Source organism: Erigeron canadensis, chromosome 4, assembly GCF_010389155.1.
Source record: "Erigeron canadensis isolate Cc75 chromosome 4, C_canadensis_v1, whole genome shotgun sequence".
Classification (NCBI taxonomy): domain Eukaryota; kingdom Viridiplantae; phylum Streptophyta; class Magnoliopsida; order Asterales; family Asteraceae; genus Erigeron; species Erigeron canadensis.
In genome coordinates, this window is record NC_057764.1 from 28,884,536 (window position 1) to 29,006,459 (window position 121,924).

The window sequence follows — 121,924 nt, forward strand, 5'->3', positions numbered from 1 at the left end:
AACATGAAATAATAGAAGAGAACACAATTAAAAATTGTGCAAGAAACCAAGAAACGGCGAAAGAAAAATATTCAAACGGAACCCGAGATAGTAAAATTCGAGTAGAAACGCGGAGTGTAGGTAGATCAATAGAACAGTGCCACATCATTAATTAGCCTCACCATTAATGAAATTAATAACGGAATCCGAGATAGCAAAATTCAAGTAGAAACGCGGAGTGTAAGTGGACCTATAGAATAGTACACGTGACGGTGACACTTTTCATTAGCCTCACCTTTAATGATATAAATAAATTCATAATTACAATTAATTACGAGTAATACAGTAAAGGTACTACTCCCTATATATCTCGATAAACCACATCGCTTGAAATTTGAAATATTATTAAGTTAATGGACGCTACATTGTTTTTCGCTTTGACATGTATATTTGGATGAAATTATAAGGGCTATAAAACAATTGACTGGACACTCAATGTTTAACATGACAAATGGTTCACAAACGTACAACCAAATATAAAACTGTAATCATGTTTGGTCATTTGTGTTTTTGAACGAACACAACGTAAATTTGATGTCACAAAATATCCAAAGTCAGAATAGCTATTCAACAAGTTTAAATGAAAGTTTAATAATTAATAAGGTTTATAGACGCTAAAGTCGAGTTCATCTTCGTCCATTTTGTTATAAAAACTAATACAACGAGCTTTTGTTCAGTTTATTTATAACCGTTGACGGACATATAAATCAGTAATGTAAAATTCTAGTTCTCTTATCCTTTAGAACAACGCATGATTAACAATACAGTTCGTTTTAAGTTCATAGATAACTTTGATGGTTTTAATTTTCAAGGACCATTATAAATTTATAAGTATTCCAATTAACCATTATAAGTTTTTGGACAACATTGTCCATCTTTTAGGTGGTAGCAGGAACATGAAGTTGACTGCATGTTTCTTCCACTCACAAATAATATTTTCTTGTAGTAGATACGAATATCATTTTATTTCGGTTCTTTACTTTTTAAAACACGAGTTACTAATTAGCAGTTAACATTCAAGATACCATAGTGACATCCAATTGGATAATATACGGTATTCGAACCACGCATGTCTAAGATGAAACCCAAGATTCTCGAAAACCCTCCTTAATAATCCACTCCTACAAATATAAGAAGTCAGATTTAAATCTTGAAAAATTTCTTCAAAGTAAAAAACAATGAGTCACCAATCCATTGGTTTTATTTCAATTTTTTGAACGACAAACCAATATCATAATGTTAAATGTTTACCTTCTAATGTTGTAAGTAAAACAATTTTCATAGTTTATATATATAAACAGTGGCGAATCCATAAATTTTTTTTCGGAGGCATTAAGTAACAGAGGTGATTAAAAAAATGGGTTAGACAACAATTCAAAATAGGTTTGGACCACTTTTAGGTTTTTTTGCTTGATCAGCTAGTATAATCGGTTTGGTTCAAAATTTTATATCCGGCTACGGTTGACAAATTAAGGAATACAATTAATTGGGTGGGGATTCTTTCAAGTTTCCAACTTGACTAGTCAAGTTGGAAACATCTTGACCATCAAATTAAAATTAATGGTCAAAATTCAAAAATGATCTTTAAATCTTGACCATTGATTTTCATCCAATTGTCAAAATTGTTAACTTGACCTCTCAAGTTAAAAGCAACTTGAGGGGATCTCTTCCCATACAAATAGGTAGACGTACTAACTCATTGTTATCATATTCAATTATATTATTCAGGTGTATTCTGGGAGCTTAATTCACATTTTTTTTTCTTTGAGAGAAGGTCTGCTCGACGAGCAGTTATCAGTACCGTACTCAAAGAGTTAATTGGTTGACGGAACGTTATTATAGGAATGCCGAATGACTTTGATCAATTTTGGTTGGTATTGACTCATTAATAAGGTATTTGACCTTAAGGTATTTATTTATTTTACGTGGCTCCATCTCATTCTTCATATGGATGAAGTATTATATCATATAAATCATATTAGTAACAACTTTCCAATATGACATGCATATTCAAATCTTGCGATCGTTGCTTCAGACTTCAGAGGCATTACTTGATTGACATATGATCGATTTGATACCTTATATATATATATATATATTAATAATTACTATTTCTAGCGATAAACGCTTGACTTTATACTTTGTACAAGATACAAACATCTATCCTCAGCTCATAATATAACATATGTATATATAGATTATTCTCAGTTTTTTGTCCTGATAATGGTGATTGTGCCCCTCCCATGAGTTTGAATTCGAGTGAGAGCCACCACTGCCTTCCCGGATAGCCCTGGTCCGTCTAGTGAAACCAATCGTCGACAAGCAAAGTCTCCGACCGGGTGCCTCACGGGTCTAGTCGGGGGCATTAAGATCCTCTCATTGATGTCATTTAGGGTCATGTCTCCTTTGAATCCTCCGGGCTTCACCAATGCAAATGGATACACCACTCTTGTTATCACCTTCTTTTTTCTCTCATCTATTCCACCTGTTATGTATTCATCATCTAATTAATTAATTAAACGTCTTATATACATTAATTACTGTGAATAGCGTAATTATACGTAATATTCGATAAATTAATCAAGGTTAATAGATATTATAAACCCACATTATTATTATTATTATGTTTATATATATATGATGGTTTAAAGTGACTAAAGTGAACCATAGTTGGATACAATTCAAATGGGTCATATTCAATAATTAATGCTATTAGAAAATAAAAACAGAATGAAAACAAAGTGTCGTTGTCAATGATATTAGTTTAAGTTAACCACTATCGTTTACTTTTATCTAAGACAAATTTCAAATTTTGGTAAGATATATTTATATATATAAACTTTTCTAATTATTTTTATCCTAAATTAATTGTTTACTAGCAAAATAAAAAAGTTGCCACTATCTAACATGATCTTTTTCAGCATGATCATATTTTTTATACTTATATCTATATCATGTAAAACAATATGACAAATACTTTATACTATACGTACGTATTCGATGACTTTTTTGTGCATGAAGTCAAATATAGCAAGAATGGTCAAAAGCATGCATGGTTTGTTATTGACTCATGCAAGTGAGGTTCCCACTATATCAGTAGTACAGACCACTCACTATAGTGTGTTTTGTGTGTGTGTGTGAGAGAGAGAGACACGTACAGCTAGTGACTTGGTCTGATGAATTGATATTTTCTTTTTCAAAGAAATTGTTGTTGTTGATAGAACTACTCTTGCTTTGTGAAGATGAAGTTGAATTGTCATCACCACTTACTGTAACATAAAAGTCATGCATATATACTATTATTAATTGATGATAAATGAGCAAATAAGTCAACCTAAATAAATATATAAAAAGTATAAATAATTATAGTGTTCGTACCATTAAGCCCACCAAAATTCTCAATTTGATCATGTGTAGCATTGAAATCCCAATAGCTCTGTTGAAATATAAGATCCATTAAGACATGAAATTAATTTGGATGATACTAAAGTATGATTGAAGTACGTAAAATTATGAACATTTAATTAATTATCGGTGACAGCTCTAAACTTAAATTTTTAGGGCCGCCACTTAGTAAGTATACATTGTTAGAAAAAATTTAACTATAAAGATTTTAGAATTCTTACTGGAATTGAGGAAGGTGTTGAATTCTGGTTGTTGGGTTGAAAAAGGTCATCATAAGTCCTTGTTAAACGTCGTCGTTTGGATCTAAATTCGAATAAAGCATCCTCTAAATAACCCGATGAGAGATCGGAATCCAACATTGATTGATCATAGAATTGTGGAGTGATGTTAGTCTCCATACCTACAACATAAGAAAATGTCAAGTAAAATATCATGCACCATGCAAAAATAAAACAAACTCAACAACAAATTAAGCATACACATAGTTATAGTTATAATAATAGAAATAGATATATGAAATATTGTATAATTACAATGAGAGATGTCATGAGTGTTGAGAAGTTGAAAATTGTGGAAGTCCCAACACATGGAAGACTCATGGTTATTTGGATGATTGCTAAAGTAAGTAATAGAATGAAGGTCACCCATCTTGTAAGTGTAAGAAATGAAATGGATACAAATTTGTATATATGAAGAGGTTGTGTAGCTATTAAGGGTTGTACTTTGTGCTAGTTTAGGTGTGCGCCGATAGCACGAATTTCGAGAACCACAAAGGCAAAGTAAGAGTGGGTAAAGAGAAAGGAAATAGAGAATAAAGTGTAGAAGAAATTGTCAGTGAATAGAGAGAGAGAGAGAGTAAAATAAAAGAGAAAAAGGAAAAAAAGACAAAAGTTTAAGGGGGTTTATTGGGATAATCAAAATGTTAGAGGACTACTTTTGATCTTTTGGGGAAGGGTGTGGGAGACTAAATAATTGCGGTGGTTGTTATGATATGATGTTTTGTTGGAGTTGCTCAAGGAAAATTCCAATATGCAAGTGCAATTAAAGCATTTGTGCACCAGACATGCTTATAAGACACAATTCAAATCCTATCTTTTTTTTTTGTGTTTTATCTATCATGTTATACAACATGTATGTAACTTAATTATGTAACTTGTGGAATTTGTATCAATTAAACACACCTAACTCATTGTTGCACTTCATTGTTGCAATAAACTTGAACCAGTTAAAGTTTCCATAAAAAGATGTTTAATTACAATGTCTTCAAATCTAGTTATATTTAACTTTGTCACTAGGTGTAGCTTAACTTTATAGAACGATACTCAATAATAGGTGAAAATTATTTAGGGGTTATCTTTTGATAAAGGTCAATTGATGAGAAGGCACACAAAACCAAAAGTTTATTCATCGATTAAAAACCTTTGTGAAATTTGAAACACGGTCATAAAGATGATATGAGGTTTTGCTTAAATACAGCCCTAAAGTGTATAAATTATTTGTACATTTAGCATAAAATTCAAGGGTGAACTTTTAATATAGAAAGTACAAGTTTTTTATGCACGTTAAATACAGCCCTTAGGGTCGTATTTAACATTTTCTTGATGATATTAATCTTCATTTTCTTCAAAGATTTGAAACTTAGAGCAATTACATAACTTTTCGATACAAAATGATCAACTACCAAATAAATAAACACTTCGTAGTAAAAATAACTTAGATATCATCATCATCATCATCATATTATATATATCCATATTTTTTATAACAAAATCCATATGTATAATTTGACAATTTGTTACAATAAAAATTTAATACTACCCTACAAAACAGTGGTAGTTACTTCATATTCATTTATAGTTGCAATGGTAAATTTCTTAGTACTTTTGATGAATTTGAATGTAAGAATATCTATATTAATACTAAAACCTAATTTCAATGTTTTATCATAAGTTTATAATGTTCTAATTCTAGAAATGTATTAAAAGTTATTTTAGATGACAAATAAGTGATCTCTGAATGATGAATTTTCATCACTATTCACATTTTATATAGTTCATCCATATATAATACGTTATCACAGATAAATCAAATTGAAAGGGTATATATATATACACTTAAAAAAGTAATTATTGTCATCTCTATTCTAGCCATTAATTGAAAGAAATAGTATTGATTCCTAATAAAAATTAAGAATACGAGTATGTGTATTAAGCCCATCTCCATATATACGCTAAAGCACTACTAACTTTGGTATTTTGGTGTAAAAATATCTATCTATAACTAAGACACATAATTAGGTGAGCATTTTACTCCAAAATTTGATACAACAGTAAACATTACACCGAATGTTGATACCATTTATCTTAATCATTATAAATGATGTTCTAATTTCATATTGTAGATTAGTTAGATATGAAAAGTCATTTTATAAAGTACTAGAATTTAAAAAACTCAAATTTATTTTATAGAAATGTTGAAGAGAAAAACAATGTAGAGTAAATATATTTATTATATTATTGGAGTGAAAAACAGATATACAGTCAAACCTTTATAAATTGATACTCGATAAATTAATAACCTCGATAAAACTAATAATTTGTCTAGTCTCAACTTGAAACCAATACAAAATTGGATCTCAATCAATAAAATAATAATATAATATTTTTTTTTTAAATCCCAGTGTATTTATAGTGGTCTCAACGAAACTATATATAATAATAACTAATAGGAGCTTCCAAATTTGCAGATTGCTTAGTAAAAAGTCGCTTGTTTTTTTGTTTGAACTTCAAATCTATATTAAGTTTATCTTTAAATTTTCTCATTGTACTCAAGAGTAGCTGCATTATTTTTTTCGTATTTCAACAAAAAGTTGAGAAGAGTTGTTGTCCTTTACATTGCTTCCTTTTAAAGCTATTGGACATCCTTGACTTTGTCATCAACCAGATTTTGAATGATTTCGCCATAAATTCTTTAATACTTTTTACCTCATAACCTTCATTATTTACATCACGATAATGCAAGCTTGTACAAGTTCTCAGACTCATGAATTTCTTATCCACAACTTACATCGTAAAACCTATTTAAGTTAATAAAATATTAATTTATCGATATAATAATATCTTGTTAAATTGATAAAATATTCCGGTCCTGACATTATTAATTTATATAGGTTTACTGTACATCAATCTTGATGTACTATATGGTACATATATTAGAGATGCTAAAAGTTTAAATTTGGTTGAAAATTGTACCATAAGGCATACTCAAACTTGGGCATGGCAAACTTATCTATGCCTTTCAAAAATCCGTGTTGATTAACTAAAAAAGGCAGTGGGAATTGGTTTGGACCCAAGACGGTACAAATAATGAATCGTACCATAATACTGAAAGCCAATTGTTTGTCAAAATAATTGGTATGGACTAATTGAGTACATAACGAGTATACTATGGGCGATGGGCCAATATGGTACACATGGTTTGCAATTGCAATCCATATTCGTAAACTGACCACATAATTGTCATGGGTTAGAAACTTAGAACTTATCTGTTGGAGTTAGGGGTGTCAATTTCTTATACAACCCGTGACACGATACGTAGTAAATGAGTCGTGGGAAATAAATGGGTCGACATGACTAAATATTTAACATATGGATTGAATTCAAGATAGATTATCATATATATTTGAGTAAATTACACTTTTCGTCCCTGAAGTTGGCACGTTTTTCACTTTTCGTCCCTTAAGAGAAAAAATTACAATTTTGACCTTAAAGTTGGCAGATTTTTTCAATCATCGTCTCTCTCCAAACGTCGTTAAGTTTCTGCCGTTAAGTCGGACACGTGCAACACACGTGAGGGACTGAAACTGCAAAAAATGACAAGTTTATGGAAGAAAACAGAAATTTACTTTTCTGTTGTCATCATCTTCATTTGCTCCGGCTGACTTTCGTTGGAAAATTCTTCGAAAAACTTAAAATGTTGATATCTCACTCGTTTTTTCGAATTAGATCACGAAACCACTACCAAACTTCTCAAAATTAATTTCCGCACGAATTAATTTTGTTTAGGATTCATGCGTAAATTAATTCTGAGAAGTTTGGTGGTGGTTTCGTGGTTTAATTCGAAGAAACGAGTGAGATATCGGCATTTTAAGTTTTTCGGCGAATTTTCCGACGAAAGTCAGCCGGAGAAGATGAAGATGATGACAACAGAAAAGTAAATTTCAGTTTTCGTCCCTGAACTTGTCATTTTTTGCAGTTTCAGTCCCTCACGTGTGTTGCACGTGTCCGACTTAACGGCTGAAACTTAACAACGTTTGGCGAGGGATGATGATTGAAAAAATCTGCCAACTTTAAGGTCAAAATTGTAATATTTTCATTTAAGGGACGAAAAGTGAAAAACGTGCCAACTTTAGGGACAAAAAGTATAATTTACTCTATATATTTAAATGGGTGTGATATTTTCACAACATATTTTAGTGTTACATAACAAATCTATATATTTTACTTCATAGTGTAAAGTTGTAAAACATATATTTTTGTATATGGTTAATTTATGGTGTGAGTATATCATCCCATATCGCTAAAATATCATGAGCTCAACAGTTTTACACGACTAACATCTTTAGTAAGTAGGTTGGCTTAATTCAACATATCAATACAATTATAAAATGAGAAGTTTTTATTAAGATAGTCAACCTACAATTGGTTAACCAGCAGAAAAGAACAATTGCAACCTCTATAATTTATACTCCACGATCTACAGCATTATTATGATATGCCAAATATAGTATTTCATTAAATGGAATTATATTGAATCATTTGCACACGGGGAATGGTTAATCTTTTTAATTTATTAGCCTAAAAATCCTCTAAATTTATTAAATGATGACATGTGAAAATTCAAAGAAGAGATTAAATAAAATACACTTGTCACATTGATAAAGAGTTAGAAAGATCTTTTAAGCTAAAATTTAATACCACTTTGTATAACAAAGACACACTGTTTAGTTTGACTAGTGATTTTGTACATTGACTCGGTAACTTTTACTTTTGACTATTGAAGGTGAATGATTGGAGGGGGGTCGTACTCTACTGCAACAATTTATTCACTTTTATGTTGTGTGGGCCAGACATTCTTTTGCCATTGTGGGGTCAAATCTATAAGAACATATCTTGTGGGTTGGGCCCATCCCATATGCGTGCTGGACTGGCTGAGAATTTTGGATACAAAACCAAATCATCACAGAGTCTTCGGTTGGTGTATGTGGGGTCCAGTACCTTCTAAGATTCAAATTAAAATTGTTTTTGGTCCAATTAGGCATTTAGACCTTTTGTAGCCCATGTGTAGCAACTCTAACATATTTTTAAAAATAAAATAATGAATGTAACATCAGTCTATTTGATCGTTGTGAACCATCTTTCAAGGTTGTTATGATATCATAAAATCTTATAATTTTATGATGGCCAATATAAGTAATTAATCCGAATCTGTAATGGATCTTTGAATTTATAGCATTATAAGATCCCGATCTTAAAAGATCGGTTTGTTACTATTTAATAAGCCCATTCCCATTGGTGACTAATTGGGTTAAGTGACTTAAGTCGGTCGCATAAATAGGATAAAGAAATATTAAAATATCTAACACCACACCAAACGGTTTGGTCGAGCAAACAAAGTCGGACTTTTTAAATATATTCTTTGTCAAGTTGTCCGAACAATAGTAACATTATTACACTAACTTTTTAATTTATTATATTTCTAAACTTTTTTATCTAATAAAATAATTGTTTAAGTTTGGTTGTTGATGAATGTAAAATTTGGTTTTAGTTGAGTTGGGCAGATATAGGAGAGAAATTAGTTTTTGAATAAATAGTATTAATGGGTTGGGTTGTGAATGAGAATGACCTAAAAGATATGTAATAATAATAATAATAATAATAATAATAATAATAATAATAATAATAATAATAATAATAATAGTATAATGTAACGTGTCGTAATGCAAGTCTAAATGAAAAACATAATTACCTTATAGACACTAGAAATACTATTTCTTCTATACAAGTGTACATTAAACAAAACTAATAAAAGCAGCTAGTATGGTTTTCGGCTCCATTCGATCAATTTCATTTGATGACCATTCTGGATTATTTGGCGTGGCTTCGCTTGGCAGCGCCGGTCTTCCATGTGGATACGTCATGTTTATTCTTTTCCCACATAATTTTCATACACATAAGCTGCAAAGTTAGATCAAGTGGTTAACATCTTTGCCTTTGAAGACAGAAGTCATGGGTTCTATCTTCATCCTTTGTTAGGCCGGAGGTCATTTTCTATCTTTAGATAGAACCTTGAAGCAGCCTCTCTACGCTGTTGTGGTAGGGGTAAAGCTGTCTACATCTTAACCTCCCCCATACACCGTTGAGGTATTGTGACCCAAAACCCGTGGAAGAAGGCATTGGACGTTACTTAATTACTTACTATAATACATAATCAGAGGCGGTACCAGAAAAAAATCCCAGAGAGGGCAAAATTAAAAATATGAGAAATATAAATATAAAAGTGGTCAAAATATTAAAAACCTATAAGAAAATTTTTAAATCGATGAAAAATTTAAAAATACATGACAAAATCATTTTTAAGGGGGGCATTTGCCCCCTTTGCCCATGTGGTCACGCCCCTATATATAATTAATCCAACGTGTTTTTAGGTTGTCCTTAATTGTTCTACTTGAGACAAATGATACTAACCTGACATCATGGGTTGTCTCTATGCGCTAAGGGCATAGAGAGACTCGTATATAGGAATGACAATGGGGCCGGTTCGGGATGGGTAGTACTAAACCCGAATTCGAACCCGATAAGAAAAATGGTACTCGAACCAGACCTGATACCCATCGAGGATCTTAATGGAGCACCTATCGGGTCAGAAGGTTCACCCAAAACCAACACCCCGTTATTGAACCCGAATCCTGACCCGAATTTATTGTCACTAACATGTTCTGTATGTGTTTCCTCAGCTTAACTAAAAAACACTCACCATGAAATCTGTGAATGCTTATTCAAGGACTATGGTATAGTACATGAGTGTAGTGACTAAATGCATAGATCTTCATCATTGAATTAAAATTAAAGGTTAAGATTTAAAAATATTTTTTTAATTTTAATCATTGATTTTAATCCAATATAGAGTTCACATCCATCAACTTTACCTATAAAGTTGATATTAACTTTAGGGAATCTTAATCCAAATGCATATGGCAGTGGCGTCGCCATTAATGCTAATAACTTCTTTGAAGTTTTTAAAACTATATGATATATATACTATATATAATAGTCCGGGTCGGGGTAGACATGTCCCAGTCCTTGTCCCGATCTTTTTTATTTTTATGGATTTCGGATTTTCTTATCGAGGCCAGTTCTGGTTTAATTGTCATCCCTATATATAGCACGTCACTCAAATAAGTTTTAATATAGGAAAATTTTCCGCTTAATGACATTATGAAGTGATTAGTCACTAAAAAGTGATATTCGTAATAATTAAATCATGAATGGACCTTGCCTTTCTCATTAATTTCTTTGTTAAAAGAAGAAAAAATCCCAAATCCACTAACTACTACTCAATCTCATATATCCGGGTCTATCGACCGTTTGACATCCATTTATCTATGACTTTATTGTTGTTTATTCAATATCATACATATATTATGAAAGTAAAAGATAACTAGTTTCATTAACCATAACGTGAGGATAAAACGATTTCTTTTATCAAGAAAACATTATCTCTATTTGACATAAAAAGAAGGGATTAGTTTCCTGGAATGTAACTATCTTTGACCGAATGTCTATAGTAGGAAAAAACTAAAGTTATGTGTATTGTATGTAATCAACTCGAAAAAATGTTTATTGTATGTAAAAAAACATACGTAACAACCATATACAGGTGCCACTTGTCAGATTTTAATTGGTTGAAATGAAATGCTTACATACAATAAACATTATTTCAAAGTTGTTTACATACAATACACACAACTTTAGTTTTTTCCTACTATAGACATTTGTTCAAAGTTTCTTACATTCGAGGAAACTAATCCCTAAAAAGAAAAATTGAGTATGATGTTGTCACACAGCCAAATTAGGTGAAAAATCAATCATATCTTAATCTTAATATTTTTGCAATCTTGTTTTGTTTTTTGTGCAAAATATAATAAAAAATCAAATGAGAAAGGTTTTCACCAAAACTTGAAATGTTACAACACCGTATTCATTTCCCCCATATATATAAGCATCAGCCTAATCCTAGCTTATTTGATCTCTATAATATGGTTTCTTTTTTTTCTGTTTCTAGTCGATCAGGGTATTCTTGGTCGAGCCAAAGAAGGAAAAACTGAGGTTTTACTTAGGTTTTTCCTTGCAAGATAGACTAAGTGTTAGGAAAGGCTTAACTAGCTCGACTTGGACTAAGGGTGTGAGGGGGCATTCAATCAGCTTAAGTAAGGGTGTTTAGACATTTAGTTTCTTATTAAGCTCGGGTCGCAGCAGTGTAGGTGTTTGAATGTTTGAATTTGAACTTCAAAGTTGCAGACGGTTATATCCAGGGCGGGATCCTTGGCAACTTTCTGATTCGGTCAATGGTCTCGGTGATCTCTAATATCCTTGAAAAGGCTTAAATTTTAGGGGGCAATGGCAACATTAAAAAGGAGGCCGAATTTGAGTATGAAAGGAAGCTTGTTGGGACTTGGGATGTACAATCCATGTCTTACAATGAGGGAAAAAAAGTATACTTTTAACATCTATATAAGCTTGTGAGCTAGACTTATTATCATATTATCTGAGAGTAGAATTTCATTGAACTTATGTTAGGCTTGAAAATTAGCTCTAAACTGGTGGCAAGATTTGACTAAAAGGTATTATTAATATTAAAAATTAATTGAAATGATCGTGTCTATAGTTTGTTAAAATTACAGGTTTCATACCTACATTTCAAAAATTACGGTTTTCATCTCTAACTTTGAGCTCCATCAATAGTTTTGGTCCAAAAATGTTTGACTCTTTTTTTACCAAAAGTGATGACTTTGGCCAAATTGTTGACTTTTGGAACAAAAATTGTTGACGGGCTCCAAAGTGATAGATCATAAGCATAATTTATGAAATGTAAAGATGATCTTTATAATTAACTCCTAATATAATAAAACTTCGACAAGATACCAAAAAGCAATTCTATCCCCTCAAATAAGTTGGACTAATGAGCCACAAAGGTCACAAGAAACTAAACTTATGGATTTATGATAACGTAACCAGATAAAATTAAGATAGGAATACTACCGAGCGAAAAATTCCCAAATTATCATCTCGGTTAGTGGAAAAAATACCAAGCTATAACCGATTAGGGTTTTAAAACTTGGAAATGGGTTATGCCGCACATAGTTATATTTGAATGATATTGCTAAAGGTATTTGAATCCAATTAATATTGTCAATTGAACACGCATGACAAATTATTATTCGACCCATAATTATGTTACTAGTTTTGAAGAAACACTCGTGAGGACATCTATTGAATCAAAACTTCAACATTCACGGTTTCTTCACTTGCACATTTTGTTCAATACCATGTTAATGCAAGTTATCAAAAAAAGAAAAATCACACGCACATAGCCACTAGACCAAATGCAAGTTGTTTAACAAAGTTCATAATATTATTATATTGTGGTTTCTAATAAACATTTCACATAATCTTAAAAAGCTATAATATAATTTTAAAAAGCTATACTTGTAAAATATGACTAACATAATAACAAGATCAATTGCAGATTTCATTGGCAATGTCATCTATTTGTTTAGCAATATGAAGTTATAGGCATACTTCTTAGTCCTGATATGATTTATTGGCTGCACATGTTTGAATTAAAATGTAACAAAATAAAGAAGATTATGATCCATGTTGCAAGAAGTATAGATCTTGTGTGCTTTAAAGACTTAAAAAAAGGTTAAATTATGATAAGCATGTGGAAAAAGTTGCGGTTACCTTTCATTATTATGTACTGAAAGCACGTAATATACTAATATCTGTGCTTCTAACGGCACGTATTGTTTGAAATGCTAAAGTACGTAACTAAGCAAATGGTCCTGATTTTTGGGCCAAGCCGCCATAAGGCAATTTCATGACTTCTGTTCTGTCAACACCTTTTTGTTTGATTGTTCACAGGCCCCAGTACTCTCCATAGATGAAAAGTTATGGGAATTTGGATTTTAAAAAACCACCTAAATATATGAATTTTGATCTGTATAAATGCATATACATCCAATAGTTAACTACTATGTAGTCACATTGTAACTTATCTTACATGAACTAATGAAGACGGAAATAGAAGTCCAGTATGAATCAAATATTCAAATAAATTCACTGTTTTATCATAAGAAGAGGATGATATCATAAAAGAAAAAGACCTAGAATACAATATGAACAGATTGTGTGGCAACATCATGTTATGACTTGTGATCATGAAGCTACCTTCGACTTGTATACCTTTGCACATATGATATAAACCAACATGTTTAAAAAGCTAAGCCCGGCCAAAAGCCAAAAGAAGTAATCAAGATGACCTTCATTCAAATTATCTGGTATCCAACCGGGCTTCCCACCCCGAGAAGTAATATATGTAACGACCGTCAAAATGAAAGAGCTAAAGTAATTACCTAAAGCAGTGGTCAATAGTGACAGCGCACTACACAAGCTACGCATGGCATCAGGTGATTGGTCATAGAAAAATTCTAGCTTCCCGATGATAAAGAAAACTTCAGCAGCGCCTAACAATATATACTGAGGTGCTTGCCAGAAGACATTCATTGGTACTGCCACACTTTGGTTGACCAAATCATGTGATCTTGCAATATCAAGACGCTTTATCTCGACCAATGCTGCAGCCGCCATGCAAATAATGGAAAGAAAAAGACCAATACCCATTCGTTGAAGCTCAGAAAACCCCCTTCCTTCACCTGTGAATTTCCTAGCTATGGGTACAACAAGTCTGTCATAAATTGGTACCCAGATGATGACACTGATGAAATCAAAAGTCGTAAGAGAAGCAGCAGGCAAGGTGAATGACCCAATACGGGTGTCCATCGCCATTCCTTGCTCCACAAATAGTGTTGACATTTGCGCATAAACAGCAGCGAAAACGATTCCTGTTGCCCAGATTGGAAACATCCTGATCAAGATTTTAAATTCTTCTACCTGTGTTACAGTGCATAGCCTCCATGAATTTGAGTATAATTCATTTCCATGTTCCATAGATGACACAATCGCAGCTTTATCAAGGCACCTAGAAAACAAATAACAGAAAATTTCAAAGGACAATCGATTTTGAAATCTCGACAAACACCCATCTCAAGAAAATTACTTCAACTCATCAGTATGCATGATTTTCCGACTCCCACCAATTGCAGAGACTTTTTCTGGAGTTTCAAACAAGAGAGAGCTATCGATAGGAACTGGCATATTCCTTTTGTGAAATGATGCAACCAAAACCTGGCAAATTCTTGTAATAGGGCTGCCCCCGGGCTTCTGAAATCTATAAAGAGGGGTTCCAGCAAAGAAACTAAAGATAGCAACGCCCATAAAGAATGCAGGGATTGCAAACCCTAAGCCCCATCCTTTGTTTTCTTGAATCCATACTATATATGTACCTGATACCAAGGCCCCAATGTTGATTGAAAAATAAAACCAATTGAAGAAGGATCCTTTCCTCACCTTCTCCTTTGGATCAGTGTCATCAAACTGATCAGCCCCAAATGACGAAACACATGGTTTGATCCCCCCGGTTCCAAGTGCAATGAGGTAAAGCCCGGTATAGAAAAATGCATACTGAGAAGGGGTAGCTGAAGGGCACATAGCACCTACACATTCAACGGGCTTCAAAGCAGGGATGGATGCCGAGAGAGTCAATGTGCACATTCCCTGTATGGGAAAATTTGGTCAGATACGATTACATATAAAGTTTTTAAAAATAGAAAAAGTTAGAAGTTTAAAAGTTTGATACTTACGATGAAATATATTACAGAAAAGACAGCAATAGTCCAATATCTTCCCCAATATGCATCTGCCAAGACAGCACCAATAAGTGGAGTAAGATAGCAAGTTCCTTGCCACGTTGTCACATTACTGGCAGCAACAGCATTTCCTTGATGCAATTTTTTGGTGAGGTAGCTGATGAGATTAGTGGATATCCCGTTATAGGCCAGACGCTCACAACACTCGTTACCTGTTTTTAACTCTACATTGTTAATATACGAATAAACTTAATAAATACATGAAGCACAAAGACAACGAAAGAGTACCAAGTATAAAGGGGCATGCTTTCCAATTTCCAGAATTGCTTTTCAAAACAGGTTGTCCTTTAATGTCGACTGACCCATCTCCTGTATACAAACTGTTTTCACTCTACATAGGAAATCAGATGTAAAGGTCAGGTCTAAGTTTGCACTTATGATAGTCAAGCATAAATATTTCACTGCTACTCTACAAATTGCTAGTAGAAGAAAATCATAGCTATAATATTCGTATACAACATTTATAATCTACAAATCTTTCATAATACCTAAAGGATACTTCCTATATGTCAACCATATTCAAAACTATGTTGTAGAATCTGAATAGTTGAAAATTAGATTAAGGTCAAAGACTATATTTTGGCACTTAAATAAAATATAGATATATCACAGCCCACCTGGACGTTTGTGGAAATGTATGTGATTAGGTGCCCGTATAAGTCCATTGTAATTTAGAAAAGATGATCGCTTAAAACCTTCCCTACATTCCCAAATAATAACGTACAATTAGGACTGTCCATCTGGAAGAAGCATCAGTCTTCCGACTTTGTGACTATTCTACTATTTGATCGTGATACGCTTCCTGTGTAAAGAGTGAGTATACCCTCCCAAAGTCTTGGATCAAACTTGGACTGATAACTTGAAAACGTAACATCTATGATCTAAATAATTTTACTGTAATAGACAAATAATTTAGCACGACTTAAGTCCTCCACAACGTTAGCTTAGCAGTCAGAATCACAAACATGCAATACAAGTTCACGGGTTCAAATCGCAGCCTAGTACTATAATTTGCACAATTTATATTCTCCACAGACACCACGGGACAGGTCAATGTGGCCCGAAAGGTGGATTAGGATATCGTTTTATAATTCAATTCAACTTTGTTTTCTTTAAAACTATCATTTTTACACTATATATATATATATATATATATATATATAACAGATCAGATCTTCTCATGTTGTCTAAAAATACAGTGGTCCCTTTTATTTCAGACCAAAACCGAGTTCCTTAATAAGTCAAAAATGAGAAACTAAGATCTAAATCTAACATATTTTTGTAAGCAGATAATGCTATTGAAGAAACCTAGAGCATTCAGAGTGGAGCCTTGATCACATTGTGATCACAACATCAATATCACACCGAACCTTTTAACGGACCACACTGACATAGTGTGGTCTCCTTCACACCCACCGAGTGGATCACGCCGTGACAGATCACATTGTAGTATGAGAAAGACAAATGAATCATGATCAACAACAAATATCTAACTATGAAGTAGTAATCAAAACCAATGCCTTTGGATTCTAAGTAATAATTATCAAAATACTCGAACAAAAAGTCAAAATCCAAAAGTTAATAAACAAATATATATGGTTGAGATAAGTAATACGAGTATTATTATTCAACAGTAAAAGTAGATATTAACTAACCTCAATCAGACCACCTTCCAACAACAATCTATCTTCTTCATGGCGCCCCATCAAAATATACGTAAATTTTGGTGTGTGTGTGTGTGTGCGCTTTTGTTTAATGTAGATAGGAGGAGGGAGAATCTGGGTGTTTTGTCTTTTTTAGTAAAATAAAGGATAAAAGATTTTCCCATAAAATACAGCAGAGTGAGAGGGACGTCTCAAATTAACTACCAAATTTTATTGAGGGAAAAATGTGGAAAGGATTCCTTTTAATCACATGACTAGAGTCATTGTCATGAGTCATGTTAATGTTAAGATGTTGTTGACCCTCAATCAAAATCAATGGACAAGATTAAGATGTCTTTGAATCTTTTCCATTGATTTTCATTCAGTGGTCAAGATCTCTATAATTTGACTCAAATTGAGAGGTCAACTTGAGAAAATCCTCTCCCAAAAAAATAATGATGGGAAAATTACATAAATGGTTTAATCTTATAAATTTTATCAGACACTTTCATAAAATTTGTCTATATATTTTCTCTTATAAAACAAGTTGTCTCGCTTGTTAATAACTTGATATGTCTAAATTATCTAATTTTTTTATCCATTAGTTTGAATATTATCACTAATATACATATAATATCCTTAAATCTCAACAATTCATTTTCTTTTATCTCCTTAAATCTCAACCACTCATTTTTTTTCCTCTCTCCTACATAAAACATTATATACCTCTAATTCATTCAAAATCTTTTATTTCAAAACCATACATCGATAAATTATAAAAGATATATGAGTGTCTTTAAAATTTCATGTTTTTCATTAGAGAGGTCATTCAATATATACTTTCGACGAATTTTTAAATCTGATGCCGGAGCCCGTATTTGGTTATCATACTCTATGACTTATCAGCACTTATGGCCTATCACTCTATATGACTTATCACCACTTATGGCCTATCACTCCTACCATATCACCGTCGCAACGCGTGAGTAATTTCTCTCGTTTGATTAATAAATTTTTATTACTCAACTTTTCAGGTAAGAAACAAAACTACTTAATCAAATTATGACAAGTGTAATGGTGTTTAAATTTTGTAACAAAAGTTTTCTATGTAAAGTAAAAAAAAGTTTATGAATTTGTGGGTTGAAAAGAAACAAAATCTACGGGTAAAAAGAGCAATTTTCTTTGTGATATTGTTGATAGCATTTTGATTAGTTTTTTTCATTCATTACTTGTTGAATGTAAGCGACTAAATATATAAATAATATCAAATAATAGGTAATTGGCGGTTATTAAGTCAAAAGAAAAAACATGAAATTTGATAGAATGCATTAAGTTCTTAATTATTAAATTTATCTATATTATCTTATAAAAGAGGAACACCTTTTTTTTATATGAAAAGATGATTTGAACCGACAAAAATACTCATCTTCTTTATTCACTAATCTAAACATTTCCACCTAATATACCTATAATACCCTTAAATCTCAACTACTTATTTTTTTCTCTCCTCAAATTTCTACCACTCATTTTTTTCTCTTTTCTCCATAAATCATTATATACCTCTAATTCATTCAAAATCTTTTATCTCAAAAAACCGTATATCGATAATTATAAAAATTATATGGGTGTTCTTAAAATTCATGCTCTTTTATTAAAGATGTCATTCGATATACTTTCGACAAATTTTTAAATCCGATAGCGGAGCTCGTACGGCTAAGGCATTTGACTATCACACTCTATGACTTATCACGTCTTATGACCTATCACCCACCATCTCACCGTCGCAACGCGCGAATACTATCTCTTGTTAAGTAAAAAAGAAACGGTGCCTTATATTCATCTTTTATGTTGTTGTTCATATACATATATAGGTTTATATATTATAAAATATAGTTTTGTGTGTGCATGTATAACTCAAGCCAATAATCATAATTGTCTTTTTTGTTTTTCCATCTTCTCGATCTGTAAAGTTTTAAATTTAGGTAGAAATTAATATTATGTATATATGGCCACAATATCTAAGAGAAAAAAATATTTTAAATTTTTGATCTTGGTCATTGAAAATCATAAGCTTTTAAATCTTGACCTTTAAAATTCAAAGTCAACTTTCTAAAATCTAAAAGTCAAAAGATAATAAACAAGGTAACTATTTAATTGCATATTAATAATACTAATGCTAATTATTCTTAGAAGTTTTGAATTCGTGTACCAAAAAAGAAACACGACAATGATCAGTAACAACATACTCATCAATCACAATTTCATAATTAATTACATTATCCTTAACAATTTATATGACATTTGAGTTTATATCATTAAAAAAAACATAACACTTCTCATTTCAAAGTACCCCCATAAATATTTATAATAACATAAAAATATGGGGTTTGCTAAATACAATCCTTAGGGCTGTGTTTAAGGTGCATAAATTGTTTGTACATTTACCATGAAAATCAGGGGGCGAGCTTTTAATACTTACTCTTTATTTTTTACCTTTCAAAATAAACTAAAAAAGTAAACCTCAGCATAAAAATAAAAGTCATTTATAGACTAATATTGGAAAGTTAATGAATATACAACTCTTTTAGGTTTATATATTGATTAATTTTATTTATTTATTTTTTTAATCACAATATTAATTTAGTACCAGTAGACGTATTTAACTAACATAACTATGTTGTAAACTGTAATTACTTAAACGTATGGTATTTACAATTGAAATTTTTATATAAAAATTGACCAGTATTTAAGGTATTTAATGTACTTTTATTAAATTTAGAACCATGACAATATTAAAAAAACATGCCTTTTAATTTTAATACCATTTGGAACTTCAACATAACCTTATTTCTCTATTAATTGGTAATTCCATCTGAAATGAAATACAGGTAAAAGTAAGGATGTTCAATTAATAAACAATAGCTTACTTCAATTTAGAGTTAGGTCAATTCTACAACATGAAATGTGAAACCAAAATCAATATCGAAAATCAAGAATCAAAATTGGAAATTATAGATATTACAGCTACAATGTATAAATACAATGCGAAAATATAAACAAGAATCGTATCCCCACAATGCGTAACATGGTTAATAATTTATCAAAAGATTTAAATTTTTAGTTAAATCAAATTTTAAAATGATGCTTATAAATTTTACGTATGAAATCGGGTGAGGGTGACGATGGTGCACTTCACCAAAGATCGACTTTAAAATTTCCAATGCACGGATAAATAACTTTATATAGAACAAAAGCTAAAATAAATATGTTTATAATTATGTAAACAGGTTTAGGTTAACTGATTTGGATTAACGGGTTGAAAATAACCAACCTGAACCTGACTTGATATCAAAATCGACTTGAAAATCTCAACCTGCTGTCAAACCGAACCCGCCACCAACACAAAAAAATCTGGTTTGCAATGGGTTAGTGGGTTAATTTCATATCACATAGATTGGTGGGTTGACATGTTAAATGGGTTAGTGAGTTGACCTCAAGTAATATAGATTGGTGGGTCGACAGGTTGAATTGAAATCAAAATGAGTTATGGGTTTTGGATCAAGTAAGTTGATGGATTGACCTATTAAAAAACATTATATAAATTAAATTATATTTAGGTTAACGAATTGACTTATTAAACCAAATGGTCAACTCAACCCTGACCCACAAAAAGTCAAGTTGACGGGTTACTAGGTCGAGATTCACAACCCTAACCCAGTTTTCTGAGTCGGTTTTAAATCAAATTTCGGGTAAAGTCGAGTATTGACAATCTTAATATATATCAAACCGACTCTATATATCTTATATCAAAAGTTGTGCAAATTTAAGACTTTATTTAACATTATACTCGATTTCATAATAAATTTTATTTCTGAATAAAATGCTTATAAATTTACTTGGTAACCCGGTCGCCGACCGAGTATTAAGCTAGTTATTTGATGGTGGTGACAGATGATAGTTATTTTGTTGAGTATATTGAAATGAGAAGGACTTAAAAGAAAAGTATTGAGAAATTTAATGCGTATATATAAGGTATCACTGAAACTTGATATAGTTTGATTGGGTAATTTTGTTTTCTTATTAAAAAAATTATGTGGTAAGAATTAGCAGGCCAAATTGGTAAATTTTCTTATAAGTGTATATAAATAAGATTAGCATGGTGCTCACGCAATGCGGTGGTGGTGGCTGAAATGCGGTGGTGATGGGTGGCGGTAGCGACTGACGGTGGTGACGATGAGTATTGTAGGCTATTGATGAAAATGTAATTAATATAATGGTTATATAGTTATTTTAAAAGCTGGGGGACTGATGGTGTATTTATTTCATTTATGGTAAGGGTGTATTGTATTTAGGGTATGTTGTTTTAATATAGGGTATTTTTAAGATTTTTCCCCTTATAACTTTCAACAAAGGATTTATTTTTTTTAATAGGGAGAATAGATATATAACTTAGAATTAGATTATTCAAGTAACTTTCCCAAAAAAGATACCACTTAAATAATTCTCATAAATATTTTTCTAAAACTAAATTGGACTAATTTTTGTCCTAACCTCATCTTTTGATGTTATCACATATATATTACGATAGTTAGGAAATTTATATTATGATCATATAGTTAGAAAGATTAGTTGAGAGGTTACGAGGATGTTTGGGATTGAGTTTTAAAAAGATTATCTAATTATTGTATTTGCATAGTGCAATTAATGGAAAAAAGTGTTTTGCAAAGAAAAGTGATTATTTGCGTTTTCACATAGACAAACCACAGTTTTGGAAAAACAATTTTTAAATACAAAATCTTTCATACATAATCAATTCCAAACACCCCTATATCATTTCTCTTTATAAAGATATATAAATATATAGGGGCAAGGATGTAGTCGAAAAAACCATAGGCACATTCTATCGGCACAAATTGGCAAATCGGTTTCTTACACCATCTTCATCGGCACATTTTGGCAAAGAGGTATCGGAAAGGCAAATCGGCTATGGAGCCAATAACATTTTTTTTTTCTTTTACTTTTTAAATTTTTACCCCCTTTAACCTATAAAATACACTAAAATAATAAAATCTTACACTTTTACTAATAAAAAACACAATACATTACTTAAAAAAAAAAACACATTACACTTATTAAAAACACACAAAGAATAAAAAGCACACTTCTTAGAGATAAATAAAAAAGCAACATACATTAATCACGGTTTCTTTACGAACTTCCTAGAGCAAAGTTCTCCAAATTCTTGACATACCAAGGTTTTGGCCAGCTAGGGTCGTATGTCGGATAATTAACTTCATCGACGATTTTGTCTTCACTGCAGTTTTGATAGTACATGTTTGCCCAGGTGGGTTGGTCTCCGAACGTCTGACCAGCAGACCCAATGTTTTCAATAGTAAGTTGCAGCCGGTTGAACTTCTATAAGTAGGTAAAGTTGTGTTCTTCGAGCTTGGAAACCTTACGCTTGGGTGCCTGTATTTCAAATATCTTTTCTCCACACCATTTCCGTTTATCCTTTTGTTTTTGTATCAGCTCTGACATTTGTGCTCAAAGGAGGTCGTCCTCTTCGATATCTCGAGATAAGCGCCTTCATCTCGTCGACGATGATACGGATCGGCGAGCATAGTTTAAAGAAGAAGAAGAAGCCATTTGGAAGTGGAAAAAAAAGGAAGTAAAATGTTATAGTAGAAGACTAGAGATGTTTGTGAAATGGTAATGAAATGTATGGCGAAAATTATGATAAGCATGTGGAAAAAGTTGTGGTTACCTTTCATTATTATGGACTGAAAGCACGTAATATCTGTGCTTCTTAACAACACAGATTTTTTGAAATGCTAAAAGTAAGTAACTAAGCAAATGGTCCTGATTTTTGGGCCATACCGCGATAGGCAGTTGCATGACTTCTATTATGTCTATACCTTTTGGTTGATTGTTCACAAGCCCCATTAGACATGGGTAAAAATTTCGGTTCCTCATGAACCGGAACCGGAACCGGTTCTGGTCAACAAACGTGGGATCGATTTTCACCAAGGACCGGAATCGGTTCGGAACCGATTTTGCTGAACTTTGACCAGCTTTTTTTTTCCCGAGAACTGGAACACGTAAGGAACCGATTTTTGGTACCGAAAATTGGAACCGGTTCCAAACCAACGGTTATTCAGGAACCGATTTTTTTACCCATGTCTAGGCCCCATTACTCTCTACAGATGAAAAGTCATGGGAATTTGGATTTTGAAAAACCACCTAGATATATGAACTTTAATCTGTATAAATGCATATACATCCAATAGTCATACTACTATGTATTCCATTGTAACTAATCTTACATGAACTGATGAAGAAGGAAATAAAAGTCTAGTATGAATAAATATTCATATAAATTCACTGTTTAATCATAAGAAGATGATATCATAAAAGAAAAAAACATATAACACAATATGAACAGATTGTGTAGCAACATCATGTTATGACTTATGATCATGAAGCTGCCTTCGACTTATATAACTTTGCACATACGATATAAACCAACATGTTCAAAAAGCTAAGCCCAGCCAAAAGCCAAAAGAAGTAATCAAGATGACCTTCATTCAAATTATCTGGTATCCAACCTGGCTTCCCGCCCCGAGCAGTAATGTATGTAACAACTGTCAAGATGAAAGAACTCAAGTAATTACCTAAAGCAGTGGTCAATAGTGACAGCGCACTACACAAGCTACGCATTGAATCAGGTGACTGGTCATAGAAAAATTCTAGCTGCCCGATGAAAAAGAACACTTCAGCAGCGCCTAAAAATATATACTGAGGTGCTTGCCAGAAGACATTCATCGGTACCGCAACACTTTGGTTGACCAAATAATGTGATCTTGCAATATCAAGACGCTTTATCTCGACCAATGCTGCAGCCGCCATGCAAAAAATGGAAAGAAAAAGACCAATACCCATTCGTTGAAGCTCAGAAAAACCCCTTCCTTCACCAGTGAATTTCCTAGCTATGGGTACAATGAGTCTGTCATAAATTGGTACCCAGATGATGACACTGATGACATCAAAAGTTGTAAGAGAAGCAGCAGGCAAGGTAAATGACCCAATACGGGTGTCCATCGCCATTCCTTGCTCCACAAATAGTGTTGACATTTGCGCGTAAACAGCAGAGAAGACGATTCCTGTTGCCCAGATTGGAAACATCCTGATCAAGATTTTAAATTCTTCTACCTGTGTTACAGTGCATAGCCTCCAAGGATTTGAGTAATATTCATTTCCATGTTCCATAGATGACACTACCGCAGCTTTATCAAGACACCTGAAATAGAAACCAAATAACAGGAAATTTCAAAGGACAATCGATTTGGAAATCTCAAGAAACACCAAAGTCAAGAAAATTACTTCAACTCATCAGTATGCATGATTTTCCGACTCCCACCGATTGCAGAGACTTTTTCTGGAGTTTCAAACAAGAGAGAGCTATCGATAGGATCTGGCAGATTCCTTTTGTGAAATGATGCAACCAAAACCTGGCATATTCTTGTAATAGGGCTGCCCCCGGGTTTCTGAAATCTATAAAGGGGTGTTCCTACAAAGAAACTAAAGATAGCAACGCCCATAAAGAACGCAGGGATTGCAAACCCTAAGCCCCATCCTCTGTTTTCTTGAATCCATACTATATATGTACCCGAGACCAAGGCCCCAATGTTGATTGAAAAATAAAACCAATTGAAGAAGGATCCTTTCCTCACCTTCTCCTTTGGATCAGTGTCATCAAACTGATCAGCCCCAAATGATGAAACACATGGTTTGATCCCCCCGGTTCCAAGTGAAATGAGGTAAAGCCCGGTAAAGAAAAATGCATACTGAGAAGGGGTAGCTGAAGGGCACATAGCACCCACACATTCAACGGGCTTCAAAGCAGGGATGGATGCCGAGAGAGTCAATGTGCACATTCCCTGTATGGGAAAATTTGGTCAAATATGATTACTATCTTATAAAAAAGGAGAAGGTTAGAAGCTCTAAAATTTTGATAATTACGATGAAATATATAATAGAGAAGAATGCAATAGTCCAATATCTTCCCCAATACACATCTGCCAAGACAGCACCAATAAGTGGAGTGAGATAGCAAGTTCCTTGCCACGTTGTGACATTACTGGCAGCAACAGCATTTCCTTGATGCAATTTTTTGGTGAGGTAGCTGACGAGATTAGTGGATATCCCATAATAGGCCAGACGCTCACAACACTCGTTACCTGTTTTCAACTCTAGATTGTTAATATACGAATACACCGAATAAATACATGAAGCACATAGACAACGAAAGAGTACCAAGTATAAAGGGGCATGCTTTCCAATTTCCAGTATTGCTTTTCAAAACTGGTTGTCCCTTAACGTCGACTGACCCATCTCCCGTATACAGACTGTTTTTACTCTACATAGAAAATCAGATGTAAAGGTCAGGTCTAAGTTAGCACTTATGATAGTCAAGCACAAATTTTTCACCGGTACTCTACAAACTACTAGTAGAAGAAAATCATAGCTATAGTATCTACTATGTTAGACATAAAACATCTATGAACTACAAATTTTACAAGATACCTAAAGCATACATTCTATATTTTAACCATTTTCAGAACTCTGTTGTAGAATCTGGATAGTTGACAATTAGATTAAGGTACCTGAAAGGTCAGGTTAAAGAATATATAATGTCACGTTAGAGAATATAAAAATATATACTGGACGTTTGTGGAGATTTTTGTAATCAGTTGGCCTTATAAGTCAATTGTGATTTAGAAACACGATAGCTTAACATTTTCCTTACGTTCCCAAATATTATCGTACGAATGGGACTGTTCATATCAAAAAAATATCAGTTAGTCTTCCGACTTTGTGACTATACAACTATTTGGTCGTGATAGGCTCTGTCCCGTATTATTACCATTTTCGACACTGTCCTATCCATCCTTCTTCTAATACAGGTTTCCTGTGTAAACGATGATTATACCCTCCCAAAGACTTGGATCAAACCTTGACTGGTAACTTGAAAATGCAACATCTAAATGATTTACTGTATTACAAATGATTTAATACGACTTGAGTCCTCGACAATGTTAGCTTAGCAGTCAGAACTTACAAACATGCAATACAAAGTTCATGGGTTCAAATCCCTGCCGAGTATCCCTTAGACTAAAATTTGCACATTTTATATCATCCACAGGGACCACGGGACCAGTCAGTGTGGCCCGAAAGGTGGATTACAATATCGTTTCTTAATTTAATGTATCTTTTTTTTGTTGCTACATCATTTTACGGATCAGATACTCTCATATCTACACCCGACTAAAACAAACTAGCCTCCCATTTTAAGCAAATTAAGCATTTTCTTAAATATTCCCAAAATACCCCTACTCACCCCTAACACATCAAACAAACGATCACTTATCTCTTTCTCATACACAGACATCAACACCACCACCGTCCATCATCACCGCCGCCCCACCGCCACCACCAATCGTCGCCACCGCCACTACCGCCTTACGCCACCAATCCTTCATCCACTCTTTGACCAAACTGTTGTCTCCCTTATGGTCGACGTTCTCTCCTCTCATCCTTGTCTAAAACTAAAGTGGTCCCTTTATCTCAAACCAAAACCGAGTTCCTTAATAAGCCCCACTTTTTATTTTTAATAATCAGACAACATCATGACACTAAATCCCCAACTGCTTGGCATGCCGCAATTAGGGGTATATTTTGTAACATCTGTTTGTAAGCAATTAGGGGTATATTTTGTAACATCTGTTGTTATCACAAATTCACAACATCAACATATTTTTGAGATAATCTTTCCTATTCAAGATACTAAGAGAAAGTCATATAAATCATCATCAACAAATAGCTAACTATAAATCAGTAAATCAAAACCAATACCTTTGGATTCTAATAAACATCAAAATACTTTAATGTAAGAAAAACATATAGTTGAGATAAATAATATCATTATTATTATACAGTATAAAATAAATCTTTACCTCAATCAGACCACCTTCCAACAACAATCTATCTTCTTCATGACGCCCCATCAAAATATACACAAATTTTGAAAGAAAAAAAAAACAAAACAAAAAAAAAGTTATCAATTCGTTTTGTTTCTTTTCTGAATTTTGTAAGTATTAGTATTAAAATATATATTCCAGCTTTTGCCGTCTAAAAAAGGAAAAGACAGGAGGAGGAGTGAGAATGTTGGTGTTTTATTTTTTTTTAGTAAAATAAAGGATTAAAGATTCTTTCGTAACAGCAAGTGAGAGAGACGTCTCAACTCTCAAATTAACAACCATGTTTTGTAAAGGAAAAATCAAAAATGCTTCGCAAATATTCTTTTAAAAATTCTTTTAAATAATACTATTAAACAGTAAAAGTAGATTTTAACTTCAATCCAACCACCTTTTCAGTTAACAACTATCTATCTTCTTCATGGCGACCTATCAAAATATACACAATTTCTTTTATTATTTTTTTTTTTCGTTTTGTTTAATGTAGATATAAGAGGAGTCGTGAGAATCTGGGTGTTTTTTTTAGTTAATTGCAAAAATGGTCCTTGTGGTTTGTACCTATTTGGAACGGGCGGTCCCGTTTCGATTATCGTTACAATGGGGTCCCTGTTTTGACTATTTTCACAACTTTGGTCATTTTGACGGATCCGTTATGAAAAGGCATTAACTGTGCACGTGATGGACACGTGCAGGGGCATTAACGTGATAGACCACCCACTATCTGGTTCCTTAAAGTAGTACTACATTCGAATTTTTTTGACGTACCCTAGTTCTTTAAGCATAGCTTCTAGCTCGTGAACAAAAAACTCATCCCCATCTACGGAGTCCACATAGTTGACCTTACCATGGATGAATTTTCTCATTAGACCCTTCGTGAACCACCAAGCGTGATGGATTTTCAAAGAAAAGTATGTAAAGGTTACACCTATAAAAAAAATACAAATGTACTTATAATTTTAGTATAAACAATCACATACATGTATTCAATGTATACAATATATTATATACGAACACATACATTCATGAACAATTTTGTTTAAAAAGAAAACCAAAATCATTCACGATATCCAATCCGCATTCCATGAGGCAGTAGTTTTTCGAAGTAACCATGGCATTGTTGAGCATTAATCGATTTATGGGGGTGATGATTTAGAGAGGTTTTGTAATTGTTTTTTTGGTAAATAGAATTTATGGTTTTACTTTCGGGTATAAAGGGGGGGGGGGGTACGGACACATATATTCATGAACAATTTTATTTAAAAAGAAAACCAAAATCATTCACGATATATCTAATCCTTATTCCATGAATCGGTAGTTTTTTGAAGTAACCACAACATTGTTGAGCATTAATCGATTTATGGGGGTTTTCATTTTGAGAGGTTTTGTAATCGCTTTTTTGGTAAATGGAATTTAGGGTTTTACTTTCGGGTATAAAAAGGGGGGAAAGGGGGAGTAACTAGATAGTGGGGTGATCTATTACGTTAATGACTTACACGTGTCCATCACGTGCACAGTTAACGCCTCTTTATAACGGATCCATCAAAAATGGACCGAAATTGCGAAGAATAGTTAAAATAGAAACCTCATTGCAACGATAGTTGAAAATGGACCACAAGGTACAAACCACAGGGACTAATTTTGCCATTAGTTTTTTTTATTTTAACAAAATAAAGAACTAAAAGATTCTCCACTAAAATACCAAGAAACACACTCCACGTATCATGTGAGCTATGTGGGCCTTACGTAACTTTCTTATATCAAATTGCTCCTTTACTTTGACTTTTAAGTATTTAACTTAAATTTTTTTTTTTTGTATATACGTAAAATATAAGTTCGAAGATATGACTATTTTCATATTTTACTTAGAATGGGTGTTCACAGATATGTGTTTGACAAATAAAAAAATATGCATTTTGTAGTTAAAGATAGGTATATAGTGAGTGATAAAGTATTAAGTATTAATAAAAGAAAGATATAAATTGAGAAAAGAAACACATGAGGCTGGTTCTTATAGCACTTCTTCCTCCACATCCGACGCCGTCTGACGCGTTGGAGGGGAAAGTTGCTATTAACACGGGGTGCGAGTGTCGGCTTAAGGTTTTTGGAGGCCTTAAACGAGATTAGTTTTGGTACATAGTTCATTAGCATATAAACTAAAATAAACAAAAAAAGCAAATTAAAATGGTAGCCCGACTTATGGTATTGAACTACTAATAATAAAAAATGCAGATGTTGATGCAAAAATCAATAATAATTAAAAGGGTGTTATTGCAATGCAAATTATATAATAGAACATTGTCCAAAGTCCAAACATTAAGTTTTGTATATAAAATATTGAGGCCCTAGATTTTTGGGGGCCTAAAGCAATCGTTTAGTTCCATTGTACTGTTGAGTCACCTATGGGTGCGTCCAAGACGGCGTCAGGGATTCTTCTAACTTTAGATGCGCATTCAAAGGTGATGTGGGGTCCATTTTTGCGTTTGAACAGTTGGGAATAAAAAAACTTTTTCAAACATATTTTTAAAATAATGAAAGAATAGAGGGTTATAAGGAAGGGTATGTTCTTGGGGTGTTTTAGGAGAGAAAAAAATTGATGAATAATGGAAGAAAAGAGTTATAAGGAGTCACTTGATATGTGTGAAAAATTTGATGGATTAAGTAAAATAAATGTTGTGTATATAGATGAGACATTTGCATATGACGTACATTTCCTAATAAGGTTTGTTCCGTTAAAGTGTGAAAAAACTTTGATACGTTCAAAAGCAATATATGTTTATTATAGGTAAACTTACAAGGTTTGCTCAAATCAAGTTATTAGAGGAGTGTATTTTTTTTTTTAACATCAATATAATATATTTAATAGAATGAACCAAAATACATGAATGAAATATATGTATATATGCAAAGCACATGAAGGAGGCAAAAGTCAAAAGAGTGAAAGACACGAGAGGTGACAATCACGCCCATCATACATCTAACTCTTACGTCACGTTTGGTTCACATAATATTTTTGGAAATAATAATATGTGTTTAAGGAATTAAAATCTGAAAGAATAGAATTTAACGAAAAGTTTTTGATTTTTTGAAGATTCAAGTAAGAGATGAAATGAAATTCTTTCTCCCATCTCCAATGAATGGAGATTCCATCAAATGTAGGAATGTTTACATTCTAACGGAATGTGATTCCTCAATCTTTAACCAACCAAACACGTTAAAAAATGGAATTCAATTCCAATTCCATCAGATTCCATCCAATTTTATAAACCAAACGCGACCTTACATTTCGTAACTTTAGAGATATATTGTCTAATCGGAAGTAATATTGTACTGTTTTCTTTTAATTTCTCCGACCAACCTAAAATATTTACTAACAAATTATGATTATCAATGCTAACCTCGTGAATAACCAATCATCTGAATGGAATTTCAATTATATTAAAAGGTGTTGGGAATGGCTGAAAGTATTTTCAGAAGATGTTCAAATGTTCATCTTTTGACGGCCCATTATTGCTAAATGAACCCCTAGCATGGCTGAAACACAAGAAGCAAACTTTAAAATTGATATCGAAAAGGCATTTGACTCTCTTAACCGGGTTTTCTTAGACTCCATCTTGCTTCAAATGAGCTTTTCAAAAAAGTGTGGGTAAGATCCATCCTATCTTCAGCTCGGGCCTCGGTTTTAGTGAGTGGCTCTGCTTTGCCTCTAGTTTATAAAGGTTAACTTTACCAAAAGTAAGAATTTTGGTGTATATATTCAGATGAAGACCAGGAGCTAATGGATCTCGCTACCTCTATTATGGTATGTATCATCAGCGTGCTGTTTCTATGACATGGCTCCAAACACATCGGAACATCTGTTCACTGCGTGCCAATTTATTGATAAGGTCTAGGCATTTGTCTCGGCTTGGTGTAAGATATCAAAGATATATACGCCTTTGGGCTCAAACATCTGCTAGGCTAATTAGTTCAATGATCTATTCTTTGGACCTGTGAGCATATTGGCGAAGATATTGTACTACAAGTATTGCTGTTTTCGCCTTTATCAAAATGATCAACTGTTCACATTGTTCATTTATTCTTACTTCTATTCCTTTTTAGACAAAGAAGGTGATAAATGTTTACTTTCTTATTGTCATTGCGAGTTCATGCACAAATATTTACGCGCATTATATGTAAACATGATATTCATGGTGTGGATATTAATTGGTCTTGTACAGTATCTGATAGCAGCATTAATAACCCTCCCGATTCCTGCATTCTTCATGAGCTGCTAGCATCGTCTTATCTGCTGTTTTTACCCAACTGTTAACAATGTTGTGGAACAAGGAGTAGCACTGGTCACCACTATCGGGTCATTAACCAATCAGACTTTGGATGTTATCAGCAACTCAGCGTACCCATAGCAAAGAAATTCACAGGTCAACACATGCCTTTTTCTGAGCTGCAACAAATGTATCTCTTTAGTATTTTCAATTTTTTGGGCGTCATATGCAGCATTATAATGCAAAATAACAAACGAATGGGTTCATCACATACACAGGAGAGCTGCACATTTAAACATAAACACACATACTTTGGATATGATAAAACATAGTAGCAACTTCAATCCTCTTTCACATTCTAAGACAAAATACTAACAAACGTCAAATAATATACACAGGATACTTCAGAGGTAATAAAATATAGTAGCAACTTCAATAGTCTTACACGTCTTAAAACGTAAACTGCCCTTCATCGTATAAACCGAAATGGAACGTGAAGGGTGGAACACAAGCACAGAAAACAACATAACTTTGTTTATTCGACACACTGACCCACTGACTCCAGAACGACTCCACACATACTTAATATTACTTGAAAAAGGAATACTGAAAAGAACGAAATGCATTAGATTCACGCACAAACTCCTTCTCTAGAAAAGGATGTTTGACCTGCGTATAGGCACTTCGACACCATCTCAAAGCTATCAGCCTCAAATGAAAAACATTGTATCCTTCAGGCTATCCTCAAGCTTCTCAAAGTACTGATTAAATGGGACCTGCATTTCAATTTCCGCCTCTTGAAACATCCGACCCCTATATGCCACAAGATCAGCATAGTACACTGGTGGAACTAGAGATACAGGTTTTGTGCAGCGAGCAAAGATATAGCACAAGTGATAAACCAGCTTCTGCATCTTATCTGATGTAAACCCAATCTCATCCCATATTGCAGTGTAGTGTGTCGGCTTACTCGTTCCAATACCTCCAAAATGGCTACAAAGGTAAAAGTCAAATTCAACCGGATGAACAATCATTGTATCGACCACTGTTCCCGGAGACACATTACCGAAGTCTTTACCATTATTTGGAAACAAACGTGTTGTGTGCCGTTTTTGAGCCACAACAAAAGTGACAAATGGACGGTAACTTTGAGTATAGATAGCTTTCTTCATAGCAACCATCTCTTTGTTGAGAACCATATCAAACTGCCCATCACTTACACCATCACGAAACACCACAATCTTGTTTGGTTTCACCCCATTAACCTCAGCATAAGCATTGATGAGGTCCAAACACACGCTCCCAAATTGCTCAATCTCTTCCTTCCGGTGGGTTTGTCGGGACATGCGAGCAGCATAACGAGTTGCGGCAGGCCAGTTCACTGAACCTACAATGGCTGCAATGGACGGGGCTGACGTGTTTGATGGAGCCGGATGATTGACATCAGCTCCAATGAACATATAACGATCTTTATCACTAAAACAAGGGAATCGCTCAATGAGTTCCACGTTGCTACCCCCTAACTTGGCATTGATCTTCATACCTAAATTGGCAAGAAACTGATCATTCGATTTGTTGGCATTTTGTGACAAACAACACTGAGTCAACACACCAATTTTGGTCTCAGAAACCCATTTAAGATACTTGTAGCCTTCATGTTTCTCAGACATCACACAGACAATCATTTGAGGTCGACCCTTAGCTTTTTCACAAATATCGACAACCCGATTAAGAACATCAGGGAGTCCATACTTATTGGAGAAAATCTTCATGTGGGCCTCCTCCACCCAAAGAGGTTTATCCATTTGTACCCCTATACTTTTGCATCGGTTCATCAATTTTGGAATGAACAATTCACGATTTAGCTGATAACGACGATCACCAGTAGTAAAATCTATCAGTGCCCATCTCTGAAGTGCTTTGCCCATCACTAAAGTTTTCCCTTGAAGAAGATTATAGTGACATTTTTGTTTGTCCACCGTTATGCTGTTGACTTTACCACTCGAACTGCCCAGCTTTAGTCGAGGAGCTTCCAATACTCGACCATCGACCTCTGTCATGTTCATTCCAACTCCGAGTTGAAAATTCTCGATCACTGCCGCACTGCAAATGTAATAAACACAAATATTAAAGCCATTAGCAGAAACATAGACTATGCGAGATTTCCTACTTGTTTGACCGAATTTTTTCCCTTCGCCTTTTAGCTATAGGTTCAGCGTGACCCATTTAAGATAAATACAAAACCTAGATGGCCAATTCCATCTAAATGGGTCAAAACTGTCACCTCCAACTATATAGAACAGATATTGATATACTTAATGGATGGAAATCTAAAATGATCTTATCATTATGTAAAAATTTTCAATATAAAAAGAAATCCAAATAAGTTGCAACATACCCGGGACGGCCAACATCATACTCTTCACCAACCATTCTGCAAATCTCGCTTCTGCGGATATCAGGAGCGAGGAGACACAAATCTTTTAGTTGCCTGGCAGCGTCCCTGCCCAATTGCTCCTTTGGAAATCTTCTATCTTCAGCCAAGAAACAAAACTCCATTGGAACATAGTTTGGCTTTTTACTATGTCCCAATGTCAAACAAGGGATACCCTTGTACTGTATCTCCTTACCCCATTTGTCACGAAAATAATCAGTAAGCTTGACCACTTTAGATTCTTTCCCTTCAAGATCTTCTAGCTCAAAAGAAATATCCCTTGTAAGTTTTTCAGTCAGCCCAGACACAATGTACTTCTGGTTTGTACGACGATGAGTCACACTCACCCTTAGTCCCCTCAACGCATACACAATTTTGCTCCCAAACTTTGTAATGTCACTAATATCATTAATCTCCCAAACGTACTCCTTAAGAAAATCAATAACGGGCATCCTCTTACGAAAAGGTATGGCAGAGTAGTCTGAACACATTACCAGCCCATTTGAAGTAACCTTTAAACTCTGTTGTGAGCCTCTATATGCAGCAACACCACAACGTAGGTCGTCTCCCCTTTGGTACTCACGTGGGTACATGCCTCTCCCAACCGAAACCTTCTCCCGGAAAAGATTTGCCTTCATTACTACATCGAGCGCCTGCAACACATCACGTGGGACTTGCATAGCATTTCCTTTCAAAAATTCCTGGAGCTTTGAAAGGTTCAATTCGTTACCATACTTGATGGTGCATGAATAAGACCGGCCAAATAACTCAACAGTGTAGGTTCCTGGTTTCAACGAGATTGCACTGTAAATGTTCTTTTCTCCATCATATGCAGTCTTAAGTTTAGGAAATTTATCAGGATATAAAGAACATAGCTCCTGTTGAATCAAACGCAGATCAGATTTTGGAATCGACTTTTTTAGGGGTCGGGAAGAAGATGACGACGCCTCTTGTTTAGCCTCGTGTTTGACATCTACATCATAGCGTAATATACACATTGATGGATCAAACTTGACTGGGAAGTGGTTAACAAGAAGCTTCACTTTGTGCATTGCAGCTGTGCCCCCATTGTCCGGACGCTTAATTGGTACATTAGCATGTTCGTTTGAAACTTCCTGAATCTGAAGATCTGTAAATAAAAATCTTAAAATTAGCGTACAAATTCTGAAAAAAAAAAAACAATAGGAATGTTTTACAAAAACAAACTTTACATGCATTGGGCTATAAATGTATCATACAGTTATTAAAAAACATATTCTCCAACAACTTCTCACACTTAAAGCTGGATAAAATTTTTTGAAACATGACAAAAATACCTCCCCTTTTTATGATAATATAGAAGTTATAATCAATATATAACTTTACCATGCCTCTCTATAGATGTACAGAGTTTTTAATGAAAAATTTCATTTTTTATGAGCGTATTTTATAATTGAAACAACAACATAGTGCATTTTAATCAAATTACAAAAATTTAGCATCTTTCTAAGATGAATTGTGGTAGAAAAATCTCTATTCTAAGTTATAAATACAATTTGAGAAGCTTCATTGCATTAAGCATTGTTTACTTCAAAATTGAAAATAAAACTACTAAAAAGCGTTTTCAAAGTGACCAATGATCTTCCAGAGATAAAAACTATTCTATAACTATTTACATACATATTTACAGCAAAAAGAACTATGTATATGGGTTTTATCTATAATGTTAGATTTATAAAAACGGTTTATCTGCTATAGTGCATTCTATATAATAACTAATCCAAAATATCTCGTTATAAATATATGCAAACTTAGCTCACCTAACAATCAACCAAATAATCGTAAATATACATACATATATATATATAGAGAGAGAGAGAGAGAATTAGTAAAATAATATACCAGCTACAGGATTGATGATCTGAGAAACAGTTGGTGGAGACCGATAGTCAACTGTAGACTGACCGGATCCAACAGACCGATCCGGCGCCCGATGATCCACCACATTCTGCCTAGTATTAACATAACCCGAATTCCGATTATTATTATTATAATTCTGATAACCGCCACGTGATGATCCTCTGCCTCGGCCTCCACCATAATAATCCTGTGGCGCTTGCTGCTGTGCTTGTTGATTGTAAGCGTTGTATTGTGACTGGCTTCGGCCACCACGTTGACCATAACCGCCGCGACCACCGTCACGTCCACCGCCGCGACCACCGTCACGACCACCGCCGCGACCACCGTCACGACCACCGCCGCCGCCGCGGTAGCCACCACGGGGATTTGAACCCCGATAACCGCCGCGATTGTAGGAATTCTGTTGTTCCATTGAGTGATCAGTTGTTTTGGATTAGTGTGTGTTTTTGTGTGTGTCAGAGAAATTGAGTTTTGATAGATTCGTGTGTCGGGTGTGAGTCGATTGAGTGTCCTTTATAGAGTGACGAAGTCTTCGGGGAAGTTTACGAGTCAGTCAGTAAATGACGATAATACCCTTATGCTTTGTTACCAAGAAAAGCAAAACATATACTAGAACCTTCGGTGCAAACAAAGTATAAGTGGGGTAGTTTTTTAGATAAGTACGAGTTTTTTTTTTTTGTTTTATTTTATAATTGATTGATTGTAAAAGTGCGGTTCGATGGATCAAACCGCACTTATTAAAATGGAGATTCCGATATGGGCTCTGTTTGTGGAGATATGAACAGATGGATGAGGTTTTAGGATTAATTGACGACTCACCGGCGCTAAAGAATATTGTTAGGGTTTTCAGCCGATTGTAAATGGTGTCATTGAATGAGGGTTACCTCTCCATATATAGGAGATGGTAACTTTGAGAGAAAGTTAGGGTTTTAGATTTCCTTTAAAATTTTGGCATGTCTATGATTATATTTATCTGATTTAGTTGTCATCTATATCCCTTAATATTTGGGATATGATTTATTATATACTAGGAAAGGATTTTGGTCTATCCTTTAATTGTGTAACCACCTTTGGACTTTTGAGTCCTTCAAATGTAGGCTTCATACACATTGCGCTTCGTATAGCCATTCTTAACAGTTTATTATCATGCGGAATCCACATGAATTCGTTTAGTATGAGGCTATACATAATGCATACATATACATATACAGAACTAAAGGTAACAAACATAATTCCTTTATTGATAGTTGAATGATTACAAATTTTTATGATTAACATCATGACAGGAACAGATTACAATCTATCGAGATAACAATAATGAATTAAATAATGACGGAACGATGAGGTATTGATCACTACCTCATATCTCTTAAATGATCCCTAAGCTATATGGTGGGTAACTGAATAACCAAACTCGTTAACCTAAACCCAAGACATAACCAAGTATATATAGTAAACACAATTACATATAGGTTGACCTTCGTATGGGCTTGAGTCTCAAATGAACTTCATAAAAACCTTGAAGTTCGTTTGACTCTCCAGGTTTGTATGGCATAAGCTTCTAATGCCATCATCTTCGTATTGAGCCCATTGATTAGAATTGCATTGCAACAACCACCATTTTATGAACTTACAATAACCGTGTCCAAAACGGAACTTGGATAAATAAGATGTTGATGCTCAAAGTTGTGTTGTGAGTTAACTAATGAGATGAGATATGGGAATCCCACATTATTCACGTGAATGGTGTTCTTTGGTAACTTGAAAGGGTGTTCCTTGGTGACTCGAAAGGGTGTCTTTTGGTGACTCGAAAGGGTGTCTCTTAGTGTCTCGAAAGGGTGTCCCTTGGTTTCAATTATGATATTATAAAAGTTTAACATGTAATTTTTTTTATGTATTTCACGGATAATAATTTAGTTGGAACGAAAACTGAAGTTTTATATTATAGTTTGACCTGTTAAAGTTTTTATGTTTTATATTATTTTTCATTATAAATTCATATTTTTTTTGTAATTTAAAGTAAACATCTGTGAAATCACACTTAAAGCTTGCATATTAGTAATATTATTATGGTTAAGTATCTGAGAATATATGTAACTTGTATATTTTTTATTGTGTGAAAACAACTTTCATCCGATTAATATGTAATTAACTTGCAAAATTAAACCAATCGTGTAAGTAATGGAATAAATGCTAATGTGAAAGTCACTAATCGTGCCACGTCTCATATGCCAGATGATACTACGTTAGTAATTAACCGATTTCTTATACAATTTGTTCAATTCTGCAAGTTAGGGGTGTAAACGAGTTAAGCCTGCTCGCGAAATACTCGAACTCGATTCGTAAAAAGCTCGTTTCGAGCCGAGCTTAAACGAGCTCGAGCCGAATTCGAGCTTAACTGTTGACTCATTTATTAAACGAGCTCGAGCTCGAGCTTTGAATCCATAACTCGATTAAGCTCGCGTGCCTAAACGAGCTTTCATATACTAATCGAGCCGAACATAAACGAGCTTTTTTCACGAATCTCTCATAATCGAGCTTAGTTTTTGATCACTTACCGAGCTCGATCTCAAGCCAAACTCGGACTTATTTAGTTTTTTTTGACAAATGAGCCGAACTCGAGTCGAGCTCGAGCTTTCTTAACAAATCACGAGCCGAGCTCGAGTTTATATACTAAGGCTCGAACGAGCTCGAGCCCGAGCTCCTTAAACGATCTCGAGCTCGAGCACTATCGAGTTCGGGTTCGGCTCGGCTCATTTACACCCCTACTGCAAGTTATACTACATACAGTGAACCGGATGAAAGTTTTTTTCACACAATAAAAAAAATGTGCAATTTACATATATATATATATATATATATGGATCCTCTAAAGTTGCTTAGAACTTTACTAGTAAAAGTTGAAAGCATCTTGACCTTTGGATTGAAATCAAAGGTCAAGATTCAAAGATCATCTTTGAATCTTGACTCTTGATTTTAATTCAAGGGTTATGATTAACAACTTTACCAATAAAGTTATAAATAACTTTAGAGAATCTCAATTCATTATATACATGGATCTTCAACATGCATAAAAAGGATAGTTTCATTGGCGTATATAACACACTTATTTTTTTAATACTATAGTTTTACTTTTCAATAGTTCGCCTAATAAATTGTTTTGCACTTAATTGAAAAATCTCATTATCCTCATGCTTTAGATACTTCCCATATCAAAAAAGGTAACTAACAAATGTAGAATTATACATAAGAAGATAGCAATCATGACGATATGACATTAAACACAGTTTTCCATAAAGAACTTGGCTATTAAGGGCTGGTGGCATATTCGGAACAGTCCAAATGATTCATGTGAGAAATGACCCAATTTAACCTGTATTTGTAATTATGGCCTTCTGGGTCATAAAATATGTAAGCGGAATTAATGGGCCTGGAGTCAAGTACTGACTGATAGACTTACCCAATTGATTGTTTTAGGTTTTTTTTTTTTTACAAAGATTTATTATATTAAGCTTAATAAAGTTTGGGCATTGGATTTAAACAGACAAACATAATAAATTTTATTATATTAAGTTTTTACTAGCACGGTATTCTCGTAATGCGACGGTGGACGTGACGATGATGGTGCGGTGGTGGGAGTGACTGTTGGTGGTGGAGGCGGCGTTGAGTGGTGTATATTATTGATATAAATTGTTTTAATTTAAAGGGTTAATGGAGATATTTTAAAAGATTAAAAATTAAAGATTGATAGTGTAATTTAATTATCAATGTTAAATAGGTAGTATAGCTGGAAATATTTTAAGATGCGTTAGGTGAAAATATTACATATTTTTTAGTTTCCAAAAGTAAGGGGTTTGTTTTTTTTTTTTATTAGATAGTATGGATAATTTTATTATTTTTGATGTAAATGTTATAGTAAAATGATTCAATTAAGATGACATTTGGAATAGAGATATAAAATGGATTTTGGGAGGATGAAAATAATATTAAAAATTTTGCTTCGAAGGGAATGGATAAAGAATAACAATTTCCATAAATATTACGAAACAAATATGTAATATGGTCTATTATTATCTTCAAGATAATAACAATTCTATCCGTGCGTTGTCACGGAAAGCACTAATTATCATATTTAACACTTTAACACTGTTAATGTAGATATAAATATAACCTATTGAAAAAAAGAAACTCAGTTACGACTGGAGCTGAAAACTTAATTTAACAAATTGCTGAATAATATATCATAAAATTTGAAACCTAAAATCATTGAAAGTTTAAAGAAAAATCAATACAATACCCGCTACAATACCATGAATGCTTTAGGAGTTTGTACATCATGCTTAAGCGAGTGTATTCATTTATGCTTTAGAAGGTTGTACATCATGCTTAAGGGGCATACTTTTAGGAATTATGACATTGTACATCATGCTTTAGTGGGTATACTCATAGATGCTTTAGAAAGTTGTACATCATACTTAAAGGGGTGTACTTTTAGCAATTAGTAGGTTGTAGTGTTGTACAACATGGTTTAGTGGGTATACTCATAGTTGTTTTGGGAAGTTGTACATCATGCTTAAGAGGGTGTACTTTTAGCTACAATAACATTCCCTCATAAACCAACTTTGGTTTTTAATATTATATATATAATAACTAGCAATTTCATGTCGCCTGCGCGGGCGGCGTAAGTGTTTTTTGAAAACGTTGCGTTTATGGGCAGGGTTAAAAATACCACAAATTTATGGGCGTTAAAAAGTGTTAAAAACCAAATGTTAAAAAAAAATACAGAAAGAATATACTAAAACAAAAAAAAAAGAGAATAAAAAAAAACAAAAAGGAATACGAAAACCAAATGAAGAAGTTATAAAAAAAAATGTTACATGTGAAAAAAGTATAACAACCAAATGTTTAAAAGAATACAAAAAATATATAATGCAACAAAATTATTTTAAAAAAAACAAAATCTCTTATATATATTAATAAAAGAGAATTGTTTCTAGAAGCTCATGTCTTTTCGTGCTTTTAAAAAATTATGACATCATATTTGTTATTTCATTTTTTCCTTCTTTAATCTTATTTAACCTTAAACATTATATCTTATAATTAATTTAAGAAAGATATATCTCATTAAACAGATAAATTGAATATATATGATATTGTTTCCTAAGTTTAAAGGAAAAATATATAACTATATACAACTAATATATATCAATAAGTCTTATAAGATTATTGTAAATTTAATACTTAATTTATAGTGTTCATTGATTCATTATTATTCATATTAAATTTCCATAAAGAAAACCTTTAGTTATTTTTTAATAAACATTATTTATAAAACTTTTAATTAAAATACCCGGGTTGAACCCGAGTTAATTAGCTAGTAGGAAAAAAAAATATATAGCATTGTAAAAAGTTATAAAAGAATAATATGTTAATTGTAGAAAAAAATGTTTACAAAAATACAAAATAACATATAATGCAACAAAAGAAATCAGAAAAATAGAAAAAAAATTATAGAATAAAAAGCAAGATATATTAGGTTTGAACCTGTGACCTCCACCCCTAAAAACTTAGAGACCAACCACTTTAACAAATCTAATTTGTGTTTCATAATTGCTGATTCCATTATTTATGCATAAATCGCAGATAAAGATAAAAAAAAAAACTATTCACAACTTATTCCTTTATTATAGAAGGTAATGAGAAAAAGTTGTATTAATATTAAAAAATTAAGAAAAAGATATAGCTAACTAATAGATATATGTTATATATATTTTTTTGGATATACGACAGAAAGGTGCACGTGTGTTGTGGCGGTAATGGAGGCGGCGGCGGTAGTGGTGATGTAACGGCGGCGACGGTGGTGGTGGTGAACGACGGTAGCGGCGACAGTGGCAACAGAGATTGGTGGTGGTGGCGCCGGTGAATAGTGAAAGTTATTGATATTATGTGGCTATAATATATGGTATATCATGTATTAGAATGTGTACATTGTTGAAACTTAAAATCAATATTGTAATTTTAAGTTTAATGTCAAAAATCAGAAGCATAGTTGTTTTATAATATAGTACTAGTCTTCAGTCCCGTCTGATGGACGAATAATATCAATATATATATATATATATATCAAAGGTATATATCAAAATAATAAATAATAAAACAAGTGAAAAAAACAAAACAAAACATGAACAAAAAAATTTTAAAAAGATAACCCAAGAAAAAGCCATAATGAAATTACAATTGACAACAAAGTAAACTAATGGAGATCAAAAATAACAATAACATAATAATTCAATATCAAATAATAAACAAACATGAACAAAATATCAAAAATTTAATTAAAGTGATTTTAAAAAAAAGCGTATGTTTTTTTTGTGATAAATTACTGAACTTAATTTGTTTATTAAAGATAGGAAGGAGAATAATAACATAAATGAGAATGATTAATAAAAATTTCAGTTTTATATATAGTAATTTTTTAAAAAGGGTAATTGGATAGTAATTGTATATATTGGGAGAGTTTTAAGGATATTAAAAAAAAATTTATGATAGAGTTTTAAATATAAGTATTTATTTAATAAGCAAATAAAAAATAAAAAAATCTAAAAAAAAGAGAAAGTTTTAAAGCAATTAGAATAAAGTTTTAGACATAAAAAGAGTTTCAAGGGGTGCCAAATGTACCTCAACTACTTCTTTTAGTTATACGAGTAATATAGATACCTAGATAGATAGATATAGTTAGATTATAAATAATTTATTTATAAATTTAAATAATTTTAAAGGTTTTTTTAATTAATAAAATCAAAGGGACATACATGTTTTTTTAATGAGGATGTTACTATTTTTGTATATTGATAGATGACTTTGTTGTTTTTTTTTTTTTCCTAAGATTTTATGTTTGTTTTATATAATTATTTTGTGACATTATGTTTAGTGTTTTTTTTTTTTTTATTGAATTAACTCTAAAATATATATAAAACTAGATATAAAATAAATAGAGTGTCATCTGATAGTTGGGGATCGACATAAGTTAACCTCTAAATCTAATTTATCGACAATCATCACCTCCCCAAAACTTCTCAAACACATATACAGTACTTTCATCCCACACACAATTTCCCATTAACCACCGTTACCTATTTATTTATTTATTTATTATACAAATAATACTTTTATTTCCATTATTATACTTAAAAACCAATCGAACATAATGAAGAGTGATGATCATCAGCAGCAGCAAATTATTTCTTTTCTTGAAATTGCTGTAGGCCAAACTGCTGATACTGCCAGACAGTTCTTACAGGTCAATTGTGAATCTATATCTATATCTATATGTATATATGCTTTTTATTTTTTGTGGGTATATGTTTTTTTTGCTGGGTATTTTTGTATTTATCAATTGTGATATTAAAGTTTGAAACTTTCTTATGATCATATGATAATTTAGCCTTTTCTTTAATGTAGAATGCGCTTAGAAGCAATAACCTTTCATGGGTTTTTTTAAATTTTTTTTTAATTTAGTATCTAATCTAATTATGAAGTTTTTGGATTATAGCTGATGAATTGTAAATTTTATAGTATTAGTATTAAGGTTGTGGAGCTATCTAAAGATTAGGGATTTTAGGGCTTTTTTTGCATTTTTTTAATTTGCTTTATATGTAGTAAATAATGATTGTATTATTCATTTAAATTGAAAAATGCTGAAATTACATGAATCTGGCATTTGAAACCAGAAAGCACTGGTTTTGAGTCCAAGTTAAAAAAGGGCTTTGTTTAAAGATACAGTTTTTAATCTAATGTTACATGTTATCTCGATTTATGTTATTTGGTTTTTTATTAATCGATTTTGGTTCTGTGAACATGTAGGCCACAAGCTGGAAGCTTGACGATGCAATTCAACTTTTTTATGTAGGAAATGAGGGTGCTACGGCAGCGGCATCATCAGCGTCTGCTCCACCGTTGGAAAATGACGAGCTTTTGCCAGCACAAATCACAGGGTAGGTGGATTTCAAAATGATTTTATGTATTTTCTTTTCTATGCATAGAGCGGCTTATATATATGATGGATCTTTCCTAATCTTGCATCAGAAACCTGGAAAACCAGATTGGATCTGAAAATGTTGTTCAAGGTGATGGCAGTGAAGTTCGTGCACCTCTACCAGTGAAAAGGGACGTTCTTTATGACACTCCAATGTTCTATGGGTATGCTAAGTTGCTCGTAGTTTCTTATGTTATGTTGTTTTTGATAACTATAAGCTTTTTAATACACACGTGAATGGTGTGTGGTTGTTAATGGTGTTACATTTTTACCATGTCTTTAGGTCAACAAGATTGGGGTACAATTCACATGAAGCTCGTACAGTGGTTCCTTTCCGTAACTTTGATGAGGAACTAAAACACCCCAGAGTTTGGGAAGGAGGCCATGGTGCTAGTACCGCCGATGCGTCTAATCTTGCTTCCTTGTATCGTCCCCCTTTTGCTTTGATGTTCCATGGTCCCTTTCAGAAGGTATATTAAGAATCCTCTTTTCTTTCCTACTACTGTTGTCCATAGCAAGTAAATAACCTTTTGGTTAGAGATGACAAAACATGCTGGTCCGGTAACGGTTACTTTTTGTATGGGTCTAACTGGTAGAGTTGGGTTGACCCAAAACACTTACGTTTTCTCCAAAATTAGCATCTCAATTATGATTACAGAATTTGGTGTTAGTATATCACATATTGCATCTTTTCTTTGAATAAAATGATTAGGAATTTTTATGTATCAGTTTGGACAACTTGTGAACTGTTTAACCTATTCAATGCATATTTTATGCCATTTAATCTTATTATCCGATAATCGATAAATTTATGTTTGAACGGATTGATATCGTGACTGCTACTTTTGGTCAAAGTAATAAAAGTGGTTGCTTGTGTTGAGGTGTGAATCATCGTATTCACGATTACATACTTTTGGAAATAGATAAACTAATCATAGCATTCCTAAATCTTATTTAGTTACATAGATGAGCTAAAAGTTTTACCAGTCACACATCCTTATTATAGTTATATTGATTAATTGATACATCAAATTCATCCAGATGCAACTATAATACTTAACCTATATGATCAATGATGGCTGGGATGTTAAAATAATACTCTCTTCACCAAAATTTCTCATTTTTTTCATCCTGACCTGTATTTGATGGTTAATGTTAGCTAGATTGATTGAATTCTATCTGTATGATATAATCAATATGTTAAAAAAATATAGGTATGTCATTGATGTATCTTTTTGTTCAGGTATATAATTGAAAAAGATAGAAGCAGAGTAACATACTTTATTATCTACTTTGCGTTTATTAGATTTAGCCACTTTGCCTAATAGTCTTATGTAGTTCCCATAAGTATTTCATATCTATTTTGTCCCCAAACATCTCATAGTTAATGTGAGAATAGATTTCTTAAATCATTTGCAAACTCGTCTTGTATCATAATCAATGTTGACATGGCCCTAAGAATTTGTTATGTATTTAAGAAATGAAAACTACAGAGATGTCAGGTAATCATTTGCTCGAAATCTAGAAACCCAAAACTCTATTATACTCATACAGAATTAAAAGCCAGTAGATTTATTTAACTTGGTATGGAAGAAGTATTTTACCGCTTAGATACAGTAACCTGATGAGATTGAAACATCAAGGAAATTATTTTTCTGGATGACAACTATTTTGTCATATAATGAATTTATGTTTTGGAGGTTACTTTTATGTTCAAATTTGGTTTAGTAGCTAGTCATTTAATATTTTCATATCTATGGTTCATATTCATTTTTTTTGTTACCGTGCTAGGCAAAAGAAGCTGCTAAAAGCCAAAACCGATGGGTTCTAGTGAACTTGCAATCTACCAGGGAATTTAGCTCCCACATGGTATATTTACAGTTTACACTCACACCAACATATTACATACACAGTCTTTATGTCGTTGGACACTATGATCATGTTTTGTTTTACAATTTTTCTTATGCAGCTTAACCGCGATACATGGGCCAATGAAGCTGTTGCTCAAACGATCTCATCCAATTTCATCTTTTGGCAGGTTATATTTTCTTTTGGTTAAATATTTTATATTACATTACTTCACATTATTATATCCTGTTTCTGACAATCATGTTCAGAATTCTTCTTCCTCTAAGTATGCGAACATTGTCTATATGTATCCGTTTTTACAAAATAGACATAGTATCTGGAATTCTGGATAACATATTCACATACTAGGTCACTTCCATATATTTATAAAGTGGACTTCCATGTCACCAATTGTATGTTGATATAAATCATATAATTCTTCTATCTTTAGGTTGATTTTTTAGTTTAGCTGTGAGTTATCTAGATACATACCTCCGCCATCTCCTTTATATCTACTGCTATGCTCAGTCCAAAGCTGTTTGTTGGGCTTAAATTATAAGGATTAATGGTTACCAATATGTGACTGGATTTGCAGACCAAAGTTCATATACACTATACATGTATTTCACATATCGGTGTCACCCAAGTATCAAATTACAAATTTTGAGTCAACCCTAAAATACTACTCTGTATTGAACTAAAAAAGCTGTAATCTTTGTAGTTGTGTCTTCTGTGGAATTCACTTCATTGTATTTTAGGTCTCATAATCATTTCTCTATATACATTATACAATATTAATAGGCCTGAAGGTTAAATCTGAACAAGGAAACTGTTTTTTTTTGTTTGTGTGTATTCACATTGTGACGTAATCACCACTTTTTATGTACAATATAAGGTAAGAACTAAGAATGGTAAACCTAAACAGGGGAGCTATAGCACGTTGAATCAAATCATTGTAATGGATAAACTGTTTAACTTAAATAAATCAGTATGATATAAGATAATAAGATATCTCAATTTTATGTAAAGTTGAAGCCAAAATGTTATTTATGGTCAACTGTTATGAATAAGATGAGTTTGTTCTTGAATAATCTGTGTTGGTGACTCACTCAAGAACATTCCTCGAGTGAGATGATACATGGATGCCAAGAACGAGGCTACGCAACTCAATAGCATGTGTGAGTGACATAATGTATTGGAGGCAATAATAAAATGAACGTCATCACATATGTATTCTTGACAACCGTTATTTTTAGATTTTAGATATCCCAAGTTCGTGTAAAAGGACTGAAAAGTAACTTTAATCATATTCTGGTGTTATTCTTGGTGAGGGCCGAGTCACCATGCTTGCTTATGAAGTAGCAACCAAACACTTAGCTAGTATGGGACAGTTGGCAGGGAGGGATAACTTCAGGTGCTCTAATGTCTTCTTTGTGGTAGCATAGTTTTTGTTCGGACGATGCTTATAACATGCAATCTTATTTCATTGACGATTCAGATTCCACTGTCAGTAAGCTTTCATTCCCTGGTTTTAGGTTCTGGAGTTGCTGGGTACCAACTCATATTAATAATTAATCATTTTTGTCTGAACTTTCAAAGATTATTTTCAAACTTTTTTCACCCTGCCTGATTCGCTGCTTAAACAGCACCCTTAAAATTAAAATAATAGTGACTTATATGTGGAATTTTTAATTCACTACAGTTTGATTTGTTGAACTAGAACTCTGTCCCTTAGATACAAAGCCAGATTATGGTCAGTCTGTTAGGCATTCTGGTGGTTGCATGACCACACACAGCTGATGTTTTTTGGATTGGAAGTCTTGGAACAAATACACAGGAAGATGACATGGGTTTTGTCACACGATGACAGTTGAGGTTTTTTCATTCTGTAAGCATAGAGTAGGGTTTTGTCTCATTACTGACGACATGTGGGGTTACTGTTTTGTTGCACTGCAGGAAACTAGGGTAGCGTCACACCACACTAGAGATGTTGGCGGCTAGGGTACCACCAAAATACTTACATACCTAGTAAAGATATATGTGTATTCTTTTATGTTGTTTTACATTTTTCACCTACTTTTGCCGACCACTTCGACAATTACGGCTACAACAAACTATATTTATGCTAAATGATACGGTATTAGGCCTAAACAAAGAAATTAATATGAACCTAATCAAGGAAACTAAATTAACTCATATAATATCACCCTAACTCGCATATATGTATGCTATAGGATACATAAATTTCTTTGATAATCTTAACACCCAGAAGTTGGAGCATATATGTCAATTATTAATAGCATGCACATATAGAAATCTTCATGGTTTTGTTAATATATTATCCAAATTAAACCAAATCATCCAAATGAACCCTTAATGAGGTAATAATTGAAGATTTGGAGGTTTAAATGCTACCTTTTCATGAAGAATGACCACTTGACTCATTTTTTATATTCGTTCTTGGAAAGTATGATTGTTTGAAACACTCATGGAAGCTTCATCATGGTATTGCATTTTCATCAATTTAGGAAGTGCTTTTCAACTCTTCTGTTGTCATGCCCCAACCGGGTTTGGGTAGTCACTTGATATTCCGTGTCATTTCCATATTAAGAAAGATAGAAAGACCAACTTAGTGATGAATGATAATGACATGGTTGTATAGAGTTCAATCGTAAATGTACACACAAGTGCTACTTTTAAGTTCCTTAGGTAAGAAAAATGGATTGGCAAGTAGGGTTGCGTATGATGATGACGACATTGGTTGCATTGAGAATCTAGGAAACTACTGAATCATTAACAACCATGCCGACTATGAGGCTAAACGGAGGAATAGTACATGTAGTTACTAAATGCCAATAAAGCATGTGAGTTTGTCTAATTCAATTAGTTATGTCATTTTATGAAACCAATTCTATCATACGGACGCCAGTATCTAGTATTCTAGGCTAGAATGTCGAGGATCTTGTACTTCAAAGTTCAATAGAAATGCATTTAGTAAAGTATACTAAAACTGGAAAAGTTAACATATTTGTGTGTTGCTAGTAAGAAAATAGATGGGTACAAGATTTCTATTAAAGCCGAGTAAGGTTTAGCGGAAGGTATATAATAAGTGTATAATATATAAGGAAATGATCTATCCTCTATTTATTATTACTGTATCACTTGGGGTTTTTGAGAGAGACAGTGGAACCCATTGGTACTTAGGGTATTTGAGAGATACAGTGGAATCCATTGGTACTTGCCGAAGTTTTCCATCCTATTATCAAAATTTGGACTTCCTTTTGCTTGCTTTCATTTTGGATTGGTTATACTTTCAATATCCTTTCTTCCTATTGCGGTTTGCATGCTTTTAGAGTTTTTTGGGCATATTTCCTATTTACAAGTTTAAATTTCTTTTTTTTGGTATGTAGGTGTTTGATGATACAGAAGAGGGCAGCAAGATAAAAACATACTACAGATTGGATTCCGCCCCTGTAACTCTTGTCATTGACCCTGTCACGGGTCAAAAGATGCGCTTATGGCGTGGAATGATTCAACCAGAAAATCTATTGGAGGTATGCTTTTAGTGTTTTACAAGTGCTGAAAATTGAAATACACAGAATTTTTAACACTTGGAATTCTAAATTGGAAAGTATTCTTATTTTATTAGGATCTGTTGCAATTCATGGATGGTAGCCCCAATGATCACCACTTCAGCTTGTCTCACAAACGTCCAAGAGAAACTTATGAAGCTCCCCCTCCCAAAGTCCAAGCAATGTCAGGTATTATTAATTATTATTGTGTATTTCGTTCACTTAAAAAAAATTTCGTTGTCACATCACATGAAACATGTGATCAGTTCTTCATATGAACTTTTTGCTTTTTAAGTATAAGGATCCTGATAATGACATGAAAGCTTTTGATTTTAGTTATGGCCTGCCCCCAATATGGTTGTTTTTTTTATTTGTTTGTAAATTGTTTCACTTGGATTTTGAGGCATAACTGACTTAAAAAAGGTGACAATTTCGACCCAGTTTTCTATAAGTCGGTTGATTATCTTTAACGGGTCAATCCTAAAAAAATTAGTTTAAAACAGATTGAACGAGTCAACAGTTGCTTTAAGTGTATTTTTGATGCAGAGGTTGCAAATCAAACTAGTGAAGAAGATGAAGAGATGCAGATGGCACAAGCGTTATCTATGGGGACAATGAAAAATACCGTTGGAGAAGCCTCAAATGACTCAGATGCCATAGATGCTAAACAAGAAATCCTCAAATCTGAGAAGCCTACTTATCCACCATTGCCCGAAGAACCCAAGGTTGATAGGAATTTACTTTGCAGGGTTGGTGTCCGTCTTCCAGATGGACGCAGGCTTCAGCGAAACTTTTTACGATCGGATCCCATTCAAGTAAAATTCTTTAACATCTGACTTTTAATATTTCATTTTTGGATTTTGACGCAACTGTTTGCTTTTGTTTGTAATCTTCAGTTGTTGTGGTCCTTCTGCTATGCAAACCTGGAGGGTAGTGATGGAAAGCAGTTTCGACTGACTAATGCAATACCTGGTGCGGTGAAGGATCTGGACTATGACAAAAAGTCAACTTTTGACGAGTCAGGGCTCGCCAATTCTATGATATCAGTTACCTGGGAATGAACGTGGAATGCTCTTGAATTGAATAGTTTTTGGTTTCAACTTCTAGACTCTCCTTTGATCTTTTTAGTACCTTCAATGGAGCTTGTCGTATTTAACGTTTCTATCTGTTATGTTCTCTGTCTATGTATATATGGTTATATATACCATCTGTACTTTGATTAGTAAGAAGATGATGCTTTTTTTGCCCTTCCTGCTGATAAGCTACTGGTTTAACTTATTACGTTTCCGCCATCATAACTATCAGGTGAAACCTACTATGTTTGCCAACGAAGTGTCAGCAATCATCAGTTTATGTTAAAACTTGAATTTTTAGTGGAAACAAGTGAAATAGTTTAGGTAAAAACTAAAAACATTGGAAGATTGCTCTATAACTTTTTTCATTTCGATTTGTAGAAAATAAAGTTTTATAAACTTTTAACCCTCTTTCATCTTCATTGATAGCGGCAGTCAGATCTGTAACACATTGTTTCAGACATGTGTGCTCTATGACCAAAGAGAAGAGTAATAACGACGTCACCTAGTTTATCGTGCTACCAATCTAACAAGTAACGACGAACAGGTGTTAACCGATTCCAATATAATTGCAAACTTGAAATCTATAACGAATGGTAAAAAAGAACCATAAGATAGAGTATTAGTTTTTTTCAATCGTAGGGACGCACTATTGAGCAAACACTTGGTGTTAATTTTAAAAGGAACATATAATATTGGTCAAGCAAATTATGTGTAAGACGACCTTGGTTTGACATTTGCAATAACTTTCAAGAAGTTGTACCCACAATGTGTTGGTGGAATTAGACTAGACTATCACACAATAACAATTGTCGACAAATCTACACCATGTAAAAAAAATTAATTTTAATTCTTTGTGATCAGTGCTTCAAAAAGAAACAATTAACAAACATATTGACAAATTAATAACTATACACCAAACAACACTTTATGCTGTTTAATCACAATTGTTTAGTAGTAAGGTACATTTTCTTCTATACTATATCTTCTTTTTGACTTTGTGTTTACACGTCTTACATTACAAATTTTGTTTATATAAACAAACATAATTATCACTATCGAGGTGGCCTAGTGGGGAGACTTCTTGATTTCTCACTAGAGGGTGATAAAACATGTTAGGGTGATCAGGCAAATGTTCATTATTGCTCATAAGATCGATATCCGGTTCGAGTGTTAGACAGTGTATATCTGAGTCAAAGGCTTCTGCTACATGGTTAACTTAAAGGGAGAAAATATCTATTATTATATAGTTTATGGCATTAATGTTTATTTTATATCATGAACACAAACATGATAGTATGATTAGTATTTGTCCTTTATTTTCCCATTTTGAATGTTAATTTTTGGAACCACTCGTAGTCCATCCATGATATCTGAAACCTTTTGACTAAACTAGTTCATGTGGCCGGTCTATGAAAAGCGCACACAAATGACGTCCACGAAATCATGGTTTATCTGCCGATCTAAATCTTTTGCTGGAACCAGATATAAATATTGGAATTAATAATACTTAATAGCTCTCTATTCACCTTAACAAGATCTAATTTATATATAGATATATATAGAGTCACAAGTCATTGTTTACTCAATCTCCATTTGTCTACTAAATTCAATGTTAACCAAAAACACAATATTAAATCTAACATCCCTTCAGCTGAATTCTATCCAATTTCTCATCACACTATATAAAGTATAAAACACACTGGCAAGAAAATGGCCACATGCCAAAACCCGGTGCAATGAACTATCTTCACGTATGCCAAATTAAACCAGGTGCCACAACGAACACTTTTAGAGACAACGTTTTGACTTATAACGACGTGCCATCATTCTCCTTAAGACCAATAATAATTTTTCTTTAAATACGATTTTGAATTAATAATGAAAACATCACTCTCGTGCGGTTCCTTTTCACACGTCTCATAGAGATTAAAATTTAAAAAGAGCTACACACAGGCGGCCACTAACAGTAATGGAGTTTTTAGATTCTTATCTCATTATTACCAATAATTAATAGAAATATTAGGCACCAATGTTTGTCTATGATCTCACCTACTCTTGCATATATACACTATTGAAATATGAAACTTTCCATCACTTGAATTATTTTGTCTACATATATACATATATATATGTATAGGTGTACGTGGAAATGGGACTATATACAGTATATACGAAACATGTTTATCACTCTCAGTGTTTTGTGCAAACTATATACTACAGTCACTACACGAAAAAGGAGGTTCTCCAAAAGCCCTGTATGTTTGTCTTCGCCAAAGACCTTTAGCAACGCCAATAGTCAGTATGCCATCATTGAGGATTTATGGACCTAGGCCGAGTAAAAAAAAAAGGCTCATATGCTAAGCACAACACATTATTGGTATAAATCAAAGAGTCTTATTGCAAGAGAGTATTCATTATTGATGTATTATCATATGTATCTTTTTGTATATAGAGAGCACTTAATTAGAGTTACGGAAATTGAAGTGTCCAATAGTGATTTCCATCGGTGACATCCCTATATCATCATAGGCCAATGAAACCATATTTGAAATTACACATGCTCACAAATGAGGCGGTCACATTGCTAACTGGCCGGCTTGGTTGCTCATCAACATAGTCACTGACTCTAGCTTGACCAGTTTGCCTGATATGCTATGGATTGCTCGTAAGACCGAGTCTTAGACCAATGAATTGACCCAATACGTTCAAATCAAAACTTAAAACTAATGACAATATGAGACGCATTTCCATAAAACACGTTTATGTGTTTAATAACCACTCAAATTAATTACAAACAAGCTAGGTTTCAATCTTAATAAAGTATAGTACTCAATCATATCATTGTCTCTTAAAGCCATTATATTGGCATCAGAATCTTCAAATTCATGCCAAGCTTGTGCTATAACGACACGCAACCAAGAATTCAGATTACGACCACAAATCACAGCCTTAACTCCATGGCCAATGTTTTTATCCACAAGATAAATTAATTAGTGGCTAGAATTTTTTGAATTTTTGATATAAATTTGCTTGAAGGCCTAACAAACAATAGCCAATATTAAAACCCAAAAGTTCTGTCATAGATAATATATTTCCTAAAGAGCTTGAAAAGGAAAGCTGGTTTATTTGGCTTTTAGTCGTCAAGCCAATAGGATACCAAGTTTCTCTTAACTAACTTGTCCATTTTCTACCTAATTAAAGGCTTAATATGTAATCCTATTCAGCAATTTCATATTAACAAGGTCGTTAAAAAGTAGGGAAAAAAAACTCAACTTTTTAAAAGCAGGAATGAACTTGATTATCTCGGTTGTTTGCTCAATTTATTACAGTAGTTTATTAACTCATTTGACCTAACTGGATTTAGGAGGCTGGCCATGTGTCTCATTAGTAAAGTTGGTTAATGAAGGGATATGATTGAAAACTTCATCTATACAAATGATAAAAACTTCCTTAAAATAGAAAGACCTTGAGCTCGAACTCCACGTGTGTGTGTGTGTTTGTGTACGTATTAATTACCTAGTGAATTATAGGGATTGTGCCAGTGATCGATGATGGATGAGTACCACCATATATGGATGGTATCTCAGTGTCTTGAGTTAAAATGATATAGAAACTTATGAATTATCAGGATAACTATTACACAAACCCGGAGTGGAAATGAAAGTGTATGGATTATTGGGTCTAATCAAACAAGTAAGGTTGCAAATGAGTCGACACAAATGACTTGTTCAATAGATTGGTTGGCTTTTGAGTCTCTTAAGGCTTTTTTTTTTTAGTTTCTTAAACCATAAACATGAAAACACTACAACAAATATGTTATTTCTTAACACACATTTCTTCGCACTTTTTAAAAATATTAAAAAAATTGTTTATTTGTTCACACTTATAAATGTGTGAAAAAGAACTCACATTTAAAACTGTGAATAAAGCTAAAGGATCAAAAAAATTTCACAATTATATATGTAGAAACAAAAAGTTCGCATTTTCAATTGTCTAAAAATATATAATTGTTCACACTTAAAAGTGAGAAAGTAATTTGTGACACCAAATTTCCTCACACAAGAGGAAGTGCGAGGAATTCGAGTGTGATAAATTAGCTCTCACACTTTTAAGTGTGAAAATGCTTAACATTTTTTCACACTTTTAGAGTGTATTCTTGAGTTTTTCTTATAAGAAAAGAAAGGGGAAGATTGGATAGGGGAAGAAAGGATAGAAGATTAGATTTATAAAAGCCATTCTTGAGTTTGAAAAGAAAGTGAAAGAAAAATAATCGGAAAATCGTCGGAAACCTGCAACCACTGCCGGAAACTTGCAACCACCGCCGGAAACCTCCAACCACCGCCGGAAACCACCCTTTCCACCTGCAACCACCCCTTCCACGCAACCACCACCGGAAACCTGCAACCACCACCTGCAACAACCACCGAAAACCTGCAACCACCGCCTGCAACCACCCCCTGCAACGCAACCACCACCGAAAACCTGCAACCACCACTTCCACGAGTTTCCTTTCAAATCAGGCCAAAATAGTCAGAAAACTTTTGGGGGAAAAAACCTTGATTTTTCCTTCACTTCACTTTCTTTTTCTTTTGGAAAAAAACTCAAGAATGCAAAAAGGTGATTTTTCTTATCTTTCCCTTTCTTTTCCTTTGGAAAAAAAACTCAAGAATGCAGCCTTAAGTGTGAACATTTTGTTTATACATTTACACATGTGAAAAAAGTATGACTTTATTAATTTTTTCACACTTCTAAGTGTGAAAATTTTTTATACAATTTTAAATGTGAACAAATTAACAAATTTTTTCACATTTTTTAGAAATGCAAGGAAATAATTGTGAGCAATTGACATTCTTTGTTGTAGTGAAACCATATATTTGAGAGGCACATATATGTGGCCGTGATACAAACTTATCCTTTTAGGCTAAAACTTACAACAGCATTCACGAAATTGTAGAATTTTCTTACTAAGATATCTAAAAGTAGTCGAATGAAAGACTAATAATACATAGCTTATGGGTTTCGTATGGACTTTAGTTGCTTGTTCACTTCTTGTTTACAAAAGGAAGCACATAAAAGTGTATCATATCATGTCTATTTGTTTTTGTCCGTCTAGCCAAATGCTCGCGATAAGAATACCATCTAGCTAGTTGTACATTATTCGTTATTTTTTTTTTGTCTACTCTTCCATGAATGGTCTTTATGTATGAGAAGTTGAAAGGATGACTTTCTTACATTGTAAGTTCATGTTGGCCCAGGCATTGGTATATAATAATTGTCCACCATCTAAGTGGAAGAACTGAGGTTGCATATATTAGTGTATGCACTGTGCACTTACCCATAGATATATCATTTTAGTAATTCATAATAGAGTTGCAAGACTCATATATATTATATCCACGTACCCTTTTTTATTCCAAAGTTCCCTATGCCCCCATCTTTTTCTTCCCCATCCCTCATTCCCAATCAACTTAAATTTCAGAGCTCAATGGATAAGTGTATAATGGCTGAGCAATGTAATGAAAACTCGATTGCAACTCATTCATCGGCCGCTAAATGGTGGCCAGATGTTCATGCAACTTCCATATGTTCATGGACCGGTGATGCTAATTATTCAAGTAACCCAACTTGCAATAATCCTCATCAAAACCCAAATTCCAATTGTTCTGGTGGCGAAGAAGATGTTTCTATCTCTACTTCTTTTACAACTAACGCTTCAAACAACTCTGGGATTAGCATGGAGTCCTCTCGTCATCTTGTAGAAAAAGCTTCCACTAATGATCCCTATGGAGAGGCAGTTTCCGATAATCATCATCTTTGGAACCAAGTTTTCTTGTATGTTATTACATCAAACGATTTAATACTTGATACTCATACTTGCATACAAATATATATATATATATATATATGATAAATAGGGCAAAAATTGATTTTTGAGAAAAATACAATTAGCCATTTATCTTTAACATTGTCACTCAATTAGCTAGAAATTCTACTGACAGGCCTTGAGCCTAGCGGTATCAGCCTTAATTTGCAAGTCAGTGGTTAAGGAGTCAAGCTTCATTGTAGTAATACTCATCATATCGTTAGATTATTAGTGTACGTAGTAGTTTAGACCGTTTTTTTTTTTTTATAAAAAAAACAACTAGAAATTCGACATGTACAAAGAAAATGTAATATATTAGAGCTTTCATTTATCGAAAAGTTAATCATTTTCATGGAAGTCATAGATTTTCTTTAATTTTATTAATACTTGTACTATCTTGCAATGATGAATGCTTGATTAAGCAGTAAGAAGAAAAAGGAGAGAATCCTTTTTGAGGAAGAGAAAACCAAAAGTGTTTCTTTTAGTGGATTTCATTTGTTCTTTCCATTCTTCTACTTTATTTTACTTTACTACGAGTATATATGTAGAAACCTAACATCTATATCTATATATGTATATATATATATATTTTATGTTCATTAGCTTAGAATTTTAATTAAGTTTATATGTAATATTATGTACTATACTATCTGTTAACTTTTTCTTTCTGGTTGTAGAGGTATAGGAAGTACCGGACTGCAAAACATATCGACTCAGATGTTTGAACCAGCCTGTGATTACTTGAAGAAAATAGACAGTGGATGGGAGTTTTCAAGCCCCACAAATCTTAATCAGTTTCAAAAGAATTACACCGAGTTCAACGATGGCCTATACCAAAGCAAGAACCCGTCAGATGTTCAACTAAGTCCACAGTTTAATCAATACGGTGGTCCATTCACAGCAATAAAGAATGAGCACACCGATTGTGACATTGAACGTCAAGGGTCGCTATTTAGGAGAGGATTAAGTAGTCATGCAGTTGATCAATATCAAGCAGGGAACAATAACAAGGACTACTTCAACGGTGTGTCGGACATGGGATGTAACAATGGAAGGGGTTTGTTTGATTTGGTTGCGTTTGGTAGCTCCTTAAACAAGTCACCATCGGAGAGTAACGTGTCTAATAAACCCATGGCCTTGATGAATACGATGAATCTACCAGACCGAAGGAAACCGGGAATCCAGAACTCTAACTATCAGGTACGATCGTATATATATCTCTCAATCCTTTCATACAGCACATACTAAAATGGGATGATAGATTTTATACTAATATATAATGAAGCTTCGTATTATTTACTTTCGCTTATCTTCCTTGGTTAAAAATAAAAATAAAAAATCTGACATTCTATTTTAAAATCATTTCAAATCTTTTCCTTTCTACCCGAAAAATATGCTCAATGACATATGGCTGTCATGTCAATTCCTTGATCAACATAGATCGATCATACATATGTATAGCTATATACATGTGCCGCCACTTTCCAGGGGAGATCTTGGGTTCGAGTCTTGTGAAAGGCAAACTTGAGATAATCAGGGGAGTATTAAGTGGTTGAGAATCACCTTTACAATAGCCTGGCTGGGGGGTTAGTTGATACCAAATGGTACATGGGATCAGAGAGTTTCCATCCAATTACCCTTTTTTTAAATGTGTGTATGTGTCTGAGATTTACCTGGACACTAGTCTGTCTGGGGATTAGTGGGTATCAAATGGTACATGGGATCATGGAGTTTCCATCCAATTACCCTTTTTTATAACGAAAAAGTTTAGGACTAGGAGTCAGATAGTTTGACGCTCTAAAATAAAATAACCATATACCTTAATTAGGTTGTGTAATTACTTACTTTTTCACCTGTTGATCACAAAATTTGCAGCCAATAAGACCAAGAGGCAGCACACCTGCGAAAATCAACGGGAGAGGAAATGGAGTTGTTAATGAAGGGAAGAGAAAGAAATCAGAAGACCAATCTGGGTCATTTATAAAGAAGATTAAGCTCGAGACTTCTACAGTCTCATCAACTAAGGTATAGATATTGCCATGATCAGCTTGTTATATCTACATGAAAACATTAAGTTTACATCCAATATTGATATATGGTTTTCCATATACTAATCATTTCATATTTTACATCAAATTCGTAAAGAATCAGCTTCCTAAAGCAAAGCTCGGGGATAAGATAACAGCACTTCAGCAAATTGTTTCACCGTTCGGCAAGGTAGCACATGCATAAAGTTTGTTAATCGAATATTTCTTTTATTTTTTCCCCTTGTGATCAAATATGTAACTACAGTTAATTTTTCAGACAGATACAGCTTCCGTGTTATGGGAAGCAATCGGTTATATTAAGTGTCTTCAGGAACAAGTACAGGTAATAACATTGATGATGCAATACATATATACATACATACATAGTTAACATCAAATTTTGAAATTCATCATATATATTTCATATATTCATATACGTACGATTCCCTTTTACAGTTATTGAGCAATCCATACATGAAGACCAATATCATCAAGGTGAGTCTGATCAGGATTACTAAATTCTCCTTCAATTAGTACAAATATACGATTAGTAATTAAATTCAGAAGCGGAAATAAAATTTTGGATGTTTTATATTTCAGGACCCGTGGGTACGATTGGAAACGAAAGATAGAGGAGATATGAAGCTTGGTCTTAAGAGTAGAGGTCTTTGTTTGGTCCCTGTCTCATGTACTCCACAAGTATACCATGAAAACACTGGATCAGACTACTGGACTCCCACATACAGAGGATATTTCTAGATATATATATTTGGATAATATTGAGATTTTATTGTATATTAACATTTTAGTGTTTGAATAATTATGGACTTTTATCTTGTATATGGAGATTCAAGCTGTATAATATAACTTTCCTGCAGAGAAAGATAGAAGAATACATTGATACGTATATAGTGTTTTATATCGTGATTCATATCCATAATCCATATGACCATATATTACATGAGCATCATTGTGACGCAGGAGCATTGGCCTATGCGAGCTTGTACGGTACATTGTCAACCAAATGACGATATCGAAGATTTTTTTTTTTTTTTTAACAGCACGTACATTGCTAGATAAGGGTTACAATAAAACAAGAATTAGATTTGAAATCCAATCAATGGTAATTGTGATCATAATTCACATGACAAATGAGGTTAGAAATGAGACAAGATTCCTAATTAGAGGTTCTAACCAAGGGTATTCACTAATAGACCTAGGGAGTCGTAATTTGACTAATGTCACGAATAGTTAGGAGCTACTGAGATAATCAAATGAGATGAGTAACTGTGACATATATATGAGACACGCATGGATTTAATTAGGGACCATTGATGTTAGTAATTCCCTACCCGGCCACTGATGGAAATTGCATCCCTAGAATCTAACTTAGAAATTTGTATCTCTTCGGGACCAGTAATGTAATTATATATATAGGCATGCAGGAATATTACATCAGAAAGTAATAAAACCGTATGTGTATATGAATGTATTCAGAAAAACAAAAAGAAACAAATGCGCAGAGATATACTACATACGAGTATTAACTTGTACTGACTAATGTTTTGACCCTATGTTAGGTTTACGGAGAAAACCTACAAACTCCCAAAGATAGATAACCCTTAGCTAGAGGGGGTCAAGCTCCAAGACATTCCTTCAAAACAAACTTACAATGCAATTTAAATAGAAAATATGTTACATGTTCAACTGCTAAGAAATGGAAACGTGAAAAACTACTACTACTAAATGCATGCTTAATAATATAGAACGTGGATATATATCTATTAATTAACTAATATAGATCATGGGGTTGTTTTGTAGACTGGGTCGGACGTATCACGTCCTAAATGTGACAGAATTAATCGGGGTTACATGTTAGGATGTTCTTACTTATGATGGGTTTCTTTTGGAGGTGAAGTCCTGTAGATGATCTGGTTGGCTAGTTTGCCTTTAAAAAGACTGTGACGTACTATATATATATAGACATTAAAATGAAGAGACATGACTTTTCTAAATGACTATGAGATTGTGGTTTCCCTAGTTTTTACCCGTCTTCGGTTCAACTCTCTAAAGTGACAAGCATCTGGGTTTTTTCCATGAATCTCTGTGATCACATCGTTGTTCACAGGATCGAATGTTTTAACAAAAAAAATGCTGTGATGTTTCAGTTTTGATAATAAGAACTTAAGCCTTATAAAACTGCTTAAGAGACTTGACGGTCTAAATGGGCTGGGCTATTTTGGTGGCTGTAAAACAGCGCCTGTTCCGACCAAAAATGGCCTTTGGCCCAACCAAACAAAACTACTAGGATAACATAAAATCTTAATCTTAAAATATACTATAAGACAGTTGAACAAGACAGTTGAACTAATGACTAATTAACCAATCACATCGTTCGATTTCATCAAATTGACTTTTGATGATGTTATCATTTAGATAAACTACAAATTAAAAATCCTAATAATCATTATCCAAATATATTATTATATTAATATTTATATTAATTTGTAGAAAAAGTCTCATTAATTTACACTTTTTTGTTTTCCATCAATAATTTACACTTTTTAGCCTTGAATACTTAATTTATATTTATTTTTAGCCATCAACTTGAGAGAATTTTTTAAAATTTACAATTATTTAATTAAATAAAAAAATTAACATATGTAATATTTTCTACAAAAAATTACTTGAAAACCTAATGACTTATTAATAAATATTAGAAGAGTCCTAATTGTTATCAAAGAATATAAAAACAATCCTAATTGTTATCATATTATCATAGAACAAGTGATTGAAAATAAACATATGCGTGTTATGAACGTGCATCATGATTAAATACATATACTTGAATGTCAAGTTCGGGATCACAAATATGTTTATATTTTAATTCTTAATTATTTATCCTAATAATATCACATTATGAGTACATCTGTTTCAAAATATATTATAATGGATAAATTATTATATATAGCATGTGCCTTGTGAAATGACTACGGCAAACAATTTCATCAATATGTCTAGGCTAATAATGACAGTGAGGAACCTATGATTATTGTACTTCAACTTGCAAAATATAACACTTAAAACCGTGTTTTTTTTTTAAATTGTAAGCTTTAATGATTTAAATGTATGAAGATCTAATATTGTTAATAACGTAAATCCCGTGTCCAGTGTTGGACACCGGTCTAAAATCTAGTAATACAATTATAAGATGTTCAATTAAATCAAATAATTGATTGGTCTCTATGCTTGGCTTTATACGCCACTTCTTACACTTATGACACACGACATTTGTTTAAATTGAGAAACTTTGAAGTTTGAACTGATTTCATATTTTTTCTTACTTGTTATCTTACTCATACTTGATTTTCTACGTGTTGGATTGTGACTCACAAAATAGATAAAGATCGATGACAGTTATTTGGAGCAACTGAGCAAGCAATGCAAGTAAAGGAGATATATAGTTAGAACTCGAAGTCTCAATGCAAAATGTCAACTTTCATGTAAGACAAAAAATAATGAAGTCATTTAATGTTCATTTTAGCAAAATAAGGAGTGGCTTTCTAATGTAATCTATGCAAAATGTCGTTTAAGACGAAAATAATGAATTTATGTACATTTTAGCAAATGATATATAACCCACTTCTGGCAAATTAATTAAACTATATGTTTAGAAGGGAGGAGCTAATAGGGGGCCAGGGGTGCTTAGCCCCCGCCAACCAGTCAAGAATTCTATTACAAGGTTTGTTTGTCGCCGGCTACTAGGAAGGTTTTTCCAATCGCTAACCATCTGAAAGTTGCCAATCTACTTTCATGGATATTAGCATCGAATCAATTTCCTTTCCCCAGTGATTCTTGAATCTTAATTGGCTTATATGTGGCTCATATCAGAGGTGTTTGCAAAAAAGTACTGGTTTCATTCCATGATGTATTTTACTTTATGAAGATAACAAGGTTGAGATCTAAAAGATGTACTTCTTCAATATATTTACAATGTTTAAGGATATTGTTAGAATAGTATATTCGTTCAAGTCCTTTTGACCTGAAATTCTAATTCCGCCTCCGTTTAGAAGTTGTCCTTAACATTACAAAGGAAGTTTTGTATATATAAGATTTCATATACACCAATTCACCCCAATTATATATATTGTTAGACATTAGAAATCAAATTATCCACAACCCATTAAAAAAATGTTGAATCCATAATACACTTAAGTAAAAAATAATTAGAAAACAAACGAATGTAACAAACTGATAAACATGAGATGATCCAAATTTAAAAAAAAAAATACTTTTGCTATGTCCTATAAATGTGTTTAATTAAGTATTTGAGTTTGATTAAGTGTTTATCTTTGAAATTTCAAATTATAGATAAAGATAATATATACATGAATAACTTTCAAATATTTAGATAGATAAACGACAATTTATATCTATCTAAATCATAAATTTTTCTAGTAATTATCTAATCTAACAAAGCGATAATACTTTAAAAAAAGAAAAATTCACATTTCAGTTTATTTTAATCCTAGCCGACAAATTCACCTAAATTCCATCTAACCATCAACTGTACATCTCGCATTAAAACTTGTACAATCACAAGGTACTATAAAAACCACCTCACATTCTTCCTTTTTTCACTTCTGTAATTTATATTCACACTTCCATTATTATTATTAAATATATAAAATTCATTCAAATAAAATTATATATATATTTCATAATAATAATGAGACTTAAATCACCGGAACCGCCACATATGTTCCGTCGCTACATTACGGAACTCAAACCGTCCGGCGAGCTCCGCCGTGCGCGCACCGCGGCGTTGTTTCTGATATTGTTCGGTTTTTGCTATATGATTTTGAGTAGCGCGTTTGATTCCTGCCGGATCCGGTTGCCGGAATATGTTATCTCGTCGACGGATGTATTTTCTTCTGCCATTTACTTTGATTCTTCGGTTAGTTTAGTTTAATATGCTGTCATTGGTAAAAAAAAAAAGAAAAAATTTGTGTTTATTTATATGTAATTATAATATGTCGTCGTTTTGATATAATTGATTGCGTGTTCATTGATATAGGATTAGTTTAGTTTTATTTTTTGATTATACGACGTCGTTTTCATGTAATTGTATATTGCATGTTGTTTTTAAGAGTTTGTTAGTGATGTGATTGTTACAAGTTTATTTTTCAATTTATATATGTTAGTTTCGTAATGTGTATTTAGGAGCAGATATGATAGTTATAAAATATCGGTTTGAAGAAATTGTTACAAAATATTTTTGTTTCTACCAAAGGATAGACCTATTATTTGATTTTCAGAGAGCAAGGTTAGAAGAATTTAGGGAGTGAAAGTAGCTTTTTGAGGATGAAATTCGCTCTGTTGCGATTTGGTAAAATCGGTGATTACAACTTACAAAGTTCAACCTATTACGGAAATTGGTTGACTATTACATTTATGACTTATTTAATAGTCAATGATGACTTCCCTACTGCGAGAGATTGCTTCCTTCCGATTGTATTCATTTATACTATCTATCTAAATAGTATCTTCTGAACATTCTGTTAAGAAACAAGTGTGATTGAGATTCAAATGGATATAAGTGAAAATGACAATACTGTATCAAAATGTCTGGTTGTAAGTTCTAATAAGCCTCACTTGATTAGTTGATTATACGTATTATTTAGTGTCACTAGTGTCAATTAACTATTAGAATTAGTATCTGCGATTACTTAAAAGTCATCATTCACATAGGCAATAGACCACCCTTTGCTTATTTGACTTTAATGAGACAAAGGATGCCGGCATGCTGAGTGTCGCATTATGATAAACTAGTAAGCAATCAAACAAGGATCAGTGGATTATTGTAATACACCTTTCCTGATGTATCCCTTGTGAAAATAAAAATTCTAGCTTGAGCTTCATTATAAACGGTTGATGCAATTAAATTGGTCTAGAAAAATTTGGCACATAAACTTGCCAACTGTCTTAGTAATAATCATATGTCATGTCTGCAACCGGATGTGTATTCAACTATTCATCTTCTGTACTTCAATAATGTCATTATCTAAGCATTCCGCGGTAAATGCTTGTCTGAATTCTGAATGTGTTCTATGGTTTACTAGTAATAGGATTTTGTGATGGTGTAATTGTTTGTTGGCAATTATTATGTTTGACGTTACATAAAACATACTGTTTAAGAATTTAAGTGCTTATGACAAATTTGATATGAAAAGTGTTGCTATTGTAGGACAGCGCTGATACTAGTCTGGAGGCAGTCTTAAAGGAGGCTTCTATGGATGATAAGACAGTTATCTTAACAACCTTGAATGAGGCCTGGGCGGATCCAAATAATTCAATTTTGGATCTCTTTCTGGCAAGCTTTAGGCTTGGTTACCAAACCAGTAAACTTTTGAAGCATCTGGTCATTATTACTCTAGATCAGAAAGCATATGCGAGTTGTAAGCGTGTACATACCCATTGCTTTGCACTCACTACGGAGGGAGTTGATTTCTCTCGGGAGGCCTATTTTATGACCCCTGATTACTTGAAGATGATGTGGCGACGCATCGATTTCTTACGTGCTGTGCTTGAAATGGGATACAACTTTCTTTTTACGGTGATCCTCTCTCTCTCAATCTCTTTTTTACACACACACACACACACACAGATACAAACTATAATGTGGTCATCAAATCCAAACTGATGCCTAAATGTTTATTTTGCTTGCTAAAGTAATCTATATTCAAGTCAAATAATGAAGCCCACTGGTTTGTGCAAGATACGATATGGAAAATCCCTAGCATCCAACATATAGACCAGTAAAATGCATATACATTGGATTATTAGAAGTGTGCTTAAATAAGTCCATCGATTAATCTTATCAATGTAGAATGTATTTTGATGACCTGTGTGAAGTAATAGCTGTTCATGTATGAGGTACAAGGGTCGTGCCATAGAAATTGACCATAGGAAGTCTGATTGATCCTTTATTATTGAATCCTTACCTTATCTGTCAATTAGTACATATCATAGAACTTTATTGTTGGATTTGCTAATATGAACTATAACGAAAAGTTATAAACAATAATACAATAAGACAACCACAAAATAGCTAAAAATGTATATACTTGTGAGAACAACTATTTTAGTTCCTACTCATTAAAAAGGGAATTAAAAGATGATTGAATTGCATAAAACCAATGCTCAGTTAGTGAAAGATTTTAACGCACATGTGAGAAGCATTAATCATAAAACTCGTCACCCTTCATTCCTTCAAAAAGAGTTCAGAGATTAATAGGAGAATATAAGCATTTGAATGATACACTTTAGATCACTTGCGACCCATTTGACTTGTTTCAACCTATTGCCAGTTTTATAATTAATAATGCTGGTTTTACTTCTTACAGGATGCTGATGTCATGTGGTTCAGGGATCCGTTCCCACATTTCGACCCAGATGCTGATTTTCAGATTGCATGTGACCATTACTCTGGAAACTCAACCGATGTCAGGATCAATATACCCAATGGAGGGTTTAATTTTGTTAGGTCAAATGCCCGGTCAATTGAGTTTTACAAGTACTGGTACTCTTCAAGAGCAATCTATCCAGACATGCATGATCAGGATGTCCTCAATAACATCAAATTTGACCCTTTACTTACAGATATTAACTTGAAGTTAAGGTTTCTAGATACTACGTATTTTGGTGGATTTTGTGAACCAAGTAAAGACTTAAACAAAGTCTGCACAATGCATGCAAATTGCTGTGTCGGTTTGGAAAACAAAGTTCATGATCTGAAGATCATGCTTCAAGATTGGAAGAACTTTATGGCCCTTCCATCTCACATGAAGAATTCATTAAGACATAGCTGGAGTGCTCCCAAGAACTGCAGGTACGGTTATCTGAATCCACACCCTAATTAACTTGTCGTTGCAAGCAACAATGACCTCTGGCCCTTGATTACGCGTTCCAGTCTTCCTGAGAACAATGTGTTTGTTGGATTGTATCTGCCTCCAAAATATTGCATAGGTTACACATGGGCCACTCCAATTACCATATGATTACCTTTACACCAGATCGCTGGGGGCATTACTATAATGGTAGAAGCATAATCATATAAACTTACGGGTCAAAACTTTCTAAAAAGCCTTTGTCCCGGAGGACACAGGGAAACACATTAGCCTTTTAGATGAAATTTGGTTAAAAAGAGGGTGATGACGTGACTTCTTAGTTAGCGTAGCATTCGATTACATTAATCCTGATGAAAAGGAACTTGGATATGTGATCTCTAACATGATTTCTATCTAACTTTGCAATTTCAGCCTTGCTTTGCGTCGTCACTTTGGTTTGTCTGCAGAAGGAAGGAGAATCGAAGGAACTAGCTAACATATTGTATATCTAGGTAGTTTTTCGATGTAAAGATATATCTTCAACAAACAGGTAATTATTTTGTAGAGAACGACATTATTTAACAACATGCTAGTTCCATAGCATGGTAGTGCAGTGGTACCATGAGATATATAGATGTAGGGGTGGGTTCATTTGAAACCACTAGGAAACTGTGAGATTAAGAAACACCTTTAAACTGGAAAATGGATGATCTAGAGCGATTAGGAAGTTTTGGAAGATCACATGTGAATGAAATTTTATCTATTTCAATTGTATGTTTATTAAAATAATATTACATGTGATTTGCGTAGTTTCCAATGTCATCTAAGAGCTATTCTGTTTATAAGCCTATAAACTCGATTGAAGATGAGTCACCATGTCTTTACTTTATCGTTCCTCCTTTTAGTTCTATTAATGCACAAGTCCATACAAAGTATTACTCACTTAGAAAGACAAAAATTGAATGTGTTTTATCATCATCATTCATCTGTGATTCTTGTTTAAGATTTAACTGTACGGAATTAAAGCATTATCTAGAGTGACACCTGTGATACTTTGTATCCCTGTTTTCTTTCTTCATGGTTTCGGATCCCTCGGAAATTGTTTTGAGCCTCATAAATTGTTTGCCCTTAGTGTGATCTGGATATCGATGTTAATTAATTTGTTTAGAAATATAGTTCCCTGAAGATTTTTTTTAGGGGAAAGGGTGTGGTACCGATTTTGGTAAATGGACAATTTTTGGCTTAATTTTTAACCAATAAGAGCACACTATGTGGCATTTCAAAAATTTGCCAAAATCTGCTAAAATTTAACAAATTTGTAGGTGCAATCGGCAATTTGGTATATTGGTTCAATACTAATTAATAATTAATTTGTAGGGTGCGTGTGGCACTTGTAGGGTGCATGTGGCACTTGCCTATCGTTCACTAGCATCAGCCAAAACTAGCCGATGTAACTTGCCAAAACTTGATGATGTAATTTGTCGATACTAGTCATTTCACATGCTATAGGCTTACCAAATAGCCAATGTTTTTTGCTGATAAAACTTACCAACTACATCCTTGTTCCCTTATAGTTTCCTACTTTCTAAATCGAATTAAAAATCCATTTGATTTAAAATCATGAATTACCCTCTTGCTTGCAACTACCCTAACCAACTCTCGTTGGTCATTTACTATATTGATAGTGCATCTAATGCAATTGTATAGGCGATGACAATGGAGCTCTTATCACACCATTATATTTTCAATCAATCCCTTTATAACAATTCAATTTTACTTCTTTCAACCCACGTCTTTTAATTTTGTTGGCATCACTAAGACACTAACTCATACTATATCTCAACCCACACTATATTTAGAAAAAAATTCTCACACGTTTAATAGTCAAAATGTTCAATGGTCACAATTATTTCCCCAACCCACTATGGCTTCACAACCCATTGCTATGTAACCCATTTCCAATCCATGTGGGTGTTCCCACCTGGGTTGAGTACAACCCACACTCCAAATCACATACGCTGTAATCGTCCTAATCTCTTTATGTGGAATTGGGTGACCTTGTTTTTGGTTAGAGATGGAATGGTAATTGTAATATGTAACAATACATTTTGACATACTATCGATAGTTACTTAAAACAAATGAACTTTAAAATGTAATTTTTTTAATGAAATTAACCTAAAAACATCACAACAATAGCGTTTGTAAAAAATAATTGAAGTTTTAATACTTTAAATTACATTTATTTTATCTATATTATTTTATAATAATTATCTCACTACTCATTTTTGAAAAATATTATACATTGTTTACATGCGAAAGTATGAAATTGCCCTTAATAAACAGCCCCTATGGAAAGGGTTATTAGAGATTAGCAACTTTGCCCTAAATGAATTAATTTACACTCAAAAGCCCTATTTTGTTAATTTAAACTCTAAGTCTTTATCTTCTAAAATATTTTCATTTTCATTTTTACATCAACTTACATCACTCGACACTAATAGTTGATGGCAAAAATATCTTATACTTCTTTTTATGAAAACAAGATATTAGCAAATATATCCTTTTTTTTTCTTTCTTTTTTGAACGTCATGTATCTCTCTTTTTTAAGTTCTCTCGACTATAGTCATTTTCATGGTCTCCAACTCTTTGTCTTAATCAAATGGCAATGCATTCTTAAGATATTATCTTCTTTAGTTACTATAAAATAGCAAATAAACTTGAACGGGTTAAGCTTCTTTTTATATATATAAACTAGATTATTAACCCGCGTAATACGCGGGGAACATATTAAAATAATTATATATATAAAAGAAAATGGTCTTCAGGCCCGTCAGATAGACGGATAGTCTTAAATATATATATCAAAGGTAAATATCAAATAACAAAACATGTGAAAATAACAAAACAATTTTAAAAGAATAAACCTTTTTATAATAGAAGAAAAAATCATAATCAAACTACAATTGATAACAGACTAAATTAAAAGAGAGGAAAAATAACAATAACATAACAATTTAATGTCAAATTATAAACCAACACGAAAAAAATACCAAAAATAAGTGATATAAAAAAAACCGTATATTTCTTTTGTTGGAGAATTTGGTTAACTTAATTTGTTTATTAAAGATAGGAAAGAAAAGAAATAATATGAATGAGGATTATTAATAAAAATTTAGGTTGTATATATAATTATCTATTTAATAAGTAAAAAAAAGAAAATCTAGAAAATTAGGGGTGCAAAGTGTATCCCCATCCTCCTCTTTAAGTTATAGGATAGCTAGATTGGAAAAAAAACATGTGTAAATAAAATTACATAAATACTCCGTATATGGTTTATTATTATATATAAATGAACTTTTATAGTTTAGATACATGCATTTTATTGGTATTAGTTAATGATATAACTTAGACTTATCAATTAAAAATTAAGACTTGTTAAAACTGTGTTATTCATAATGTTCTACAAAGAGTTTTTTATAAGCTTTTTGAGTTTTTTTTGGCAGCAAAATTATATTATAAAAGTAATAAAAGTAGCAACTAGCACTAGAAGCATTTTAGAAACTTTGACAAAAGATAAATCAAACAAAATATTAATTAATATTAATATAAAGAAAAACTTTGACAAAAGAACAAATTATACTCCGTATATATATTATAAATTTAAAGAGAAAAGACGGAAAATATAAATTAAGGTTTTTTTTTTGAACAACATTTTATTCTACTTTTACTCCTAAGTTTCAAGGGTTTTAAGGGTGTCAAGTATACCTTCAACCTTCCTATTTAGTTATACGACAGATTATAGAGTAATAGACATTGTCAAACTCTTTTTTCTACATGTACGTTATCTTAATATATACTATAAGACAGTTGAACTAATGACTTATTAACCAATTAAATAGCTCAATTTCATCAAATTGACTCTTGCTTATGTCATCATTTAGATTAGCTATAAATTAAAAACTCTAATAATCATTATCCAAATATATTATTATATTAGTACTTATTTTAATTTGTAGAAAAAATCTCATTAATTTATACATTTTTTTGTTTTCCATCAATAATTTACACTTTTTAGCCCTCAATACTTAATTTATATTTATTTTTAGCACAACTTGGGGAGATTTTTTAAAAATTTACAAAAAGTATTTATATTTAATTTTTTAAAGTTTCAATTGTCACTCAAATTAAAAATCCTAATTGTTATCAAAGAGTTTGAAAACAATCATAATTGTTATATAATTATCATAGGGCATGTGATTAAAAGTAAACCTATTCGTGTTATGAGTCCGCATCATGATCAAATACATAAACTTCAATGTCAAGTACAGGATCACAAATATGTTTATATTTTAATTCCTAATTATCTTTAATAATAATATCAAATTATGAGTACAACTGGTTTCAAAAATTCTATAATAGAGAAATTATTGTAGCATGTGCCAACACTGGTAATAGAGAAATTATTTGCAAAGTATAACACTTAGAACTGTATACGTTCAAAATTATAAGCTTTTATGAATTAAATGTATGAACATTTAATATTGATAATACCGTAAACCCCGTGTCCAGTGTTGAACACGGGTCTAAAATCTAATATCATATTAATTTAAACCTTTTCACACAAATAAAGATAAAGTTAAAAAGGATATAAATTTATTATATCTATATTTATTATTTTTAATAAAACCTTAAGAAGATATATTCTGAATTTTTAAAAATATATTAATTTAAGTCAAATATGCCACTTGTCTTATAATTTCAGAGATTTTAAGAGATGTCAAGTATACCATCAACCTCCTCTTTTAATTATAAATTTTAATTTAATACTTTTTGTAAAATGTATAAATAACTTGGTCTGTATATTCTAAATTGAAAATATTAAGATGTGAGGTTTCACATATAAACTTAAATTTTTTTGAACGACTATAAATTTTATTACCAAAACTTCGGCAAAACGCCAAAGCGAGAAACAATTACATAAATATTACAGTAAAAAAGACGGGCTCATTGACCATAACGACCAAGAGAAGTTATGTTAGAGACCCATATATAAACTTAAACTAGTTAGTCTTCAGGTCCATCCGATGGACAGATAGTCTTAAAATATATATATCAAAGATAAATATCAAAATAATAAATAACAAAACAGGTGAAAAATAACAAAACAAATTTAAAAGACTAAACCCTTTTGTAGTAGAAAAAGAAGTCATAATCAAATTATAACCAACAACAAAGATGACAAATAACAATAACATAACAATTCAATATCCAATAATAAACAAACATAAACAAAATACCAAAAATAAAATTAAAGTGATACAAAAAAATGATTTTTTGTTGAGAAATTTATTGAACTTGATTTGTTTTTTAAAGATAAAAGGAGAAGGAGAATATGAATGAGAATAATTAATAAAAATTTAAGTTGTCTATATAATAAATAATTTATTGAAAGAGTATTAAAGATATTATATATTTTTAAAAGTTAAATAATTTGTTTTGATAGAAAAATTTATTAGAGAATTTTAAATATAATTATTTATTTAATAAGCAAATAAAAAAATTAGAAAAAAAGGAGAGACCTCCAGAGTATTTAGAAGAGAGTTTTAGGCCTAAAAAGAGCTTTAAGCGGTGTCAAGTGTACCCTCAACATCATTTTTTAGTTATAACGAGTCATATGTTTGCGCAATGCGGCGACGATAGTGGTAGTGGCACGGGTGGCGGTGATGGCGGTAGTAGCGGCGACGGGTGACAGTGGCGATGGCAGTGGTGACGGGTGGTGGGGGTGGGGCAATGATAGTGAATGTAAAAATAATTGATGTTAAAGGATGTAATGTGATTATTCAAAGGATTGAAGAATTCATGTTGTAATTATTTCATTAAGAGTGCATTCTTTAGTTTTTTTTACAAGGGGTAAGAAAAGAAAGGATAGGAAATCTTTTATTTTTGCATTCTTGAGTTTTCTTTATGAAAGAATAGAAAGGGGAAGAAAGGAAAAAATGACCCTTTTTTGATTCAAAATTTTCCTGCCAATATTGGTCTGATTGTGAATGAAAACTTTCTTTTCTTTTCTTTCCCTATCCTATCTTCTCTTTTCTTTTCCTTTAAATTAAATTCAAGAATGCACTCTAAGGGTATTATAGGTATATTAGGTATAATTATTTAAACTAGTGAATAAAGGAAAAGGAGTATTTTAGGTACTTCAATTCTTTAATTGAAATTTTAAAAATAAAGTTGTTGTTTTGTTATGTATTATATATATAGATAAGTAGATTTGTGACAACCCCGTATCTATAGTTATGTTCATGTAAATTATGCTAAAATGTGTAGTGAACCTTTAGTTTGATAAGAATGTAGGTATTTAGAGAGAAAGTATGTATTAGAACATGCAATGATTAATTGGTCAAAAAGGTTAAGTTTCATTACATGTGGGGGGGGGTTTATATAGGCATACAAATTGCACTTAAACCCCCTTCATAATTACAAACAAGTACATGGTAAATTACATGATAAACCCTTTCATCATATCATAATAAACACAAAGGACAATACAAATACTAATATACAAAACATGTACTACAATATATAAAGCTAACAATCTCCCCCTTAGTGCTGTTTTGTAAATGATCATTGGTGAGCTCTCTTCTTCTTCCTTTGACGTCTATTTCGCTTCTTTGTTGATGATTCGGGTTTGTCATGAGTGGCAGTTTGAGATTTGAAAACTCTTTTTTCGTACTTGTGTTTTGACTCCTTCCAGAACTTCTTTGGCACAAAATGGTATTTTGGATCTTCAGGGCGGTCTGGTGGTTCTATGATGTTGTCGGCAAAGTTATCTGAAGGCATATTATGAATTCCTTGTTCGTTATTCGGTGAATATCTAACTCAGGTGCCTTCTGGAACATGAATGACCCCTTTCAGTTCTTTTGGAAGTCTGGCAGCAATGATTCGTCTTGATCTTTCTCTATGTTCCAGCCTAAACTTGATCTTTCCTATCACTTTCATCAATCTCTTCTTTTCCTTTTTTGACTCTTCGAACTCATAAAGGCTTTCAAAAACATTTAAGAATTGTAACAGAGTGCCATCTGAGTACTTTGCAAGTTCGTCGAGTCGTACAAAGATCTTATGTCCTTGATCACTTTCAAACACAAATCCTCTTGGGTTGTCAAACACTGCACCGTTGTTGAAGTTTTCTAAATTGATGCCCTGGATCCTTTGATTTGGTATGGTGAGGTTGAATTTCTTTCTTCTCTTTTCAATGGCCAGTTGGAAGTCTTTTTGAGTTTGGCTAAGAATGAGACTATCCATGTATCTTTTAACTGCATAATAGGCCTCTTGATTTTCAGGATCAGGTTGAATAAGCTTTCGAGCAAAATGATGAAGGAGGAAGATAAGATCATCGGCAGAAAGATAGTTGAAGTGAGCTTCCCCAAACATATATTGACGATCATCCTCATGTCGAACCACTAACCAGATCAAGCCAGGAGGTCTTGCAAATCCAGGATCACGCCATTCTTTGAAGTGAATACCCACAACATCAACAATCTTGAGTTCAAATTGCTTCTTCCATTCTTTATTAGCTTTGATGTTTTTGGCAGTGACGAGATCTTTCAAATACTTTGCCCTATGAAGCTCTAAATCATATGCTCTACGAGCCCTTAATTCGTCAATGTCGATCTTTTTCAACTCTTCTTTTTCAGAGAAAATCTGCGAAGCTTTTTCTTCAAGAAACTTAGTCAATTTGAACAAATGAGGATGGAGGGCAAGATAATTGACTCTGCTTCTTTGATTTGATTGAAAACCTCCTTCATTGATTTGTATAGGTGGAATTCTAGTGTGATCTTGAAATTGAGGATGATTGAGGTGGTGAATAAGTTGACGAAGATTTAAATGGTTAAGGGATAGATTGGGTTGAGGAACAGTTGGATAGTTATCAAAGCCAGGGGGAGGAAGATCATCATTGTCAGAAGAATCATTTTCATCATTTGGATCAACATCATTGCCTCCAACTTCAAATGTATCATCATCTTGGATTTCATCGTTAACATCTTCAACAATCACAGAGGGGTCAAAATTGAGTTCTCGAGATATAGTATCATCCCTACCAGCTGAGCCAAGTATAACCTCTGTATTAGCACTTGCTCCGATCACAGACTTAACAACATTGATTTCCTTAGTGTGCTCTATATTCTCATTCATTTGTTCATCAACATTTCCAGCATCATGAGGGGCATCTCTAGATTGAGCTTCATCTCCAACAACTTCGTTGCTTCCAATAATATCTGTATCAGCACTAGCCCTTACTTCAGTCGTCGCATCTTCTCTGTTCTCCCCCTCGTGTTGATCCTGATCATCAGGGTCATCACGTCTACGATGGACGACTGCAGCTGCTTTGCAAGATTCTTCTAATTCAGTAATTCTTTTCAGTGCTGCCTCAAGTTGAGCGTCAGCAAGAAACTTTTCTTTTTCGGCATGTTGTTTTTGAAGCAAGAGTTGATGTTGATGGTCAAAATGATCTTGAAGAGTTGCAAGAATGGCTTTGTCAAATGAATCGGCTTGATTATCTAGAGATATAAGGGCAACATATAAATCACCATAAATGGCGTTGACATTGGAGCGAAGAGATTGAGTATGTTGAGGAGAGGAGCTTTGAGGATGACGACTGTGATGAGAGGAGGATGCGGGAGGTGACGAGTGTGGTGGTGATGTTTGAGGATTGGTATGAGGAAGAAGTCCAGCAGCTTCAAGATCCATAAAGAGTTGTCGTTCTTCTGGATTAACTTTACGTCTAATGCCATCTAGATTTGGAGGAGGGCTAGAAGTTGATGATGATGATGGAGATGTGACAGGGGCTTTTCCTTTATGAATAGGAGGACGAAGCACCGCGGTTGATGGCGGTTGAGTTGAAAGAACAGGAACGACCGACATAGATGTCGTTTGCACACTTGTAGGCTCCGTTGGGTTTACAGTGTGGCCTGAATGGTGTTGGCCACCAAGACTTCCCAATGATTTATGAAGCAAATGCTCTACATTGGTTGTTTCAGAACTAATTGGCTCAACACAAGTGTCAGGCTCAATGTTCCGGATGGTGGGACTGCCGGGTTCTCCAAGATTGCCCGTTGTGCTGGGAATTGTATCCTCAGCGCCTGTCATATTAACATGAGCAGGACTTCCAGACACTCCTTGAGAAGGTGGAATCACCGACTCTCGGTCTGTTGATGCAACATCCAAAGGATGTGCATGCTCAGACACATGTGACCTAGGAGATCTAGATTCAATTGTGTGAGGAAATGAAAGTGGGAGAGAGGCAAGAGTCTCCACTACTTCAATATCGACATCCTCCGAGCGAGGAATTGATAGTGGACATGGTTGGTGCCTGTGCAAAAATGAAACTGGATCCTATAAAGAGAATCCAGAGTGGCGAGTAGGTGAATCATGCGAGGGTGGGGAATCCTCGGCTTCTATCATACTGGTGTCATCCCGGCTAGTTGTTTGAACTATCGGAGGGCCATCGTTTTCTTTTTGCCCTATTCTTAGCCCTGACCTCTCATCCTCTCTATTATGTTTTTCAACCCCTCCCTCAGGACCACCTTGTACCTCCGGAATATCGAACACATCATCACAAAAAGGAATATCATCTTGAATATCGTCGTGATGAGAGGAAGATCGTTCATCATGTGATTCCTCAGGAATTGGTTGAAGTGAAGATCTCACAACAGTAGTGGAAGAAGGAGAAGGTGATGAAATAGGATCGGAGGAAGAGGATGGAGGAGTAAGAGGAGAAGGAGTAGAGAATGTTGATGAAGTTGTTTTTGATTTTGATTTTGATTTAGATTTTGAGTGATGACGAGTTTTGCGTTTCTTTTGTTGAGGTGCCGAAGATTCAGGAATTTCGGTAGGATTAGAAGAAGGAACAGATAAGCCAGGTGCCGAATCATCAACTAACCCCTCTTTTCTTTTTCGAGACCTAAAACCCTCACTTGGTGACCTATGCGAGCGTGGGGAAGGCACACCTCGGTGTTGAGTGGCCATACGCTCGGCTAAATACTCTCTGTAAGTCCTGAGATCAGGATTATCTATGGGCACCTGGCTGAGCAGAGATTCAGGAATTGGCATGAAGTTAATGTGAGCAATCCGGTTGTTCGTATATACATGACTGAAGCTTGAGATAACGACACATCTTGAAGCAGGAAAACGTTTGATGTTGTTGTGATTGTTGACAAAATGCTGCATAATAACAGACAAGAAACGGATAAACGCGATATATTTCTTGTTGGCAGTATGTTTACCGTTAACTTGAAGCCGAAGATGATCAAAAACAATGGCAGCAAAATCAAGATAGACATTGAACGCGATTCCAAAGAGATATGTTAGAGTGGCCTTGGTGAAGTCATCTTGACCTTTTCTTGATGGTGACAAGCAGTTGTTGATGATGGAACAAAGAGTATGCCACCTCGGATGAAAATCCTTCGTTTTAATGTCTCTTAGAGTAGAGACGTCACCATCGTAACCCAAGTCGTGTACTCGATGAAGCATCTCAAGAGTTGGTGGAGTTTCAACAAAGTTTGATTCTCATGATCTTGAATCAGCAGCTGGAAAGCGAAGAATTGTTTGGAAATCATCCAGATTGAATGTAAATTGATGTGAAGCTCCATCTGTAGTTTGAAGAGAGAACCGGAAGAATGGACGAGCTCTTCCTCTTGTAGGAACATACTCGATTGTCCGCCACATTTGATATAGAAGTTCTTCTTCAATGCCTTCGGCCATGATAGTGAAGATATTGATCAACGGGTGATACGTGAGCATGACTGGAATGATGTCGAATGGACAGGTAAACGGTATCATAAGACGAAGATTATTCGTCATTTGTTATGTGGCACCATCTTTAAGAAACTCCATTCTGAAATTAACAAGTATACGAATGGGAAACATCGTTTCCAAGGTTAGAAAAGATTAATCATACACTGTTTTTCACAAAAGATGTAAAGGTAGTGCAACAAGGCGTTCAATACCTCACGTCTTAGGGAAAATCAATGTACAATTATGAAAAACAGATTTTATTAAAAGAATTAGTCACACACCTTGTTTCACAGAAGATGCAAAGACAGTACATCAAGGCGTTCAATGTCTTGCTTCTAAAGGAAACCCGATGTATGAAAAATATAACAAGGTTTGAAAAAAAATGTTAATTATACATCTGTTGTTCACGAAAGATGTAAAGGTAGTACATCAAGGCGTTCAATACCTTACTTCTTAAGGAAAACAGATGGATAATCAAGAGAATGAAGGTACAAAAGGAGATTTGGCAACAAGAGTGTCTGTGAACCCAAGAGATTTTATGAGCATTAGATTGTTCACAAATAGAATTATTTGAGGTCACACAATTTTGTGTAGCAAAATATTTGAATTATTTTTGGAAAAATTTGTGACGTATATATGGAAAAATGATTTTATTGTGACAAAAACTAGTATGTTTTGGTTGAAAATCGAAAGATTTGTATGATTAGAGAAAATTTGGGCAGAGTGACATTTCATAAAAATGTGTTTTTAAGAACGCATACTGGTGTTTTAATTTCTGGTATGTTGCAAAGCATCAAGATATCAAGTCGAAACTAGGTATCGATGCACTTGCGAAATCTAATACACCATAAAGTGAATGCAAAGCAAGATAAGCACATATAATCATGCAGATGAGAGAAATAAGCATGCAGAGCAAAAAAAAAAAAAAATCACATAAAAGACACATAAGACAATTAATCATTGAGTAAAAGAAATGAAAATAGAAGAAATAAAATACCCGAATACGTAAAATAAGATGATAGACAATAATGAATCACGTAAACGAGAAATAATCACCCCTGAAAGATAAAAACACAAATTCTAAGAAAACCAGTATTAAAGAGTTGAAAAATAGGAAAAACCGGTATTAAAGCATTGAATAATAGGAAACCGGTATTAAAGCAGTGAAAAGGAGGAAAAACCGGTAAAAGTAAATAGAAAAACCTGAATGCCGGTTTTGAAGAATAGATGAACTAATACCGGGAATCTAAAACTTAAATGTTAATGCTGGGATTCTTTTCTGATGAACTAAAATCGGGATTGGGTGTAGAAATCCGGTTTTGACTGAGAGAATACCGGTATTTGTGAAGGTTAAGAATACTTAGAAAATTTTGTGAAAGGGTCAAATGACTTCAAAACCGGTTTATATAGTGGTCAAAACCGTTTTTTTTTTTTTTATATGTAAAGTTTGGAAAAGTTGGGAAACACATTATCAAAAGAAGAGCACAGATATATACAAACTCCCCCTAGGAACATGCATACAGATAAACAGATAGAAATCTACAGACTCCCCCTAGAATCATGCAATCTACCCTTGTTCTCCCCCTCAAACATTGCATGTAAAAGCACGTAAACATACATCAATTGTTTGAAAAAGAAAATAAACATAGATAGCATGACAGGATGGCAATTAAGCTTGAAGATTTAGCATACCCAACTTGGTTTTCAAAAAATTAAACCTTTGTTCATCTAAGGGTTTAGTGAAAAAGTCCGCAAGTTGGTAGTCAGTAGGGACAAAGTAGAGCTCGATGTTACCTTTTTCGACATGATCTTTTATGAAATGGTACCTTACATCGATATGCTTTGTCTTTGTATGCTGAACGGGATTGCAAGAAATTGCAATTGCACTTTTGGAGTCACAGTAGATCGGAATACGCTCATACTTAAAGCCATAGTCAGATAGTTGAGTCTTCATCCACAGAACTTGAGAACAACAACTAGCAGCAGCGACATATTCAGCTTCAGCCGTTGAGGTAGAAACACAAGTTTGTTTCTTTGAAGACCACCCAACTAACTTGTCACCAAGGAATTGCACACTATCAGAAGTGCTTTTGCGGTCTAACTTACACCCTGCATGATTTGCATCTGAGAAAGCAGTTAATTCGAAACCGGTTTCTTTCGGTTACCATAAACCAAGGTTAATAGTACCCTTAAGATACCGAAAGATTCGTTTAACAGCTTGAGCATGGCTGTCGATAGGGTTAGCTTGAAATCTAGCACACATACATGTTGCAAACATAATATCCGGGCGACTAGCAGTTAGATATAGTAGGGATCCTATCATACTGCGATACAATTTCTGGTTAAACGGTTTTCCATGTAAATCAGCATGAATTTTGGTACGAACCTCCATGGGTGTCCCAATTGGTTGACAGTGAGACATATCAAACTTTTTCAGCATGTCAATAATTATTTATTTTGACAAATAAAAATACCGTTTGACAATTGTTTGACTTGAAGACCAAGGAAAAAGTTTAATTCACCCATCATACTCATTTCGAAATGTTTAACCATTAGAGCAGCAAAGTTTTTGCAGTATGTAGGATTAGTAGACCCGAATATGATGTCGTCAACATAGATTTGGATTAACAGAATATCATTACCTTGCTTTTTAATAAACAAGGTGGTGTCAATGGTACCTTTGGAGAATCCATATTTTAGAAGATAAGTAGAGAGAGCATCATACCATGCACGAGGGGCTTGTTTTAGACCATAAAGAGCTTTATCTAACTTGTAGACATAAGTCGGATGTTTTGGATCAACGAAGCCCTCAGGTTGCTCAACATAAACTTCTTCTTTCAAGATTCCATTGAGAAAAGCAGACTTGACATCCATTTGATAGACTGTAAAGTTCTTGAAGGCAACATAGGCAAGAAATATATGAATGGCCTCAATTCTAGCAACAGGAGCAAAAGTTTCATCGTAATCCACACCGTCTTGTTAAGAGAAACCTTTGGCTACAAGTCGAGCCTTGTTACGAACAACAACACCACTTTCATCTTTCTTGTTTTTGAAGATCCACTTTGTCTTAATTGGTGCTTTGTGAGAATACGGATTTGGAACCAATTTCCACACTTCAAGACGCTCAAATTGTAATAATTCATCTTGCATAGCTTTCACCAAATCGGGATCTTGTAATGCTTCTTTGACGTTACTGGGTTCGACCATACTTAAGAAGTTGACAAATAAGCATTCGTTAGCGAAAGCAGCACGAGTGGTCCGACCAGCATTTGGATCTCCAATAATTTGACTAGGCGGATGAGGAAGCATGGAGCGAGACCACTTTCCGGAGTGAGGAAGTGGTGCAACCGGTGCATTGTCCTCATCAGAATTGGTAAAGCCTTGAGAGTGTTGTTCAGTAACTTGCTCAAACGTAGGTTCATCAGGTAGAATCATGGTTTCTTCTTCGTCAGATCCAGTGCTACTTGTTTGAGAGGATGCAAGAGGTGGAGAAGCCATTGTAGAGTTAGAAGAAGATGATGCGATTGGTGTAGGAGAATTTTCAATGGGTGGAGGAGTTAACACCGGTGAGGTAGATGAGGGAGATGAACTTTGTTGATCAGAAGATGAGCTCTCATTTTGATTGATATTGGTGCGAGAATTATCGGACATGGATGATGAAGGAAGTGTTGGAGAAGGATGATCATGAAAGAATTCATCAAAAACAGTATCTAACTCGGCGGGCGTTGGAGTTGGAAATGAATTCATTAGAGAGGAGAAAGAGTTAGGAGCGGAAGTTTGTGGATAAAGATGAACAGGAGGAGAAAGGTTTTGTTCAAGAAGCATTCTTGAAAATTCGTCAAATTTAACATTCATACTTTCCTGAAAATTCGTCAAATTTAACATTCAAGAAGCAATTGATTCCCTAGAATAACCAATAAAGTATGCTTCATCCCCTTTTGGTTCAAACTTTCCAAGATTATCATGATCGTTCAGAACATAGACACACAACCAAAGGTATTGAAGAAATTCACATTTGGTTTTCTATTGTTGATGACTTCATATGGAGTTTTATCAAACCTCTTGTTGATGATTGATCTATTTTGGGTAAAGCATGTTGTAGCAATAGCTTCGGCCCATAAGTTAGGAGGAAGACGGGAATGGGCAAGCATAGTTCTTGCAGCTTCAACAAGAGTACGATTACGACGCTCAACGCCTCCATTTTGTTGAGGTGTACGCACAGCGGAGAATTGATTAGTGATGCCCACTGAGGAGAAGAAAGTTTCAAGAGTGGCATTCTTGAATTCGGTACCGTTGTTAGAGCGAACAATACGAACAGTGGATTGGAGGTTAACTTCAGTTCGTTTTATGAAGTCGATGATGACTTGAGGAGCGTCACTCTTTTCATGAAGAAAGTAAACCCAAGTATAACGAGAGTAGTCATCAACAATGACCAGAATGTACCGTTTCCTATTGATGCTTTGAACACGCATGGGACCACATAAATCCATGTGGAGAAAGTGAAGAGGGGCTTCAGTGCTCAAGTGTTTCTTTGGACGGTGAGACGCTTTCTTAAGTTTACCAACGGCACAACGGGTTTTGGATTATACTTTGAACCGTTTGTTAGTTGCTTGGTTGTGTGATGCATGGAACATGAGTATGCGGTTTGATGATGAACAATTATTGTGAACTTGGTATGGTTGTATGGTACATAACGACTCCCCTAGAACATTAGTACTTTTGCCTTAGTATAAAGATATGATTGATGCATGGTATGTCGACATGAGGGCATTCACTACTTGTGTGACTAACATGTGAGCATTTGAGGCTAACTTTTCAAGTCGACATGTTTCTTGTTTTATAGTAATGGTGAGACCAAGAAGAGCCGGAACTACTTATAGGGAAAATTCTCAAGAACCCCAACCCGAAGTTCAAGGAAGGGGTCGTGGCGGTGGTAGAGGTAGAGGTGGTGGTAGAGGCCGAGGTAAGGGCCGTGGAAGAGGTCAAGAGAGAGTTCAAGGTAGTGGGGTAGCACCAACACCCGACTTGGCAACCGCTATCGCTCAAGCGGTCACAAACATCATGCCTACTATAGTTGCCCAAGTCACGACATCTCTTCAAGCACCCAACAAGCCGGTACCAAATGTTGAAGCTTAAGTAAATGTGAATAATGAAAATGTCCAACCGGTAGTGGTGGAAGAAGAAGAGGCACCGGTGATGCAAGACAACTACATTCCTATGTATAATCAACATGGAGTGTATCGTCAAGGGTGTTCTTTCAAATATTTCAAGAGTTGTGGAGCTCCGGAGTTTAATGGGGATGGGGGTCCCACGGCTTGTATAAGGTGGCTTGAGGAGATTGAAGCGGTGATTGTTAGGAGCCATTGTACTTATGATGATCAAGTTACTTATTCAACCGGCATGTTTAGAGGTGACGCATTGAAGTGGTGGAACAAGGAAATAGGGGCGGGCAATGCTATACCTTGGGATCAATTCAAGATCTTGGTGAAGGAAAGGTTTTGTCCACCCTATGAACTTCAAACTCTAACCTTGGAGTTCGTTCAACTCCAAATGAATGGGGCGGATTATAAGGGGTACATTCGGCGATTCCAAGAGTTGTCAACACTTATCCCGCACTTGGTGACTCCCGAGGCCCAAGCTATTCAAAAGTTTGTTATGGGCCTAACTCCAAAAGTCCGACACTTGGTAAATAATATCATGCCTACCTCCTTGACGGAAGCCATAAACCGTGCTGGTAGTGTTACCGAAGATCTACTTAGAAGTGGTGAATTGAGCAAACCATCGTCATCAAAAAAGAAGGATGCACCCGAGTCAAGTGGGGTGATGAAGATGGGTAGGTTCGACCCCACACGCCCTAACAAAGGAAAAGTGTTTGCGGCAATTGAACCGGCAAAGAAAGCTTATGTGGGTCCTCATCCACTTTGTAATAAGTGCTCCCGACATCATGCTCCAACCACTCCTTGTGGGACTTGTTTCAATTGCAATCAAATTGGTCATCTTGCTAGAGATTGTAGGGCCCGAGAGTGGCTCCTACTCATGCGGTTCCTCTCCAAACCTTTCCTCCTCAAGCTAACAATCAAAGGGGTCAACGGGGAGCTTGTTATGAATGTGGAAGCACCGATCATTATCGTAATGCTTGTCCTCAATGGGTGGGACAAAATGTTCAAGTGGCGGTTCATCCAAATCAACTCCAAATCGCCGGTCCTAACCAAAATTGTGGCCAACAAGGCCACCAAGTGCAGCCTAGGGGAAGAGCCTTTGCGGTGAATGCAAATGAAGCCCGCAATGATCCAAATATGGTGGCAGGTACATTTCTTCTTAACGGTCATTATGCCACGGTGTTATATGATTCCGGAGCCGATTTTAGCTTCGTGTCCCATAGTTTTGTTCCTTTGATTGATGTTCATCCATGTGCCTTGAACTATGTGCTTGACATTGAGATGGTCAATGGTGCTTTAACTAGACTTAGTCAAGTACTCCGTGATTGTATCTTGACTTTAAACGACGTCGAATTTTACAATGATCTCATGCCTTTCGATATTGGGAGTTTTCACATCATTGTGGGTATGGATTGGATGACGGAGGTGAATGCAGTCATTGATTGTGGCGAAAGAGTGGTCAAAATACCATTGTCAAACGGTAATGTTCTTAGAGTCCAAGGTGAAACTTCCGATTTTTCCAATTCCAAGGTTTTTAGTACTACCGTCACAAAGGTAGAATTGGAAATCGTCCCCATTGTTCGTGATTTCCCCGATGTCTTCCCAGATGACCTACCGGGCTTACCCCCGTCTCGTGAACTTGACTTTCGCATTAATTTGATCCCCGGAGCCGCAACCGTGGCTAAGCCTCCATATAGACTTGCCTTGACGGAAATGCAAGAGTTAAAATCTCAACTTGAAGAACTTCAAGAGAAAGGGTTCATTCGACCTAGTCAATCGCCTTGGGGAGCTCCAATCTTATTTGTAAAGAAGAAAGATGGGTATTGAACAAGCTCACGGTGAAGAACCGGTATCCACTTCCTAGAATTGATGAACTTTTTGATCGTTTGCAAGGTGCCAAATACTTCTCAAAAATCGATCTTCGTTCGGGCTATCATCAACTTAGAGTTCATGAAGATGACATACCAAAGACGGCATTTCATACAAGGTATGGCCACCATGAGTTCACCGTTATGCCGTTTGGATTGACCAATGCACCGGCGGTGTTCATGGACTTGATGAACCGGGTGTGTCAACCCTACTTGGACAAGTCGGTCATTGTCTTTATTGATGACATACTTGTTTACTCAAAAACAAAGGAAGAATCGAGCATTTGCGGGAAGTGCTAAAGTTGCTTAGGAAGGAAAAGTTGTATGCGAAATTTTCTAAGTGCGAGTTTTGGTTCGAGACGCCATCCGAGATTCGTCAATTTCTTGGATTGGCGGGTTACTATCGGCGGTTCATTGAAAACTTCTCCAAGATTGCGCAACCACTTACTCTTTTAACTCAAAAGGAAAAGAAGTTTGAATGGGGCGAGAGACAAGAGAATGCTTTCCAAACTCTCAAAGATATGTTATGTGATGCTCCTATCTTAAGTCTTCCGGATGGAATTGAAGATTTTGTGGTCTATTGTGATGCTTCGGGTCAAGGATTGGGCTGCGTACTTATGCAACGGGGCAAGGTTATTGCTTATGCCTCTCGACAACTTAAGGTGCATGAGAAAAACTACCCTACTCACGATTTAGAATTGGGAGCAGTTGTTTTCGCTTTGAAGTGTTGGAGACATTACCTTTATGGCACCAAATGTGTAATCTATACCGATCATAAAAGTCTCCAACACATTTTTAATCAAAGTGAGTTAAATATGAGGCAAAGAAGGTGGATTGAACTTTTTAGCGATTACGATTGTGACATTTGCTACCATCCGGGCAAAGCCAATGTGGTGGCTGATGCGTTGAGTAGAAAGGGAAGGGTCAAGCCAAGAAGATCAAGAGTCATGAGTCTCACGGTGGGACAAAGTATTCGTGACCGCATCATAGAAGCTCAAGTACAAGCTACTATACCGGAAAATTTTGGTAATGAAGGGCTAGATGGCATGGAAAAACTCTTCGATAGGAAGGAAGACAATGGGCTATACCTAGTTGGAAAGCTTTGGATTCCCATTTTTGGAAATTTGAGAACAATTCTTATGAATGAAGCTCATAAATCACCCTATTCGGTTCACCCGGGATCGGATAAGATGTACTTTGACTTAAAGGATTTCTATTGGTGGCCGGGCATGAAGCGTGATGTGGCTAAATATGTGAGTGAGTGCCTTACTTGCTTACAAGTGAAAGCCGATCATAAGAAGCCACCCGGTTTATTGGTGCAACCGGTGATACCGGAATGGAAGTGGGAACATATTGCAATGGACTTCATCACGAAGTTACCGAAGACAAGAAGTGGACGTGATACCGTATGGGTGATTGTGGATCGGTTGACAAAGTCAGCTCACTTCTTAGCTATTCATGAGACCGATAAATTTGACACCCTAGCTCGTTTGTACATTAAAGAAGTGGTGTCGAAACATGGAGTTCCGGTTTCTATTATCTCCGATAGAGATAGCCGGTTCAAATCAAACTTTTGGGAAGCCTTTCAACAAGCAATGGGTACTCAAATTGACATGAGTACGGCGTTTCATCCCCAAACGGATGGGCAAACCGAAAGGACCATCCAAACGCTGGAAGACATGTTGAGGGCTTGTGCTATCGAATTTGGTGGAAGTTGGGAAGATCATTTACCGTTGGTCGAGTTCTCGTACAATAATAGTTACCATGCGACTATTGAAATGGCACCATTTGAGGCACTTTATGGTACGAAGTGTCGTTCACCACTCGCTTGGGCAGAAATTGGTGAAAGCCAACTCATTGGGCCAGAGATAGTGAGAGACAACAAAGGTGATTTCACAAATTAAAGAGAGATTGCAAGTGGCTCGTGAGAGGCAAAAGAAATACGCCGATGTGAGACGTAGACCGTTGGAATTCAATGTTGGTGACCACGTACTTTTGAAAGTTTCTCCGTGGAAAGGGGTTGTTCATTTCATAAAGAGAGGCAAGCTTGCACCAAGATACATAGGACCTTTTGAGATCATTGAACGAGTAGGAAAAGTGGCATACCGATTGAAGCTACCTCAAGAACTTAGTGGTGTGCATAACGTGTTCCATATTTGTAACTTAAGAAAGTGTTTGGCGAATCCTACACATCATGTGCCCATGGACGAGATTCAAGTGGACAAGAAGCTCAATTTTGTTGAAGAACCGGTAGAGATCTTGGAACGAGAAGTCAAGAAATTGAAGAGCAAACGTTATACGATAGTCAAGGTTCGATGGCGTGCTAGGCGGGGAGCCGAGTTCACTTGGGAGCGGGAGGATCATATGAGATCTAAATACCCGCATTTGTTTAGTGACTAGGGCTCTATCGAATTTTGGGACGAAATTCCCTTAACGGGGGAATAATGTAACAATCGTGATTTTTGACTATTTGACCATGTGTACATTTTGACTAAGTAATAGTTAATCAATATATATATATTCAAGTGCAAATTGAGGTTCAATTTAGTGCAAGGTGTTAATATGGGCCAATTTTTATGATTTAATTTGTATGATTTAATTTGAGATTTATGTGCAAATTGAGGTCATTAGCTAGTGCAAATCGACTCTCATTTAATTAACATCTAAGTTAACTAGTAGAATGAAAATGGGTCATAACCATGGGTTCAAGCCCAACCCATGACCCATCTAAGAGATCCAACCCTATCCTTCTCTCTTTCACTCATTCTTCCATCCATTCAATTCTCTTTCACTCTCTCTACACTAAATGCAAGAACATTCAAACATCTCTCTCTCCCTCTAAAACTTTAGTTCATTTAATGGTGTTTCAAATGGAATAATAATAAAATCATCATTCTTATAATCATTCTAGCATCATATCAAAAGTCCAAGTTTCAAAGTGCATGAAAACTCTTCATCTAGGTCAAATTCGGGTTTGGGTTCTTGTGGAGGTTTTGGTAAGTGTTTTCTAGCTCAAATTCACCATATCAAGTTATTATATATGTCTTTCATCTAAATCTAAGCATCCTTGGTAGTTTCAGGCGTAAAAATCAGGTTTGGGTCAATTTGAGTTACAAATGGGTCAAGGTCGAATTGAACAAGAAAATGTGTTAAAGGGATGGATTTGGATGTTGAAACATGTTTAGTTATGTCCAATTATGTTTAACTATGCGTAAAAATGGGTCTTGAGGCTGTAAGAATCGATTTCATGGTCTACCTATCAAGAAATTAGGGTTTTGGGTCGTGTTTGGGTCAAGAACACCTGCTGGTGTGTATCTGTACAGAACCAGGCGTAACTTACGCCCCTTTAGGCGTAGCTTACGCCCCTCTCCATCATCATTTTTGAAATTTCCTTCTGTTTACGCCAAAACTTGGAAACTTTACGCCAAAATACACAATTCCAGGGCACCGTAACCTACGCCCCTCCCTAGCCGTAGCTTACGCCAGTTGAAACTTGCCCAGCGTAGCTTACGCCCTCCCCAGCGTACCTTACGCCCTTTGAAATGTTTCCTAGCGTAACCTACGCCCAGATGGGCCGTAATTTATGCCCCCTCTAAAGTTCATTTTTCATGTTTTGATTACTAGATAGACTTCTCGTTTCCTTGGATCGAGTCGACCTTTAAAATAAGTCCCTTCTTGAGTTCTAAGGTATCCTACTCGTGTCTTAATACGTATTCAAGTCCCGAGTCCCATTTAAAAGTTCATAAAAGATAAAAGAGAACATAATTGCGTATATATTGATACGTACATGTATGTTTTGATACGTTGTGATCGATTGACAATTAATTGACGTCCTAGCTCACTTTAAGTCCGATAATCAAGGCAAAGGTGAGTTTTCGTAGTTTCCCTTGCTCTTTTAAGAGTCGGGCTGAAGAGTGTACCTTGTGCATTGATGACATTTGTGATTTACATGTTATGTGATGATTTTGTAGTCGTGCAAGTTTGTGTTTTCATTGTATGGTTATTGTATGTGTATGTTGAGATGTATTTAGGATAGTTGTGTATATATGGAAGACGTTAATGCCTTTGAAAGGTTGGAGATGTGGTGGGAAGGCTGCGGGTGACCCTATATATAAATATCAAAGGCTTTTCAAAAGTAGTAACGTACAAAGTATATACGCAAGGTGTTTCATTTTGTGTAGACAATGACGATTATGTTACGTGCAATGAGCATAATGGGGTGCATGATGACATTTCAAACGGGTACTTTTAGTACTTGATGACATTATACGGATACGATATGTACTTGATGACATTTTACGGGTACTTTTAGTACTTGATGACAATTGTTAATGATATGTGGACGATGAGGGACATTGGGTACAAGTGTGCAAATCTTAGGTCATGTACGATGTTAATTCTGTATTGAATTACATGGGTATGTGTTCTTGTTCATTCTTCCCTACAAACTCACCAACCTAGTGTTGACATTCTTTAGTACACTTTTCAGGTAACCAAGAGAACCCAAGAGTTTGATGTGCTTGCTAGATGTCGGACTTGACCATGGATCCGTGATTCATTACCCGTTGAAGGGACCTTGCTTAGGATCATGAGCCATCTTTTGATATTGTTTTGTAAACTTTTGATGGTTGTATGCTCCTTATGCTTTTGTGACATTGTAAACTAATTGTTGGGTTCACGGAATCCTTTTAAATTCATATAGTCTCGTTCTACGATAATTCCATCTTGTGTCATGCTCTTCAGTGCATTTCGAGCCTAGCTCGGGGTGTTACAGAGAGAACAAATACCGGTTTTGGTGTAAACCAGATATTTTTATTACAATTAAAAGTAATTGAGACAATGAAAACCGGTATGGAACCCGGTTTTAGTACAGGCAACACCCGACAGAAACCCGGTTTTAGAACTACTAAACAAAACCGGGATAATATCCGGTATTTGGAGCAGAAGCTTAAAAATTTGATTTCAAGACATTGTGATTTGAGTTAGGATTTGATACTTTATGGGTGATATCTAGGGATGATAATGAGAGGATTAGTACAAGAAATTCGATTACTTTAACATGGTAAAGGGGAAAAGATTGAGGATTTCGAAAAGGAAATAAAAACACAAATTAGCACAAGGATGAACAAAATCAAGCAATGGATCTCTCAAACGTTGTGATTTTGCTCTGATACCAAGTGTAAATTATGCTAAAATGTGTAGTGAACCTTTAGTTTGATAAGAATGTAGGTATTTAGAGAGAAAGTAGGTATTAGAACATGCAATGATTAATTGGTCAAAAAGGTTAAGTTTCATTACATATGGGGGGTTTATATAGGCATACAAATTGCACTTAAACCCCCTTCATAATTACAAACAAGTACATGGTTAATTACATGATAAACCCTTCACCATATCATAATAAACACAAAGGACAATACAAATACTAATATACAAAACACGCACTACAAAATATAAAGCTAACAGTTCACGATATTCATGTGATGTTATATTCACGATCATACAATCTATTCTTTGACATATTATTTTAGTTACTTTGGTAAAAACAAATGAACTTCAATACATATCCTTATAAACTATTAACCAATTAAAAAATTACATAAAATTATGGTTAAAAGATAAATGAACCAATTAATAATCTACTATAGATAAAACTTACTAAAAACAATTTTGTTTATAGAAAAAAACTTAGTAAACGTTGTTAGTGCTAAATTTTCAAAACATATATTTTCAAAATCTACATCTCACACTCCCATCACATTTACACTCATTTTATGGGACTTTTATGTATGTTGTAAAAATCGATCAGAATCAGAATAAGATCAGGAATTGGTTGTCTCAGAAGACGAGTCGGAGCGGACGAGACTAATAACCGGTCAACGGTTCAAAACGGGTCAACATCGGTAAAACTCGCTCAATTTGGTAAAAAATTAGTTGACTCGGGTCAACTATGATCAACTTTTTTTTTCTTTGATAATCTTTTTCTAAAATATCTTAAATTGGTTAAAGTTTAGGTTAATTGTTTAAACTTTGAAATAGTATGTTAATGTTTCGAAGTAGTTATGTTCGAGTTTAAAGTTTATTACATACAAAGTTTAAAATTTTTTATCTTTTATTTATAAATAACCCAATTCGATTTTTCTCCGATCTGATCTAGAGTTTTCTAAAATCCTGACTTCCCCTCACCGATGCTATCCCAAATCACGAGTTTCCCAGCATTGTTTATAAGGGGCCATGAGGTGTGAATTACTCGTGAATATCGACACATCTAGCTTACGTTATTTTAACCGAGTATGTGGTAACGGCCTCCTTGTAGAATAGATTCCTAGTCTAACAAATTCTTTGTGTATTGTAATTTACAACTCAAACCTTTTCAATCGAGAAATGATAGATCCTTCTTACAAGATAGCTTTATATTTCTACTAATCAGATGATGGTAACATGTGAGAAAACAATGGATAAGATTAGAAGAAAAAAAAATAGTAGAATTTACATGTTATCATTATATATATTAATGGCTACCACAACTAAGAGAAAAAAATAATTTTAACTATTGATCTAAACCATTGAAATTCATAATCAAAACAATCTTAACCCTTAAAATTAAAAGTCAACTTTCTTATTTTATATATGGTAACCATTTAAATACTATTTAATCTACACTTTTTGAATCATGTATACTATATACAAATAAGTTACTTACCTACGTACAATTAGCAAATTCTTATGTTTTATATTTTTATATAGAACGACACGTACAAATTACCAATGGATTGAAAATATTTTGAAGTTCAACATTTTAGAGTGAGTCGAGCACTTTAAAATATTGCAAACAACCTTAATGTCTGATATGTATGGTGAACATTTGAGTTTCATGCTAACCGATAGATTATAAGTATTATACGAGTGGTGTACCCTTATAATGCAGCGGTGGTGGTAGCGATGGGTGGTGGTGATGGTAACGTGTGGTTACTAATGTAAAAGTAATTGATATAAAATGAGGTAGTGTATTTATTTTAAGGATTAAAGTAAAAGAATGTATATTGTAAATAAATTTCATTAAGAATACTATAGATCTATACCCGGTCGGTGACAGGGTCAACCCACCAACCCATATGACCTGAAGTCAACCCGCCACTATTAATCCATCAAGTCATATGACTTGAAATCAATTCACCTATCCATTTAACCTGTTAACCCAATTTTTTTAGGTTGGTAGTTGAGTTTGGGTTTACGCCTTTACGGATTGACATATTTAGATTGAGATTTCAAACTCAATATTGATATCAGGTCGGGTTTGTGTTGGATATTATCAATCCGTCAACCCCAATTAATTATTTTATAACTATACTTATATTTGTTTTAGTTACTATTTTAAATAAAGTTATTTTCCCGTGCATAGAAATTTTAAAGTTGACAGTTGGTGAAGTCAACCATCGTCACCCTCACCCGTTTTTCCTGAGTAAAAGTTTATAAGCATCATTTTTAAATCTAAGTTTAAGTCTTTTGACAAATATTCACCAATTTACGCATTTCACGATCCCAATGTACAATTAGTGCTCGGGTAACAAAAGAAACCAATATATGTATAACACATTGAAACTCGACCGAACCAGAAATTCGTCCTGAAATCGTCATAGATTTTTAACCCGCCAACCTAGTTTTCTTGGATTGGGTCCGAGTTGGGATCTTAGTTTTTTAAGTCGACCTGTAAACCTGAACATTTAAATTTAATTTAGTTATTAATTAACGTCGACCTATATGACCCAAATCCAACTCATTTAACCTACAACCCCGCCAATGCACTTTACCCAAAAACAACTTAATTGACCTACCAACCCGTCAACCCACTTGACCAAAAAATCAACTCATTTGACCTAAAACAAACCCATTTGATCTGTCAACCCACATGACCCAAAAAAACAAACTCATTGTAATTAATTAGGTTAACTCTGATCAAGTATAAATTTAGATTTTTGTCTCAAATATTTTAGTGGTTGGTTCACAACTAACTTTGCGCCATAAATAATGTGTTATTCCATACTTCTATTATTTGCTTTAAAAAAAATATCTTCATTATTTTAAATGGTTATATTCTTTTATCATTTTATAATTATAGATTTATATTTAATTTAATTATTATTCTTTAAAAAGTTGTTATCATGATATTTTTATTCATATATAGATAGATAGCCATCAGACAATTCCATAAATATATTGCACACCAAATTTCACTTCAACGTATTTATATTAACCAGACATTACAACAAAATGGGTTATTTGTCCACACATATTTCTTCACACTTCATTAGAAGTGTGAAGAAATATGTTAATTTATTCACAATTTAAATTGTGTAGAAAAAGTTTATATTTAAAAGTGTGAATAATTTTCAAAAATCATAATTTTTACAAACTTATAAATGTATTAATAAAATGTTAACACTTAGAAGTGTGAACATTTGTCATTGATTTTTACACTTAGAAGTGTGAAAATTAATTTGTAACACCTAATTTTTTCACGCTCCTCTCGCATAAAGAAATTTACCGCTCCTCTCGTGTAAAGAAATTTAATGTTACAAATTGACTTTTTACATTTCTAAATGTGAACATATAAAAATAAGTGTGAAAAAACTAAAAATTTTAAATTTTTTTCATATTTATAAATGTGAGTTCTTTATATACCTTTTTAAGTATGGAAAAGTGAACAAATTTTTTCACCTTTTTTAAAGGTAAATGTCGACAAATGACATATTTGTTGTAGTTAGTATTAAATTAGTATTTATTTAAATACAATCAAATTTTCCATATGTTTTAATTGGACTTTATATGAACTCTTTTTATTTCATAGCTAATAAGCAACATAATTTTGGATAACATAAATTTATTATGAATGCATTTTTTTTTAACGCCAACTTGATGCACCATAATTCTCCACAATTTATTTCTTAATGACTAATTGGTTTTTTAATTATGATGAATGCCTTATTTATATAATTAACTATTAAAGTTGACTTTTAATTTTAATGGTGGAGATTAATTTCTTGGTTTATTTTCAATGGTTTAGATCAAAACATTGTTTACTTTTTTCTCTTTGTAGTGGTAGCCATATATATATATATATAATTTGAGATATCCCATGGTTCTTACCAAAAAATGGTTATCAAAATAAGGAAAATTATATATATATATATATATATATATGTTGTTTCTAACCTGGTCAACGACCGGGTATAGATCTAGTTTTGTAATGTTAGAAGGCTTTTTAAGACTAATTACTTTCAAAAAAAATTATCTTTTTTCTTTACTATATACTTTTTTCTAAAACAAGCACCATACACGTCACATACATATTTTTCATGTTCAATGTATTTTGACTGTAGTTATACTCATGGTGTTCATGTGTTTGGTCAAATTTTAGTACATTCTCACCATATTATCGGTAGTTAGTTATAATAATATTAAATCTCATTTTAAATATATCATGTATAATTTTAAAATATTATTTAATTAGTAAATAACTTTAATTCTTATTATTACATTATTAGCATATCTATCAAGATTTAAATTAATTAGAAATATGCTTTATTGTGAATTATTTTGGATGCACATTAAGTGTTTGATGAGATGTGTATGTTTATTTTTGCTTTGTTCACTCCTACGAAGTTATGGATCATTTAGTTAGGCAAAACTGTATAACTTATCATAAAAACTCAATAGTACATACTGAAACAAAATTTATAAGACATCTTTTAACCACCTGTCTATTGGACGGCCTGGAAATTAGTTGTACATATATATCGACAATCCGTACATGCATGATTAATATGTACATGCATGTTATTGTAAAATAAGTATTAAAGTGAAACAAAATCATGATAGACTATAATGCACGAGGATTCATAGATCACAAATATATACACAGTACTCATGCGCGAAACGAATACATATATATTTATACATCTTTTATGGATAAGTCTTTAGTCCATATTAGTATGTGTGAAATGGCATACACATGATAAACCTTTCAGTTCTTGTCTGTTTATGTTCACAAATGGCTTTAGTAACAAGAGATGCATGGATGTAAAGCATGATCGATATGTGAAGGATCACACTATTCATACCTGTTATGGATTTCACAAAGATCATGAGATGCGGTACGTAGAACGTAGATTAATTTTTAAAAAAATTTTTATAAAAAAATAAAATAACTCGTCATCACCACATAACCAGAACAAAGAAAACCTCATCTGTTTATAGTAAGAAAGCACACATGAACAATGAGAGATTGATTTAAAAAGAAAGATGAAACTTTTTGTGCCACGTGTAACTTCCTTATGCAATCGAGAATATAGCCAAAATGACCTATGTTCATCAGCTCTTTCTGAAAATTTTGTGTATATATATGTACATGTGTATAATACGTGTCTCGGAAGAAAAAGAAGAAGAAGAAGGTTCAAAACATGGCTTCAGGATCATCTTCATCATCAATGTCTCATCTTGTTGCTCCCATGAAGCAAACTGGTAATCAACCTGAACAGATATGTTCATGTTCATAAATTGATATTGCATTTATATTTCTTGATGACAAAATGGATAAGAAATGCATAAAAAGAAAGAAAAAATAAATAAAGAGAAGCAATTTCACAACTTTTTTTGTACTGTCTAGTCATAAAAGTCTAGAGATTCAAATGGTATTTTCTATTAATTAACTGATTAGAAATCCCCTTATTTTATTTGTACATGTATAGATATTTACTTAATTGGAATTAGTTTTTTTCCATTGATGACAGATCCAAATACAGATGTTGTAATAGCAGTAACTGCCACCACTCTACTGAAAGGAAACAGATATGTTTGTGAAGTATGCAACAAAGGGTTCCCAAGAGAGCAGAATTTGACACTTCACGGACGAATCCACAATCTTCCGTTCAGTCTCAAGACAAGAGCTCCAAAGCATCCGGGGGCACGAAAGGTGTATCTATGCCCTGAGCCCACTTGCCAACACCACAACCTTTCTCACGGATTAGGAGACTTCGGTGGTCTTAAGAAACATTATTTACGGAAACATTGTACTCAAAAGAATTTTCAGTGTAATACCTGCTCCAAGATGTATGCTGCTGAGACTGACTTGAAAGCGCATTTAAAGGTTTGTGGTAAAAGGGGATACGTTTGTCGTTGTGGTGCTCGGTTTGCTAGGTACAACTAACTAGACAACTTTTACTGTACTTGCTTTCAGTTATTCTAGTTTTCTACGTAGACGTCACGCTTCGTGTGACGTTGCGTTCGTACGTTCGCTATATATACACATTTATTTTCTCTCATTAATACATTTTTACCGTTTTCTGTAATAACTTCCGTGTCTCTTAATCTGTTCAAATTATATATATTGCAGGGGTAACAACTTCTTTGCTCACCAACAATATTGTGCCACAAAAGAGCTTGAGGCTCTAGCCGGGCATTCACCAACACTCCAGATGGGAGACGGGTCACGCAAAATCACTACCAATAGCAACAACAGCCACTTCATGGGCTCAACTACACCATATGCACCAACATTTAACATGGGGGATAACTCAATGGGAAGCACCAGGAATGACAACCCGAACGGCCTCATAGGTTTGTATACATCACATCCGGATCCTCACATTTCTGCCTTCCAAAATCTGTCCAAATCATACCATTTTGCTACACCTGACCAGTCTCAGTTTTGTCCTTCTGGAATAGACAATGAAAGCCTTATGACTAACCCTTCCATCGGCTCAAACTTTTGCCAGTTATTTCCTGATACCTTTTCTCCATTATTACCTCACCAAAACCAACCTGAACTTCAAGAAGATTTGGATTCAATGTTTTACACAGATCTAGTAATGGGCAAAAGCCCATTAGACAATGTGAACATTATGGGAGATGGTTGGAATATATATGAAAATGGGGAAGGATCAAACACTAATACTATTAATGGTGTTACCGTTGACCAGTCAAGCTCTTATAACTTGTTACCAGGTGTACACAACACTAATAGTCTGAATGGGATGCCAAATTTTGTATGTGGTGAGGGATCCTCTACTGTCCACCAAGAATTTGATGGCAGTTATGATAAAGGAAGTAACTACGATTATGGTGATTGCAGCGGACAGTCTGACAACGGATATGGAATGGAAACGTCCAACTATGAAACATCAGCTGCAGCAGCAGGAACGGTAGCCCCATATGGACAGATCTTGAACCAATTCCGTGGATTTTGGTTTTAAAAAGCGCTAATGATATTTCTGGATTTTGGTTTAGTTACCTTGAAAGGATGTGGCCGCGGATAATATGCTTAAGTAGTTTTTGTTAGTTCGTTGGAACTTGTTTCTTTTGAGTGTGTCTGGTATCGGGCAACTTGTAGCCCGGCCAATATGTTGCTAGTTTTTTTTTTCTGTCTGTTTCTTTGTGTTTAATGTTTTCAGCAAGTTTACTTGCTTAAATGGAGTCAGTGTAATAATCATAAGATATGCCAATCCTAGATCCAGTCTTATTCAATCTAGTGTTCATTTGTTTTGACATAAAATCACAAGGAGTCGGTTACATTACTGAATATGACAAGTTTTCCAGTATATTTAGTTCCATTATCATTAATACCATCCACATCCACCTAAAGTGAATCGGATGAGTGGCTATTGGATGAGTGTATACCCACCCAATCGGATTACGTTGCCATACGTAGGCACGTAGCTAGTTCTCTCATTCAATAGAAATGTAATAAGCTATTTTGCCTCGTTAGCTCACACTCACGGCGGATTATTTGAGAAACTAACGCCCAAATATAAATTTATCAGCTATTCACTCAATCGCAGTTTATTATTTTTCTTATAAAAGCATTGAATTGTACGAATTTAGAAAATGATTCTAAAAACATGTCATATAGAAAGATAGATAGCAGAATAAAGAATTGTATTTTCAATTATGGGTTGTAAACTTGTGATCAAATGAAAAGTAACAAAAAGGTTGAAAACCAAAGGATAAATCTTAGCTACACATTTTCCCCTCTTCTTATTCCCCTCCTGCCCCCGACCCACCACCAGGCAGCTCGTGGGGTGATAGATTTGTGATGGTGTGATCTACCATACTAGCGGGTGGTGGTGGTTATCGTGGTGGTGGTTGTGGCTGAGGATGGTGGGTAGAAGGGGAAGAAGAAAAAAAAGAAAAGAATGTGTGGCTGAGATATGTCAACTTATATGGTTTTCATATAAATATTTACCATTATTTTTAATCGTAATGTAGTAATTGTACAGTTTATTGTGATCTGATTACGTGTTATATGCATTTCGTTATATGGTTTTATATGATTTCTTTTTTGTATGCTTATAGAGTGCTCGATGAAACGTTTGAGAAAATTTTGGATAATTCAGTTTCATATATACTCGTATATGTAACAGCAAGTAGTATAGGCGTTTCCTCAAATGAGCGAAAAAGTTAACCAGAAAATATAGGAGGGGAGTTTGCAATATGGGTAAGGATGTGTTTGGATCTACTAATTGGAAGCAACTGTTCAGAGACATAGGCAAAGTATTCTTTTTCTCAACAAATTGGCTCATTCTTTTACTTGAAAAAAAAAAAACCATTGTTTTTGAGTTTCATTATTGTTGAACCCAACCCGCCAACCCAATTGTTTTTGCTCAAACAATTTATTGTTGATATAAAAATGGCTTATGATTATGATTTTTTAGGTGATTAATTGTATAAAATCATGGAGTTGCAATATACCTTTTAATTGCTTCTCACGTATTATGTTGGAATGGTATTTTCAAGCTACTCAAAGATTTTAGACCATTGAAAGTAAATTTTTGTCTGTTTGACTAGTATGTGTGATTTATCTTTCTTAGAGGCCATGGAAGTAAATTTGTGTAAAAGCTCTGCAGTTTGGCACAAAATAGCAGAGTATTTTGTTCTTTTTCTTTCACAACACCATTTTGAGGAGTTCAATTCTTACTTATTCTCCTCTCTTCACAAATCTGATTTGAGTAAACTGTCACTCATGATTTTAACCAATTCACAATTTAACACTTCCATTTATGAATTTGATTACTAATTATTAATCAAATAAAAATAAGACTAAAATAAAATTAAGATTAGGATTGAAACTAAATTCAACATACAGTTTCATTATTGTTGGTGTACCAAAAATTGTTTTGAAATAACATTTTGACCAAGGCAACCAAAGCAAAACCGTTAAAATTACTTTTGATATATACGAGTATTTACTATTTTTAGCTATACATTTTATAGAAAAGTCTTTAATCCGTATTTATACGTGTGCAAGTGCATTTGATCACATGATAAACCTTCGCATTCTTGATGTTTATGTTCACAAGTGTGTGTGTGTGTGTGTGTGTGAGTCAATCGCTTTATTTCATAATATAGAATATTTGTGTAAGTAATTAATTCTGAGTTGTAACGGAAAGATGGATGTAAAGCATGATCGATATATGAAGGATCACGTTATTCATACCGGTAGTGGATTTCACAAAGATCATGAGATTTACTAGCACGTGGTTCGCGAGTGATAGTAAGAATCAGCATGAACGACGAGAGATCAATCTACAAAGATAGGTAAAACTATTCATGCCACGTGTAGCATCCTTATGCAATCGCGAATATAGCCAGTAACGATGTTTATCTGCTCTTTCTACAAAACTTTGTGTATATATACGTGTATTTGTATACGTCTGAATGTCCAACATCAAGAAGATTTACTAGAACACTCGATAGAGAAGAAGAAAAGAGGAAAAAGTAGACTCGTAAAAAGATGGCTTCAGGATCCTCTTCATCATCAAAGTCGCCTGCGCTACCAACCTCACTTGCTCCTGCTCAACACAGTCATCAACCTGAACTCTCATGCAAGTTCTTTCATTGTTTTTATATATATTCACTAATTAATCTTGCATTTATATATATTAATGAGAAAGTAAATAAGAAATGGAAAGAAAAAAAAAATGAAGAGCAACTTGACAACTTTTTAGTATTGTTTAGTCTTTACTTCTTAAGAATTTTAGAGATTCATAAAGAATTTTCTATTAATTAGTAAGAAACCCCCTTATACTAACTGTACATTTATAGTTATTTTCTTATTTGGATGTTTTTCATTGATGACAGATCCAAATGCATCTCGTGTTGTAGCGCCATCTCCGCGCGCTCTACTGAATGAAAACAGGTATGTCTGTGAAGTATGCTTAAAAGGGTTCCTAAGAAAGCAGAATTTGTCACTTCACCGACGAGCCCACAATCTTCCATTCTGTCTCAAGTCAAGGGCACCAAAGGATCCGGTTGGAAGAAAGGTGTACCTATGCCCTGAGCCCACCTGCCAACACCACAACCGCTCTCGTGCCTTAGGAGACTTTGGTGGTCTTAAGAAGCATTATTTACGGAAACATTGTACTCAAAAGAATCATAAGTGTGACACCTGCTCCAAGAGTTATGCTGCTGAGACTGACTTGAAAGCGCATTCAAAGGTTTGTGGTAAAAGAAAACAAATTTGTCATTGTGGCGCTCGGTTTACAAGGTAAAACTGAGTTTTAGCAACTTTCAATTGCTTTCAAAATTCTATAAATGATTTCACTTGCTATTTTATATTGTCACATTAGTACTTTTAATTTCCAAGTCTCTTAGTCTTTGCAAATTATAAATTTCAGGGGTTACAACATTGTTTCACACCAAGATTGCTGTACCATACAAGAACATAAGGCTGCAGTCGGCCATTCACCAAAACTCCAGATGGGTGACAAATCAGGCAAGAATAAGTTCCCAATAGGCTCAAGTTCATCATATGCACCAACATATAACTTGGAAGGCAGCTCAATGAAAAGCACTAGTGATGACAACCACAGCAACCTCAAAGGCTTATACACATCACATTCAGATCCTAACATATCCGCCGTCCAAAATCTGTCCAAATCCTACGCTTCTGGTGCACTTTACCAGTCTCAGTTGTATCCATCTGAAAAAAGCAATGGGAGCCTTATGACTGACACTTCCATCGGCTTAAACTTGGGCCAGATATTTCCTGATTTCTTTTCTCCATCATCAAGTCAACAAAACCAACATAAACTTCAAGCAGATTCCGATATGAGGTTTTATGCTGATCTGCTAACGGACAAAATCCCATTAGACAATGTGAACCATATGGGAGATGGTAGGAATATATATGGAAATGGGGATGGATCAAATTCAAAGTCAAGTGGGGGAGTATACAACACTAATAGTCTGAATGGCATGCCGAATTTTGTATGTGGAGAGGGATCCTCTAGTTTCAACCAAGAATTTGATGGCAGTTATGATCAAGGAAGTTACTATAGTTATGGTGAATGCAGTGGACAGTCTGACTATGGATATGGAATGGAAGTGTCCAACTTTGAAACATCAGCTGCAACAGGAGGGATAGCCCCATATGGACAGATCTTGAACCAATTCCGTGGATTTTGGTTTTGAATTGTGCAACTGATATTTCTGGATTTCGGCTCAGTTACCTTCAAAGGATGTGGCTGCGGATAATTTGCTTAAGTAGTTCTTGTCGGTTTTTAAATAACTTTTAGAACTTGGTTCCTTTGAGTGTGTCTGCTATCGGGCTACTTGTAGCCCGTCCAATATTTTGGCAGTTTTATTTCTATGTCTGTTTCGTTGTGTTGATGTTTCACAATATGTTTCTGGTTTTCAGATTAGTTGCTTAAATGGAGTGTAATAATCATTAAAATATGCCCTATATCCAGTCTTTTTTAATATAATGTTTATTTGCTTTGAGATAAACTCACAAATGAGTCAAGTTACATCACTGATTTACTGCATATGACAACTTATCCATATAAACTTTATTAGAACCAATACAAGTCAAAATATGTTCTGCTTAAAATGAATGGGCGACCAAGGAAGTAGCCCGTTGGTTATATATATTATCATTTGTTACTTACAAATTTCAGTATGGGATTCGCATTGCATCCAACAGACTTGTATGTTGGGCACACTAACCAAGTACGCTTCGCTGTGATAGTATGAGGCGGGGAGCTTAGCGCAAAATCCTTGTTCCCAATTAAGCTTCTTTCTCTTTCTTACAAATTAAATAACTTTTGTTTTTTCTTTGTTTATTGTAAAGAAAGTACTATACAACATAACCATATATCACACATTTTTGTCACAATTAGGTCTAGAATTTACAACCCCTGCTTGTTGGGCCAACTTGATAACCAAAATCCTCTTGCTACAAAAGTCCTGTTTTCTCTTTTGCTAAAGCTATACTGAAGTTCGAACTAATAGGTTAAAATAACATATAACAAAGCAAATGCTTAAAACAAATGTTTAACTTTAACCTTCCTTTCCATTAAACTAGAAAAAACAGTTGATTCGGTATATACTTAATAATAATACAACCCAAAAGACCCATTTATATTATAGAAGATACATATATGATGGCTGCCCAGAACCATCTATACAGATACCTTTCAATCTACAAAAACTAATTAGTGGAAAGAAAATTTCTGGTAAATAAACTACTTGTAAACATTAATTAGTGGCATAGAGCAATAGATAAATCTAGATTTACACTACATTTGTCCGAAGAGTGATCACTTAGATTAAGCCTTGAGTGTGCCTCCTCACTGATTTCGCTGGTCGAGGAACAACCATTGCTCATCTGGACCAGAGGATGGTGTAACGAAAGTGATAACGCTAATCCACACCCACTTGCCTCGTCCACTTCTTCCTTAATATGTCCCAATTTCTCAAGTTTTATCCCGGTTAATGACCCACGTTCTGGTGTGGAAATCTGCGTAAACAAAACAAACCACAAATCATTACAAAATATTTAATGGCACAAAAGTTCCGTCCAAAGACATGATTCGTTTAATCTTCCAACAAAAAATTATGAATGATCAAGCATTACATACAATCTTAACCAATCATATTAGGAAACTGAATTTACTAAAAGAAGACAAATCTTTTGTAGCTAATTTAAGATTTTAAGTGTAAACATATATACCTCGCGCCTAGCGCGTAAATCAGTTAATTTATATGTATAACAAAAGTTCAAAAACTGTAAAGCTATATGTCAATTTTATATATTTTTGATAAGATGTTATTTGATGGTCAAAAGATTAAGAAGGTGAAAATAAGACAGATATGTAAAAGATTGGTACTGTCCTTCCCCAACTGCATTTAATTTTTACAGAATTGGACCACAATCTTCATATTCTTCTCTAACCCCACTTTTGCTCAATCTAGTACACATGTAACGGAAAGTCTTTGGCTTTTCTGAAACCATATTCTCCTTAATCAAGCTTTTTAGATTTTCTATAAAAATAATTATTTTTGAAGTTTCAACTAGTTCCAATAATCAAAGGGTATACTAATACAAATAAATCATTTGAAGTTTAACGCATCATAATTGAGTGGGTATTGTAGCTAATTGGTGTTAATAGTACGTTTATTGTATACAGTTATACGTTTACATACGAGGAAGATGATAAATTCACAACATTTGATTCACTCACCAAAATGTCACATCTACAACAAATGTACAAGTGGTTGATGTATAACTATGCGTGATCAAATCAAAAAGTGTATATGTAAGTGTAATACATAACTTATATTCCATAAAATCATACAAGTAGTACATTGTATAACACATGTCTAGAAAATGAGTAAAGAATGAAAGTGTTGTACATAACTTATTTTCCATAAAATATATATTGACATATATTGTGAAACGAAATGAAATATTAATTGCCTTTCAAAAAAAAAAAAGAAATACTAATTGATATTATAATAGAATATATTACTTTTATGTATGTACGTAGAGAGGGAGAGAGAGATTGTACCTTTAAGTTGTCAGATTCTCTTTGATTGGTAAAGAGAGGATTGAAGTGAAAATGTGGAATAGAAAAGGAATGAGGCTGCTGCCATTTGTGATCACCAAGGTCCTCCTTACCCTTTATTCTTCTTTCCCAATATCCAAGCATCCCTGTTGTCTCAGTTCTACCTCTGTATGTATATATGTACAAACATTAAAATTACATAAAGTTTTTACTATCTAGTATAAAATTATAAAAACTAAAAGATCAAGTAGCCATTAAAAAAAAAACACATAAACTCTCAACTTTTTATTTATTCATTTTATTTATCTTTGAATAAGTGAATAAATGCATGACTTTCCGTAGGGATGAAAAATTGTGTGAGTAAACATTTTTGTGAATAAACGTTGTCTTTTAAAAAAAATCTCATGAGAAGGAATATTGTTGACTTAGTCATCCTTGTCACCGTTTTCTAACCTTTTACCTAACCATCCCAAGATGTTTACACGTTAAGATTCAAACCTTGGACCTATATGTGAGGACATTAGGACGTCTGACCACCAAGCGACCTTGTTGTGGTTTCTTTTATCTTAAATTCTTAATTATAGAGTTATATATATATATATACTTTTATTAGCCTAAATCTATCAATTCATACTTCTAAAGTGGCCTTCAAGTTCACAATTTCCTTCGGAAAAAAAAGGGACAACATGTTACAAGTTTGAAAAATAAATAAATGCCTAGGAACCCCTTATAGTCCCGTAGAGGAATTTTTCCTCTCAAGCTAGCGACCCTGCAACGCTGCTTGGCAGTGAGACCCCAGAAACCTTGGCTGGTTGAATATGTTTTTGCAGGGATTCAAACCTGGGTGGTGTTCCCATCAAGTCGCTTCGTAGGGGCAGATGGCCACTGGGCTGTAACCCAGATGGTTAACATGTTACAAGTTTGTGCCTCAAGTATTTTATATAAAATAAAACAAAAAAAAAAAACAGTGTGTGGTAAGTTTGAAAGGATGTACTAGTGATTGGCTAACCTTTTATAAGGTACAGTAAAGGGATTTTGAATTGGAGTGGATGTATGTAAATCCTCATGATCAATGCACCCATCATTTTGATCCTCAACAGACTTCTTTATGAATCCAACAACTTGACCAACAACATCATCATCATCTACAACATCATCTACAAATTAAAGAGTTCATGAAACATATTCAGTAACTAGCAAGTATAAGTGAAACAACACAAAAACAAACAAAAAGAGACAATATAAAAATAATAATAACAATAAGTCAAACCAAAAGGCTAACTTTTTCTCTTTCAAGCATGTGTGTTTTGTGTTGTTTGACTAAGCTAAAATAAGACCAAAAATCATTACTTTAATATGAGTTTGTTGTAGAATATTCATTCAAAATACCAACCTCAACTTTAATTAATTAATTAAGGAAAATGATAATGACAGCCCTAACTAACAACATATTACATACTTAAAAACTTGTACATTATATATTAAAAACCGCTCCCTGATTTTTCTAACAGCAAGGTACAAATTTTAATGCACCCAATTAGTTTTTACTGACAACCTTAAAAGGGCTGTCAGTAACAAAACCCATTAATTAATTAGTACTTAAGAAGAAAGGAATGTTTTTCAAATATTTATACTGTATCTATGCCACAAAAAGAATGAAGGCCAGAGAATGTGTATTTCATATGCTTTTGTTCTATTTTTGTAAAAGTAATACTTTTTGGGAAGGAAAATCATAAATAATGGAATACAAGTCTTTAAATTTTTTTCCCTCATGGCTTTCAATTGTTGGATATTGTTTGTGATGGTTTTAATTTAAGGGGTTATCAATTTTTTGAGTATTAAAAGTTGAAATTTTTTTTTTTCCAAAAATAAACCAGTGATATAATAGGAAGAAGAAAAATGTATACCTTGGAGAGAAACATTATCATCACCACCCTTGATGCCTCTATACATCTGCAAGTTCCATTTTTACACATTAAAATGAAGTATTCAAAAATATATAAAAAAAAAAAAATGAAAAAGGTGATAAAAAAAATGAAAATAATAACCTGAAGATGACTTTTGACATGAGAAATAGCAAGTCCTTTTACATCCATTTTTTGAAGAATAAGTTTTGGTGTTGCTTCTGCTTAATATACATTCACATTCACATTCACATTATTATTACAAAGGCCAATGTGTAATACACACATATTTATATATGTTTAAAAAAAAGAACAAAAAAAAAAAAAAAAACATACCACGAGGACCACCAAGAGTATGAATAGCATGAACAAAACGTCTATGGAGTTCAGGAGTCCATCTAAGCCTTGGAACTTTTGATCTTATGTATTGTCTCACAGTTCCATTCCTCTCACAACCCCCCATCTCTAATCACTACTATATGTATACGTATATATTTATATAGAGAGTGTACTATATAATATATATATATATCAAGTTAAAGAAAGATATATATAGGGTGTTGTTCAAGAATCATGCAAAAGAGAAAAAAAAAGATCTTGATTAATTTTTGTCTTTGCCAATCTGGTTATAATTAATAAAAAGACTACTGTAGGTGAGTAAGAGTAATTCAATATTAAATAGTTGTTGATTAATTGGTTAGTAGGTATTGGATCGGGTCGGGTACGGATGGGTGAAAATATTACCCTCTGCAAAAGAGAAAAAAGGAAATGATGATCGCCAGGATTTATGAATATACGTGATATGCCTATAGCTTTGATCTCTCCTTTCTCTTCAGTCTAATTTTAAAAAAATTCAATATATATAGGTAGTAAATATATAGAGTATGATATTTTGCTTTTTTTTCTTTCTTTTTCTGTTGGTTTGACCCTGCTGCGCTGCTGTTCTGTGCGATCTGCTCCTGTTTTCTCTCTCTAGAATCGTAGGAATAGTGTGATATAATACGCCAAAGTCGTCATGATTATTCAAAGGCCACCATTTTTTTTGTTTACATATAAACAATGTGAACTTGAAATACATGCACTGATTTTATTTTATTTTTTCTATGTACAAGGAAGTTGAGAGCTTAATTAATTGATATAAAATTATTAAAATTGTTAGTAGGAGGAAATACCGTTGAGAGTCTGTATCGGAGTTTAGGGTTGTATTCACATAGAACCTTAAAAAAGATGTAAACCAAGGGACTAATTTAAGCTCTTGGATCAAACAATCATCAAAATCCAATCAAACATGATTAGTTACTCCGGTGAATTACTCCGGCGACATTGTCCAATCATATTTGATTGGTCAAGTTAATCAAGCTAGATATATTGGTTACTCTACTCCGATGATATTTTCAAATCACATTTGATTAGTCAAGCCAAATCAAGCTTGATTGGTAATCACTAAGACACTAATGCCATCGAATCTTCTCCGGCTAATCAATTTCGTTTTCGGGTGGATACGGAACGGGTCAGAGGCCCTTATCCGTTCTAAACTGGCTGTCAAGGGACGCATATGGGAATGGTATGGATTTGATGGGAGACGATCCAAGAGATGGTGGAATGTGATTTTTCCGACGACACTGTGATTTTTCCGGCGAGCTCGAAAACTGTTTATTGGCTAGAGTTTGTGCGGAATGTGTTTCTGAGTGATTTGGTAGAAGTTTCATGCATTAATTCGAAGAAACAACAAAGCTATAGTGTTTTTAATTTTCCGGTGAGTTTTTCAAGTTTTCCAGCGAGTATAGATCGGATTAATTTTTTGTCAAGGTTTGTTCGCGGTGTGATTGTGAGTGTTTTGGTGTAAGTGTGATGTTTTAATTCAAAGAACGAAGGTATTATCGGTGTTTGAAGTTTTACGGCGAAGTTGTGTGTGTGTGTTCGATGGGGGGAAGGAGACGAGGGGAAGGGGGAGGGGAGATAAAGGGTATGGATTTATTTTTGAAGGGATAATCCAATGGCTAGGATTTGTCCCTTGATTTCCATAGAAAAAGTTAAACTCAAATGAACAAAACTCTCGGAGTTTATTATCATATTCGTATATGTGTAATGTATAACGATATAGTCTATCAAATATTTAAAAATATTAATGAGAAGTCGTTACAAATGTGAATATATTAGGCTTAAAAATAACAAAACCTGGCATGAGCTGGTTTAGAGATTAACGTACTACTGTTAATGGTTTAATTTGTATCAGTCCCAGTGATTTTAAAAATCTCCAAAACTTGGTACATAACCAGTTTTGGTTCCCATTCTTATCACTTACCGCTTTATCAGTGTCGCAATTTCAAATCTTGCGAACAAATAAGATGGATTTTCAAGTTTTCAATCAAAAGACTATTAAAAAGTATTAACAAAAACTCTTAAATACCAATATACCATTGAGTTAACTATGAAAGTAGAGTAAAAAATATGGTGAAATGGGATTGTGAATTAACTCAAAATGTTTACTTAATAGTATACTACAAATTTACAAGTTTATGAGAAAACAAAATCATTAACATTTACCTCTAGATCACATATTGTGAATTTAATGGGCAAAGGTGTAGTCGGTTATTTTTGACAAATTGGCAAGTTTTTGACTAATCAAAGTCGACACGTGTTATCGTAAAAAACTAGCCAAAACTTGCCAAATTACATGGTGTAGTGTACAAAACTTATCAATTTACCAATGCTGGAAAACATATAAAAGGTAAACAAAGTTGCCGGAAAACATAAAAAGTGACCGTTTTTTTATAAAATAAAAACTTGGGCTAAAAATTTGGGGGTTGGGAATTTCGGAAGTCGGAGACGCCATGTATGCTAACCCGAAGGGTTTACCTTGCCAAGATACTCCCCGGATCATCCGAGTCCCATTTTACGAACATTTTGTATCATCATCACCCATTTAACGTAACACCGGCAACCTAACTGTTCAACAATACCATTATCGGCTAAAACTACTTTTTCCGGCTACCTATTGCTTTAATGGAATAAAATACGGCAACATCACCAAGGAAAAATCCGACAACGCTACCGCTAAGTTAATACTACCAAGCTAATCACAAACATGCGATTAATGGCAATGTAAAGATATATATATATATATACATATATATATATAAGCAGCAGGAGCAGTTCACCGTAAAAACCCAAGAAAAGGCTCGCTGGAAAACCACAGCCACCGTAAGCGAGTAGCAGTTAACCGGTAAACCCAAGAAAGGGCTCGCCGGAAAACCGAAGCAACAAGCAGCAGCAGTAGTTCACTGAAAACCCAAAAGGGCTTGCCGGAAAACCGAAGCAACAGGAAACCGTAAATCGATTAAATTGATTAAAGTAGCCAAATAGCCAAGTACACCTTTGCCAAAGCCAAACAAAGATTTGGCCGTAAAAAAAGTGAACATTTCTGGCCGGCAACCACCAAAAGCGGTTTCCGATCTCACCAGAAAGGGTGCTATATAACGTTAAGGAGCATCGGCAAGTTTTATCGGCATGTATTCCGGCAATAGAAGCCATGAAAAACATAGATCTAGCCTCAAATCGAAAACCCCCAAAATTTCCGGTTAGGTTTCCGGTGAAGTCAAAAGATTTGGCACAAGAACAAAAAAAACGGTCACACGGCACGCTCTCAACGTTCACAAGGATCGGCCAAAACTAGCCGATTAAACTTGTCAAAATTAGCCGATGCATGTACTATAGAGTTGTCAAAGAGCCAATGCTAGCTGATGCTTTTTGCCGATAGAAATAACCGACTACACCCTTGCCTCTAATTGGAGAGGAATAATATTGTATTTTTGGCGAAAAAATTGTAATATTAAGTTGAATTTCGTGTTTTAAAGCTAGGAGTAGATTACTGAAAGGCCCATATTAATGGAAAGGGAAGATGGAGTTTGACGTAATGGGAGTTTTTGTTGGCTGTGGCTATGACTGACAGCAGATTACAATTACATACTGTGATCAGAGGAATAATTCTACTAGACTCTTTACCATTGATCACTTTTTTCCTTAGCAAAGTTACTGGGTAAAGGAGGTAGAAAATTAATAAGATATTACCATTCTAGTGAAACAAAAATTATAAAATAGTATGATAGAAAGATAAGGTTTGTATTTTTCTTTTTAGACTAGTCGTACAATTAGGACTTCGATATGGGTTTATTCTGTTTATCGTTTCGGACCTCTTTCTTGTTCGAGGAATTGCTTCAAGGGAAGAAAAAGAAGGACTTATATTCGTGCAATGCGATGACGGTGGGGGTAGTGATGGCGGAGGTGGTGGTAGTGATGGTGGTGAGGGCGGCAGTGGGGAAGTTGATGGGTGCGACGATGGTGGTGAATGTAAAAGTAATTTATGTTAAATGTGGCATTGTAGTTATTTTAAGTGTTGAGCGATTTATACTTCATATTATTTTATTAAGGGTATTATAAGTATATTAGATAGAGATGTATAAATTAATGATTAAAGGAGAAGGTATTTTTGGTTTTCAAACACATAAAGTTTATGAAGAAAAATGATGATTTGTTTTATTAGATAGTATAGATGAATTATGTCAACATCAATTTAATTACACTATTTTAACAGGAATATTTAACCATTTTAATTTTTTTAAAACTTTTCTATTGACACATTTTATTAAGAAAATAATAAAATAAAATAACACGAATAAGCGGTGCCAGATTATTTTCTTTTTTCTCTTTATGACTTTATGTAAAAGAGCAAATTTAGAAGTTGTATGTCGTACTCATCAAAGCCTCCTCAATAATGTAAATTTTTACGTCAAAACCGGTTCAACTATTTGACTAGTCAAACCTCTCAGTATTTATGCGTAGACTAATGTCCTCTATAATTTACGCCCCAAGGGCCATGGCCCATATGACCAACATAAGGCCCTTCCTTATAAGTTATAACCACTTACTTCTTGCACTATTCATCAGATAATCTTTCTTCTAGACACCCCAATAACACCCCCTCCTTATAATTCATATTCTTCCCATTTCTTCTACTATTTATTTATTATTTTATTATTTCATTTTTTTTTACACAAAACTAAATAAACAACACTTTTTATTATATAATTAATAACAATACCTTATTAAAAAAACACAAATAAAATAACAAAATGTAAAATACAAAAAAGTAAGTGTAAAGAAATTAACCTCAAGGCTAAAGTAAAAAGTTTACAAAACTAATACAATAAATCAAAAAATTGATAATAGTTCACGAGCTAAATTTAAAATATATATCATCCCCACCTATCAAACACACCATCATTTTAAAATAAAAAAAATACCTGCAAATTTGAGTGAGAAAACAAAAAATAAAAACACATTTATGTAATTTTAGCTTTTCTTTACAAATAGAATTCACCTACAGATCCAATCGGCTATATATTTAAAGTTTACTACTCGTACACTTTTAGTTTTTTTTTTTTTAATTTAGAAACGGAAACAAAATAAGTGGGCCCCATTTTTATACCTTTGACGTGCTTATGAAAAAGGAACAAATCGCTTGGATGCAAACTAAGACAAGGTTGTGCTTATGGTGTCTTCTTTCGGTTGGACGTCGGACGTAGAAAAGAAGTTCCTATAAGGAACGACCTAAATAAACAAATACAATATTTACCCAAAATTTACCTACATATATTTATCTAAAGTTTCATGAAATTTAGTTACTACATCCACAAATATCTCTACCTATATCAAATTTATAATACTTTTTCAATATAAACATAAGTGACTTTCAAACATCAAACAAAAAACTTCTGACAATGAAGGTATTTTCTATTAAATTATATATATATATATGGGATAATCTAATAAAAACAGTTTTAAAATAAGAATGGTGAGAACACCTTAAAAACATCATTTTGATGTATTAAAAGTTTATAAAACTGACATAGTGCATAAGTAATTATCATTATTTAAGTGTTTAACAACACATTGATTCATCAAAAGCGAAAAAATCACGATTTTTGTTAGATGCATCATTTTGATGATTATGCATCCAAGATGGATGCACAAAACAAAAAACATGATTATTTCGATTTTGACGGATGAATGTGTTGTTAAACACTTAAATAAAGATAATTAGTTATGCACTATGTTAGTTTTATGGACTTTTAATGCATCAAAATGATGTTTTTAAGGTGTTCTCACCGTTCTTATTTTAAGAGTGTTCTCACCGGAGTGTTACCATATATATATATATATATATATTTCATGGACAAAATTACAAAATATACTCTTAAAATAAAAAAATTTACATTATGCCTACTCAAAAAAATCTCGCTTGGGGAAAAAAAAATTATACTCACTCAGTTATCCTCACTGCCCTCATGCTAAACTCGTCATTGTGAATAAAAAGTTTAAGTATTTTGTTATTATTTTCTTATTATTTCTAATAAACCAGTTACTTCAATTTTGATCTTTACCATATCTTATAAAACACATTTAACATTCTTTTATTTTAGCTTAAGTATTATACCTTTTGGCCAAAAAAAAAGTCTATCTTTTTGTTCATAGAAATATAGAAATCAGATTTAGACCTAAGTATTATCATATATGAAAACCAAGTTTTTCTTTACTATATTAACAACGATCATCATTTTCATCTGTGCTTATTTGTTCATGATCAAATTTATTTATCTTTGAGGAAAATACCAAGAAAAATCAAAATAAACTTTTTAAGGAAAAATAATAACTTTGAACCTGGTATATTTGTGGGGGTAAAGAAAGTAATAATGAGAACTACAGGGTGGCTATCTGTCACCAAAATGACAGCCCAACGAAAAGACAAGACGGCGTAGGAGAATGTTGAGCTACCCCTGTTTCGCTTTTCTTGCTCTATTCTTATTGCCGTCCTGCAACAATTGGTCACTTCATCTTTCTTCTTTTAACATCCCCACTTTATTACTATTGTATTTACTTTTATATTTCTTTTTAACAACACTAGAAAATTTTAGTTTAACCAGAGTTATTTTTATTTTTTAACACCAGTGATGATTAGACCTAGCAACATTGTCTCTTCATTATCGGTAGAGATCGACCACGTCACCAACACAGTCAACCTGAAGGCATGACTGGCATTTGAAAGTCTCACTACCTTTTTAGAGGAAACCAACTAAATGTTAGAGAAAACTCCAATGACCCACTACATTGGTAAAAACTTTCTAATATGTCTTTCAAATGTTTCGAACCCATGGCCAACAATTGGCTGAAAAATATAAGAGGTATTAAATGTCCCATTGGAGCTAATATGTAAAAGTATGAGACTTGACAGCCGGTTATTGACAAGTTTAATAAGAGACTCTTGAAATGGAAGGCAAACATGCTTTCGATCGGTGGCCGCTCTGTTCTTATTACTTTTGTGTTAGGAGCGGTGGGTACTTATTTTATATCTTTGTTTCGAATGCCGGTCAGTGTTAGGAAGAAGCTTTGATCTTTGCGAGCAAACTTTTTTTTGGGAGGGCCTAATGATCAAAAAAGAATGCATTGGATTAAATGGGATTCCATTTTTGGCCAGTAAAGCGCAAGGAGGGCTTGGAGTAGGTTCTTTGGATGCATTTAATTGCGCTTTGGTTCTTAAATGGAGATGGAGATATGTGTGTAACCCCTCTTCTCTTTGGGTAGCGGTTATTAAAATATTTATAACCCTGTCTCTTTTCAAGATTGGACGAGACGGGGTCTTACTAAGGCTGGAACTTGGCATATGATTAACAACATTGCTTCTCAACTAGATTCATCAAGTATTATACCTCTTCATTCATTTTCGATTAAGGTGGGAAATGGTGCAAACACATCATTTTGGCATGATGTGTGGAATGGAAGTAACAACATGGCTTCTAGATTTCCCCGTTTATATAATCTAAAGAAAAATATAAACATTTTGCTTTGTGATAAATGGAGGAATAATAGTTTGGTCTATGAATGGAGGCGACAAATTCGAGGAGTGGCGGAGAAAGTTGAACTTAGTAGCATTATGTCATTGTTGAATGCAGTTGTGCTTAGCGATGTTAATGATAGATGAGTGTTTTCTACATCTAACTTGAAGGAGTTCTCGGTAAAAGGGGTGTGAACATTGATTGATAACAAATCATTTCCCATCACTATCCTGGCGACTAGATGGAACATAAGTGTTCCGCGTAAAGCTAACATTCATATGTGGCTTGTTAGTTTGGATAGGCTCCCAACTCGAAACAACTTGGCTTATAAAGGTATGGATATGCCGTCTATTCGCTGCCCCTTGTGTGATAACTTTGTTGAGACTTGTGATCATGTTTTTGATTCATGTGAGTTCGCTTCTTATGTACGGGCGGGTGTCTCTAATTGGTTACAAATTGTTCTTTTGGCTTTGCATGGACCAGCCGAGTTATTACACTTGGTTGATACGATGCAGATTTCTATGGAAAAAAAACGTGTTGTCGAAGCTATTGTCTTTTGTGGGTGTTGGTCTATTTGGAAATTCCGTAATGACAAGGTGTTCAACAAGGGGAAACAAAGAAAGGAGTACATCATCGATAACATCATTGTTTATTCATACTTGTGGTTATCTAATAGAACTAAAAAGAAATACATGTCGTTGGTGGAGTGGCTTTCCATTCCCCTGTCTTTCGTTTAGCTTGTTTTGTTTCTTGATAATATAAATTGTTTTGTAATTGTACCGTTTGTAATTGTCATGTGACCTTCTAGTATCTTGCTAGAGGTCCATGTATATGTATATATATATATGGAAAAGTGAATATAAGGTTGTTTGGCTTCTAAGCTTAGACGTGGAGCCCCTCACATACTAATTTTTTAATACTTGTTGAATTTTAATTAAAACATATGACCCCCTGATTTTTATGAATTAAAAAAACAATATGTGAGTGTTCCACATCTAAACTTAGCTACCTAACAGCCTTATATTCTCATCCCCCATATATATATATATATATATATATAATTTTGATGTTGTTAAAAAAATGTTCAGTTGGGCTAAATCCCAATGATGGTTATAGGGTAATATTTCTAAGACTCGGGTATCAAAATAATAATTAAAAAAAAAAAACAAACGAAGAAGAAAAAAGATAGTGGAATTAAAACGAGACGCAAGCAACAATGTATATTAAACGTAAGTTAGATGTATAAACCAACTAAAAACATACTCGTAATCTTAAAATATACTATAAGACAGTTGAACTAATGACTTATTAATTAATCACATCGCTTAATTTCATCAAATTGACTTTTGATGATGTCATCATTTAGATAAACTACAAATTAAAAATTCTAATAATCATTATCCAAATATATTATTATATTAGTATTTATATTAATTTGTAGAAAAAGTCTCATTAATTTACACTTTTTTTATTTTCCATCAATAATTTACACTTTTTAGCCCTGAATACTTAATTTATATTTATTTTTAGCCATCAACTTAAGAGAAATTTTTAAAATTTATAATCATTTAATTAAATTATAAAAAATTTTAACATATGAAATATTTTCTACAAAAGATTATTTCAAAACCTAACGACTTATTAACAAATATTATATTAGATTTTTATAATTATAAATATTAATATTTAGTTTAATATTTGATATAAATACAATGTGAATTCTAGATACATATCCTAAACACGATTGACAACAAAGGGTTACTTGAATCCTAAATCCAAATCAATATAAACTACATTCAAGATTCATTTTATCTCTCAATAAAAAAAAAGGTACATAATCTTCTCCTTTTTATATATTAGTTTTACATATTAATGTTTAGTGTTACAGTTGTCACTCAAATCAAGAGTTCTAATTGTTATCAAAAAATATAAAAACAATCATAATTGTTATTATATTATCATAGAACAAGTGATTGAAAATAAACCTATGCGTATTATGGACGCGCATCATGATTAAATACATATACTTGAATGTCAAGTACAGAATCACAAATATGTTTATATTTTAATTCTTAATTATCTTTCATAATAATATCACATTATGAATATAACTGGATTCAAAATATTTTATAATGAAGAAATTATTATATATAGCATGTGGCTTGGGGAATGACTACGACAAACAACTCCATCAATATGTCTAGGCTAATCATTACAGTGACAAACATATGATTATTGTACTACAAATATAACACTTAGAACCGTATTTCTTCAAAATTATAAGTTTTTATGACTTAAAAGTATGAAGATCTAATATTGATAATATCGTAAAACTCGTGTCCAGTGTTAGACACGGATCTAAAATCTAGTAGAGTTTACTATAGATGTATATATCATTCATCGTAGTAATGATAATTCATTTATTTTTCAAACGAACCAAAAGCTAACATGTAAATTAAAATAAATAAGTAACTTCCAATTTTATATATATCAGGTTATCGGTCTCAATGATGTTTATAACTATAATAAAAAGTTAAGATGCAAACAATCTTATTCTGTTTAAAATAAAGAAATTGTTTTCACGTTATACCTAAAATACAAAAATACCTCTAGCCTTGAAATGAACAAATATTGAATTTGAATTGGTTTCCAAAAATAAAAAATATTAACTACTTGATTGAAGTCCTTGAAGTCCTTGTTGTTGACTCAAATGGTAACATGGATGACTAAATATGTAAGACTCCTGAGCTCATTGGTAAAAATTTTATATCTTTTTTTTTCAATCATTTATTGAGTTTTTATATAAGTATATTTTATGGATAATAATGAATCAACCTAAATAATATGTCTAAACATCAACCTAATTATAAAATGATAACATGTAAAAAAATTAAAGAATAAGATTAAGAAAAAGATTTAGTCACGTGTCAAAGTTTTAAGTTGTTTTTGACATTTAATTAGGTCGATTGATCAATTATTTATTTTTTTAACAATTCCTTTAAAACTATATAGTTCTTTTTTATTTTTAAACTATATTAGTTAGGAAGATATGAAAAAAAACAAAACAAAACATGGATTAAGGGACATCAAACTGATCAACGAGATGAGGATTATATCCTTTTGCCTAAGTTATGAAAGAAAACTTGTTTGTGATTACTTTTAGCTAAGATCCGTTGCAGAGAAATCAAATCAAATGCTTAAAAAAGGACTTTTTAAGATGTGATTGGGGAGTAAAAATTCGTTCCTGTATAGAGTTTATTCCCTTGTCATATCACTATCCCCACAGGGTCAATACCTACAGATTTTGTATTTCCACATTCAATACCAACTCTACTAAAAAGTCAACTGAGACTTCTCATACCTTATTTTGACAAGTAATTTATAATTTTGACAAAACCAAATATACCTCATTTTGACAAAACCAAACCAAACCAAATAATTTTTTGGCTTAAAAGTTAACTACTTCAATTTCAAAACACATTCAAGCATTTTATTTATTTTTCCTAAAAAAACGTTTGAATACTGAGAAATACCAATAAAGTTACAGTATTAATATTTTGAATTAGCGAAAGAGACAAATGGGAAAGCTGAAAACCAAAGTTAGGAGTTATGATGATGATGGTGTATAGTAGAGAATGATGATGGGTTTTCCTGCAGAAAAGGAATGAATGTGAAGACAATCCTCTTTCTATTCCTTTTTGCCTCTTTGTGTCTTCTCAAAATCTCTCTACACATTCCCCCATTGAACCTTTCTGTTTTTCAGATTCCAAGTCTTTAATAGCGATTTATGAATGAAAAATAATAAATCAAAAATTAAAACAAGCTTAATAATATAAGAGAAGTAATATATCATTTTAAACTTTAACCTAATAATCTTCTTAATTTATTTAAAATTTGACATGTAAAAACTCTCTTTCATCATCCCATCAATTAAATTACATATGTCATGATCCTATAAATTAAGATAATTAATAAAAAGAATTTAATTTTTCATAATATAATATGACATTTCCATAATATAATTTATATTCGTCACGTGTTAAATGTCAAGCTGATATTTAAATTATATAGAGAAAATAACCTGAGTACCTAAATTTTAAAACAATTATACCAATTTAGCCAACTTTTTTTGGATTTTCACAAAATACCCAACAAAATCGCATTAAAAAATAAAAATCGCAATAAGATTTTGAAAATTGCTATGAGATTTGTAAAATCGCAATGAGATTTTGGAAAATCGCATAGAGATTTTGTAAAATCGCTATGAGATTTTAAAATCACATAAAGATTTTGAAAATCGCAAAATCTCTATGAGATTTTGATTTGTTTCTGATTTTGACTTTTTTTTAACTTTGACTTGTTATTGAGATTTTGATTTTTACATTTTGTTTTTTGAATTTTAAAAAAAGTTAAAATCTCATAAAGATTTTGAAGATCTCTATGCGATTTTCAAAATCTCTATGAGATTTAAATTTCTCATTGCGATTTTACAACATCTCTATGAGATTCTCAAAATCTTTATGCGATTTTACAAAATCTCTATGCGATTTTGTAAAATGTCATTGCGATTTTGTAAAATCTCATAGCGATTTGTTAAATCTCATTGCGATTTTCACTTTTTATTGCAAATTTTGTTGGGTATTTTGTGAAAATCTGAAAAAAGTTGGCTAAATTGGTATATTTTCATATAAAATTGGGTTCTCATGTTATTTTCTCTATTTTTTATACATGTCAAGCTGATTTTTAAATTGATTTATTTTGAATATATTGTGAGATATATTGTCATTCAAAAGAAATAAGATAGAAATAAATATGCTAATTTTTAATTTATTTATCATATATTTATTATTATTATTATTATTATTATTATTATTATTATTATTTTTATCATAAATCAATAAGTAATGCATAGTTTGGTATACTAATGAAATGAAAAGTTAAGAGCATGGTACTCGCACAATACGACGACGATGACAGTGACAATGATGTGGTGGCATCAGGCGACATATGTGTTAAGTGGGGTAGGTATTTGATATAAAGATATTTTAATTTAAAAGAGTAAGTGAATATTTTTTTTTGAAAATAATGAAATGATTCTGTAAGTTACATTAAGGGTAAGATGGTAATTTCGCATGTCCTAAAAATGTTAACTTTTCAAAATGAGGGTATAATTTTTATATAGTAGTATAGAAGTATAGATAAGTGAATATTTTTTTTTGAAAATAATGGAATTTAATGATTGTGTAAGTTAAGTCATTAAGGGTAAGATGGTAATTTCGTATGTCAAAAAAATGTTAACTTTTCAACATAGGGGTATAAATTTTATATAGTAGTATAGAAGTATAGATGATATATATTTATATCATATATAATTATATATCACATTTCATTTCAAAATAAACACTATGAACCGTGTGATCTCCTTTAAAAATATACGATAAATTACTATATATATTATAACTAGTCCTAATATCCGTATGATGTACGGTAGCTATATAAATTGTATCATAAAAAAATACGAATATGCTTCATACATGATTTGTGAGTTTGAAATAAATTGTGGTTAAAGTAAATCGATGATCGAAACTAACTTATAATAAACACAGTAATGATAAATATAATATATGTTTAGTTAGAATTTTAAATTTACCTTAAAGTTTTAAAATCAAAAATCAGAACTTGTAAACATAGTGGATCTGGATGATGGCAAATAGCCTTGTGACTTCAGATCATAAACTCAAATTTTTGAAGTTTTCATGTTAATAGTTTATTATAATTAATATAAGTATTAGGAGTTGAATAATTAAGGGAAAAAAGAGACAATTTTTTAATGATGACAATATTAGAGAGTTCTATTGACAATAAAATTATTTTAGAAAGTTGAATTGAAGGTTGACTTCTGTTATTCTTTGCTCGAATGGAAGTAACTAAAATCAAATTTTCCTTTCAATTCTTGATTGACTAATAGTATTGTTTTAGTTTACTAGTTAATCAACCCGGATTCAATCCGGGTAGTTAAAATATGTTTTCATTATAAATATAAGATAAAAATATTTGTAAAAGGTAATCCTCGATCTTAACATTATTATGCGCTAATACGAGTCAAAATACTCAACTTACACAAAATGTAAATCCAAATTAATCAAAAATGATAAACTTATGGATATATATAAGTCATTATGATTGATAACAACACATAACTGTAAGTAAATAAAAAAGAAAGATAAAAACGAAATAATGAAAACAATACGATCTCAAACAATTGTTAAAACTTAAATATTGATGCTTTAATAGTATATACTTTACAGCCCAACACATAACTGTAATGTATATCCTGTTATTCATATCTTTTAAACTCATAAAAAATACGGAAAAATATTGATTTATAAGAGAAATAAGTGAATTATGTCTCTAAATTTTTTCCAATGACTAACCAGGAAAAATATATACTCACTTGCTCATTTTATTGAAAAACTTGTATGTCACACAAATAGAATCTAACAAAATGACACGATTCTTAGATTTGGGTAATTGAAAATATATAAAAGAATATAATATAGTCTAAAGTTGAATAAGGAAAGAAAGGAAATTAAAAAGCAAACATATTTTAGTAATATGAATATATGATGTCATATTTTTTAAAAATATTTAGGGATTAATCACGGGAAGACCAACGTACTTTCTCATTTGTACACGGTTGCCCATTATACTTTTTTATTGATGAGGTTTACCCACATACTTTTTTTTTGTACACGGTTGACCAATATTACCGATTATCACAGGTAAACCGGTCAACTTTGGGTCAACCATGTACAAAAAAAAAGTATGATGGGCAACCGTGTACAACTGGAAAAGTACGCTGGTCTTTTCGTGATTAATAAAAAAAAAGTAATAAGTAGTGATGTATGGCTAAAAAAATATCTTATGGATGATCCCACATACTTAATACATGCGAATCTTTCTTACTAAAAAGGACTAACAACCAAATATTTCATACGAAACCCAAAATATAAAATATTTGAACATTTTGACGTTGTGGATGTTGCATATCATTGCAACCCAATAATAATGAATGTTGGTGCCCGACCTCAAAACTTGTTTTTTCTTTGTAACGAGGTCTTAAGACCCGTGCGTTGTACATCCGGAATGAATTGTATTATTTTCATTTTTAACGTGTGGTTTAAAAATGATCTATATTAGAACGATGTTGAGTTGTGTGTAAGAGTATAGTTATAATATGGACATAATTATGAAGATAGAATGTAAGAAAACAATTGACAATATAATATATAGTTGTGTTGATTAAAAAGTACATGTTTACGAACGTTGATTAAATTTGGATTAATCACGAGAAGACCAACGTACTTTCCCATTTGTACACGGTTGCCCATTATACTTTTTTATTGATAAGGTTTACCCACATACTTTTTTTTTGTACACGGTTGACCCAAAGTTGACCGGTTTACCTGTGATAGTCGGTAATATTGGTCAACCGTGTACAAAAAAAAAGTATGTGGGTAAACCTCATCAATAAAAAAGTATAATGGGCAACCGTGTACAAATGGGAAAGTACGTTAGTCTTCCCGTGATTAATCCCTTATGTGTAGAATATTTTTAACTTGCCACATTAGTTTTTTTCTAAAAATAACTTTTGTAAATAATCCTCTTTTATTTATAATAGAGATAGAGATATAAATTTGTAATGGAATGACTTATTACTTTAAAAATCTTATTCCTTTATAAGCATTTGCATTTCAATATTCATATGGATGACTATTATTTTTCCATTCCATCTTATGGGGTAATCATGGATTCATGGGCTCAAGTCGCTCAACCCCGTCTCATTTTGACATATTTACATATGTTGTGAGGTCCACATATAATCAGAAAATAGTTGAAAGCATAAAAAAATTTAATCGTTTACGGTTTAATTATAACAATTAAATCCACAAAACAAATAATTTTAATACTACATTGTAAAATATTTGTTACACTAGCTAAGTATCCCGGGTTTAACCCGGGAATAGTAATAAAAGTTTTGTAATTAAAAACATATATTTGATACTTAAGTTCTCATAATCTCGTAATACTATATCTTATGTTTCAAATAAATTTAATTAGTTTATTAACCTGTATGATATGCCAAAAGTTTCAAATTATGTTATTATAAAATTACTTATATGATGAAAATATAAAAGTCCCATGTATAAAATATTAGAGTTTTTAAAAGAAAATAAAAAAAAAACCATCAAAAATAACAAAAAAAAATGAAATAAACTTTAATTAGGAAGGTGTTTTTGACATCATAAATAAATTAAATAAAAAAGAAATAGTTTTAAGAAAAAATTTAGAGGTGACAAGTTAGTTATTTTTGTAAAATATGATGTCATAACAATTTTATTTTATTTAATATAAAGATTTGTAAAGATGGAAATAGGGATAAAAGAACAAAACAAACTTTCTGCTTTGTTTTGACGACATGGAACAAAAAAGAAGCGGAATGGGTATATTTATATTTAGGTTCAGATAAGGTTTAGATTTCTAATGGATTATGGAAACTAAATAAATAATGATTAATTATTATAATCATAAAAATAAGATTTTGATATAATAGAGTTTGATATATTTTAAAAAAGATATGGGTCGTTTCAAGATTGTGCCACATGTCATCATAAAAACTCCACAATGCTGTTTTAGTATATTAATAGATAAGTATCGTTTATCAAATAAAATACCATCCATACATACACATACTTCTATATATATATATACATCTACCAGTTTAATCTATTTATTATTAACATCGAAGAAAAACTCATTTTGGTCTTCATAACACCCTTTTTTTTTTCTACAAAGCTAATACTCCGTTTTTTTTTTCTAACATATCTTGGGGTACTGCTTGCAATTAATTGCTATCTCCGTATTTTTGTTCTATTCTTTAACTTCTATCGTTATACTTTAACATGCAATTCTCAATGGGTCCATTATGTTTCTTTAACCGTGCTGGGCAACATTTTTTTTTCACGTTTTCTAACAATTAATATATGGGGTAACAAGTATGCTGCTGGAAGCATCATATGTCAATGATTTTGTGAGAGAGAAATTTTGTATTTATACATGTAATTTTCATTTTGAAGGGGAGGGGGGGGGGGGGGGGGTGTGGGAGGAAACATGTTTCTTCCCTATTGTTAGAAGGATATTGGTTTTTCCCTTAATATATAATTCCAAAGTGTGGTAATCATAACCTTTGGCAAATATGAGGTTGACAAAATGTATAGAAATCGATAGATGACAGATGATATAATGATTGCAGTATCTCATATATCTTTTAG

At 33.3% G+C, this 121,924-nt stretch overlaps 12 protein-coding genes across 13 annotated transcripts; 7 read left to right on the forward strand and 5 right to left on the reverse strand.

Moving 5' to 3' along the window:
• Positions 1-2,094: 2,094 nt before the first annotated feature.
• On the reverse strand, positions 2,095-4,120 carry LOC122598166 (protein XRI1-like). The gene is made up of 5 exons (XM_043770766.1): positions 3,978-4,120; positions 3,666-3,844; positions 3,418-3,475; positions 3,198-3,308; positions 2,095-2,524 (listed from the first exon to the last, which is right to left on the reverse strand). The coding sequence occupies exons 1-5, from the start codon at positions 4,090-4,092 to the stop codon at positions 2,244-2,246; spliced, it is 744 nt and encodes a 247-aa protein (XP_043626701.1). The 5' UTR covers positions 4,093-4,120; the 3' UTR covers positions 2,095-2,243.
• A 9,674-nt stretch (positions 4,121-13,794) lies between these two features.
• On the reverse strand, positions 13,795-17,382 carry LOC122596118 (protein NRT1/ PTR FAMILY 8.3-like). The gene is made up of 5 exons (XM_043768639.1): positions 17,206-17,382; positions 15,779-15,881; positions 15,485-15,702; positions 14,842-15,398; positions 13,795-14,763 (listed from the first exon to the last, which is right to left on the reverse strand). The coding sequence occupies exons 1-5, from the start codon at positions 17,254-17,256 to the stop codon at positions 13,941-13,943; spliced, it is 1,752 nt and encodes a 583-aa protein (XP_043624574.1). The 5' UTR covers positions 17,257-17,382; the 3' UTR covers positions 13,795-13,940.
• Positions 17,383-23,525: 6,143 nt separating this feature from the next.
• LOC122596048 (protein NRT1/ PTR FAMILY 8.3-like) lies at positions 23,526-27,409 on the reverse strand. The gene is made up of 5 exons (XM_043768552.1): positions 27,207-27,409; positions 25,507-25,609; positions 25,213-25,430; positions 24,574-25,130; positions 23,526-24,490 (listed from the first exon to the last, which is right to left on the reverse strand). Exons 1-5 carry the CDS (start codon positions 27,255-27,257, stop codon positions 23,668-23,670), a joined length of 1,752 nt encoding a protein of 583 aa, XP_043624487.1. The 5' UTR covers positions 27,258-27,409; the 3' UTR covers positions 23,526-23,667.
• A 4,483-nt stretch (positions 27,410-31,892) lies between these two features.
• LOC122594919 (protein argonaute 2-like) lies at positions 31,893-36,305 on the reverse strand. Its single transcript, XM_043767203.1, has 3 exons — positions 35,805-36,305; positions 33,888-35,052; positions 31,893-33,592 (listed from the first exon to the last, which is right to left on the reverse strand). The coding sequence occupies exons 1-3, from the start codon at positions 36,232-36,234 to the stop codon at positions 32,200-32,202; spliced, it is 2,988 nt and encodes a 995-aa protein (XP_043623138.1). The 5' UTR covers positions 36,235-36,305; the 3' UTR covers positions 31,893-32,199.
• A 6,549-nt stretch (positions 36,306-42,854) lies between these two features.
• LOC122598265 (plant UBX domain-containing protein 7-like) lies at positions 42,855-50,524 on the forward strand. The gene is made up of 10 exons (XM_043770863.1): positions 42,855-43,122; positions 43,686-43,816; positions 43,908-44,021; positions 44,141-44,327; positions 45,649-45,726; positions 45,827-45,895; positions 49,116-49,259; positions 49,355-49,466; positions 49,824-50,092; positions 50,174-50,524. Exons 1-10 carry the CDS (start codon positions 43,030-43,032, stop codon positions 50,336-50,338), a joined length of 1,362 nt encoding a protein of 453 aa, XP_043626798.1. The 5' UTR covers positions 42,855-43,029; the 3' UTR covers positions 50,339-50,524.
• A 5,314-nt stretch (positions 50,525-55,838) lies between these two features.
• LOC122598413 lies at positions 55,839-59,150 on the forward strand. The gene is made up of 7 exons (XM_043771009.1): positions 55,839-56,185; positions 56,894-57,416; positions 58,092-58,241; positions 58,362-58,433; positions 58,521-58,586; positions 58,700-58,738; positions 58,844-59,150. The coding sequence occupies exons 1-7, from the start codon at positions 55,839-55,841 to the stop codon at positions 59,000-59,002; spliced, it is 1,356 nt and encodes a 451-aa protein (XP_043626944.1). The 3' UTR covers positions 59,003-59,150.
• Positions 59,151-62,939: 3,789 nt separating this feature from the next.
• Positions 62,940-66,941, forward strand: LOC122597861 (uncharacterized protein At4g15970-like). 2 transcript variants are annotated; one of them, XM_043770442.1, is made up of 4 exons: positions 62,940-63,200; positions 64,491-64,859; positions 65,650-66,134; positions 66,565-66,941. In XM_043770442.1, exons 1-4 carry the CDS (start codon positions 62,973-62,975, stop codon positions 66,626-66,628), a joined length of 1,146 nt encoding a protein of 381 aa, XP_043626377.1. In that variant the 5' UTR covers positions 62,940-62,972; the 3' UTR covers positions 66,629-66,941. The 2 variants fall into 2 exon arrangements, with proteins under 2 accessions (XP_043626377.1, XP_043626378.1); XM_043770443.1 differs by having other exon boundaries at positions 62,941-63,167.
• Positions 66,942-82,123: 15,182 nt separating this feature from the next.
• LOC122597321 lies at positions 82,124-83,913 on the forward strand. The gene is made up of 2 exons (XM_043769926.1): positions 82,124-82,831; positions 82,942-83,913. The coding sequence occupies exons 1-2, from the start codon at positions 82,124-82,126 to the stop codon at positions 83,911-83,913; spliced, it is 1,680 nt and encodes a 559-aa protein (XP_043625861.1).
• Positions 83,914-94,414: 10,501 nt separating this feature from the next.
• On the forward strand, positions 94,415-96,205 carry LOC122597322 (protein indeterminate-domain 4, chloroplastic-like). Its single transcript, XM_043769928.1, has 3 exons — positions 94,415-94,475; positions 94,745-95,150; positions 95,347-96,205. The coding sequence occupies exons 1-3, from the start codon at positions 94,415-94,417 to the stop codon at positions 96,203-96,205; spliced, it is 1,326 nt and encodes a 441-aa protein (XP_043625863.1).
• Positions 96,206-98,742: 2,537 nt separating this feature from the next.
• Positions 98,743-100,421, forward strand: LOC122597323 (protein indeterminate-domain 11-like). Its single transcript, XM_043769929.1, has 3 exons — positions 98,743-98,812; positions 99,090-99,495; positions 99,626-100,421. Exons 1-3 carry the CDS (start codon positions 98,743-98,745, stop codon positions 100,419-100,421), a joined length of 1,272 nt encoding a protein of 423 aa, XP_043625864.1.
• A 927-nt stretch (positions 100,422-101,348) lies between these two features.
• On the reverse strand, positions 101,349-105,163 carry LOC122598530 (myb family transcription factor MPH1-like). Its single transcript, XM_043771122.1, has 6 exons — positions 105,037-105,163; positions 104,845-104,921; positions 104,704-104,749; positions 103,806-103,953; positions 102,800-102,962; positions 101,349-101,748 (listed from the first exon to the last, which is right to left on the reverse strand). The coding sequence occupies exons 1-6, from the start codon at positions 105,161-105,163 to the stop codon at positions 101,491-101,493; spliced, it is 819 nt and encodes a 272-aa protein (XP_043627057.1). The 3' UTR covers positions 101,349-101,490.
• Positions 105,164-112,870: 7,707 nt separating this feature from the next.
• Positions 112,871-113,329, forward strand: LOC122597324. The gene has a single exon (XM_043769930.1). The coding sequence runs from the start codon at positions 112,871-112,873 to the stop codon at positions 113,327-113,329; it is 459 nt and encodes a 152-aa protein (XP_043625865.1).
• The last annotated feature ends 8,595 nt before the right edge of the window (positions 113,330-121,924 follow it).

Bases quoted from the DNA above. Each gene is read 5' to 3' on its own strand.
- LOC122598166 (XM_043770766.1), bottom strand. From the start codon at position 4,092: ATGGGTGACCTTCATTCTATTACTTACTTTAGCAATCATCCAAATAAC. The intron at 3,845-3,977 runs GTAATTATACAA...CTTATGTTGTAG, and splicing joins CACTCATGACATCTCTCATT to GTATGGAGACTAACATCACT. The intron at 3,309-3,417 runs GTACGAACACTA...TTTATGTTACAG, and splicing joins GAATTTTGGTGGGCTTAATG to TAAGTGGTGATGACAATTCA.
- LOC122596118 (XM_043768639.1), bottom strand. From the start codon at position 17,256: ATGGGGCGCCATGAAGAAGATAGATTGTTGTTGGAAGGTGGTCTGATT. The intron at 15,882-17,205 runs GTTAGTTAATAT...TTTCCTATGTAG, and splicing joins TGGAAGGTGGTCTGATTGAG to AGTGAAAACAGTTTGTATAC. The intron at 15,399-15,484 runs GTAAGTATCAAA...TTTCCCATACAG, and splicing joins TTTCTGTAATATATTTCATC to GGAATGTGCACATTGACTCT.
- LOC122596048 (XM_043768552.1), bottom strand. From the start codon at position 27,257: ATGGGGCGTCATGAAGAAGATAGATTGTTGTTGGAAGGTGGTCTGATT. The intron at 25,610-27,206 runs GTAAAGATTTAT...TTTTCTATGTAG, and splicing joins TGGAAGGTGGTCTGATTGAG to AGTAAAAACAGTCTGTATAC. The intron at 25,131-25,212 runs GTAATTATCAAA...TTTCCCATACAG, and splicing joins TCTCTATTATATATTTCATC to GGAATGTGCACATTGACTCT.
- LOC122594919 (XM_043767203.1), bottom strand. From the start codon at position 36,234: ATGGAACAACAGAATTCCTACAATCGCGGCGGTTATCGGGGTTCAAAT. The intron at 35,053-35,804 runs GTATATTATTTT...TTTTATTTACAG, and splicing joins GATCATCAATCCTGTAGCTG to ATCTTCAGATTCAGGAAGTT. The intron at 33,593-33,887 runs GTATGTTGCAAC...TTACATTTGCAG, and splicing joins TATGATGTTGGCCGTCCCGG to TGCGGCAGTGATCGAGAATT.
- LOC122598265 (XM_043770863.1), top strand. From the start codon at position 43,030: ATGAAGAGTGATGATCATCAGCAGCAGCAAATTATTTCTTTTCTTGAA. The intron at 45,896-49,115 runs GTTATATTTTCT...TTTGGTATGTAG, and splicing joins CCAATTTCATCTTTTGGCAG to GTGTTTGATGATACAGAAGA. The intron at 50,093-50,173 runs GTAAAATTCTTT...TGTAATCTTCAG, and splicing joins TACGATCGGATCCCATTCAA to TTGTTGTGGTCCTTCTGCTA.
- LOC122598413 (XM_043771009.1), top strand. From the start codon at position 55,839: ATGGATAAGTGTATAATGGCTGAGCAATGTAATGAAAACTCGATTGCA. The intron at 57,417-58,091 runs GTACGATCGTAT...CAAAATTTGCAG, and splicing joins TCCAGAACTCTAACTATCAG to CCAATAAGACCAAGAGGCAG. The intron at 58,242-58,361 runs GTATAGATATTG...AAATTCGTAAAG, and splicing joins CTACAGTCTCATCAACTAAG to AATCAGCTTCCTAAAGCAAA.
- LOC122597861 (XM_043770442.1), top strand. From the start codon at position 62,973: ATGAGACTTAAATCACCGGAACCGCCACATATGTTCCGTCGCTACATT. The intron at 63,201-64,490 runs GTTAGTTTAGTT...TTGCTATTGTAG, and splicing joins CCATTTACTTTGATTCTTCG to GACAGCGCTGATACTAGTCT. The intron at 64,860-65,649 runs GTGATCCTCTCT...TACTTCTTACAG, and splicing joins GATACAACTTTCTTTTTACG to GATGCTGATGTCATGTGGTT.
- LOC122597321 (XM_043769926.1), top strand. From the start codon at position 82,124: ATGCAAGACAACTACATTCCTATGTATAATCAACATGGAGTGTATCGT. The intron at 82,832-82,941 runs GTGGGTCCTCAT...TAGAGATTGTAG, and splicing joins AACCGGCAAAGAAAGCTTAT to GGCCCGAGAGTGGCTCCTAC.
- LOC122597322 (XM_043769928.1), top strand. From the start codon at position 94,415: ATGGCTTCAGGATCATCTTCATCATCAATGTCTCATCTTGTTGCTCCC. The intron at 94,476-94,744 runs GTAATCAACCTG...CATTGATGACAG, and splicing joins TGCTCCCATGAAGCAAACTG to ATCCAAATACAGATGTTGTA. The intron at 95,151-95,346 runs GTACAACTAACT...TATATATTGCAG, and splicing joins TGTGGTGCTCGGTTTGCTAG to GGGTAACAACTTCTTTGCTC.
- LOC122597323 (XM_043769929.1), top strand. From the start codon at position 98,743: ATGGCTTCAGGATCCTCTTCATCATCAAAGTCGCCTGCGCTACCAACC. The intron at 98,813-99,089 runs GTCATCAACCTG...CATTGATGACAG, and splicing joins ACTTGCTCCTGCTCAACACA to ATCCAAATGCATCTCGTGTT. The intron at 99,496-99,625 runs GTAAAACTGAGT...TATAAATTTCAG, and splicing joins TGTGGCGCTCGGTTTACAAG to GGGTTACAACATTGTTTCAC.
- LOC122598530 (XM_043771122.1), bottom strand. From the start codon at position 105,163: ATGGGGGGTTGTGAGAGGAATGGAACTGTGAGACAATACATAAGATCA. The intron at 104,750-104,844 runs GTTATTATTTTC...TGGAACTTGCAG, and splicing joins ATGTCAAAAGTCATCTTCAG to ATGTATAGAGGCATCAAGGG. The intron at 103,954-104,703 runs GTATACATTTTT...TTTAATTTGTAG, and splicing joins TGATAATGTTTCTCTCCAAG to ATGATGTTGTAGATGATGAT.
- LOC122597324 (XM_043769930.1), top strand. From the start codon at position 112,871: ATGTGGCTTGTTAGTTTGGATAGGCTCCCAACTCGAAACAACTTGGCT.